The sequence below is a fragment of the Haemaphysalis longicornis genome, unplaced genomic scaffold (genome assembly GCF_048455015.1).
Source record: "Haemaphysalis longicornis isolate Haplotype H1 unplaced genomic scaffold, Haemaphysalis longicornis Haplotype H1 scaffold_7, whole genome shotgun sequence".
NCBI classification, from domain to species: Eukaryota; Metazoa; Arthropoda; class Arachnida; order Ixodida; family Ixodidae; genus Haemaphysalis; species Haemaphysalis longicornis.
Window position 1 is genome coordinate 104,118,520 of NW_027526422.1, and position 117,689 is coordinate 104,236,208.

The 117,689-nt window shown below is 47.1% G+C and overlaps 2 protein-coding genes and 1 long non-coding RNA gene across 5 annotated transcripts; 2 read left to right on the forward strand and 1 right to left on the reverse strand.

Moving 5' to 3' along the window:
- Positions 1–8,509: 8,509 nt before the first annotated feature.
- Positions 8,510–50,321, reverse strand: LOC144144733 (uncharacterized). The gene is made up of 3 exons (XR_013317325.1): positions 50,197–50,321; positions 12,270–12,353; positions 8,510–8,614 (listed from the first exon to the last, which is right to left on the reverse strand). It is a non-coding gene; the product is annotated as an uncharacterized LOC144144733 (long non-coding RNA).
- On the forward strand, positions 29,262–61,914 carry LOC144144732 (monocarboxylate transporter 12-like). Its single transcript, XM_077676255.1, has 7 exons — positions 29,262–29,525; positions 50,217–50,477; positions 51,527–51,670; positions 51,738–51,798; positions 51,953–52,726; positions 55,429–55,670; positions 61,054–61,914. The coding sequence occupies exons 2-7, from the start codon at positions 50,255–50,257 to the stop codon at positions 61,248–61,250; spliced, it is 1,641 nt and encodes a 546-aa protein (XP_077532381.1). The 5' UTR covers positions 29,262–29,525; positions 50,217–50,254; the 3' UTR covers positions 61,251–61,914.
- A 16,869-nt stretch (positions 61,915–78,783) lies between these two features.
- On the forward strand, positions 78,784–115,656 carry LOC144146761 (monocarboxylate transporter 12-like). Of its 3 annotated transcripts, XM_077678684.1 has the most exons (7): positions 78,786–79,170; positions 79,275–79,535; positions 102,997–103,140; positions 103,211–103,271; positions 103,909–104,697; positions 108,866–109,107; positions 112,262–115,654. In XM_077678684.1, exons 2-7 carry the CDS (start codon positions 79,313–79,315, stop codon positions 112,423–112,425), a joined length of 1,623 nt encoding a protein of 540 aa, XP_077534810.1. In that variant the 5' UTR covers positions 78,786–79,170; positions 79,275–79,312; the 3' UTR covers positions 112,426–115,654. The 3 variants fall into 3 exon arrangements, with proteins under 3 accessions (XP_077534811.1, XP_077534810.1, XP_077534812.1); XM_077678685.1 differs by lacking the exon at positions 102,997–103,140 and having other exon boundaries at positions 78,784–79,170; positions 112,262–115,655; XM_077678686.1 differs by lacking the exons at positions 102,997–103,140; positions 103,211–103,271 and having other exon boundaries at positions 78,803–79,170; positions 112,262–115,656.
- Positions 115,657–117,689: the final 2,033 nt, after the last annotated feature.

A 117,689-nucleotide genomic window follows, 5' to 3' on the forward strand; every position in this document is an offset into this window, starting at 1 on the left:
TCGCCCGCACGAGAAAGCCCAGAGCGGGTCGACGTGACATCTGCTACGTGCCCCAAACTGCCGACGTCGGGGCTCCCGTGACGAAGCCGAACCGCGCAAATTCAACTCGTGCATTCGCACTTTCACATTCTTCCCCTCGGGGAAATGCGGGGAATTTTTTTGAGTTAGGAGAAATTTTTGTAGCGAAAGCTACAGTAGGCTACCTCGGACAGTCTTCGCGGGGTGACCAGTTTTGACCTTGAGAGCTAGAGGTCAAACCACACCCCCTTCCGCAAGCGCCCGGATTGGAGCAGCGCCCGGTGGCGGGAGAAATAGGCTAGGATGCAACGGAGAAGCGTGCCGGGCCAGTGCCGCCACCTGGCGGAGGAAGGCGCGGACGTCGCCGCCACAGCAATAAGTGCGCGCGAAGAAGGAAGGCGACGTGCTCGCAGAACTGCGTGTGATGGAGTACGACGAATATCCAGCTGTCACCGCTCGTACAGCGGCGACTCTTAAACAACCCCGTGAGGCGAAAAAGAGGAAACACGCTACTGTTGTGTCCAGCTTGGCTACCTTCAAGTCTTACGCATTAGGGTGAGCTTCCTTCATTTCGTTTTACAAAATAACATTGGATCTGTTTTTCTTTCTGCACAAATGGCTATATATATAATTTTCGTTAGAAACAAAGATGTGGCACGATCTATCGTAAAAACAGTCCGGGGCTAAGTGCTTCCAAATGCTTTCGGCCAAACAATAAAAAGCTGAATGACCCTAAAATAGGTAAAAATAGTTTATGAGGTCTGCTTGAGAGAAATTTTCATTCTGAAACTTGTGGTCGATCTGTCACAACTGTTACCAAATCTCATTCGACTTTAATATAGAGAGCAGAAAAGAAGACGACGAAGAAGTACTCTCCTCGCTGTCGTCTTTCGTTTGCTTCAAATATTTGATTCATGGAATTAGGGTACCTAGGTGCGTCTAGCTTGAGTACCAGGATTTTTCCGTCTTACCTTCTCTGTTATTGGTGGCTTAGCCGTGCTTTCGTCTGAAGTCACGCCCGCTGTTTGTACGGCTGGTGAAAGTGGAGAAGCTCCCACTACGGGCTTAGCCGGTGACTGAAAAGAGCAAAAGAAAGGAATGGTAGCGAATCAAAACATTCTTGAGGTTTTGCTTCAAGAAAACAAGTCAAAAGTAATAAGATGCTTTTACGACACAGATGAAATTCCACTCTTTTCAGTCAGCTCCTTTCGAGCCATAAAAAAAAAAAGATTTTTAGGAAAAACTTTAAAGTATACAAATATATCGGGGCCCTTCCGTAGCTTGCGGCCTTTGAAGGCCAAAGGCCTGTTTGTTTGCTACTACATAGCATTCGCACTTTTATTGCGTAGCATTCTTTGGATAGTACCCCTGCTGGCAGGACTGGAACGTCCTGCTTTTCCACACGAATGCAGATATCGCGGAAGTAAACCCGTAATCGCTATAGTACCGTAAATGGAGGTAACTGGTAGCACAAAATTTTGAGAAACTAAAAAATAAGAAAAATACAAACAAGTACAGAAAATGACCGAACGTGTAAAGCCCTGCACTTCCACAATAATGCAGATTTCGCAAACGTTCCCGCTTCCCCACAACCCCACACCAGCAGGCGTTCCGGTGTCACCCTTAGGTGAGACAAACTACGCCTGCTTGTGGTCTTTTCTTTCCCTGTTTACAATAAATTCATTCCTTCATTCATTCCAGCTGTAATCGTTATAATAGCGCAAATGGAGAATATAGGTCAAACAAAATTTTGAAAACAAAAAAAAAACAAAAAATATTAAAAAAAAAGAAACTGGCGAACCTTGTAACGCCCTGAATTTGCACAATAGAGCAGGTTTCGGGAAAGTTCCAAATGTAGTCGTTATAAAAACGTAAACGGTGATAATAGGATGGACAGGTGTTCGAAAAACCAAAATCTTTGGCTGTAAACAACTCGCACTCAGGACAAGCGGCATAAGAATACTCATGTATAAGTAGTTATTTCTCTAAAGTTCTGCGGAATTTTTATAAGTATGGTTTCCTTGTCTTCGCCGGTTTTATTTAATCGGCTTCTTTTTATACACGGTGTGCGCGTCACTCTCTTCGCTTTCTTTCTTTATGATCCTAAGAATCGCGTCTCAGAGCAGACTGGCAAACACCCATCTTCCCTAGAATAAGCATTCTTCACAGCTTGTTTTCGCCTTTTGAAATCCCGTGTCCGCACGTTTAAGTGTCCCGCCGCACGCGTTATTCTATATTAATAACGTTTCAAATTTATAGTTTTGTAAATTCTATTAAGCCGGCGCATTATCGCCTCAAAGCTTTCCATCCCTGGCCAATCCCCAGATCGGGCCTCTGCCATAAAGAAATGACTGCGAGAACTTTTCTGACAGGCTGGCAATGGTCGGAATATGCGCAGTTGGAGGAGCACTGGGCCGCTACTGTGAACAACGATTCAAATCTAATCGGATAGATTTTTTTGTATCGTTATTTATTTACTCTTACAATGACAGCCACTTGCTTGAGCTGGCAAACAACAGGGGAGCTTTTTTCCAGAATGAGTAACGTGTGGCGTTTTCTTCAACTATGGTTCCAATTGATGTTTCTTGGTGGTGGCTTAAGTGGGCCACCACCATGCAACCATATCACTTTGGGGTCACAAAGATATCCCAGGAAAGTGGCGGGGATGCTGCAACTACTTCATATTTTTAACAGCGAAGCTGTTTAGCAATTTGTAATTTTTTGTGTCCTGAGTTAAAAATTCCAAGAAATTGCCGACTAGAAGGACATGTCATAGCGTGCGTCCCTGCAAGGTGGTGTCCAATGAGTGTCACTTTCGAAACAATGACAGAAGCTGCCACTTGTAGCTACAGTGATGGAGTAAAGGTGATTGCGGCGGCGAACAAGAAGCAAATCGGCTGCAATCGTGAACTTTACTTATGGTCGTGAATGTTGCATACAGCTTCACTTCCTTAAAGCCTTACGCGTTAGTGTGAGAAATTCCTTCATTTTGTCTTTATTATCTTGGTTACGTCTTCGAATTTTGCGGTAATATTGGAGTCAATAATAGAGAGAGTAGCTTTCTAATTTAGCCAGCCTTGTGTTGGTCTTCATGGACCCCTAAAGGTGGAAAATGTGGAATCTATGTGATGATGGGCAGTTTAAACTGTAACAGTTCGTGGTCATTTACTGAAAACTGTGCAGTTTATGGTAGAACTGCCGCAGGTGGTCATTGCGAGATGCCATGATAATATTGTATAGCGTTTTGCGAACGCAACTATTCATAGCTGCTCTCTGCTCGTAGTCAATGCCAGTCGGTTTAGTTCTCGCGCTGACACAAAAAATATTCGATTACTATTTTTTGCGAATGATATGTAGCTCTCTATTTCATGTAGGTATCTTTGAAAAAAAGCCTGTCGTTCGTAGGAATAGTGACCAGAAATTATAGCTTCGATAATGAAAGCCAAGAAGTTGAAGATTTAGCCCGAGCAAAGAAAACAAGTTCGTTGTTAGAATAAGCCTGCACATCCCGTGACGAAAAATCGCCGTTTTTTTTATGTTTACCGAAGACTTTTGAGTTTGTAGGGTTCGAACCGTTCAAATCTTGAATTAGTGAAATATATACCCAAAACATTCAGCATATTTTTTATCGCTTACAGGAATCGATTTTGTTGGTTAGGACGAGTTAAAATCAGTAGTATTGTAAATTGCTAACACAGCGTTTGCAAAGTAGCCTACGAAACAACATATCCAGTTTCTAAGAAACCTGGGGATGAAGGGCAGCCAAAAGAAGTCACTTTTTCCGTGGGAACTCAGACAATGAAACCACCTACATTTTGGCCTTATAAAAAGTGCACATTTTTGCTAAATTGCGTGTTCACTAGCACTGAACATGTTGTGATAAGCTGAGAATGCACAAGGTTTGCAGCCTTTTATTCAATACATATTAAGAAATTATTCAGGTCATGTTTGGTGCCTCAATATTTACCTACGGGCCGATAATCTTATTACATTCCTGTGATTTTCTCCATGAGGTTATTTTGGGTGATAATTTATTCTCTTTGTGTCAATAATCCTCCAACTTCTTTTTCTGTCGTATTACCATGTATGGTCGCCTTTTGCGAACATTTCGGTGATGCACGCGACCCCAATTTTATGTATACTACAGTTACCTCTTTTAGAAGCAGCATCTTGAGTTGGTCACTCTGTGAAAAAATGCGCTTTTCAAGCTATACGCATTTATGATGCACTTATTTCGGGTTCTGTAGACCTCTAGCGCTTTCGTCTGCCTTTGCAGTACAAAATGTATGCTGGAGCTAGGTAAACTTTTCTTCAACTTGCTTTGATTCGTAGTGCAGAAATTTTGTCTCGTGCGTTTATTTTAAAGAGAGTCATTTTTTATGTCATAAAACATATATGGACACTCCATTCTACGCCATAACTCAGCGCGCAGTGTTTTGATTGACCAGTAAAATATGCCGGATATGTAGTGTCCTTGAATTGTTGATTCTGGGTTTTCTTTTTCACATCTCTTTCCAGCCCCCCAAAGTTGTGTGGTGTGACTAAACTTGTAAGTCTTTGCAAAGGTTCGTCTGTTACCTCTTTCAGGCTCCTGGACCGCTGAGTGGTTGCCCGAGAGACGAGCGATACGGCGTCGCTGTCCTTGAATGCCGATTTTTTTAGCAAAAAAGTTCCCCCCAATGTTTGAAAAGGTTTGTTAGCGTTCTCCACTCAATTGATGTCACTAAGTTTTTGTTTGTTTATTGTACACTACACCCCAACCTGAATCTATTTTGAAGACGGTGTAAGGTGTAAATTGTAGACTGACTTTAAGACCCCTCAGGCGTATCTATAGTTGTTGACCACTGCTCAGACAATTTTTAATGAAAGTCGTGCTACTGGAGCTATTAGTAACGTGGCAATGCATGTACTCGTATATTTCTCACGTGAGTCGTTTCGTCGCTTGATAAGAAAAAGTAACAAAATACAAACTAGTCATTGCCGCTGACAATTAGGGAAGAATGTCTACAGTAATAGGCGCCTTACCCCAACTGAGAGTAAAAATAGAGATTATTATCCAGTTTTATAATAAGTGCGAGAGTCAAGAGTTCCAATGATATCGCACAACGTCACAGCTACTTCGAAAGGACCATAAAGACTTATCCTTTAGGATTTTATTCATCCGGGACTTTCCGTAAGATTGGAGTAAATTAGGAAAGCTACCCGGGAGCAGAGCAAGTTTAGAGCTAGTGGCCTCAAGAGAGATGATGGCGGCCGCTACAAGCTTGTGAGGATTGATGGACGAATGGTATAGGCGTCGATAATATTGTCACGTAGCCAAAGACGACGCAGCTGTCTCGAAGTAAAAATAAGTTTACTGGAGCGAACTTGTGCTCCCCGAACTACTCAAAGAATACACAGGTGGCGAAGCAGCAGTCAAAAAAGTGACGTACGCAGGCGAGTGTTGGTGAATCGAATACTGCGGCTTCTGCCGTAGGAGCATTCACCTTTTGACGTTATTGTTTCTCGAAACGTCTCATTACAATAATAGCACTGGAGATTTAAGAATATCATTCTAGGCTAGTGATGCCAGGGCCAACACTCGCCCTATCAGAATAAGATAGCCAGTGGGGCATTCAAAAGAAACAAAAGGGTACATGCAGTTTGCTTGAAACACTGATAACACTGTCGGGAGGCCCCGGATTGTAAAAACAAAACAGAAGTTCACAAAGACAGTTCATGGGTCGCGGCAGTATGCACATGGCTGGAAACGATGTCGTGGAATTTAAGCGTAAAGTTACATGGTGAATGCAGAATAAAGATACATGCGAAATACATGGTTAGGCATTAATTAAAATGCAATTATTGGCAGATGTTATTTATAAGATTTAAAATGTGTTGCGCGGTAATGCCAAAGCAATAAATCTCGCCTACACTTCAGTTAAAGGTCGTTTCCGACCCCTGATCTTCAAGTGATGTGAACGTGCGTCTGACAAGGACGACTAAAAGCGAAATGAACTTTAGGTAGTTCTGCCAAACTAAGTACACACGACACATTCATGTTCACCTCATAAAAAGCTGGGTCCATCAGCCGTGATGGGTTTAAAAAGAAGTATTACTAGATGTTTTCTCCAGAAAGATTATGTGCTTCGTAGAACACGGCGACGTCTGTAACTTTTCCATCTGCAGTTTTATTTCACCTAAAGTTGTTTTTATCCAAGTGGTACACAGATGCGTATTCAAAATTTGAACATACACAACTAAAAATGGTGCTGCTTACTAATTAGACAGCAGTAGGAGAGGAAGTGTATTTGACCGACTTCAGTCCCGTGCTTCGCGCACCTAGCAAGAGCAGACAGAACGCTGCTGCGCCCCCGTTCAGTGACGGCTAACATCAACTAAACCGAATGGAGGCAAATCTACAGCCTTTAAGAACATTGCACAAAAAAAAAACATTTAGCTGTTCCCAGAAGCTTCTAATGTCAAATGCAGAAACGGAACTACATTGCTCAAATAGTTAAGTAGACTATGCTCTTGATGACTCTACGAAAAAATAGAGACATTTAAAATGTCCGCCGGATAAAAAAGGCGTGATTTTTCTGAGAATACATGTAACTGGGTACTTAAAAATTTTTTCGCGGAAAAAAGATTGAAGGCACACTAATCTACAAAAGCAGTACGTTTTTCTCTTTCGCCTTTCCTTTTGCCTTCACATATTTTTCTAGAGATCCTATACACCAAGGTGCATCGTAAACAATGTAGCATACAGAATAACGGTTCGTGCTAGTTACCATTTTCCCTGTTTTCGTTGTACCGGTGTCTTTCGTGGCCTCCTCGTCCGTAATTTTTAGGGTTGGCTTAGCCAAACAGGGCCCCGGTGTAGACGTAGGCGGTGACTGAAAAATAAATGGTGGCACGCTGAAAGCATCCTTAGAATTTTTCTCTGGGAACACTGCGAGTAAAAATGCAAAGAGGATTCGTTAACTTGAAAACACCCTTTCAGTCTCTACTTACCAGGTTCGCCGAGGGCGGTGTTGGGGAGTGTTCACGTGGCTTCGCGTCTTGATTTTGAGCCGTTAGTGTAGCGAGCGTAGCTTCCAACTCACCAGGTGGCTATGAAACCAGAAAAAAGAATTGTGAGGTTCTAGTAAATAAAAAAAGATGCTGTGTTGTCTCGGACTTTCTCGGCAGCGTTATTGCCGGTTTATGTTTCTTTATTTCATAGTTTATTTTATCCGCCCTTCCTTAGTTTGCTTTCGTTCGCCCTTCCTTAGTTTGCACAGTTTCCAACTTTCGCAAGTGACCTGGAATTCGCAACTGACCTGCAATGCAGCGCATTTTCAATACCCCTTTTTCTATATGTACTAAAATTGGCACAAAGAATGGAAAAGGAGGGAGAAATAACACTTAACGTGGAACTCTCTAGGTTGTCTAGATGCAGAGAAACAGGGCCCGATATTCTGGCAATTTTTGAAAAAGTGTCAACTTGGTATTTTTTCTTAAAAGAATTATACTTGAAAATTTAAAATGTTTATGGGAACTCGTTTGATGGTATACAATATCTGCGGTGAAAATATGCTGCGGGAATAGCTGCAATTGTTTGTGTTTTACAATCATAAAAGTTTCAAATTACACGTGACTTGTCCAACGGATCTGCAACCGTACCTGGCGCCGAGAATTAGTTTTAAGTTAGTAGAAATTTTTTTTCGCGAAAGCTACAGTAGGCTACCTCGGGCAGTCTTCGCAGGGTGACCAGTTTTGACCTTGAGAGTTAGAGGTCAAACCACGCCCCCTTCCGCAAGCGCCCGGATTGGAGCAGCGCCCGATTGCGGGGAGGAATAGGCTAGGATGCAAGGGAGAAGCGTGCGGGACCCGTGCCGCCACCTGGCGGAGGAAAGCGCGGACGCCGCCGCCACAGCGATAAGTGCGCGTGAAGGAAGGTGACGTGCTCGCAGAGCTGTGTGCGACAGAGTAGGTCGAATATCCAGCTGTCGCCGCTCGTACAGCGGCGACGCTTAAACTACACCGTGAGGCGAAAAAGCGGAAACACGCTACTGTTGTGTCCAGCTTCGCTACCTTCAAGTCCTACGCATTAGGGTGAGCTTCCTTGATTTTTTTTAGAAAATAACATTGGATATGTTTTCCTTTCTGCACAAAGGGCTATATATATAATTTTCGTTAGAAACAAAGATGTCGACGAACACAAACTCTCGTAAAAACAGTCCGGGCTAGGTGCTTCCAAATGCTTTCGGCCAAACAATAGAAAGCCTAAAAAATAGGTAAAAACAGCTTATGAGGTCCGCTTTATAGAAATTATCATTGTAAAACTTTTGGTCAATTTGTCACAATTGTTACCAAATCTCATCCGAATTTAATATAGAGAGCAGAAAAGAAGACGACGAAGAAGTACTTTCTTCGCTGCCCTCTTTCGTTTGCTTCAAATATTTGATTCATGGAATTGGGGTACCTAGGTGCCTCTTAAAGCTTGAGTACCAGGATTTGGCCTTCTTACCTTCTCTATTATCGGTGGCTTAGCCGTGCTTTCGTCTGAAGTCACTCCCGCTGTTTGTACAGCTGGTGAAAGTGGGGAACCTCCCACTACGGGCTTAGCCGGTGACTGAAAAGAGCGAAAAAAAAAAGGAATGGTACCGAATCAAAACATTCTTAAAGGAGTACTGACACGAAATTTCAAAGCTGAGATAACTATGTAAAACGCTTCCTTTTTATCAGGAGATATCTCCCAGCAAGTTTCAACAGCAACCGTTCAGCGAAACATATTTAAAATCCATTTTAATCTTCGCCCGCACGAGAAAGCCCAGAGCGGGCCGACGTGACATCATCTGCTACGTGCCCCAAACTGCCGACGTCGGGGCTCCCGTGACGAAGCCGACGCGCTGGCTGTGGTTGGCGCGCGCTGCTCGGACGTGTGTACACGTCATGGTTTTGGGACTGACGTCATGCTGCCCGGGCCTGTGGGGACGGCGAAAACCTCGGCCGGTCTGGGCGCGCGCGTGCGCTCGCTCGCGCGCGCTTCCAGAGAGGCAGCGATACGGCAAGAATGGTGACGTCATGTTATACATGCTGTCATGGCGGCCGCTCGGCGTTTTTCAGTCGAAACCGAAACTGGCACGAATAAACGACGCCGTAAATGAATGTTTACGCTGCGCTCGACCGTCTAATCTGTCATTCTATGATTAGTGGGCTGGTAGGCACGCATAGCAGCGAAAAAAACGTAACATAAAAATTTCGTGTCAGTACTCCTTTAAGGTTTTGCTTCATGAATACAAGTCAAAAGTAATAAGATGCTTTTACAATATTAGCCACTTCTGTCCTGCCTTTATTTTGCCCAGTGAATGCGGAAAATCGAAGTCTACGCTGCGCTTCACGTCTTACATAGGCAGAGTTTGTATACTTTGCTGGAATCTCGACTCACCAGGTATCTACAAAACAAGCGAAGGAAAGTCTGGGGTTTAAAACAAAAAACTCGCACCTCCGCTCGCGGGAACCCCTGTGTAGATGCGACGCATAGGCGGAGCGGCGAAGGGACCTCGTTTTATAGCGCGCATAACGTTGAGGGGACTGCGTAAGCCGGTCCCAGTCGATGACGACGTTGGCGTACTTGTAAAGCGGCGTGGACTCTAGGTGTTTGAGCCAAGCGTGGATGTTGCTTCGCCAGAGAACGGCACACCGGTTATATGCGCAGCGTGCCCGAAGGAGAGGAAAACGCGGAAGAGACAGTACTGCACATGCGCCGGCCCCAGCGCGTCTGCTGCGGCTATGACGCAACACAATCCACTTTAATCCAATCCAAGCCAAGCCAATCGAATCCAATCCAATGCCCCTCGAGAGAGAGTGTTCACTATCGGAGAGGAGAGGGGGTGAGCAGCGGAGAGCGCAGCTGGTGCGGCGAGGAGAATGGGGGAGGGGTGGACAACGCCGACGACAACGACGACGACGCCGGAGGGACAAGGCGAGGGAATCAGATGCTCTGCATCTAAAATTCAAGAAATATTTCACCTTGGTCTTTCTCTTTCATCCTTTTCTTCCCTCGATGTTTCTTCCGCTCTATTCCTCTAGTTATTTCTTCGTTCCTTTTTCCGCCTTTGCTCAATTTTATTCTTCTTGCTTTGCTTCCAACCGTTCTTCGTAGCTCATTTGCCTTCTTCCTTGTTCCTTCCTCTCTTCTTTCGTTCTTTCCTTCTTCCTTTCCTTCCTCCCTCATTCCTCCCCTTCTTTCTTTCCTTCCTTCCCTTCCTTTCGTCTTCCATCCCTTCCTTCCTCCCTTCGTTCCCCACTCCCTTCCTTTCTCCATATATTCCTTCCTTTCTCTCTATCCATCCCTTCCTCTGTTACTACTATACTTTTTTCCTTCCTTTCCTCTTCCTTCCCTTCCTTTCTCCCTCCATTCTCCTCTTCCGACCTTTCTTCCTTCAATGTTTCTCCCTTCGTTCCTTCTTCCCTTTGTTCCTTTCTTCCTTTCATCCTGCCTGGCTTCATCCCTCTCTCCCTCACTTCCTCGCTTCTTTATTTCCTTCCTTTCTCCCTTACTTCATCCCCTTCTTCTTTCCGTCCTTTCTTCTTCCCTCCCTTCCTCCCTCAATTCCCCTCTGCCTTACTTTCATCCTTCATTCTTTTCTCCCTCTCCTTCCCTCCCTTCCTTCCTCCCTCAATTCCCCTCTGCCTTCCTTTCATCCTTCATTCTTTTCTCCCTTCCTTCCTCCCTTGCTCCACCCTTCTCTCCTTTTCTTCATCGCTTCCTTATTTCCTTCCTTCCTTTCTTCTCTCCCTTCCTTACTTCCTTCATTCACATCTCCCTTCCTTTTTTCCTTTCTCCCTTCCTTCCTTCCTTTACTCGGGCCCAAACGAGCACTCTCCTTATACGTCGTTGGCAAAATCTGATTCTTCCGTAATACAAGTGCAGCCAGTGACGTTGTTCTCCTGTGTTCAGGTGGCTGGGCATTTGAAAATTATGTGGAAGTGCAAGTGCAAGAGTGCTACCCCATCGCTCCCAGTAGTTTTCAAGGTGAGTGTTTTAAATGCGGAGCATTTCTTAGGCTCGCGATGTTACTCGTCGATGTTGTCGGCGCCGTCCACATGTGCACGCTCACTGCGCATGCGCGTCGCGTCGAGGCGCAGGTGCGCGTCTGTCCCCCGTACCCTCCTCGCTCTCAACAACAGGTGCGGCGGTCCGGGAGGAGCGCGTGTACCCCGTGCGCTCCGTCGCTCTCAACAGCTGCGGCGGTGCGGGGGGAGCGCGTCTGTGCGCGCATGCGTCGTAGCTACCCGTGCGCTGCGTCGCGCTCAACAGTAACGGCGGCAGGGCGTGTACACGTGGTAACGGCGTGGTGGGTGCGTGGAAAGTTCGCGCGCTTGTGTACGGAAGTGTGCGCATGCGCGTCTCTCCCCTGTACTCCTCTCCCTCGAACGCGGGCGGTGTGTATATGAGCGGCGGAGCGCGCGTTCGGAATTCAGTAAAGGGCGTGTTTGCTTGGCTTTCGCTTGACTTGACGCTTTACTTGACGGCACCAAGCAATAACGACAGACTTTAACTTTACACTCTTTGCCTTCGCTTCTCCTTCATTCAATATATAAGAATAATAAAGACGAAATAACAATTAAGCATTCCAAACCATACCCAATTACGCAACATTCACGCAATACTCCCACCACTCTGCGACGCATTTACTCGAGTTCCCCCCGTGGGAAGATGCGGGCGGGTTTTTTTCTTGGGTACTCAAATGCGAAAATATAAACGGTTTGTCTCCTACTCGAGTAAATTAAAAGGTTGGCGGTAAGCCTGCTCACCAGTGAATATCTGTGCCAGTGGGAAATGATCAGTGGAAGGCGATTTGTCCTTAATGACTCATCAGCTATACACTGTGGGCCACTGGTAATCCCGATTGGGTGACGTGTGAGACGGGAGGGTCACGCGTGGATTATCAAAATCCGGAACCTGCTTGAGTCCACTGCTGGACAAATGTCTGACTTAGATTTCTGGCACTTCCATCGTAAGGTTTCCTTGTCCTTATCCCCCAGGAATTGCTTAGTTCTCCTAATCATCGATCCTTGCTTTCCCATAACCTCATTTCCCATCTCTTGCTCTATATCAAAGGGCCAGTGTGTGGTGTGTTGTCGGGCCGATACGAGAAAAGAGTACTTAAGGAGGCCCCCCAGGCCACAACTTCCCTTAAATTCATACGGCGACAACCAAGGATTGGTGAGTCTTTTATACCAGGCCAAAAACATTTCAAATACAAAGTAGCGTTGCTTACTTCTGGTGGTTTTGTTGGCCTGCGGGACTTGGCTTTCTTCTTTTCCCGCGAGCGTGATACGCGAGGCTTACGTTCTCCGGCCCTCTGAGGGAAAAAAAATGAAAGAAAATGAAACCAGGTTGTCACAGTGCTGCTGCTACCAAAATGAAACCTGCACATAGAATGAGCTGTATTCTAGTATGATGTCATCATAAAACTGTTGACCTAAGGAGGACCGTAGGCGCAATGCAATGCTATAAGACCCGCAGGCAGCGCAAATTTACTGTTGCCAAAATTAACTACTTACTTCCTTCAAGTTGCGTAGGAAAGCCAACATTTTATGTTACCGCAACGGGGTGGCGCAAGGATAATGATGAAAACACGACCGCTTGAGTCAACGCACACTCAGACTATGGCTTGTAGAAAGGAGGATTGAAATATTACGCAGAAGACAGACAGACATGTACGGGGGGAATATATACAAACAGCAAACCAGATCGTTATTTGATAAAGGACGACACGCGAGTCTGCGCGAAAAAGGAAAGGCATGGGTGGGGTTAAAGGTTTGGTGATGTAGATGACACGGTCAACACCTTGCAGCGCGTAAAACGCCGAAAGAGAGAACAGTCTCTGCCGTGTATCGACGACTTGCACCGGATTCATGCAGTCAGAAAGACTCCGAACAATTGGCGGAATACCTATGAGCCGTAGCACATTAAGGCCGGGCAAAAACACAGTATAAAAATGCACCATTGGTTTGGCTCCAGCGGAGGAGAAGATGCATATAATGGCTGCCATGAATGGAGGGTCCTGGTCGACATGCTGATGTCGTTTCGGCAGGTAAGCCCGCATTTCGACAGCTCCTCCACGGTGAGCGAGCCACCAGCGCACGCCTTGTGCCGGAGCACTTTGGCAAACGTGACAATCTAAGCGTCAATGGAGGAGAATGGTGAGATATCAAATTCCGCAGCACTCTCTTGGACAGTTTCTCGACTACGGCTTTGACCTCTACTGGTTCGGGATCACACCATGCGACTGGGACGCGGGATGCAGGGTTGGGGCGGAGTTATACAGGCTCACTGGTCGTCGCGTAAGGAGTATCGTCACCGATCCCGTCTTCGTGGCTTGGCAGTCCACCCGCATACATTTCTTCAAAGTGTATTTTTATTAAATGGTTGTCATTAAGCCACAAGTGGTTTTTTGTAATTAAATGTTTTTTATTATGTCACAAGTAGTGCCCACTCATAGTGTTTGACCAAGTAGAGCCAAGGCCTCGCGGCTGTCTTTAATAAGCCTCAGCTTGTCAGCTTTGCTGTAGCTAGAGTCGATGTATCTACATTGAAGAAAATTGCATGAAGATGCGTGCGGAGCGTGCTAGGCTGATTTAGGGACTGAATCAAGTGAGTCGCTCGCCTGAAGTCATCAATACACGACAGTGTGGCACGCAGTTTTCTTTCATTAGGCACAGCACTGACAAATGCGGCCCCTTCTTGAAGATCTGAACGTGGAGCTGCGGCTGCACCCTCGGGTCGGTGAAATTCTTAAGTACCTGCTCGGTGCAGGTGGCCATACGTCCCATGTGGTACGGATCAGACCTCTATACTAGCCCGCGGTGAGGGCAGGATGGCATAACAAAGTTTTTCCGCGCGTTTGCTCTGAAGTAGGCAAGTAATACAACTCATGCCTTAGCGATGCAGAACTTCGACCTATTGGAATTAGGCCTACTCAAGGGGAAACGTACTGCACCATAACACCCATTAGACGTCATTACGGCCTGCGGTGCCGATACAACTAAAATTATCTCAAATATTTGCGTTATAGGTTTCCCGAACCTCCGGCGTGTATGATGGAAATAGCGGTTACGGCATTCTGTTTTACGGTTACGGCATTCGGTTTTTTAGCGGTTACGGCATCCAAAGCTGTGTAATAGAAAGAATATTAGTTCATTATCCGTACAGCAAAAAGCAAATGCTGTCCACAATGGTAAACAACCTTGTAGGGATCTTGGCTGTTGAAGATCCGCGGAATAATTTATACAGCAATAAACGCTGTTGGTGAAGATGACTAACAGTAATGAAAGTACGTTGCAACACTTCAAAACGGCACACCCTGTAGCCATCGTGCAACTGGCATGATGTATAAGCCACATGTACTATTTTAGGTATTTCATACTAAAAACTTGATGGTGAAAATAAAAAGTCAATACAAGTGAAAACAAACCCAGATGGCGGGTATCGGAGAGGTCCTAGAAAGAGTCACAGTGTTGCTTTGATGAAAACGTTTTTAAAAAGCGCGCGAACAAAAAGCGATCCGGAAAGGCATTTTTATTCAGCCACTGTTCATATACGTGTTTTAAGGAATACCAGCGGTGAGCAATTTAAATGCCTTTCAATTATTTGTTATGATTCTCCAAAGAAGCATGTTTCATTATTTTCCATTCACAGTCTGTTTTTGTCTGACTAAAACGTTTTAAAGCGATGCTTTCAGGATCTCGCTAATGAAGTCCGTTCTCAAAAATGCACTGCAGGAAACCTAATTTCCTCTGACACCGAGCATACCCGCCGCCGTGGCTCAGTGGCTAAGGCATTGCTCTGCGGTACACGAGGACGCGGGTTCGATTCCCGGCCGCGGTGGCTTCTTTTCTGATGGAGGGGAAAAGCAAAAACGGCCGTCTGTACGAGATTTCGGCGCACGTTAAAGGTCCCCAGGTGGTCAATATTAATCCGGAGCCTCCACTACGGCGCGCCTACCTTCTACGGCGCGCCTACTCGGAGAAATTTCTGTGAAGGTCGTAGCCCTGGTGCAAGTACAACGGCCACCATTTTTGGGTAGGAATCAAGGGTTGACTGAAGGTAATGCAGTTTAACTGTTGCATCGGCGCGTGAACCCCTAAAATCAATCAAAATCAATCAATGTGACACCGAGCATGATTGTGGGTCAGCCGTAGAAAAAATCAAGCAATGCCCTGCAAAGCTTGACGACAGCTCCGTTAGGCTTCTCCGAAAAAAAGTTCATGGGCAGCAGAGGACGCAGGTGACGCACGCATGCGACGTCGCGACGTACAGATAGGCCTAACGTCATGTCTTGCGGTGAACGTCGACAGCCGTTATCCACAGCTCGACGTACGATGAGTATGACCTTGCTCTTCATGCCGCCTGGCTGTTAGCCGCCTAAATCTATGGCTTAACATCACATTCATTTATTTATTTATTTTTTATTTAAGAACATACTGCAGGCCATGTAGGCCCAAGCAGGAGGGGCATAATGTGGTAACAGTATCAACCAAATACAAACAGTAAGCAGCAAATAGCAGAACCAAGAACTGAAGTAGAAAACAGTGAACGCTAGAGGCAACTACAAATGCACAACTAAACATTTGCCTCAAATGAACCAAGAGAATTTAGACAATTTTCATTTATTTATTGGGGAGATTTATTTATTGGGGCTTGGGAGATTTCAACCTTTGAACCGGCAGCCTCTGAACAATTACCACTGTACGTCAAGCAGCAGGTACGAATTCATGCCGGAGACACCAAACCCTAACATTAGGCCTAGGGATTGCATACCCAGGAGGTGCTGCGGTTATTTTTGAAAAGTGGTACACACCTCCAGAGTAGCACATAATTGCCGTATGGGATTGGCCGACCAAAGAAACCATCACGACAAAGCTTCACGTTCAACCATCGTCGTCGTTAGTCGGGGGCGGGGTGCATGATTTTTTAATAGCTCAATTACAATTACTGATGCGGGAAGGCAATTTTTCTGAGCCACTTTCCAGATACATTATATAAAAATTAGGGGGGGGGTGATGAACTGTCGTCTCTTTAAATATTGTGGTGAACTTTGTAAAAAAAGCCTGTAGTTTGACCTCTCTAGGGTGAAAATGTAAGGTCTATAAATGCAGCAATCCTCTGTTAAAACACGTAATAAAGTAACCGGGTTTGTGGGAAATTAACATCTACCGAAAATTGTGAGTTTGCCTGTTGTGTTTGAAAGCAGGCTGCAGACAGTTTTCAGGTGGCAGCTCTGCAGCACAGCTTAGTCCCTTGTGTTTGGAAAGACAATGCATAGAACCTGTACCAATGAGCAAAATTGAAAAAAAAGAAGAAAACGTGGCGCAAACTATACGTGAACGAAGAAGACAAGGTAAGACAGATACAGGCGGCAACTTTTAACTGTTTCTTCAAAGGAAACAACAGGAATTTATGCATGACTTATCTAAACAGAAGCAACAACCATGAATAGCAACCAAGGTATAATCATGCTAGCAAGTGTAGAAGGTGGTGACAAGGGCTAGAATGAATAAGTACAACACTGCTGATAGTATGACAACATATCTACTCCTGCCTCAAGAGCAATTAAGACGCTCCTAATGCGCGTGCGTGCATTCCGGGAGCAGACCAAACAAAAAGACGGACAACTGCCCGTGCTGAACTACACGCTGCCATTTAAGAATGTCATATCTTTGTCACTTAACGCTAGTGACGGCGTGCTGACGCACTTGTCTCCAGCTCTTTTGATAAATGAATAACCTCTCTTTCCGTTTTGTTTCTAGCTCTCTTCAGAAAGATCGTCTTATCCAGGAGTGGCTCACAACCACAGCGCTTGCAGTGGTCTGCGAGGTGCCCGCCCAAGTTGCTCCTCACAGCCAACCGGTGTTTTCTGGCACGTTCGTTGAAGAAACGTACAGTTTGGCCAATATACACCCTTACTGTAAAGGATGTTTACAGTAAGGGTAACGTTTACGTTTACGTTTACAGATACTGTAAAAGGACGTTTTTAACACGCTCAGTGTAGAGCGCAGCGTGCTTCTTTGAGCATTGCTCCGGTAGCTCATTTGCCATCAGGCCAAGCTTTAGCCAGTTTACACGGGGCGGAACACACAACACGCACATTATACCTGGCTGCGACCTTCTTGACGTTGTGCGAAAACCTGTGTAGATACACAATCTTGTATTAGTTTGTGTACATACACATATTCTGCACATACAAGCTTGTGTACATACACAGGCTTGTGCGAAAGCCTGTGTACATATACAGGTTTTCGCACAATTGCAAGAAGGTTGCAGCCAAATATAATGTGTATCTTGTGTGTTCCACCCCGTGTAAACTGGCTAAAGTTTGGCCTTTGATGACCAATAAGCTACCGGAGTCATGCTCAAAAAAGCACGCTAAGCTCTACACTGAGAGGGTTGCGCCGCGTTTTCTTCTTTTAAAATTTTTAAATATGTACCAAATAGCTCAGAAACAAATTTTGTTGAGTAAAATTGGAGTCTTTCCATCGAGTGGTTTTGTCATCCTGGTGTGATCTTTCGTACAGAATGCTATCACCCCCTTCTTAAAGTATTGCCTAGAACTCTAAGATTAGTGCCAAGGTAACCATTAGTTTGCTGCATGACGTTCCCATAAGAAATCAAGTACGGTGGCATTACAGCATGTGGAACTCTCAGTTGCTAGGCTATTGACGGGAATCCCGAGCACAAGGCGCGTTAGGTGTAAAATTTCCCTTTGTTCTTACTAACATTCACCAGTAAATCATCCAAGTTTTAACCTGACTGTTGTAGTGGCATGTTTTACAAACACAAATACGCCAAGATCTGATAATTCAATTATGGAACCGAACGTTTCCAGGCATGTGCCAACATATACATACACACACGCGTACTTTATATGCAATTCTAGATTTCACTACAGAAAGGCGCAGCAGTGAAGGTGCAGGCCTTCATATTTGGGATATTGAGATTATAGTTCATACACAGGACTAAATGAAAAGGGCAATGTAGTGTTTTTGATTTTTACTTGCATAATGGGCAATATTATTGGGCCAAACAAAAACTTAGACCGACAGTATTTTGACCTCCAAAAAGCCAAAATTTTTCAACCTTGCATGAGGCATACATTTGTTTGCAGTGAATTAGAAAGTAATTTTCCGAATCCCCCCGGCAGACCAATGCTAATCGTCTGCATACGAATTTACCTCAAACTGGAGCTTCGGAAGCTTGAAGCCGCAACAGAAAACGAAAGGCAGATATCTGGATGATGTTTAAAATTCTATTTTGATTATTAAGAATCAGCTGATGTGAATGTCTTTTACTCCACTCGGAGAAATTTCTGTGAAGGTCGTAGACATGATGCAAGTACAAAGGCCACCATTTTTGGGTAGGAATCAAGGGTTGACTGAAGGTAATGCCTTAGGGTCATTTTGAGAGTCGCGTGATCCGGATCAGCCATTTTGGTAAATTAGGTTTCTCCGAAACAAATGACCGATTTACGCAATTCCCTCGGAAAATATTACGTGAGTACAAAGGCTGAATAAAATATTTTCATCTTGCAGACCTTAGTTTCCACGTGCAGTTTAACGATTTCACCATGTTTGCTCTTTCTGCAGTTGGAGAGTATTCCTGTTACAGCATGAACTTTTCATGGCTCGCGGTTGTGCTCCGGTATCCTGTCGGTGACATATGGCGGAGGGTGCTCACCGCGCAGTCCTGGAATCGTGTAGCAAGACCCAAAGATGCGCATCTTCATAGCCGGTACGAAAATATGTCAAAGTTGGAAAGCCACCAACGACTCATATCGCGCAGTGCCTGAGTAGTCCAGTCATTAAGACCCCACTGTATTTCATGGGATGCAAGAAGGTTGCCGGTGTCACCTTCGAAGAGAATACAAGGGCGGAGTCAGGGGGTTATAGAGTTACTGGCAAACGCCGCGGAATAAAGCGGGGAAGGCGTTAGACTAGGAGGTCGGCGGGGGAAACGGGGAGAGCAGTCGGGGGCCATCGGACGAGAATGCCTCAGAAAGATGGAAACAGAAGACTGAGGATTTCGAAGTCTTTGGTCTACCCATCGCTTAGGTGTGGCATCCGCTAATCGGCCTTCACAACTGCAAGCTGCGTCAATATCCAGGCCCTTGCCCTATCTCGAGCCACCGCAGCCTGACAGCGGCAAACGTCTAGCCTTGTGATGGAGCGCCGCCTTACAGGGGCTACGTTGAACACCCAGACGTTCGTTGGAGCCCGTATCATCACTACCTCAGCACCAGCCGGAACTCGAGGTACGTAGAGCGCTTAGTTCGAGCTAGTGCTGTACCAGGCCGACTCAGCCAAGTGACAGCGAGCCGCAAGCAAAATCGAGGAACTCGGTATACTAAAATATTTCAAATTCTTGCGCTTCGCGCCTGTCCTCCACATTTTCATTCCCAGTTCGGGCATAGCGCCACTTAGGAAACCGGCTAATCACAAATATTAACACTCAACGGCCGCGTCGGCTTCGACAGCACTCACCGAGGGACTTTTAGTCTTCGAGGGGGCTCTGGTGCTCCGCGTTGGGCGGATTTCACCGGTGGGAGAAGTCTCGATCTTTTCGGGCTCCATCTTCGCACAAATACACTGTTGTAGCAGCTTCGGTTTCTTCTTCTGCAGCTCGGGTGGGTCGCGAGGTAGGGGAGGTAGGCGGAACCGACAGGTAACAATTGTCCAATCCCTCAGTAACATGACTACCTAGCAGTGAAAAAAAAATTCCGGGCCATCTCCACTAACGCAAAACCTGGTGAGGGGCAAAGCATGCAGTGTACATATAAGTGTTTTCTTGGCGCCTTGGCGTTTTTGCCAACCCAGAAGAAACGATTGGAGAATAGAGACATACAGCTTTGTTGTAAAAGTCTCGTGTCTTTCAAGAACGAAGCGTCCTATTGCGAGGCGTCAACGAGTGTCCCGGTGGTTTTTTTTTTCAGCTCGCGTTGCGAAGCGTTCCAGCGCGAGCCGCAAACAAGTGTCCCGGTGTTTTAGAACCTTCACTACATGAGTCAACGGTTAGCACAACGGCATTACACACCAAAATCCAAGCCATCAAGGGTTTTGTCTCTAAATGGTTCGGTTTAAACAAACATCACCAAATTACGCAAAACATGGTCGGGAACAAACAGATAAATGCACGATAAAGGCCGACAAACCAAGGATGTACAGGATCAGAAAAATGTTTATTTACAGGTTTTTCTGCATGATTTTCATTACAGCGAAGCTTTGGCGTCTTCACTGATGCCGTTATACGCCAATACGGCCTGTAGGAACGCCAACTTTCTCATACGATTATGGTGAAGGATCGTGATATAACTGAAAGAAAAAAAACACGCCTCCCGTGGAAGGAATCGAACGTGGGTCCCTGGCGTTAAATGGCGGCGTATATCCCATTTCTCCATTTCGGCTTTTTCCGCCTTAATTGCTGGGTTTAAACTCCAAACCATAACAGAAGTAGCACAACAAAGCATTGACATTATTAGAAGGTTAAAATTGCCAGCCGATGGCTGGTTAATGCCGGCGTACTGAAAGTTCTCGAGATTCACCAACGCGTCCAAAACCCATAACCATTCGGGTTGTTTGGTCTGGGCTTTTTATACATCTCTAGCGAATGCAATGCTGTCGATAAAGTACTCTCTCGCAGGGCGTGTGTTGGGGTCTGCATGTCGTACAGCCATTCGAATCTTGCACACGCTACGAAGGCTTAAAGCCATAAGCACGTCATAAGGCACCCCGTCAGCGTTATCAGTCGGCAAGAATCGTATGCGCTAAGGTGTGACAGGTATAACGACTTTTTTTTAAAGTGCGCAGCAGATTATACCAATTAAAGATAGCATCTCTACAATCTAAAAAGAATGTTCTCCACCATCTCATGTTTTCCGCACACGCGACAAAAAAGTCCAGAAGGGACAAAAAAAAAACATTTTCTTCAAGGCAACGCCTCACAGAAAACGTGTTAGTGCGAAGCTGAAAAAACAACGTTTTTATTGATGACTGTTCTGGCATAGCCTTGACTCTTTTCAATACGCCCTTGCAGGCGCCGGTAAAGTAACATTCACCAAGTGTTTGTACAATTTATTCCGTGTTACAGAAGTCCAATAGTCCATCGAGGACCCAACTTTTCCAAAATTAAAAGCCTAGAACACCTCTCGTAGGAATCCTCGCACACTTGCCCCTCTTGAACGACCCGCCGACACAGCGTCGTCCGGCAAGGCATGTGTACGTCGCACTTGCAACACTGTCCGGAGAAATTGTCGCACTGATCTCTCAAGAAAATAAACCTTGAGACTATTTGTGTCAAAAATGTTTTGGTTCGGGGTGTATACGGTGCCAATCGGTGCCTGCTGCTTGGCATTCGCTTCGCCATGTTGAAATGGAGAATGCGTAACACTACCCAGCGAAACACGTTTGAACGCACGAGCCGCACTAACTTGTTTCCCTCAACTTGAAGGAGCCATGAAGAGAAAACAAAAGTTTGTTTTATTCGAAAGATTAGGTGTTTCATAGTATCCCAAGCGCTTTCCCGGAAGCAAATGATGCTTTATTCACTGAGAACTAAGGCAATTTAAGCCAAAATTTGAAATCTCCCGCTAAAATTGCACATTGCGTGACGTGAACAATGGCGTCATACGAGCCGGTCCATGAAACAGATACTTAGTATGTCGACTCCATATAGCACCCACACGCGGGAGTCAGACAGGAACCGGAAATCGTGCCGAAACCGAGACGGCTGCCATTTTAAAAATACTAGTAAAACATAGTGCACCCACAGCCCTAGTCATGGAATCGCCTGATCAGGAGAACAAAACTCTCGCCGAGGAGCTCGGGCTTGCATTTAACAACATCACACTACTTGAACGCTCAATTCTTCTAAGTGCACGAGCGGCAGGAGTTGCGGGATACGCGGTGGACGGGAAAGCGACCATTCCGCGATAGCCACAACAGACGAACGCCCTGCCGTCGGCACCGCTGCCTCGTCAGCCCCGTCGCGACGGACGAATACAGACTGGTACGTATGTGCCGTATTTTTATTACGGTTAATAATAGTTCAATTTCAGTAGCAGTATCGCTTATGCCAGTTGGCCGGTGTCGTGTATGGAAAGCCGTTCGTGCGAGCTGTCTGCTCCGACCCGAAAGATACAAGAGTCAATGCGCGGTGTGTACGGCATTTTTTCCCCCAAGGTCAGAGCGCTTTGACGGCGATTTGACGAAGTCGGCGACGAGCGCCAGCATGTCCCAGGAGTGAGCTCACGTAAGGGTCCCTGCCGTAATCATTTCGTCGGAAATGAAGCGAGCACACTCGTACTTCCTTTACACCCATTTCTTTTCCGTTTGCAAAGTTCACGAAACGTAGCCACTTGCTTCGCCGAGGTTCGTCGTTGGGCAGCACATGAAAGGAGATCTCTTCACCGGCACGGATGTCGCACACCCTCGACGATTTGCCCGTACTACATGGGCATTTCAAAACGCAGCAACGAAATTTCATGGTAAAGTACTCGAACAACCGGAAGTTTTCAGTGGTTGTAAACTGGAAACGAGCTCGTAACGACAGCAGCAAGCCAACACCATTCGAAACTTCTGCGACGATTGGCACAATCTCGTCGCTTCTTGCTTTTCCTTACTCCCCTCGTTTCTATTTTTACCTTTGCTGGTTGGCGATATGACGGCCAACCTCCTGTGAAGGGATTACGATATGAAGCAAGGTCGCGGCTGTGCGTGCTGGAACGGTTCGTTGGCCCCGAAGAGCCTCGAACCCGAAAATTCATCTGCGCGATGGCGAGATGTCGAGCTCGGCCGGCGCTTGTTTCGTACGCATTGGCGCACACGCTTGCGTGTTCGTTCGGACCTTCAACCGTTTACTCCACCGTTCTTTGTCATAAAAAAAATGTGCAGTATGTTTCACGGGCATTTAGCTCGCTATGCAAACTGTAAGCCCTGCCTAACACGCGTTTGCTTTTGCCGGCCTCCGCCAATCGCAGAGCATTCCCAAGTGATATCACAGGTTCTGTTGCGGAAAATTAGCTGGTGAGTCGCATGGTCCTTTCCTTTTTCCTAATTATGTAGCTTATTTGAGCGAAGTTTGCGTTATAAGTGGTGTCGTTATGGTTCTAACGAGGCAATCTTTCGAATGAACCAAACTTGTGTTTTCTCTTCATGGCTCCTTTAAGACTGGAGGGGTCAGTCTTAAAACGGTCCTGAAATACCTTCCGCCGATGCATGGATGTACATGTAACCAAATAAAGCAATGTATTAGCAATCTCCTCCCGCAATAATTTTGTTAAAGCGATGAGTATTAGCTGAGAAATCGTAAGTCAAAAACCGCGTATTATCGTCGCGCCGGGTTTCCTCCTTCTTTCAACTTGCTCTCCGCTGTTGACGGCGGCGAGCCTTCCCTCCCATGATGCTGCGCTCCGCAGCGGTGACGTACTTCCGCTATTGCGCTGCTCAGACTGTCGTCTGCTACGGGCAAGCTTTGTTGACACCATGAATCCCGCACTCTGCTCAAGGCTGGAAAAGCGAACGAATAATCTGGTCGCATGTGTGCGGCGGCCTGGCCTTGCCCTTTCGCGGTGTACGTTGCTGCAGTTGCTGCGAGTTGCTATCGGCGGCACTTGACTTTTTATCGGCGGCGAATTCGCAGCCGCACGGGGAGGATGGTGCGCTCGTTCTCTTTGATGCACCGAACACTTTATCCAAAAAGCGTCGTATCAGATGTGGCCCCGCTGGTACCGGGTCTTATTTTGCGGTGGTGGTAATTCCTGCCTGCGGCATGTGAAAAAGACATTTTAAACCGATACAGAACCCGTGCACAAAACGCTTCAATCATGTGACCAGTTCAGCTTGGGGCGACGCGTGGTGGAGAGCGGCAACGTTGGCAAAACATGCTCCGCCGCGGCTATGAGCTTTCTAGCGCTGGAGCGAGCGCCATTTCTTTGACAATCTCAAACATCGGTTGCCTTGGCAACAAGGCACAAGCCGCTCTAGAAGTCAGTTACGGTTCCGTGATCCCGTTTCAGCTAGGGGCCCCACCTCGCGACATGTGGGCACTGAAGGCGTACCACTCACTCCCATTGAGAAGTGCGAGATGCGTTTGGCATTACAGGAGGCGATGGTGTGTGTGTGTTGTGGACGCCTTTGTTTCGCGATGAAATGCGACGCTGTGCTTCTGCGGGTGGATAGTGCTTCCCATGGTCTAGATTATCTTTCTCGAGTGATTGATTGATTGATTGTAGGGTTTAACGCGCCGACGCAACGCAGGCGATGAGGCGCGCCGTAGTGGAGGGCTCCGGATTAATTTTGACCACCTGGGGATCTTTAACGTGCGCCGAAATCTCGTACACACGGGCGTTTGAGTGACGTACGACTCAACCTCGCATGGGGTATGTGGAGTGTGCGTGGCTAAAAGCCATCTCGGCTTGTGCGCCAGAGTTAAGTGACTTGTTCGTCCCCGCAAACCGCGCGCGAGGTGAGTGCCGAATTTACGGCGGGCAGGAGGAGGCAACCCATCGTCTGTCAATCGCTGTTCAGACTTGTAACGCATGTTGTGACGTTGTGTTCGTTCGAAACGCATCTCTGGATTGTTTTGAAGTGGAATAAAATGTGTGCGTCAAACCCGGGCATTCGGCCCAGGGAGTTCTCTGCGATTGCACGAAAGAAGCGCCATCAGGCGTCAAAGCTTTCCTTATGGAACGTGCTCAGGTAAGAGACTATCCATGTCATGCTATGGCCGTGTTGCATTCAATACAAACGGTTAAGCGTTTGTTTACACTTGTTTCGTTCGTCGTAAAATGTCCAAGCACTCCAACACTACGCTGGCAGATCAGCCGGCGAGCCGGCGCTGAGCAGACGACTCATCTCTTTGGCGGAAGTGCGTGAAAAAGTCGCCCAATAGCAGGATGTCTAGCTCATGACGAACATCTGGGAATCGATGACGTAGACATGTGAAGATGGCAGCGTCCAAAAACACGAAGGGAAGGGTGAGAAAAAAGCGACAAACTTTGCAACAAAACTGTGAGCTTTCCGCTGCGCGTAAAAGAGTAATACTTGGCACAGATAACGTTGACGACCCAATCTAACGATTGCGCTAGTTCATTTAGTGTGCTCAAAACACCTTTCAGGGCCCCTTTAAGGTCAGTCTTAACCCCTCCTTCCAGGCCTGAGGTCCTAGAGGCAGGGCACCACACTTAAAGCAATTGCAACACCTCTTTCCTAGCGAAAGCACTATTGGCCTAGCTCAGCGAGTTTCGCTGTGTGGCAGAATTTGGGGTAGTATTACCACGTGACTCGCCACAGCCGCGGTACGGGTGACTGGCGGCACCTGTCGGCAAGTCGGAGAAATAGGCGGTGCGACTGGCTCGCGAAGCGTAAAGTGACACGTCAAGTGCTCGCTTAGTGCTGATCATGCAATCTGCTAGCATCGCAGATAAATCCAATTGTCCACCGCTGCACTGATAACCGCCTGCTGCGTTGGACCACCCATTAGATGTCATTCGGCTTCGTAATGATTTAAAGCGAAAACACTAGTGTGGCTTCGCAAAGCCGCAGGCTGAAGTGGGTGAAGAACTTAAACTTCGGCCAGCTAAGGGTCGGCAGGATACAGAAAAAAGACAGCGACGGGCTGATATGAACCGTTTACAGCAAGCAGTTAGGCCGGCCTTAGCCAGATTGCGCCAGCGCCGCACCTACCACTACTGGTTTTCTTCCTTTTTCCAGTTTCGGGTTTACAGTGGATCCCCATTGCCCGCTACAACTGCATCGTTAACAAAGTGCGTTAGGCACAAAGGAAAGTCATAATTTAATATTGTGGACGCAGTCGGAGCTCATGTTAGCCGTCGCCGAATGGAAGCATCCGGCGCGGCTCCATCAAGCATGACTCAGTCATTCGCTGCCAAAAGTTCAGTTTCCCTCCCTAGGCCCCATGTATCGCGCTTATTACGACAGGTAGATCAGACGAAGTGTGGCAAAGCAGGGAGAAAGAATGGCGGCGTATCTGCTCCTTTCGCTGCTAATGTCGGCGAAAGACGATAGTCCTCTGGCGCTCCTGACAAGTAAATGACTCCCTTCTCTTTTCCGCTCACCTGTCATGCTGTTCCTCTCCAATCTAGTTCCTCCCAAGATAACACGCTAGAGGTTTGCTCAAGTCAATTTACATTTACCGCGCTCAACGGCTCCAAGCCTGATGCCTCGATGCCAGCGCTGCCGTACGGCGGAGAAGCGCGTGAATCGAGGCACCCTGCTACAACATTTATGGAACCACGTTGGCCTACTCCACGAGCGTGCCAATTGGAACGTGGAACCTTCCTAATGGAACCTTTCGTTGCCGTTGCCGTTTGATTTTTTAAATGCCGCCAGGTAGCGCTGGCAACAGCAGGCGACGGTTTTCTGCAGTTCATGAGTATTTCATTTGCTATCGCAAAAACCAATCATTCGTGGATTTCTAAATAAAGGAACATTACAAATATCACTCACGTATTGATTTATTTGCGTAATGTCTTGTACTTGCTCAACAATGTTGACAAGTACGAACATTAACACCGGACGTAGACGCTCAGATAAGACTATTCCACCGTTGCTGTTTCGCTTTGCCGGGTGCTTGAATCGAGTAACAGACAGACAGACAGACAGACAGACAGACAGACAGACAGACAGACAGACAGACAGACAGACAGACAGACAGACCAAAATGTTTGTGTTTAAGCAGCCCAATAAAGTCTATCGTCTTTAAAACGTTATTGATTACAACTGCGGCTCGACATGTATACGCTGAGTCTACGCCCTCAGCGAGCACTACTTGCGAAGAGCACTCTCAAGGCCACCAGTATCTGAAATCTTGAGCGATTCATTTCGCCGTGCAAATCGTTGAAATAGATTATTCTAACGGTACATTATCAGCGTAGTCCGACCCGGAGCCACAACTGAGGCGGCACAAAATTCAAGTTCGCCACTTCAACTCTCTGTAATTGCATCGTATGCAGGGTTTCAATCGTCACCCACATGGTTATGTCAATCAAGCCATCAGGTCAGGAATAAATGAAGGTTATTGAAGCAAATATGACAAAAATGAATGCACGAATGCGGAAGTAAAAGTAAAAACTAAAGACATACCCACAAATTGTTATGTCGCATATGGTATACCAAGCCAGTTATGCAATGCATAAAATAAAACTGCAAAAAAATGCTCACAACTGCAGCCTTATGTGCCAGCTCACGAAATATTTGTAGGTGCTAACAAAGCTTGATCACTCGATATGGGCGTACGCGTTCACTTTACGTGATAAGTATTGTTTCGCCATTTGCCCGGGAGTGCGCCTAACGTTGAAATCCAACGTATTGATTTCCACGCATATGCGTTTTGCCGTCGACTGAATGCGCCATATGGTAATTTCAACACAGGTGTCTCCACAGCCGCAAGTTAGCACATTCCGAACAGGCAACAGCTGATGATGCAGAACAGGCACACAAGGAAGACCACGTCAGGCCTAAGTAATCATTATCATCATCATCATTATCATCACCGGCCTATCTACGCCTACTGCAGGGCAAAGGCTATGGCAGGGCAAAGACGTCATTATTTTCCAATTATCCCGGTCCTGTGCTAACTGCGACCAATTTATCCCCGCAAACTTCTTGATCTCACCTGCCAATCTTTCTGCCGCCCCCTCCAACGCTTGCCTTACCTAGGGATCCACTCTGTTACCCTGAATGACCAACGGTTATCTTGCCTTCGCATTACATGCCCTGCCCACGTCCATTTCTTTTTCTTAGTCTCTACTAATATGTCCTTAACACGTGTTTGTTCCCTGACCCACTCCGCTCTCTTCTTGTCCCTTAATGTTACACCTATCATCTTCCGCTCCATTGCCCGCTGAGTCGTTCTCAATTTAAGTTGAACCCTCACAGTCAGCCGCCAAGTTTCTGCCCTGTACGTGAGTACCGGTAAGGCGTAAGTCAGCTGACAATTATAACTCTGAGCGCTCCAGCTTTTTCATCGCAAGTCAAAACATGAAGTGGAAGGAAAAGCTTTCAAAACAATCTTTACAAGTCATTAATGCAGGCATAATTGTTTTATTATATGATGTTGCAGCCCTAAGGATTTCATTTAATTACTCTGAGTACGTAGAAATAAAAAAAAAAAACGAGCGATCGGACAGCCTTATTGGATAAAACGCGTGAGCAGGTAACTATGCGGCGAACGCCAATCAGAACAGTGCTCGAAAAACCTTTATGTGGGATTTTTTGTGACTAAGTAATCTCTGAACGGTGGCGCAACCTAGTTATACAACAAGCTCCCATTTAAAGCAATACTAAAAAAAATTGTGCCCACCTCCCCGCGAGGGGAACCCTGTGTATGGATGTGACGCATCGTGGGGTTCACTTGCTGTTTCCGTTGGATTGATTCTGAAATCGCGTGAAACGTGTCGGGAACGCGTATGATTATTATGTTTTATGATTATTAATATGCTTTATTGGCCAATCTTGGTCAATCTCTCTAAGTGGTATGCTTGGGGCTTCGCTGTCGCAACGACCTTTACTCCGTCATTGTTGCTGTAAGTGGGAGCTTCTTTTATTTTATTGCAAGTGTTAATCATTGCCCCATCATGCGTTGTATCCGTAGTATCTTGACGTAGTTTGAATGAGTCAAGGATATAAGGCGCGTTCGTAGCATTTCATTCTGTCTCGGTTTTGTGGCGCAGTGGGAAGAGCACCATTTACCTCGCGTTCCGCCCACAGGGTCGTGGGTTCGAAACCAGGCGCCGCTAACTATTATTTTTTTTATAGTGTAGGGGGAGGGGTGTGGACGGACAACGCCGTATGGAGGGACAAGGCGAGTGAATGAGATGCAGTCGCATCTAAAAAACAGCCAATACTGCCCGTCGAACAGCGCCTACGCTTGCCGATGCGCAATGGCACCAGGGAAGGCCACGGCGAGAAGCGCGTACTAATTCTAAAAGGCCAGGCATGCCGAATGACGACGCGTCGGACAACACGGCTGCGCCCAGGGCGCCGCGCTGGAAGCCGTCTAAATGCAGCAACTGACGCCTCGGTTTCGACTTCGACGATGACTTCGGAAACTAACGAAACAACGGTAGCGAGTGCTCGTGGTTCGGAACGTTCGCCTCACCATAGCGATCGGTTGGCAAGCTGTACTTCAGCTGCTTTCGCTTGCATTTCCGGGCCTAGCCGAGCTAAGCGGCACTCACTGTTTTCTTCAATAAACAAACGTATAGTTCTCGAGTGCGCTCGCTCCCTCTCTCTCCGCGTTGAGGGCTGAGCACCAGATGTTTTTTTTCAGTTATGCGTTGGTGAGCTGCTATTGTAGCTCAGCAATGCGGTCGCCGCAGCGAGCGGTACATGCAGGCACCCCCTCTTCCCCGACGCTGCGTCTGGCTCAGCGGTTCCAACATACGCAACTGCTGGCCATCCCGCAGGAATTCGCAACTTGAGATGGCGAATGGATACGGAACTCCACGTTCCTAGTGCAGGTATTTACAGTTTCTAAACCCTTTCTGGTTCACTGTATGCAATTCCAAAGTACGCTTCTGCCACAACAGTGCATGTTGTTAACGATGAAGTATGTACAGGCATCTTTCTAACTACCAGCACTGTTGGCACTGCTCACACCTTTCTCATACACGCCCACATCATTTTCCGCAAAGCGAAGATTAGAGACACACTATTAGAAAGCGACGCTACTGCCAGAAACTACTTCACGTTGTACTGTGGTTTGAGTAGTTATAGTCGTGAATCCGTTCGGGTATTTTCGTCCTGATTTGCCACCCTCCATTCGATTTGTTCAAGGATACTCGAACCTCGCTATAACGTAACGTGATTTAACGAACTAATGGCCATAGCGAAGTAAATGAAATTTCTCTTGAAATCTCCATAGAGAACGATGAATTTGAAACCTCGTTCTATCGAAGTCAAATATACTTGTCAGTATATAGAACGAGCTATAATATTCTTCTCTCCACCCGCCCATTTCCCCTCTTCCACCGCCTCCCCCCCAAAAAAAAGCGACCACGGTGCGTTACGTATTCGTCGGAGTTCAACACTTTTTCGGTGCGGCTATCTAAAACGTTAAACTCCGCATCAATGTGACGGGCCATGCACGGCTTCGCCATGCGCGGCCACGCCACGCATCGCCGAGCGAACCTGCCTCACCGCTCAGCTAGCGGGGCGGAGAGTGAGCGGGCGGGCGGGTAACGTGTCGGCTGTGAGAAGCGGCGCAAGCGACGGACGGATGCTATTGCCGCTGATTTCACCGGACAAACCGACACAAGCGACCACGAACACGCCGTGGTCACCCATGCACAGATGTTCGACGTGCCAATGTCGTCGCAGGTATTCGATATGGTTGTCCTTCCACGTCATTTGTTCGGCGCCAATGTTGACGGCGCAAAAGTCATCAACATGGTGGCCGCCGCTGAAAAGGAAGCCCTTCGCTTGCGACGTCCGAAACAGAAAACCATCACGGACTTTTTTCCAGCTATGTCTTTTCCAGGCAGTGGGCTCATTGAGCAAGCAAAATATTCCTCTTCTATTCAATTTCCGTCGCATGCGTGGTCGCGTAGCAGTACAGTGGGCGGCGAGGTGGTTTTCTTGTTTGCATGCTTGTAGTTGTGCATCCGACTGAGCATCCATTACCCCAAACTGTTATAAATGATATAATAAAATAACGGATATAACGAAATAATTACGGCTCCACTTCAACTCCGTTATAACGGTCTTGGAGTGTTAATACTAGCCTTATAATGCAGACTTGTTCCCTCGAACAAAAGTAAGGATCACTCCCAGCGAAAGTGCTTACGTGACTGAAAAAATCCAATGCAAGCTCGGAGGATCTCTATTATTTTTCTGCTGTTTTTTTATTTTTATTGGTTACTGATATTACATTCGTTTAAAGATTAATCTTTTAGAGTACGCGAAAATATATCAGACCAGCATCAGCTGATCGACGCTGTCAGCCGCGAGGTCAGGTTCTTGTGAGCGATGACATCACCCGCGATGTCAGCGATGTCAGGTTCTGGGCCGCTCAATTGAAAGTTCAGTATTTTAATTACTGCTTCTATTTCTATAGTCCACTTGGTTTCCCCCCATTTTTTGTGGCTACGCCGGCGATGCAGTGATCACCGAAAAGCTAAGAATTTGGACTCTCCGGGCCGGGGCTCGCCACCTTCGTCGGTACCTCTTCTTACGCAGAAACTTCCGCTGGCGGAGTTTATCAGTGGCGACGTGAGAAGCATTTCTGTGGTCGTGGTACCTTCCAACGACAGCTTCATTGGCTGGAAGAATCCGCAGTACATCAAAAACAATCTAAGAGAGGCCATTGCGCATGAATCTTGTGCTGGTCCTCTGACAGAAAGCATCGTGGATCTGCTTGCTGGCACCATGTTCACATCAATTTTGGTAAACACCTTTATACTACGCATATTGCAAGCACCAAGGGATTGACACATGGTGTCAGCACTTCCCTGACTCCTCCGGAGGTGCTCGAGCAATTTTCAATGGCTGACGCCATTTCAGTCCACCGTTGCAATCGGTAGTAGTGAACGCGCCCAGGGTTCCCACTGAATGTGACATTGTCACTTCTGCGGGACGCTGATGCCCTTCAGAAATGAAAGTGTGGCCGCTTCTGTTCCATGTTGAACCCGTCAAACGTCTACCGTTTCAGTGCCGCGAGCACTGGAACTACAGACACACTCAGAGGGGCTGCAGGTCACCGGCTCGATGCCTTACGTCTGGAGAAAAGGACAGGGGCACACAGTGCTGTGGAGCTGTAAAATGTGACGTGTGTGGAGAGGCTCACCCGGCCTACTCTCTAAGCTGCGGGGAACACGTGCAAGAAGACAGCATTGTATAAATTATTGAAAAACGCCGGTGCTCGCGCGAAGAAGCTGTAGCTGTTGTCAAAAAACGCCCGGTAGCTAAGCAGGTGTTACTTCCAAACAGAACCTCTGCGCGGAGACTACTTTGAAAGCATGATGAACGCGGCTACGGAAAAGCGTGTGGAGCCGCTGGTTCCAACAATGTCTCAGCGTCAGGCCTGATGTCCAGGCTTTCAGTGTTTATATAGGCTTTTCCTGTCCTCCTGCTTCCACTCACTCCCATATTGCGAACGTCAATTCAGCGTCTCCTCTCCTAACAACCGCTACGCCATCAGTTCAGGATGGTCAGTAGAAGAAATCTTCTGGAGCCAGCGCCTCCTTGCATACAACTGAGTGCAACTAGAAGCCGAGATACACCACCCAGGCCCCCAGTCTTCTGGTGCCCCGCGTATGCTCCTCAGGTTCCCCACTCCTCCAATGATTGATCTTTGGAAACAGGGCTAAGTCTTGCAACTTCGGAATTCAAAAACAAGAGGAATGTCTCTCACGCAGAGGCTGAAACAGCCATGGACCTAAATCTAGAACTAAAGAAGGCTTAACTGGGACTTCGGGTTCTGGACACATTTTGAAACAGACAATTGCTTCGGCAGGGCTTGAGTCAGCACAGGGCGGATCCGAGTCCTGCACTCGAAATGCCGCTCTGTGATCTCTGCGTCCCCTGTTCTTTCTTAACAAATTTCTAAGCCATCATTACATATCACTCTGCTTCAGGAAACGTGGCTAAATCCTCCAAAATATTTCGCTGTACGTAACTTTCGCCCGTTTTGCTTGGATGGCCAAGGTGTAGCGGATGTTTGTTTGCTTAAAATAATTTCGGACACATTTTGCGACAGGGCGTGTGTAGTTCGTTGACGTTGTCGACAAGTGACTGGGAAATGCTAAGGATTGACTTCTTTATTGTAATACTGCTCCCTTGTCTTTAATAAATGCGTACCTTCCACCTGGGTAATAACTACGAGACCACTGGCCGCTGCTCTCGCTTCCTGCTAACACCACTGTTTTTAGCAGGTGATTTGAACTCTCACCACTTCACCTGGGGCTTTCACACAGATGCATGCGGTCGGCGGTTGTGGGAATGTACTGGATACAGCAACCTGGCATGCTACAACTCTGGCGCGGCAACCTGCGTTAGGGGTCCATCCCGCTTGGTTGTGCACTTGACTCTTTCAAACTCAGGACTGGTAGAGAAGTGGGAAACAATCTCAGCTGCCACCAATACTGATCATGTTCCTGTGCTTTTTGAAATTCTGTGCCCTGCGCGTACTCCCAACCACAAAATACACTCGTTCGTAAATACGAATCACTCTGGTAAGGAATTGCGCGCTTCCCTGTGTACAATGGCCCAAGTTGAAGAAAAGCATATGGTCGAGGAGGTTTTAAATTTGATTAGGGATGCAGTAGTGAGATCTAAAGTCGCATACTCGCCAACTAGGGACACGCATAGTTCGTGGTGCAACGATGAGTGCACATGTTTACACAGACGTAGAATGCTGCGTGCAAGAGACTGCCTCACTACCAGTGCCTCGGGAATTTTAGTAGTTTTACATTCATCAGCGCAATATTTAAGCGGGCTATCGGTAAAGCAAAAGAGTATAAGTCGCACTGTTTTGTTTTACTATCAGACCCACCGAAAAAGAGTACCCTGTTTAGATTTCTGCTCAATTGTAAAGTGGCCCCTTCCGAGCAAAACATTGACTGGATTATCAAGTGCCCGTATGAAACACAAGCTTTTCTTAAACTGATATCGCAAGGCTTGCATGCACGTCTCCCTTCAGCGTTGCTACTCGTCCTTACGGGACTTGGTCAGAAATAATTTCAGGTGACTCTGTATGAGCTCGAGGGAGGATTGCTTTGTGTCCCCGATGCGCCTCCTGGACCTGGCGGCATTACAGCCTAAATGCTGAAACTTTTGTTCAACGAGTATGCAGACTCCCTACTGTATCTAGTTAACCATTCCAAACAGCATTCGGGGGGCCAATTTGACTGGCACCGGAAAAATCGTTCCCCTCCTTAAAAAACAAGCTCCAAAACATGCGCTACACAATATTATAGCTATTTTGCTCACGTAGAATTTAGTAAAACCAGTAGAAAGAATTTTGCTATGTCGAATTCAAAAGGTATTACAACGCGAGAACATCTGGAGACCCAAAAAGATAGCACTGAGGCCTGGCCCCTCCATATGTTCTGCCCAAATTTATTTGGAGAGTCGTATTCAGTTGGTACGCCAACGTAAAGAAGTTGGTATCTTCATTACCCTGGATATTCCCAAAGCTTATAATAGCGTTGAATACTAAATTCTTTTTAACATGATCAAACTGTATTTCCAGACTACACTTTTGTGGACAAGAAATTTTGTCGCATAGAAAATTATTTTGTTCGCAGCAAGGCCTGTTCTCTAATATATACAGGCACAGCCAAGATGTTCCTTATGGGTCTCTTCTGACTCCCGTTGGGTATAATATTGTAATGAGTTTGATTCCGGTAAATCAAGGCATCGATGTGTATGTTTACGTGGTTGATATTGCTCTTTTCCCTCAGCCAGAGATATTCACGCATTGTATCTGCGTTTTCGGTCCTATTTAAACACCTAGAGGCTTGGCTGGATAAGATGGGATAAGATTTATTTAACTCATCAATGTAAAGTAATAAAGTCGCGGACAAGTCTAAGCCATCAGTTGGCTCGAGCGGCGAATACCCCCCAGCAGGGATAGTTCCAGAGACTGATTGCGTGCAACGTGCCGTTATAGCACGTCAGAGAATATACCAAACAAGAACACCTGAGGTACGTTTAGAGGAAATACAAATATAACACGCAGAAAAAACAAGACACAAAGGTGCTACATAATGAAACGTTGATGAGCACTTGAGCTCAGCTGTCCTAAGAAGAAAGTGTGGGCGCTCTCAGCTCTCCCGAAGTTATCAAAAACAGATCATCTGTAAGCCCATTCAAATATGCTGGGACATACCACGATCGTATGGCTCTCCCGTGGTGTGTTTAAATTCTTGGTATCACATAATAATACACATGCCGCAGAGGTAAATATTTCGTGTTACAAACCTTGTGTTCATTTTCCCAAAAATGCTTTATGATTACACATTGTTTAAACACGTTGCCAAAACTAAGCAATCCTGCTGATTTAGGGACGCTGATTGATCCATCTCGAGTAGCTTTTTAAAGGACACTTTTTGCAGTATTTTTAAAAATGTGATAATTCATCTTTTTCTATGTGGAAGAACAATTGAAAAAAGAAACAGCACATGCCAGAACAGGGGATACTCTATTTTAAAGCTTGGGCCAATAACCTTATGATTGAGAAGGGCAGAAATACATTTGCATTTCACGGTGAACACGCAACGCCTAGTAATCTCTTGCAGATACATCCTATGTGTGTATTCCAGGATAGCTCACCGTAAATGAGCACACCGAGATATTTTACCTAGGTAACCGCGTTATATGGCGGCAAGAGAAAGTTGCCCATTTGGACGTGTGCAGATAAACAGAATCATTATTTGCTAGTACCTTATGGAGGTTTCGAAATCATATCAGTTTACTTTTTTGAGGGCTAACTTTAATTACGTCTGCTTCGAACCAATCACTCAGCGTTACAGCTACTTTCTGAAGTTCTGAAAACTGGTGTAGTAATTGGTATTGCTAGACACAAGCAAAGTATCGTCTGCGCACTGAAATATTTGAGAAGATGCGATCAAGTCAACAATATCATTAAGATAAACGTAAATAAAAGTGGCCATTAAACAGAGCCCTGGGGTACTCCGTTCACTCTACTCACGCCCAAGACAGAATTTGTGGAACGTGTAGACGTGCAGTCACGTAAGAAAGATAAAGATGGTAAGCGAAAACCGTAACTATACTAGTTACTGCACAAAATCTCATGGTTCACAGTATTGAAAGCCTTTTTTTATATCAAGGAAGAGACCAAAGGCTACTTCTTTTTTTTCAAATGTATCATGCAATAGATCAGATAGGTTTTCAAGAGGTGATTTCGTAACCCAGCCGAAAATAAAACCGTTTTGCTGCCTATTTAATAAATCGTGAACCAGAAAGAACCAATTCATGACAGCATGTACATGTTTTTATAACATCTGTGATATGCAAAAAGTGATACGACGGTAGTTGGAAGTGTTATGTTTAGTTCCTCTTTTATAGAGTGGAACGATGCGCACCCGTTATGAAGTACGTGGTAGCCCACATCGTCCGTAATGCCATTAAGTATAAATAACAGTGCATGTTCCAACGCGGCAAAGTTCCTGAAGATGTCGCCAATGTAAATGTTATATAATCCTGCACTTTTGTTATGTTTGAGGTTTGATACAGTCTAAACTATGTCTAGCTCGGTAATTGAAGGACGAAAAGCGGAAAATGCTTGACAAGGTATTCCTCCGAAATGACTATTAGGAGGCACAGTGGAGCAGTCAACGCAGAAAGCACGGTTAAAGTCATCAGCCAAGAACGCACACAAACCACCAAAGTTACATTCTATCGTATCTAAAATAGATCTCCTTTGATTTCCGCGTAGCTGAGTAACCACAGACCCAGTTTTAGCAGTATTATGACGGTAATCTCAGAACTGCCTTTTTGACGCACGTATGAGCGCGGTTGCTCTGTTTCTTGCTGTGCAAAATTCAGAGCGAACATTAGTATTGTTCGAGGCTTTGCCGCATCTCAACCAAAGCGCGTGCTTTTCCTTAATAGCTGCCAAAATATTAGATGTCAGCCACTGGCATTCGGGTTTTCGCTTTTCAACGTATACAATTCTTTTACACTCTTCTTTTAAATTGTTTTGTCCTAACGAAGTTGTCGTAGGCAGTTTTAGAGTTATTATTCAAAGTAAAAGCGTTTCAATACAACAAGGCGGCGGTTCTGTCAAATTGTTTCATGTCAAAAATTGATGTCGCATGATTATGGTGTTCTTAATTTTGCAGCGGTAGTGTCCTTCGCTAGTACACACATAATAAAATAGTGGTCTGCTGACTTCTGCGTAGTCACAGCCGCCGCGACGGACGAAAGTTCACTTGTTCGGACTGCATGATCAATGCAGCTCTTCGAAAGTTGGTCAATTTTAAATTCTTCCCGGGCTGCTACAGATATAAGATGCTCAATACCATGGTCAGCAAGCATGTGTAGGTAGCGCAACGTGTTAATAAATCAATATTAATATTTATATCACCAAAAATGCATACATTACTACTGCTTAGTTGGGTTTAGCACGCATAGTTGAGCTCTTAAAGAAATTTTGCTTAGGAGGAATTCACTAAAACGACAGCCGGTCGTTTTGAAGCGGTAGCGCCGTGCAAGTACTTATTTCTTTGGATTGGGGCGCCGCTTTGAGGGCCGGAGGAAGTACGAAAACAAGCGATAGTCGCACTTACACCAGAGCGCAAAACCACTGGGCGAAGTGCGTGTCGCTTGCTGTAGCTTCCGTGGCATGTCGTTAGCAAGGCTCTGCTGGGTTTTGTTACGTTTTGCGATGTTCCTGCTAGGCTAGGCTAAGTGCTGAGAGGTGAGGCCAAGTTTAGCGAGATTTTACGAGGCTGTTCCAGTGTGCCCCCCACACTGACAGCGGATCCAAGGGGGAAACAAGCTAGGTCGACCCCAAGCTTCGCTGTTTCTTGAGCCATGCACCACCAGGGCAAACTGCACCAATTTTTTGCGTTTAATATCTCAAAAATACTATTACCTTTAAAATGGTGTAGTAAGAGGTGCGCATACGCATGCGCTCCTTGTGCTCTCACTCAGACTTGAAAGCTGGCTTCACTGTTATAATACGATCTGCGGTGGTGCACCCTTTACAGGCGGCGCAGTTCTTTTTTTTTTGTTCTTTTTTTTCTAACGCCCCCGAACCTAGCTCAAGCGTAAACAGCTCCACTGGTAATAAATTATGCCAATTCATATTATTTTAAACATCCTGAGATGCGAAACATCCCTCCACTTGTAGATAGTGTTCAGTCCACCCGTATAAACGGGTATAAAACACAGTAATCCTTCGTTAACTGGAAGTCTTGAAATCCCCTGAAAATTTCGAGATAAGGGGGATTTTCTGTTAAGCAAAATGCCTCAAATCGGTGGCAGGGCCACTGAAATTAGAGGTAATGATGATAACAAAAGCTGCACTGCACAAGGAAGCTTTCGTAATAACGGCAAAAATGTTCGCAGGAAAAAAACGAATGTTATTGTTGCGGGAGAAAGAACTGCGCGACGCTCGCCTGTTTCGCGTTCGCACCTGGCGTTCTCGAGCTGTTCCGTGCATCGCATCAAATGTCTGCCGACAGATCTACATTCCACCTTGTTGCGAAACAGGCGCCGCATCTCTGTTGTTTCTGTCATTCAAAACACTTCTCGAGGCTCGTCTTCGTCCTCACGATTAGCTGCATCGTCCACAGCTCTCTCCGCGGTGTAGGCGTCGGACAGCATCCCGGGAACGGGAACATCGGCCTCGTAAAGCGTAAAATTCGCATTCACGACCGTGTTTGGCGCGTAGTGGGAGCTAAGCGTTAGAACGGAGACTTTACAATCTGTCAGTAGCGGACTTTGCTTGTGTCATCTCTGATAGCATTTTGTCGTATCCGTGATCTCTCCCCCAAAAAACGTATCCATATAAAATGGGGCAAATACATTGCTCCTATGAGAGGTAAATGCACGGCGAAAAAAGTTTCGACTTAACGAACTAGATATCTGAGTTCGAGTTTACGAGCGATTACTGTACCTACGAATTTGAAGGTCTTTGACACCCTTTTTTCTTAGATGGTCGTCTTTCACGTTTTTCTTTTTCTGAATTTTCAACACCCTAATTATAGCTTTACAACTTTCCGGGAAACAATGTGCTGAAATAATGAACAGCTTTCTTGGCGGGTGCTGAAATGGTGTGGACTAGGTGTTTCGTATTTAATAAAATATAATGAATTATTGAACATCATCACTACCTCCCGATTAAAACCTTTTCGGAAATCCGACCGGTTTAAGCTCACATTAAGATGCATAAGTGCGAAATTAGCTCTAAAATATCTGGTTTTTGTTACAAGCTCTTCGGAGTACGTTCCCCAGCTGGCTATAAAAGCAAGAAGAGCAGATGTATTTTTCTAAGAATGTACTCGCTCTCCCCATGCAACCCGTTGGTTTTCTTGCTCAATTAATTTGAGGTTCAAGTGTGACTGGTGCGTGCTGAATGTGTCTGTATATCATGCTGCGCTCTCGGCCCATCCACATCGTCACAAGTAGCTCCACTGCCCAAACCCTTATTTTAATGTGCTAAGAAACCTTACACCCTTCGTATTTAGGGTGTTCCCACGAACACCCTTTTTTCATTTTTACACCAGTTTTTTAGCCAAACACTTTTTCATATTCAAAGAAGAGTTTGCAGTTCTGCCGCGGTAAAAGCACAATGTTATTTTAGCTCTAGACTTCTTCAAGCAGTGTGGTGCGGGAGTTGACTGTCGTAACGGGGAGATGGATGTGTACGGGCCAGCTCTATCTGCCCTTATTGAGATCTGTTGTAGCGATACTAGCGCCCTCTGCGTATTGAGCGACACCGTCATGCCGGCCCTTGCAGCCCAATTTGTGTCAGTCCTTTGCGTGGGAACTCGTATGGATATATTTGAAGCTTTTCCTGAGTCAATTCCTCCCCACTGTGCAAAGTAAAATGTTCTGGCGCCTTGATCTGTTGTTGAAATAATCCAGTAATGAACCTCCTTGTGGACTATGAACTATTCCACTGAACCCACCGTACTACCGCGTGGGAGTACGAAATCATCGAGTGTGCTTCCATGTCAGTGACAGTTTTGTCGGAAGTGGTGAGTCCATCCACTAATCCCTGCACGGTGGGCCCTTCCAAGTTGCAAAGTATGACCGACGAATCCCTTGAACCAGAAAAACGTCATGCGTTGGTTGCAGTGCTTGCGCGATACTCAGGCGTATTTGACTTCGGCCGAAAGCATCGATGCTTGTCAATACCGCCCAGACAGACCCACCATTCAATTCATACTGGGGCAGCCCGGCCCATACGACAAAAGCCTTACCGCGTTTTCCTATTTGAGAGCAGGTTTACCAATGAACAAGTGCGATAGATGTTGATGTTGCAGAGCGGTGTGTTTCGAGCGTTTTCAAGTCCCTGCGCAGTGCCGGTGTTATTGGTTTAAAATAAAGACGGGTCATGGCACGTCTGCGTCGCCTATCAGAGAATATATGATGTCTAATGTTTGAATAACAATAGGAAGCAGGTGATGCGGAACTTTGCGGGTCGATACTGCCTAAACACAGCCACCAAGCGCATTGGGCTTCTCTGACACGACACTGGCCAACTTACATAGGCGGCAGGACAACTTGTGACTCTGCTTGTCGAGTCATACCTGATGTTTCACGAAACGATTACTATCAACATTAACAAAAAGAAAACTTCCACCTCCCCTCGCGGGAACCCCTGTGTAGATGCGACGCATAGGCGGAGCGCCGAAGGGACCGCGTTTTATAGCGCGCATAACGTTGAGGGGACTGCATAAGCCGGTCCCAGTCGATGACGACGTTGGCGTACTTGTAAAGCGGCGTGGACTCTAGGTGTTTGAGCCAAGCGTGGATGTTGCTTCGCCGGAGAACGGCACACCGGTTATATGCGCAGCGCGCCCGAAGGAGAGGAAACCGCGGAAGAGAGAGCACTGCACATGCGCCGGCCTCAGCGCGTCTGCCGCGGCTATGACGCAACACAATCCAACACAATCCACTTTAATCCAATCCAATCCAAATCCAATCCAAGCCAAGCCAAGCCAATACAATCCAAGCCAATCCAATCGAATCCAATCCAATGCCCCTCGCGAGAGAGTGTTCGCTATCGGAGAGGAGGGGGGTGAGCGGCGGAGAGCGCAGCTGGCGCGGCGAGGAGAATGGGGGAGGTGTGGACAACGCCGACGACAACGACGACGACGACGCCGGAGGGACAAGGCGAGTGAATCAGATGCTCTGCATCTAAAATACGGCAAGTGTGCAAATCTGGCAGAAGCTGGGGGTGAACAGTGGTCCTTAAGCAGTATATCTGCACCTAACAGGAACGCGGATTATAAACAGGCTAACTAAACGGGGCGTCTGTGGGACGGCGGCCACTGCGGTCAACACACTACCTTTTGTTTATGGTATATGCACTGTATACGTCATGGCTAACGTCACGAAATCTACAATTCAGCCAGAGAAATAAAATTTTGGCAGAAAATGTTCAATTTCGCAGTGAAGAAAGCATTGTTCGCTGCCGGACAGTGCGGGGGGTACAAGAAAACACCAAATCTCTTGAATAAAATTCCCTCGCACTTCCCCGAGGGAGGGAGTGTGCAAGTGCGAATGCCCTCCCGCTCTCCCGCCCGAAGTGGAGAGGAGGCGCCCAACACCCGCAGTCACTGAGCGGAGAGAGGAGGAGGAAAGTAGCGCGCGCCCATCTCCCCCCGTTGCTAGGGAAGACGAGGAGCGCGCGCACCCGCAGCTGTTGCTATGCGGACGACGGCGGCGGACGATTCAGGCTCGCTTAAGAAGTGCATTCGCACTTAAAACGAACTCGTATATTGTGCACTCATGGCCCTTTTAAAGGTGTGTTGACACGAAACTCAAAGCTGAGATAACATGTATGTAAAATGCTTCCTTTGTATATGGAGATATCTCCCAGAAGGTTTCAATAGTACCTTTTCAATATAACATATCTTAAAGTAATTGTAATCTTTGCACGTACGAAAAAATTCAGAACAGACACTCTACAGCGGCACCAGCGTGACGCGTTGATAGTCGTCCTATGCGCCGTGCCCCACACTACCGACGTCAGGGCTCCCGTGACGTTACCTGCTGTTGGCTGGCTGCTGTTGACGCGCCCTGCTCCGCCTTGTGTAACACGTCGCAGTTTTGGGAGAGAGAGAGAGAACACTTTAATGTGGGATGGAAAGGTCAGCTCTGCTAGCGGCAGTGCTTGCTACGCCAGATGGGGCTGATTACAATGCAGTGAAGTAAATGCGAGAGCTCGGGAAAGCAACAATAGAGAGAAAACAAAAGTTAAATAAAAAATTGCATGCAATGAAAATAAAGAAAAGAACGCGAAATAAAGTTAAGTAAAAGAAAAAAAAAATAGAGCGAATGGGGCCCATGATGCGCAGAGCGCATAACAAGAGAAAGGAGTCAAAACGGGGGAGTGACGCCATGCTGCATGGGCGCGTGTGGCAACAACCGGTCTGGACGCGCTCACTCGCTCTAGCGCATGCGTCCAGACCGGCCGTGGTGCGACGAGAACAGCGACGCCAGGGGTGCCGTCCTGTCATGGCGTCCGCCTCGGGGTTGGGTTTGTGGAAACCGAAACTCACGCGAGTAAATGAAGTTGTAAATGATTTACGCTGCGGTCAACCATCTAGGGCGCCATTCTATGATTACCGGATTGGTACGCACCCATAGCAGGAAAAAAACGTAAGAGAAAAAATTTGTGCCGGTACTCCTTTGAAGCCATTTGTGCTTTCGGCAGCTGAGGAGGAATAACGTGAAACTCGTTGCCAACATTCTCTTTGACCCTGTTGCTGGGGCTACACTGGACCGCTATCGCCGCTCCAACTGTGCTCATGACTCCGCATCCACTCCCTTCGGTGGCAGGAAGTGAGTCACCGCTGCTGGATGGTTCTGGCTGAATAAAGGGGAACATGGCCAAACGGTTGTGGCCTTCGTTTAGAACAATGTGTTATAGGCATGTACTAAGTACTGTGGTGCAAATCTGTGAGTTGTAATTGTAAAAGTACGAATTGCGTGGGCGGCATGCGCGTTCCCGCTATTAGCGTCTGTGTTCGCCAAACAAAACCGATTGGAAGATCATCTCAGCTATAGTTACCGAAAGGGGACGAAAATGTCGCAAAAATGACGATGGAGAGAGTGAGAGGGGACTAGCAGGTGGCGCTGGGTGCGCCGGAAGTGGTGGGCTTGTACCCACGGGGGAATGGAATTTCGCCTCTACCAAACGACAAAGACGCGCTTTTCTTAACGCATTGCTTATAGCTTAAGTGCATGAAGCAGGTCCTACTCAGCGGCAAGAAACGCCATGTTTCTCATACAAACACTGCTTAATGAATGGTGAGAAATTCGGTAACATTTAGCATGTCTGTGACTGCTAATCAGCGTGAAAGCACAATTGAAATAAATTAATCCTTCTCAAATACCCCATATACAGGTAGTTTGTAGTGGTTATTTGCCACCCCTTATGCGCTTTTCAAAAGCTACTAAAATAATTTCAGACAGGAGATTATTCAGTGTAACCCTTGCGGAATTGTTTGGTCCAATTTTAAAGGGATCCTGAAACAGTTTGTCAACTTTTTTAGGAATCACAGAGTCCCTCAGCCGAAAATTGCGGCTCTATGCCCACCTGATAACTTGAAAATTTTCCCAGAAGATTTTTCTTTTCCGGAGGCTTGGCGTGCATTGAGCGCTCCAGCTTTCACGCAGTGCAGCTACGTGCAACTGATAACTATAGCTTTGACAATCCTCCCAGACATGAATTAAACAGTGAAGCATTTATCAGAAGTGTTGCACAGGCCTGCTATCGCATACATGAAACCAAAAGGTGATATGCCAGCTCATTAAAGGGACCCTGCAACACTTTCGATAAACGCTTTTACTCTTTCCTGCGCGTCTGGAAGCACTGCGAAAGCTACAGTTATTGCCAGCATGGAGCGGCACTGCATGATTTGCTCGTCGCACCAGATACGCCATCGGTTTCCGCTTTGTTTTTGTGGCTTTATTTTTAAAGTTGCTATTGAAGAGCGTTCATTGCTGCAACTGCAAGGAAAACCGGCCAAGAGCCGCTACTTGGCCTCAGTGACGTAATTTGGGCCGTCGAAGAACGTCAAGACCGGGAAAGAGAGAAAAATCTTTTGAACGAGTTTCCAAGTTATCTGATTAGCAGAGAGCAGCAATTTTTGGCTGAGGTACTTTGCGAGCCGCTAATCTAAGTACTGGGTGTGTTGGGTGACTACGGCCGGCAACCATTTCAGTTTTCAAAAAAGTTGAAAAAAGTGTTGCAGGATCCCTTTCAATAAAGGCTTACTTAGGCAAGTAAATGCAAAATATGTCGTTTCAACGGGCTCGTTCCAGCAGTAGGATTACAGGCTCCAGATGAGTAGCATATGCATGCCCACCGATTCTGTAGAATTGTATAACCGAAATCCCGGAACGAACGTGGAGCGTCCACTCGCTTCCGGTATAATGCGGCATATATGTGCTAACTTGGAACATCAGCTTCAACTTTATTTTTCCAGTTCATGTTAGGCTCAATATACACACCCAAGTACCTGGCGAAAAAGGGTTCTATCTGTCCGTTTCCTGTGTGTCATGGCCTATTTTGTAGCCTGTGTGTCAATCGATTTATTTCCGGTATCCTAGAATAAAACATTGTGTATTCTTTATATTTATTATCACCTGAATGTCGCTACGCCATGCCAAAACGTCCGGACGTCCGGACGTACGTAAAGTACGTAAAGTACGTCCGTGCTTTACTTCCTACTTTAATTATAATGCACTGTCACCGGTTAAAATTAATGCTATATAATCCTCCTTGCATTAGACGTGGTGAATACTTTATGATAGATAGAAAATCGCTGATGTATGAAAGAAAATATACGGGCCTTAGAACCAAGCCAAGAACAGAAGTATTATGTAAGTAACTTGAGAATAGCTCAACAGTTTTTCTATAAAACCATAGTTGTGGGTTTAGCCGTAGAAATTTATATTCGGCAGTATGCAAAGCTGTTTTATGTTTGGATATAGGAGTACGGCGATCGTGTGTAGAGGCGTATTAAGAACATGAGTTAAGGCTAGCTCTGAATTTCCGTTCGTTAAAACCATATTGACAGGGGCTAACCATTTGTGGTCCACAACGCAAACCGGCTTCAGCGGTCCGTTGTCGGGTTATGCCCGACATGGTAGTTAAAGGTTGAATTTCACGGTTTTTCTCACTCCGGTGCGCCTGCATCTTTTGCATACATGACGTGTCATCTCTTAAAGGGACACTGAAGTGCATTTCGTTTTTGCTTGCACTGCGTAGACCGGCTCAGATTAACACACTTTTCATCGTTTAACCGGTTGACAAGTCGGTAATTATTTTATAAAGCTCGAAAGAAGAATAACTACCATGCGCGGTCTGCGGCGGCCGCACCAACTAAACGCTGTGACGACAGGAGGAGATGCAGCGTGATTGGACGATGCCCACGATTAGCATTCAAACAAGTTTCGGTTTCTGTTCTGCAAAACAACGTGCTTGACATCCGACGTTATCGTTGGATGGGCATTCTCGATACCTCCGTAATAGTCATACCGCGCTTCTAGAATGTTGTCGTCTGTAAAATGCCTAAGATAAGCCTCCCAGGACAGCTTGGAATCGTAGCAATCACTAGCCGAGGCCCACGCAGTGGATGAACGCCCTCCGCATCACCGCAGATGCTCAAATGCCATGCGCTTTTACCCCATATTTGGAGCTTGCATCACTCGTTCCTGTATCGTAAAAAGCGTGTTCGCACCAGGCCAAGGGTATTCTGATTCTGGCCTGTGCCCTCTGTCCGCAACAAGTCTGTTCTGATGGCAACAACACGCCAAAGAGAACTCGCAAGCGCGTCGGTGTCAGGCTGCGCGCGTTCTGCGAACTCGTTCGTGAAGCAGTGAACGTTACGGCCCCAGATGATTAACTCAGTATAGAAGACATCAGCCGAAAACGGAAAAAATAACTTACAAAAAAGAGAATGTATCCTCGAGATTCAAACTTGCAACTTTCAAAATAATATGCTTAGCACTCCAAGCCACCAGGCCACCGGCCAACGCTGCCAGCGATGGAAATATAAAGCATACAATGTATAACCAGTTTACACTTTTATTTATTTCTAGCATTTCAAGCAGCTCAGGGGACTATTTGTTGTATAGTGGTCGTACCGTAAGCGTCCCCCAAATTTTCGCAGTATTTCACGTCTAGCAATTGCATTTCTTAGACGGAAAAGCGTTCTCAGATGCGTAGTCGTGCTGCTGACCGCTGTGCTTGTTCATCCAGTGCAAAAAAGTGCTTCCTGCTCCCTGGTTTTATAATGCACGGTAAAAGTTTCAGTTGATTTTATTTCCTTAGTACCTACATTGGCTTCGGAGAATTCTCCCGCCTTCTAGTGGCATTAGATTTTCCTGCTAGCGTACCAGCCAGCGAAGCGTTGCACTCGCTCTTGTGCAGCGCTTGTGTGGAGCGACCGGCACTTGGAGCTTGATACAGTGTACAAACTAACAAACTAAAGAAACGCGCATTTTTCAATTCACAAACGTGTCGTGGCTTAGTTTGAACTGAGCCAACGAATTGCGGGGACTCCTCGGCGGCCGGCGGACTAAACGCTGGGCCGGCGGACTGTGTCGGAAGGTCGGCGAGCCGTGCAGTAGCGCAGTCAAGCCAAGTCATCTCCTCCTGACGTCACACGAAAATGCCACAGAAAATGGGCGAGGATGCAGAGAGCAGGACAGCATTTTCAAATTGATTTTTCTACTAAATAAATTCGCGCAACCGCACTCAGAGTGGGCGAAACATGGCCTGTGGACTCCTGACTACAATTTGCGCTAGTAATCCCGCAATGTTTACAAATCACTTCAGTGTCCTTTGAAAGGATAAGTGAACTTCGTTGAAGTTTTCTTCTTTTTGTACTAAGGTGTAGCACATTGTTCAGCATGGTCTTTCTTGATTCCAGAGCGTTTTGACGTGCGTGCTCTCGCTGAGGGGCACGACCACTTCCTTCTTGTGTGCGTCCAACGGGGGTGCAATTCGCAAAAGCGATCATGATTTCCGTAAGAAAGAAAACTGTGTGCCTCCATCAGGTAGTGATGACAGTGATTCGACCGAAGCGACTGATGAAGACGGCGACGGTGGTGGAGACAGCACCGTCGCGGCTACGCATTTTATCGAAAGACAATGAAATGTTGGCGAAAGCTCTTTTTCTGACATTTAGAGGTTTTAATGGTACGCAGTTCTGTTTAGAGGCACAGACAGCTGCAGAATCATGGCGAAAAAGAGCAGGGACACCTGCAGTGCTGCCGCAACTTCACCCAACAGCTGGTGCCTGATCTGATGGCTCGAGGTAAACTTCGGGGCCCGTGTGCACGTATGGAGTGCGAGTAAAGGCTAGATGGAACGAGCAATTTTATCTACAAGCTGCAAGGCCGAATTAGCAAGGACGGTGCTGTTTATAGAGACAGAAAAACGAAAGGGCGCAGGGAAACTATGTTGTTCTGCGAAAGCTGGTGAAAAAAACCTGCCTGGCCTGAATTCAGGAGAATGCTTTGAGCGGTTTCACAGTCTGCTAAACTATTCATAAAGGAGTTGCAAGCAGAATTAAAAAAAAATTATCTGTGAGTTTCTCTTGCACAGTTCGTGGTTTTCTTCGCGGCGCCAGAAACTGGCAAAAGAGGTGCGGACTGGAACGGCCTCAAGTTGGGAAAAAGGTACGGACTGCAAATGGCTAGTTACGCTTCCCAGATTTTCTTATCCCCAAAGATATTTTCTTTAAATGGTATTGATGACACTCAGAAATAATGGTCTCTAGTTACATGGATCTAGATGGATCTTTATCATCCTTCAATAACTAGTACCACTTTCGCTATAGGATCTCTTCATCGTTCACTCGAATGAGAGGCTGATATTCACATTTGTGGCACTCGAAAACACTGTGTCGGCGCAGTCATTCTTCGGGACCGGTCACCAACCTTTCCCCCGTCGTTGTGTCGCCTTTGTTCTTCATGCTACCACGGAACCGCGGAGTGCACAGCACCTTATATAACGGAAGGTAGCAGGCCGTCAGACTCTGTTTTCACCGCGACAAGCCTAACCGCTTCACCCGTCTGGGCCGGAAAGCGAAATGGCTTGTCTGCGGTTCGTGCCCGCGACGGTATTTTACTTGCCGCTGCCTGGTTGCACGTAAGCACGATGCAGCAGTAGGCCAAGGACAGGCGTCTTCCTTGGACGGCGGTCCTGACAGTCGAGCGTCGAGAGCGACACGTATACCATCAGTACTGGGTCGGGCCAGAGGCATCCTGCTCATTTCCGCATGTGTACATGCAGAATACGCGCACATGGCCGAGGGGACTTACAGGCCAGCTGCTCCTACGTGTCGTTATCTACAATGGCAGCCACCGCAAGTTCATTCACCACGATGTTTTCCGCGCCCTTGCCTCTCCCATCAATGGAGCCGAGCGACAATCTCTGATCACGTCTGGACGGACCAGTGCAGATGGAGACTATACAGTGTAGCCTCGTGTCAGTGGTTGTGAAGAGTCAGCATTATGCAAAGTAAAGACGTCCGATGCTTCGGAAGTTCTGTGTCGTGTCGTCGCCAGTTGACAAGGTTCCCCGTGCATTGTAGCCAGTGGTCTCACCATGACTGACCCTCACCTTTCAGAACTGTTTTTGGAAGACCGAGTTGGCGTCTTGATCGGTGAAGACTTCTGCTGGAAGGTCTTGTCAAACGATGTGACTCTGGACATTTCTTATCGCTGCTTCCTACACATTGCTTGGATGGTCGGTGCATGCGAAATCAGCAAGAAATCGATACTGACGCCTTATCTAGTCGGCTGCCGGCCAGGGGTGTCTCATCCTAGTACCCTCCCTAGTTACGAACGATCAACCTGACGACTCCCATCTTCACCACAGAGACTGCACAAGCCATGAAAATCGAGGTAACATAGAAGAGCTACTCCAGGGACAAGTGAGCATAGGAGCTTGGTGCACAGCAGGCCCGGTGAGAGTGTTCTAGCCTCTCTCCATGCCCGATCGGGCCACACTTCACTGGGATATTGTCACAGAGAGGTGGCTGCACCCATTCATGCATACGTGTTCTAGACCAGGCGTCTGCGCTGTTAGCTTTGATTATTACGAATACGTTTTCTCAAATTCAACCGAAACTTTTAGTTTTTAACGAATTCTTTCTAGTTATCACGCGCTGTTACTGGTTGTAATTGGATAGGTATCTACTTTTAAGTCGTGAGCGAGAGCAATATCATGCCTTATTCCTGGCCAATCCCTCCGTGGTTATGCGTCATGAAACGTTAAACAACAAGAACAATTAATAAATCTGGGACCACGCAAGTCTGGCATAAGGTAGAATCCCGTGCAGCAATCGGAAAAGATTTAGAAAAAAAGAACTGCCACTTTTGGGGGTAATAGCACAGTAGGGATTGCGCTGGAGCAGCATTCATCGGCAACAAATCGTGTATACGTTACTATTCGCTCCGCTTGCGACAGTGTCGAGGTACCAAAAAGCAGCAACACATTTTTGAACCTTTTTAGAATGAGCAACACCTTGATCTTCCCATACACACAATTCAACCAATTACCATCATGCAATTTCAAAGCACTGTTAACCAAGCCGCTTGCAGTAGTGGTTTCCAAAGAAACCGTGTAATTCTTGTGCTTGATAGCTACGTGCATAGACGGCGTCTTCCTTGGACGGCGGTATAGGTGAAAGCACCAACAAAACTTTATTTTGAAGCCACGTTCGAGCGTCCACTGACACATTGTCAATGCTGCAACAAGAGAAGCAAAAATGACCACTCTGATTGTCATGTGACGATGAGCTGAAACTGCGTGCGAGTAAAATCACTATTCCAACCTAACAAAGAGGCATGTCCAAGTTTGGCTTTAGGACACGTTGGAAGGAAATGTGACATTGAAAAATATAGACGGTGTCAGACAGCGCTGGCATACGTTTTTTCCAGCTCGGAATGTCGCTTGATGGAACGGCATCAGGAACGCAGTCATGTTCCTCGCTGCACAGGGGAGGGGGGAACTAATCTTTAAGGGCTGATTTTGTAGCGCTGCCCTTGCATGCTGGTTACAGCTGCGTTCTACGTTAGTATGCATTCGTAGCCGGAGAAGCCCTGCCTCTGCTCGTCATTGTCGACCCTATGTATAAATAGAGTACTCACGCACGATTCAGCCCACCTTCCTCATCCGACGAATGTTCTACACTTACGTGCAAGACATTGATAACTGAACATTATTCTGTGGGCGATATAAAGAAGCATGCGTTAGGATCAGGGCTTAGTCCATAAGCAATCTCCGTCACCCTCACCGTGCACTTTGTCCTTCCTCACCGGCTGCACCAGCTATTGTGCTCGTCTTCTGATATGACACAGAACATTCTTGTCGGAAACGGGCACTGCCCGCTACATATACCTCTGTTGGTCTTATCGGTCGTGTATCTGGTCACGTAGTATCGAGGATCCAGGTAACGTAGTACATACCTTTTCTGCCCCTCTGACAGCCGTTCTTCATCCACGAGCGGAAACTTAGCACCTGGCCATGCCGCCTCCGGCTGGACCTGCCGATGGGCCTGCTCTACCGTACCAGGATACAGCGCGAAGTTGGGTTGTAGCCCTGGCGTGCGCGTGGAGCCTGTTCTGGACGATGATAATAACCCGCATCAGCAGCGTCATGTTCGTCGCCATGGTAAGCGCCATGGCGGCGTCGCGAGAAGCTACCTCGTGGCCCTTCAACCTTCTGGGAGTCGCCACCAACGTGTCCGGTAAGCCTGTGCGTATGGGCTCTATGGGGCTCATAATGGTGCTTGTAAAAAGTCTGTGCCCTAAAACGTTTCACGCAATACCGACGCGTATGGGGCAAATTAATTGGCGTTTGTCTTCCAGCACATTTTATCGCAGTAGTGTCAAGGCAAGACCTCGCGAAAAATGTGTACCAGCACCGATAAAAAAAATGGTTCCGACACATGGAAGTACTTTTGTAACTCTGTAGTAGTATGGAATGTTATTTGATAGGCTTTAAACGGACAGAGAGAAGAAAACAAGTTACTCTGATCAGGGCTATTTAGGTTATGCTACCCATTGGTGGCGTCTACTCCAACCCACTTACGCAGGCTTAATGAATGATTAACCAAACCTGGAGGTCCAAATAGCAACTGCGTATCGCGGCATCCCACGGCTTTACGGGAAAAGGAGGCTGGGGGAATTTCAGTAGGATGTGAGAGAACATGGCATATTTTTATAGAGGCGGCATGCCACTGTTGTTCAGAGGCTTAAGTGAATGTGCGTCACACGAGCTGGGTGGGTAATAGTAAACGTCAAATGTGCCCTTGTTGTTATCCAATTTATCGACCGCCGGTGCATGGACACGCGGAAGGTGTGTGTCGTGATAGTTGTAAATGTGTGCTAGTTGATAGTTATAAAAGCTAGTGTGTCGTGATAGTTGTAAATGTAACCAGGACGTCCCCTCCAGCGACAAATAATGCCACGATGGCTTTTGTTTCTCCGAGGCCGCACTACGTGGTTCGTGATTTTGCGGGGTCAGGCCGATCAGGCTGAACATCACAGCAGAGGTCTCCAGTTGGGCCGATCTCAGCTTCCGTCTCTTGCATAGTTCCGGTCTGGCCCTCTTGCTCCGTGTCGTTCTTATAACGGTGTAAGTTCCTGCTGTGACGTCATAAGCCAACTTTGTAACCAAGCAATTGTATTACATGTTTTCGCGATCCTACATTTCAACAACTCGTCCTGCTGACGTGCGAGCGGCTTTCAGTGGGTATGTGACGGCCTTTCATGTCCTGTTTCGGCGCGTTGACAGGCGTCATTGCTGGGCTGCTATTGAGGAAGTTCACCGTGCGCCGCGTCGCTATGGCGGGAGTTATGGCAACCGCAGTTGGAGTGCTTCTGTGTGCTGCGTTCTACGATCTCACCGGAATAGCAATCTGCTACGGTGTTCTGGGCGGTAAGAAAATTCACGCATTCGCTGCCATTTTGGCGCTATAATGCATTATTCTTGTCCCTGCGTACAGGACTGGGCCAAGGTTTTGTTTATCTCTCCAATGAGTATGCCATCAACAACTACTTCAAAAGGTAAGTTGCTTGTTTCTTAGAAAAGAAGTATACAGCATCACTGTGAAGTCGTGCGGTTTTTTATAGTGCCCCTTTTGAAAAACTGGAACTAAGACAACTCATTTTTATTCAGTCGCTCACGTCAGTTGTACATGCTACTATTCTTTGTTGCCAGGTACCGGGCGTCGGCAAGCGGGATCAACTGGGCGGGCAGTAGTCTGGCCACCTTCGTGTTCCCTTCCGTCATTGTCTACCTCAACGACCAGTACGGACTCCGCGGAACCTTCATCATCGTGGGCGGCTTGACTCTCAACGCTGCTGCCGGGTGTATTTTTCTGACTAAACCCGAGGAACGCGCCAGCAAGCCTGAGCCGAGTGGCAACGTAGAGTGTGTCAACGGGGATAAAGATATAAAAGTACAAAGTGAATGGTACAATAGTTGTACACACCACTCTGCTAACAGTGCATGCGAAGGAAAACAGCATAAAGGTGACTACATTGAACACGCAATGAGCGCTACAGTTACCTCAGCGCAGACCGAAGCACAGACGTTACCTGGAAACAATTTGGCGAAATGCGTGTCCTTGAGTTCCCGCGCTGGACAAGATTACACTGGTGAAGCAGGCGGAAAAAGATGTACAACTCAAGAGTCAATGGATACCAGGAATGGAGAAGCGAAGGGTGTCAACCCTTCCAGGAAGACAGCGCCTATATCCGTTGTCCGTCGCGAGCTGAGCTTCCTGAAGAGGCCTATCATTTACGTTATCACGCTCTCAAGCGTTGTGTACGCATCCGTAAGCACACTTTACGGGATGACGCTTGCGGATCACGCGATGGGCCAAGGACTACCCGAATGGCCGGCTGCGCTGCTGGTATCCTGCAACGGAGTGGGCGACATCATCGCGCAACTGTCATCCGGCCAGATATCAGACAGGAAGTTCTGCCACAGGTACCGCTGGTTTATGCATCCTCAAAATATCACTTCTTTTCCCTGGAGGACACAAAGCGAGACTGATTCAAAACCCTGTCACCTTAATGCTTCCGAGTAATTCAGCTGCGTTGGATATGTCAGTTTCCGTTTTCAAATTTTAAAGTGTTGTTTCCTCATATTCACGTGCATCCGTCTCCATTTGCCCTGTCTCTCTCTCTCTTTTGACAGGATATATATATATATATATATATATATATATATATATATATATATATATATATATATATATATATATATATATATATATATATATATATATATATATATATATATATATATATATATATATATATATATATATAATTTTTTGAGGCAGCCTTGATGCCTAGGTAGCATAAGAGGGTTTCCCGCCAGTTACCCGCTCATGACAGGCTGTAGATGTTCGAGTCACGCCCCGGGGGTTGAAAAAGAAGGCCCCCTTCTCCCCGTGTAGTCAGAGTGGCGCTGGCTACCACCCTCAAGAGTCAGATACACTTCTAGTAAATATAAATAGGCCTGAAAGTGAAGGAGAACACAGTCGCCCAGATCGCCGAATTGGTAAGGCATTCGAGATCTAATCGAAAGGGGTGGGTTCGGTCCCCACTCTGGGCGCGTGTTTTTCGTTCTTTCTTTCTTCCTTATATTATATACCTTGTTCGAAGTTTTTCTTCTCTTGTGTTCTCTACCATCTTCAAAGTTCTACTACTACCTATATATATAAATATATATATATATATATATATATATATATATATATATATATATATATATATATATATATATATATATATATATATATATATATATATATATATATATATATATATATAGATATATATATATATATATATATATATATATATATATATATATATATATATAAGAGGCAAACGTTTCAACGATATTGCGGCTCCGTTCCGGTGGTGCAACGGTTCGGTGCAAGAGGAGTTCCCTCTGCCGGGTCCACCCTTCTTACCCCGTGGAAGGCGGTTGGTGCTGTCATACTGGGCAGAGAATTCCTACACTTAACGCAGGACGAGCAACCGGAAAGGCAGAGGGGTGACATCAGAGACACAGTGGCGCCATTGCATCTGGTGGCGCTGCGTCCGCAGTTGCTAGGAGACGTCAAATCGAAGCAATGGCAGCTGGCTTTAAATCCACCCGACATGACCGCAGCACAGCTTGTCGATTTATCCCGTCACCGCTTTTACGCTCTGTAGAACGGAGTGTAGAGTGACTGCAGGGTGAAGTACGGGAGCAATGGGAATGACCACTGCGAAGTGCTGGTGCCAGCGGAACAAGAAAGCGGTGGGCAGGATACTATTTTAAGTCGCAGGCGTTCCCATCGCAGTCCCAAAAGGCCACAAAAGTCTTACTTCGTTTTCGAGGTCACACAATTGTGTGAACGACTGTAGAGCCATCTTTATTTACGTGTTGTTTTACGCATTATTTTCATCCATGGTTTTTTCTTTGTAGTTGCCTTTACTCCGTCTTTCTTGCTCCTCGATCTCTCCTTCCAATTTTTACATACCCTTTCTTTCTATTTCAAAGTTTTTTCCTGCTTGTCTTGTGAACGGTAACCAGCCGGACTCGTTTGTGGTTGGCGTCCCGGTCTTTCCTGTACTGTCGTATCCTTCCTGCTTAGAGCACCAAACTTGACGACATAGGCTATTACGACGCAAAGCACGGTTGGATCGGTAGGTGAGTGGAATACAAGAAACACTCTGCGGCGGACATTTAAATCCGCAGCAATGCGTGCGCAGCTTGCCGAGCCACACATGAGTTGGGGATAAGATTCTCCCGCACCCCCAAAGATTCACCAATGAACCTCCCAAAATATTTTTATTTCCGTCGGGGGGGCACGTGAACGGCTGTGTCGCGTTCGTTCTTTCTGCTTCAACATCTTTTCCGCGCACGATTGCCAGAAAGAGGCTAGCACGTTTGTTGTAAAACAACCATGAAATGAAAACCATTTTTATAATCCCTTTAAAGCTTCTAATGGCGTCGTATTGTGTAAAGAAAGGGCTTTTGGGTCATTTGACGTCGAACTGTCTTTTTTTTTGAGGAGCGATTTTTTTTATTCTAAAACGCAAACTGGTCGCGAGCGACAAGATGAGTAATTTGCTTGTTGTTTTTGAAGGGATGGCAGGTTACCATAGTTAGTTGTAGCAGCATATCACAGACGGCGCCCTTACTCTTCCAGACAGGTATGTCGATAAATTCGTGGTTTCGAAGACCACGTGGTTAAATTTAGAACGTTGTAGGGTTCTAAAAGGAAAGTAATTTTGTACTCTCCCCGCGCTTTCGCTTTGAAACGTCAACGTTGCACGTCTTCCCTTAGCTGTGAAACCAGCAGCTAAAAAGTTAAAAATGCAGAAAATATGAAACTTACGTCACTACCCTACCATCCATTACGTGAATCGTGTTTTCCAGCATTTATTGAAGGATTATTGCTTGCAGCTGATGAATTTGCAAAACTTTACTCTTTAAAGGTTTATTTCAATTACCCGCTTCGTCACGACGATCTTAAAAGTGAATTTCCCGAGCATGAAGACAAGGTACAAAAGAATAACAGCGCCCGTCTACTCTCTGTTATGATGTTGTGGTGTATAAGCACGACTTCTTGATGTTCGTGCTACCTGTCAAAACTCAGCGCTGTGGTCCCTTGATTTATGGTGCAGAAGGGACGTGATGGCGATATCCTTCCTGCTGATGGCATCGTCTATGGTGATCCTCATATACGCGAAATCAATGGCTCTCCTAGTTGTGGTCGCCCTACTATACAGCCTTGCGAGCGGCAGTATCCTGATGATCATTGCGGTCATCACGGTCGACTACCTAGGTCTTGAGAACCTGCCGCTGGCCTCCAGTTTCCAGTCACTCGCCTGCGCCATCGTGGCTTTTCCCAGGCCTCTTCTCATTGGTAAGTTGCAGTCTGTTCACCTTTGTGAGTGAGTAGGCTTCTGACTTAGGCAAGAGCAAAAACTACCGCGCTCAGCAAATTTCGAGGTACATTAGGGATGATAATGTTGGGACCTTGATCAATTAGTGGGCGTCCAGCACGGCGTGCGTCTTGTTCCGTGTGCAACCTCAAAACGCAAATTCCTTGTTTGTTAGAAGGTGGAAAAATTCAAATATCTGCCATTTTGGAGGTGGGTGCAAAGATGAGCGTCCCAACTTCACAGGGCAACTTTTCGAACGTCTGAGAACATTGGATTATTTGGGATGCAGTAAACAAGTAGCAGCTTCATGCGGTATAGCATCTTCCATTCCACCTCTGGATTAACACGAATTTAAAGACAACGTTTACGTGAACCGTCTGCTCCTGCGTAGGAAACAGGTTGTCCAGTCACTCACAGCAAGGCGCATTTCTGAATTTATGAACATACACCGGTCATCTCTGAGGGCCGATGGTTCTATTAGGAACACTGTCTACTTCAGATACCCCAAAAAGACCGCTGACACTGCCCAAAAGACCGCTGACCGCTGACCAAAAAGACCGCTGACAGCGAAAAAGACCGCTGACCTGCACAAAATCTCCCACAATCACGTAATGACATTTCCACCGCCCGTGTGTACGAAATTTCGGCGCACGTTAAAGATCTCCAAGTGGTCAAAATTAACCCGGAGTTCACCAGTACGGCGTGCCTTATCGCCTACGTTGCGTCGGCGCGTTAAACCCTACAATTAATCAACGTAATGACTTTTCCAACCCCTGGAGCCCAAACAAAATATAAATAAAACCAACACGGTAACTGAGTATACCCGAACGTACGGTTTACATAATGGCCCACGTATTAACACCACAATACAAACAGCCACGAATATTGGCATGAAAACCCAAATGGCAAAAAAGACAAATAAATGGCACAAAAAAGCCAAATACAAAATTTGATGTCAGCTGCCACCCCGAATTTTACAAGAACTCAAGAAATCGCTGAGCGCCGCCCGCCACTTTCCAAGAAATTATCAGGCAGTAGTCGTTGTTCGCGTCTACGAGTGATTGTTATGAGACTCTTTGCAGCAGCACCTTAGGACAAAGCCAGGCACCACGGACGTCGAGCAGAGGGCTTTGCTGGGTACGCCCCAAAGCAAATATCGGGGGAGGGAGCAAGGACGTTTGTCTTTAAAAAAATTGAAGCTGTTCTACTCAGTGTGAAAGCTGCCGGAAGTGCAGAGCAGTGATTCGCCATAACGGGCTGTAGCGCCGTCCTCCCCTCACTGTTACCACCAAATGTAATTCCAATTTCCCGCCTTCGCAGTGCCCTTCCTGAAACTACGCCAGCGGAAGTCCTGTTCTCTTAGTGCTTTTCTCCGCACATGCCGGCGTTGCACTGCCACATTTTGCGTTTACTATCGTAATAACCAACCCAACGGGCGTTCTTAACTAAAGGAACGCGGCCGCTGCCGGTTAATTACGTATATTTGTCCTCAAATGTACCTATAGATTTCTTTGCGCTAAACAACTGGAAGATGTGACAAGCGCCAGCGTTTCACGAGTTTCGAACGCTTATGACTATATAAACCGCTTGGCTTTCGAAGCCTTTGGGGTACGCCGAGAACAACAGCGTTACCCCGGAACGCCGCCTAGGTGCTCTATATATTTGGGTCGAGCGAGCGAGCTAGGACGACAAGGCGAGCGCCTAAAGTTCTCTGCACTTAAAATGCACTCTTTACAGCCTCTCTCCCTTAATAATTTTTAAGTGCAGAGCTATTTAGGCGCTCGCCTTGTCGTCGTAGCTCGCTCGCTCGACCCAAATATATACAGCACCTAGGCGGCGTCCCAGGGTAACGCTGGTGTTCTCGGCGTACCCCAGAGGCTTCAAAAGCCAAGCGGTTTATATAGTCATAAGCATTCTAAACGGGTGAAACGCTGGCGCTTGTCATACATGTTCCCATTGTTTAGTGCAAAGAAAAATATAAGTGCATTTGAGGACAAAACGTAATTAAGTGGCAGCGCCCGCGTTCCTTTAGTTAAGGACGCCCTTTGGGTTGGTTTTTATGATAGTAAACGCAAAATGTGGCAGTGCAACGCCGGCACGTGCGAGAGAGAGAGAGAGAGAGAGAGAGAGAGAGAGAGAGAGAGAGAGAGAGAGAGAGAGAGAGAGAGAGAGAGAGAGAGAGAGAGAGAGAGAGAGAAACGTTTATTTGAGCTTTCTAAAGTGGGAGTGGTTCCCTAGTCCGGGAATCCATGAGGTGAGCAGAGAGCCTTCGCTCTGGATGCCAGGAGCTGCTGTACGTCCAGATGGTCGCACATCACCAGGTTCTCCCACAGCTCAGGGGTGGGAAGAGGACATCGGAAAGGTGGAAGTTTGGTATTGCACCCACACTGTATTATAATATGAGGTAGAGTTTCTGGTTGTGAACAAAACTGGCATTCAGCAGAGTATTGAGTTGGAAACGTACGATTCAGGCGAACTGGGTGAGGAAAGGTATTGGTTTGTAGTCTGCAGAGCAGCGATTCTTCTTCCTTGGAGAGTGCAGGGTGAGGGGGAGGAAAGTGTTTTCTGTCAGACCGGTAATATTGCGTGATGTCTTGATATGTTACGAGCGGAACTGAAGATGTGGTCTCCTCGGAAGCCTGGACAGAGAGGGCGCAGGCTTGATGATGAGCAATGTTGTTGCCCATCAGTGACGAATGGCCAGGAGCAGAGAAGAGCGGGAGGAGGAATAAACGTTTATTGATTCCTATAAAAAGAAAACTGAGCGCTGGATGATCTTCAGTGTAGTGGCGTTGACCATCACAGGTGGGTGGCGTCCCTAGAAGGTGGCGTCCCCTGGAGGCCGCGCTGGTCATCCAGGACCTGGCTGGACAGTAGGGCCGCCCACTGCTTCGTCGATGGCGCCAGGACCTCTAGGAGGTTTTTCACACCCTTGCACTCCCACACCATGTGGTCGAGAGTGTTGGGGGTGCCGCAGAATTGGCAGTCGTAACTGTACAGACTGGGATGAATCATGTGCAACTGTGAGGCGTGCGGGAAAGAGTTAGTTTGGAATCTTCTTAACTGCGTTGCTTCTTCTTTGGTGAGTTGTGGATGAGGAGGTAGATATTTCCGTCTGCTCAATCTGTAATGTTCCAAAATGTCCCTGGTACGTCGTGGGATAGGTGGGAACATCGGCGGGGGAGTGGCTTGTGCTTGTGTGATGGGGGGGGGGGGAGGGTGCGGTTGTTGCCCGGTTGGAATGATCTCGGGAAGCGGCGTCAGTCGCCATATTACCCTCTAGAAACTCGTGCCCCGGTGTCCACATGATGTATATGTCCGGCACATCTTTTTTGATCCTTTAGCTTCAGTAGTATATCAAGCGCTACTGTGGAGATGAGACCGCCACCCTCCCGGCTAAGAAGCTTCGGCAGGCAGCTTGGGAATCCGTGATAATGATAGGGTACTTCGTATGTATGAGGGCTACGGAGATAGCTACCTCCTCGGCAACCCAGGTTGATGATGTCTTCATTGATGCACAAGTAATGAGGGCGCCCTTTGTGGTGACAGTGGATACTTTGTGTTGACCATTAGGGTAGGTATTAGCATCCGTATAAGCGACATCTGTTATTTGTCCATAAATATTCTCATGTGTTTGGCTTCGGGCGTGTAGGTGACAGGGATGGAGGTCAGGGCGCATAGTTTTCGGTACAGGGTGAACCCGGATGTTACTTCTCCAATGGTCAAGGACAGGTTGACAGACAGTAGATTGCGGGCATGTGATATTGTGACATTTTAGGAGGACTAGCCCCTCAGGTGTTTGCGTTAAACGGAGCCGTTGGCTTGATAGGTGGCCTTCGATAAGCTCGGATACCGTATTGTGAAGGCCAAATTGTAGGAAACGGGCCGTTGAAGTGGTCATAAGTAGATTTAATACTTGCTTAAAAGCTTTGTGGATTAATCGATCAATGATTTCTGTGTCAAGTTTGGTGAGGGTAAGGTAAGGTGGTACATCAATTACTCACGAAATCAGCAGAGCTTAAACCAGTCGATTGGGATCTTTCTCCTTCATGCCCCGGCAGCGGTTAGAAACGCGTCGAATCATGTTGGAGACTTGGTGAAACACCTCGGAGAGCTTCAATAAAGTTTTATCATTACGTGTGTTGGCCTGGATAATAAGGCCAAAAATCTAAAGTGAGGAGCTGGGTCGTATGATATGGCCGTCGAGGTGAAAACGAATTGGTTCAGTGTGTGAAGCAGGGGGATGTTTACGAACGACGATAAGTTCGGATTTTTGTGGTGAGCATTGAAGCCCGATTGATGAGGCATTTTTGTAAACGACATCCGTGGCCTGTTGAAGTGAGTCTTGAGTTTTTTCTATGGAGTCAGTTACTGTTCATATTGAGATGTCATCGGCGTAAAGCGCTTGATGAACGTGCGGGTTGGCGTCGAGTTGATGGGGTGAGTCCGGAAGGGCCAGATTGAAAATTAGTGGATAATAGCGCGGCGTTGCTCCCGTTGGCGCAGTTTCAGGCAAAGCACTGCGAAGGCGGGAAATTGGAATTGCATTTGGTGGTAACAGTGAGCGGAGAACGGCGCTACAGCCCGTTATAGCGAATCACTGCTCTGCCCTTCCGACAGCTTTCACGTTGATTGGAACCGCTTTAATATTTGTAGCGTGAGCTACACTGGCCGAAGTTGAGCAGCTTCTCGTTGCTCCTGGGGAGCCGTGCCCCGCATGCGCGAGGAGCAGTGATGTCAAACGGCGCACAGAACGTTTCTCGCTGCCCGGCATCTCACACGCCCTATGCGTGCAGCGTCTTCGCCGACTTCCGTTCCGCACGTGGCGGCCGGGTCCACTTGATGATCATGCGAGGGGGTGGCCGGGTGTGGAACCAATGTCTCGTGCGTCGCAGCAGCACCGGCGTGCGCCTGTGGAACCAGCTTCGCTCTGGGGCGATTGGTGACGCTGCGTCGGAGCCGCTTGATAAATATACTTGTGTCACATAATGCGTATACCGTGTGTGTGTGTGTCATTGAAGCAGCAGTAAGCACGATGATCAAGCTAATTCTAGAAAACCAGGAAAGCTAAGAATAACCATCTGAACCTTAGCTCACGCTACGTATATCCTGGCACAGCCGAGCTAAGCCACTGCTAATTTTTTTGTATCCAGCCGTCAGCGTTTGTTCCCGATCGTGCTTATTTGTACACGAAAACTTAACCGGACCCACAGGTTCGCAAATGCATGCAATTGACTGTGCATTAGAATCCGCACACTGCGTGACCGAAGTTGAGTGGTGTATAGTAGGAGTAGCAGCGATGTTTGCTGCAGCCGATAATTTAACATGTCCTCTCCTAAACAAATTTTTGTTTTGCTTATACAGGTTACTACAGAGACAGGAGGGAGTCGTACATCGGTCTGTACGTGCTGCTTGCCGTGGTGTGCTTCGCTGTGGGCCTTGTTTGGACCGTTGAGTGCCTCCTGCAGTGGCGGGCATCCAAAAGACTTCGGGAAGAACCGGGACCACCACAGGAGGACACTGCTATAGTTGGTATTTATAGACTCCGAAGGCACAGTTAGACATTGCGCAAGGGGGCGCTTTCTACGGTGAATGCGCACTCCACTGTGTTTATAAGGCTCGAACTGTTAGTAGAATTAAGAAAGAACGAATAATATGACCACAGTTCTCGTACTCAACGATGTTTGGGCATGCGGGCGGATAATGTTAAAATGCATCATGGCCGCGTTATGACAGCATTATTCAGCACACAGTAGAAGTTTATTTGCAATTTCAACAAAGCAAAAACACTTTGCAGTACTCCTGACCTTTAGAGCAACCCCCCTCTGTGACGCTGGCGATAGGTTTCCCTTCAACACGGTCGAATAATAGCGTCGTGCGACTTTTTCCAACCAGCCCTCCACGTCGACACGGCACTTCTATAGCACCTGCATCACGGTCTTTCACGGAGCGCCTGTACCTTGGCAACCAGATATTTTGAAGGGCAATGTGGGACACTCAATAAACATTTAGTAAATGGTAGCGGAGTCCTAAGAACCGCTTAAAATTGCGGTGCGTGTACTTCTGTTGACTTTCTCCAGATATTGACATTGCTGATGCTCGCTGTGACGACGTGCAGTATTTCCGACGTTGTGTGTCACATGTCGTCGTCGTCGCTTCATGAAGTCACCGTAATAAAACACCAGGACACTCTTTTTCCAACGCCTAGCGCTTGCATGCTTCGTGCTTCAAAGACAGATATATTTACAGCAAAGTTGTATATCTCTACCCCCCAAGTTTTATCTCCGTGGTAAAAAGCCAAGGTGCCAGGAACACACTCCTACACTGCATGCTTCGCCCCTCCCGAGGTTTCACGTTAGTAGAGATGGCCCGGGATTTCCAAAAGGATTTCCGTTATGGGTCGGTGGCGGTTGCCCGCACGGCCGCCGCGACCTGGAGGCCTCGGGAGGTGACCAGCACCTGGTCCGAAACCTCAGAGCTCCGCAAGCCCTGCTCCCGGGACGGGTGTGTCAAGAGGGCTACTGGCAGAGGGGATGAAAGCGTGTGTTCACTGCACCGCAGTGCGAGCAGTGGCGTGACGCGCCTGCGGCCAACTCTTGGCCAGGCTGGCATCACGACGTCTATTCCTCGGCGCGTCACCCCTGCCTTGCTTCTCCAGGACCTCTTCTACCCGTACCGCTCCTGCTTGGTTCCCTCCCGCATCTCTCACCACCACTCGAGTTTTTTGTGTAATGAATCAGAACGTGTTATTTATTGCACCTGGGTACTGTATCTTTTGCTTTTCTAAAGAGGGCGGACATGCTCATTGTTGGACATTCTACTCCAGATAACGGCTGAAAATTATAGGTATCTAAGCATAGAATTACAATATGCGTACCCGACCGACCGGCTCACTCACTCACACACTGATGGATCAGGCAATTTCTAATGACCTAGCCCCAACCGCTTGTTTTAGAATGTTTATATGGGGTAGGCACAGCCCTTCCGTCGCGTAAAGACCAAATAACGATGCATGTTTCAAAGGTACACTAATGATGGCACCAAAAAAGCTAAAATCTACCTTTACAAAACCCTCAACACCTCTTAGGGCAAACAAGGTTATCGAATTAATCTATTTTTCCAAGAATTTGTTTCGCAATTCTTAAAACACGCATTTTTGAAGTTTCCATAATCGCAACTGCAGTATACCCCAGGTGATCACAGTACGAAATCGGAGAATGGCGGAAATGGTCCACGAACAGCTCCTGAACAAACCACAGTGACTGTAGTAGCCCCGTTTCAAGTCGCATGTTTAAGTTACTCAAATCTCATGGACACGCCTTTTTCTCGTGTGTTTGGTATTTAATATTCATGTTGTTTGACGGATCCAAAAGCAGATACAACACATGTGATTAACGCAGGAACCACTACTCTCTCACCAATGTTGTGGTAACAAAGTACTTCTTGGAAAAAAGCGGAGATAGATATGATGGGGCAGCGGCGAAAGAGCTGTAAAACTGTAGCAGAATCTCAATAAGCGAGCCCGGTTAAACAGCCCGACTGCCTCAACGGAACACAAACGCCTCGTAATTGCTTGGGTTTGCATTAAGGCAATCTAAAGAAAATCTCGTTAACCAGGAACGTACATTTTCCAACTACTACGTACAGCAGAACCAAACTCAAAACCGAAAATAGTTTAAGCAAGCTACAGCGCTATGGCGGTAGGCATCACTCCCTAACTTTCATTTCTGGCCGCGGTACGCATTACTCCCTAATTTCCGTCGCCACCGGCTTCCGGTGTTCTCGCACGCTGCTGACACTGCACCCGCGTCTCTTCGTTGTATTCGTCGTGCGTTTGTAGTATTGCTTAGATAGAATGACACCTTAGAGCCTTTTTAGGAGCTTATTAAAGGCACCCTCTCTCCTCCTCTGAATCGGTGGTCCAAATGACGGAATCGGCGGTCCAAATGCTGAAACGTTTCGGAAGTGTGCTATAGTCACTTCCATCTAGACTCAGATCCCCTAATGCAATACGCCTTGTCAAGCCACCAGGGCCCAAAATCTACTGCCTGACAAATGTGACAGAGATGAGCCTAAAGCTGTCTACTTCTGGGAGACCAAAGTCCCCTCTCTCTCTTTCTCTCTCTCAACCAACCAGAAGGCCCCGAACTGTTTCTGCGGATCCTGTTGAGTATCGGCGGTGGAATTAAAATAAACGGCTCCTACACCTAGCACAACGAGAACAAGCAAATATACTGCCGTTAAATACGAACCAATAAATCACATGTCCCACTGTATTTTACTAGCGGAAGGAGTAAGCGCACGATTGAGATTTATTTTTAATTTCAGGGATACTTAACAACACTCGTGTTTACTTTAGGCAATATTAATGTGTCCGTAGTGCGCCCTTCTCCTTATTACCTAATTTTGTATCCCGCAATGTTGAACCTATTTTCTCTGTAAATGAAGTTCCTGATAAACAAAACATAATTTAACGGTTCTTCTGGGGTTCCGTTTGGCGAGAGTAAACTAAAATTCAAGGACGAAAATAATGCAATCAAACAAAGTTAACAGCTGTTATGGACAAGGCGAGCCATGGAGCTACACAAGTAAATTAAATCCGTCGAAAGCCGTCACTGTGCATACAGGAGGCCATAAGTAGCCGTGATTCCCTCCAATTTCTGTGGTTAATTTGGAGGAAACCTTGGGACAAGTGGTGTGCTGAGGCTAGAGGCTAGGTAGGCTAGAGGCAACCATGGCTGCAGTCTGGAGGTGCCGAAGATAAAGAAAGTGAGCACAAAGAATCAAACAGTGTTCCCGCCGCATCAAACAAAACTAACATGACTGATGAAAATAACGGAAACGATAGAGAAGATCACATTAGGAGTGATCCTGCGCTGTCTTGTTACTCCGGTTGTTCCACTGCATATTAAAAATTTCAGCCCTGATTTTTTCATTTTACGAAAAACAATGTTTTTTGTGCCACTGAACTTTCTTACACCCTTTTTGGCCGAAAAGGGTGTAAGAATCTTGTCTCATGGCGAACACCTTTAAAAGGTGTTCTGGCGAAAAAAGCTGTACAGATGAAAAAAAGGTGTTCGTGTGAACACCCTAAAAAGGGTGTAAGGTTGCTCGATACCCTAAAATAAGGGAATGGCCAGGGCAGCAGCTACGCGTGGCAATGTCAATCGGCGGAGCGCGCAGAATTCAACACAAACAGTCAATACGGACAAGTTACACTTGAAACAAAAATGAATTGAGCAAGAAAACGAACGGGCTTCAAGCGGTACAGGGAGTGCATACTTATGATGACATGTGCCCTTCTTGCTTTTATATCCAGCAGAAGAAATCCCCCTATCGAGTCGGTGGGCTTGTCCCAAAAACAGATATTTTAGCGCTAATTTTAGAACTATTGTCTATAAGAGAATATTCAAATCAACACGCGGATTTGCAAAAACGTTTTAATCACGAGGTAGTTTTTATGTTCCATAACTTATAGAATTTTATTAAATACCAGACAAATCGTCCTCGCCACCTCAACATCTTTCAAAAAGGGTGTTCATTATTCCAACACCCTTTTTCCCAGAGAGGGGTAAAGCTACAAACTAGGGTGTTCAAAACTAAGGAAAAAATCCCCCCACCTCCCCGAAGGGGATCGTGCGGAAATGCGAATGCATTGGGTGCACCGATGAGTGCGGTGCGAGTAATTATTATTAATGGCGTACTTAATGAAGAATCGCTATCAAGGCGCCAGGCGCGCGCTCCACTGCATTATATAGATTCCGAGCGCAGCGAGCGGAGAGAGGGTACGCGGAGAGGAGAGAGAGCCCGCCGAGCTCCGCGATGCGAGCGCCCTCACACGCCCGAGCGCGCTCCTCCTCTCCACTCACTCTCCGCTACTTCGCCCGAGCTCCACGATGCGAGCGCCCTCACATGCCCGAGCGCGCTCCTCCTCTCCCCTTGCCCTCCGCTACTCCCGCCCGAGCTACCACCTGCTCCGGTTGCTAGGCGCGCCACAGCTGTTGCTAGGGGCGAGGAGGAGCGCGGAGAGATAACACCTGCGGGCGCACGCCGACGGAGCACGGCAACCCCCGACTAAGAAATGCATTCGCATTTAAAAAAGGGTGTAAAGAAAAAGGGTGTAAGAAAAGACCGCCAACTAAGAAAAAGGTGAAGAGACCTCCAAGTTTGGAGGCACTTTGTACCTGTTTACACAGGCGGACTGAACATTTTCTAGAAGCGGGGGGTGTTTTGTGCCTCCTATGTTTAAAGCAATATGAATTGGCATAATTTAATACCAGTGAAGCTGTTTAAGCTTGAGCTAGTTTCGGTGGCATTGGCAAAAAAATACAAATAAAAAGAGCTGCGGCACCTGCAAAGGGTGCACCACCGCAGATAGGGTATTATAACAGTGAAGTCGCCTTTCGAGCCTGTTAGAACGTGAGCACAAGGGGCGTATGCGTATGCGCACCTCTTACTATGCCATTTCAAAGATACTAGTCTTTTTTGGATTTTAAGAGGAAAAAAATGAGCGAAGCTTGCAATACTGGTGCAAGGCTGGAGAAACAGCATAGGGGGGGGGGGGTCGACCTAGCTTTTTTCCCCCTGCATCCCCTGCCAGTGGGGAATGGGGACACACTGGAACAGCCTTGTAAAATCCGGTTTATCTTGGCCTCACCCCTCAGCGGTCATCCTAGCTTAGCAAGAACATTGCAAAGCTTAGCAAATAACAAAATTTAGCAACACCCGGAGAAACTAGGTTGACCCCCAACTCCGCTGTTCTTTTTTTGCAACTGAATACCTATTTCGCACCGTTTCAACACCCTACACAAAGCCAAGCGTGTTGCAGTCGGTACACACCCTTTTCGCCCCACGACTGTAGTCTTTTTAATTTTGAATGTTCAAATTGGTGTTTCACGTGCTAAAGCTAAACTTGGGACATGAGGTGCACCGCATATGGAAACGAGGGATCATTGCATACGAGCAATTATTTTTTTGCGTTTGAAAATTTCTTGTGAGTAGAGGAGTATATGAGGGGAGGTCTTGTTCTTTACAGTACTATGATGCATCCAAGCATGGCCTTATTCAATGAACAGCTGAACACCTTTTCCACACCCTTTCAACACCCTAAGAAAAACCAAGGGTGTTGAAGTAGATCAACACCCTTTTTTCACACAAAAAGAGTGCAGAGGTAGGGAAAGGGTGTTGAGATTCAAGAAAAAGGGTGTCAAGGCCTCCTTACCCCCTTTTTCCACTTATGCTACACCCGTTTTGGCTAAAATGGTGTAAAAAAGTTTATTGTGTGTGTTTTCTTAACTACTAGGTCCCCATAAGCCCATAGACGGTAAATTGAGCAAGTATTAGGTGATTTAATAATGAGGCAATTATTTGGAACACCTGGCAATTAAAAATTTCTAATAGAGCAGGAACGTCTTTTTGCACAATTTCCTAAATGTTATGGCCACATGAGCCTGCAAACAAGAAATGGCCTGTGTAGTTCACGTATTTATAGATGTACAAGCTTCGGAATAAAACTTGAAACTCCGTTTTTTTTAATTCACCGTCAGAATTTAATGTTTACTGGAGCGTCTTGTTTCTTGCGTCCAGCTCCGCTGAACCAAATCAATAGTGACGTCTATCGCCATAGGCGTCACTGAAAAACAATTCCCCAGGAAACGAGCAGTTTTGGTATCGGCCTGCATGTCCTAGGCGAACTTTGGTGTGGTCGCTTCAGCTGACACCACCAGGACCGAAAGGGTTAAAGCTTCCCGTGGCCGGAATTGAACCGGAGTCAATCACGCTATGAATCCGGCTTCTTTCAGATTGCTCCATTTCAACATGGTCGAAGAGAACACTAAGTAGCAGGTACGGATTCGCGCCGTACACCCCCAATCCAAACGTTAGGCCTGCGGAGTACACACCCGAGAGTTGCTTTGGGTGTCCTAGAAAAGCGGTACGTACCTCCCGAGCAGCACATACTCGCAGTGTGGGATGGGCCAACGAAAGTATCCGTCACAAGAAAGCTTTGCGTGCAACCATGGTCGTGGTTAGACGGCGGTATGCATGATTTTTTTTACCAGTTATGAAACACCAAATAGTCTCACGATTAAATATAAAAATACGCAACAAAGTAATCATTACTCAACAGGTGTTCCGGGAAATCAAGCGTTGTGAATGCAGTAAGAAGTTGCATCAGACTAATACAGCGTGTTGCATTGCCTCAGTGAACCGTACGGAAAAAAAAGCCTTGCCAACAGTGTTCGTTGGTGCTCTAGCCTCACGCATCTATGGCACTTTACTGGTTCATTTTAGTTTAGAGGATGGACAATATAATTGACAATCGAGGAACACATGGCCTTGAAAAATAATAGGCTGTGTCTAGAGTGCCGTCCGACGGTGTTATAAGCACTCCACTATATCGACGTCTACCCGCGTTTTGTGACAAAACTGCCGCGTCTGGCACTACATCGCTCTACAAAACGTAAAGCTTGGCAACCTAACCTAAACATAACATAATATAACCAAACGCACACAAAGAAATAATTTAAAACACTAAAACTAACCTACGGCATAAAAATTACAGTTCAACTTCGAGATGAAAAAAAAACTGAAGCAAGGGCCGGTCTCGAACCACCGTCCTTGGGATCAAGAAGCTAAAAAGGATACTGTAAACTACAACGACATTTTTTCTTTATTGCCTGACAAAAAGTACACACATTCTATACAAACACTTCAGCCTATCTTTGGCTGATCATTCATATCAAAACTTTCCGACAAACAAGAGCATCAAGAATTTCCGTCCACTCAGGCGGCTCTGCCTGGGTCACATAAATATCGCGAATATACGCAATACTCTCAATGAAGTTTTCGCGCACAGGGCGAGCGTGCACATCAGCGTTGTTCACTGCTATCCTGGTCTTCCACAGGCTGTGGAGTCCAAGCAGCATAAACATGTCATAAGGTATGCCGTTTACATTTTCTATGGGTAGGTACCGTATACCATGTGGTGTTATAGGGAACTCCTTTTTAAGTGTTCTTTGTAAGACATACCAGTGAAATATTGGATCCCAGCACTCAATAAAGGCATGCTCTATTGTTTCCGGTTTCCTGCACAGTCTACAATTTGTGGTCCACGAAAATAATAAATGAGGCTTAGTAGTGTTGTTAAACACCAGACTTAAATGCAGACAACGAAATGCCTTGTGCGAGAGAAGTGTGCGTGCGAACGAACGGGCAATTTATTTTCAATTTGTTGCCTATTTTTTTCTTTAAAACAGGCATGGCACAATTCGTAAATAAAACAGTGCACCAATGCAGCCTGGTGCGAGCAAAATATCATAATGAACGACAGAGCAAGATGGCAAAAACGTGCCGTTGCAAATCGCCAACCGTCCTAACTAGAACTGTTGCGAGTAGAACAGTAACCTTAACGGTACTCAAGTGTGTGAACAGTCACACACTTTCTGGGTTGGTATCCCGGCAAAAGAGCAGCGCTGATTGCATAATTTTGTGTTTTTAGAAAACAACTGTTAGCACTAGTCGCTGCGCCCTGATATGTAGTTCATAATAAATCTTCTTTTCAGCGCTGAGCTATATCAGCCGACGCCTAGCGGTTGACCTCCCGCCGATGACAGCTCAGCCGTACTGCTGCAAGACGAAGATGCTGGGGCTCTTCGATTTACGGTCTCGGATTCACTCAAACGCGGATAGTCCAAGGTTAGTCCGAGAATGCCCCGAAGCCATAGGTATACATGGGAAAATCGAATGCTGATCGGTTTCCGGGGAGTCCGCAGGTGAGTCGCAGTCTAAGTCGAAGAGCGCAACTCTCAAACGATGACTACCTGGGCAAAACCCCTTGCCAAGCTTCCTCAAGTCTTCGAAAGTGTGAAAGAATGCCACATGAACGCGGACGCCAACATTTTCGGAGACACATATCAGCCTGAGGCTTCATTTGCACAACCACAGAGCTCTATTCCCGCGCGACCACCCTCTCGCAAATGGGCGTAGAGGCTCCCCTTCAAAGTATTCTTCGTCACACTAATTTTTGCTTCAGAGCAACTGTGCCTAGAGAAGGTTTCTTTTTGTTGGTCGAATGCGACTACGCGAAAGTGCTGCAGGGCATACGTCATGTGGGCAGATTTTGGGGGAAAAAAGGCGACATTGGAACACTTCCTAGGGACTTTTTTAGGGCTCCAACCTGCCCGAGCTCGACACATGGGGGCCACAGGACATCGCCCATGCCGCCTTCCCGACATTCATCGGTGCATACTCGGCCCCCTTTACAAGAAACTTCTAATTCACTTCCAAAACTGGAATCAATAGTCTAGTGTTGTGCACTCGCATCATTGTATTCTTTTTTGTTTCCTTCCGTCTCGTACCACTGTCCTGTTTTTTGTCATTGTTTCCCTGTTACTTACGCTGTGGGGAAAAATGGCGCAATAGAAACAGCACAAAGTGCCCTCAGAAGTCACGACTGAACGTGACGTAATTCCTGCACCGAGCTCACTCTCATCCGTCGCTGTTCTCTGTAATTCCTCCGATGAACGCCCGGTTTTGTTCTATCAGCCGCGAAAAGAAGAAAATACTTTCAAACCAGTTCTCTCGGCGGACCTCACGTCTACTGCTTCCGGTGTGAGGTAGGCCGTTGATTTCACTCGGCGCGGTGTGCTCCACTGCGTAGTTTTGCACTGGTTATCACCGTATGCTCAGTTTTTGCGGAACTTTCAACTATGGTGCGATTCGTTTCGAGGTGCGTACTTTGTTTGACCAGCTCTGTGCAGTTGTAGATTGTGGGGAAAAAAAGAGACAAAAAATCGCGGACAGCATGCGCGTATGACATGGAGCGCTGGTAATGCAGTTCGGTTCGTGCATGGCTTACGCGTGGACACCGAATTGAGACATCGATCTACAAAAACTTCGTACCGACGACAACGTGTCGTGCCAGATTGATGTACTTGGACACCAGCATACGGTGCAAAATCCATTTTGCACACACAAGGTTGTCACAACGACGATAAAACGGGAACCTCTTAAAAGTTACATGTAACTTTATCGTTAACAATATTATCTTATTAGCACTTATACTTTCTTGTAACCAACTTGAAATAACGTACATTATTCGGTAAAAACAGATAGCTGGTTCTAATTAAATAATTCTTTTTCATCCAACCAAATGACGGCGTTTCCTTCACTTTTTTAGACCAATGCATAACAAGGCCAGGGTAAATTTCTCCATCGCCGACTGGTGGTCGACCGCAGGATACGGAGGCAGAACAATGTGGAAACGCAGCTAGATATATGCGAACGTACCTATCATTCGGAAAATAGCTCAACCTTGACGCCACACGAATAAACAAAACCTTTATCAGCTGTACGCGTTGTCACAAAATCTGAAGTACTACAATTACACGACAGCCATTGCTGATCGCGCAAACCATTTCTGCTGCGACATCGGGGCACACAAAGATCGAGTTCGATCGACAGTGCGCGTACGCTGTCCGGATTGGGACGAATCATAATTCGAACCTTAAAATAGAATTTTGGCTTTTTGTGTATTTTTTTTCGGGCAGGTTAACGTTTACTCGTCAGCAACCACCATATATCTAGTTCGGAAGGATCATATCGCATTGCGATGTCAACGGCGCGGTCATTGCCTCGTCGAGTGTTCATCGCGAGCGCGGGCCAGCGAGATACGCGCTGTGCTCTCTCCGCATCCGACATCCGCACTTCCGTTGACATTCATGGGGGAATATCAAGAGCACGGTGGCATTAAAATTACGTTACTCTCCAATATCGATTTACATGGCAGTCGACGTCACACCGGTGGCGTTTGCATCGCAAAACGCGGGGTGCCACCGGCACCACCACCCGCTGCTCGTAACAGCCGAGGCCGCAATCGCCAACGCTAGCAGCAAATTACAACATAAAATTCACTGTTTTCTTTCCCAGGTGAAAAAAACAAAACAGAATATATACAAAAGTACTGCAACCGCTAACTTAACACCAAATTACTGCCGTTCACTTGGAACGCAGGTACACCGAACAGAGTCCCGGAGAGAACGGATCATTTAACAGCCCAGCATGGCTGTTGCACCAGTGGCTTCATAGACAGCGCAAGCATCTGATCAGGAACAATAAAATGGCGCCGCCCTCGTCTAGAAAGGAGAATAGTGTATACCACTGCGGAACGTTTTCATGGGTTGCCGTCTTCTGTGACGGCGGATAGCTCATCTATACATATGCTCCCGCTCGGATAAAGCATTCGACCGGTAAATGGTGCGAACGAAACACGTTTGGTTCATTCGAAAGATTGCATCGCTAGAATCATGTTGACATCACTTTTAATGTCAACATCGCTCAAATAAGCTATATAATTAGAAATAAAGGAAATGTTCATGCGATCAACTGCTTCATTTCCACAACAGAACCTATGAAGTCGTATGTGCCAGCTCTGCGATTGGCTGAGGCCGGCAAGAGCAAACACAAATTAGGCACTGCTTACAAGCTGGCTGAACGAGCCATTTGACCTTAAATTTAACCCACATTCTTTTTATAGCAGCGGGAATGCTGGGGTAAACGTTGGAAGTAACGAAAGTACACGTGAACACAGAAGTACCGAAGCGTACTGCTGCTGGTACTGCGCGCACTATGCTTGTCACAGCGAAAGTTTCGCTGCACTGCACTGTGACGCTTTGGGGCTGTCTGAGACGACACTGGCCGATTGGCGTAAGCGACGGTGACATACGGGACTATATCTGTCAAACGAACGCCATATTTCACGAAACGATTATTTTCGACCTTAACAAAAGAAAGCCAGGTACAAATACGCTCAAAAACAAAACAAAGGAAAAAAACGGCCCTCCGCGGTATGGTGGTGCCATCAAGGTGGACTAACGGTAGACAAGGCTGCGCAGCAGCTTGAAGTCCTACTCTTGTGATGCCATTGCAGACGTCATGAAAACACAGGATTTTGCGGGAGTATAAAAATTTTAAATTTAATAGGCGACATATTTTCAACCTGTGTTTCAATAGAGGACTGCGCGGCACGAATTATAGCTAGCTCAGACAAAAACAGTGTTTTGCGAAATTTCAAGTCGTGATAAGGTGCTTGCAATGAACTGAAAGGTCATGGGAGTCGGAATTGCGTCTTCGGGGCCAGAGTTCAGTTTAACGTCCCGAGAAAGTGCAACTAAAAGAAGAGTAAGATGAGCATGGAGGCATAATGAACAGAGAGATTGGTGCAGTAAGTTTCGCGTGGCATAACATGTGTCAGTGGGGCACGACACCGCGATTAACGTTTGTCACTAGAACATACACATCTAGCACGAGGTAGGTAACTAACCTGCCCAAACAAAGACGGCGTCAAGACCACTCTTGGTCCGGTGGCGTGCCCCAAGTGGGTCCAGGAACGAGGCTGTTAAAACAGCGGTAGAGAGTGTCCCGCGCAGGACGTAGGTCTCCATGGCCACGCGGAAAGCAGGGAGGGGGCTAGAGTTGGCGGGCTTGAGGGTGAGCCGTCTTCATTGTCTGAATCTACGGCGAGCAGGTAGGAGTTGTCCACACAATTTTCGGCTAGCGTTGAACCGGGGAAGGGGTATATAGAGGCGCCTCCGAGAAACGCAGCGAGGCGAATGAGGACAGCAGTAAAGCCTGCGCAAAGAAAGACGGCGTCATGACCGGTCATGATCACGCTCGGTCCGGTGGCGTGCCCCCATCACGGCGGTTTCAGTACACAATAGCAGCCTATTTTTTTCTTTGCTGCTGCAACAAACTTTACTTCATAATTTTTGCTATAAGGAAGCTCACAAGAAGGCATGAGGCTTGAGGTAGCAAAGCAGTGCGCAAGATTCACAACTATCCGGGAAAATGTTGCCACGATTTCTGAGTGTAGCAGCCTGGAATGTCGGCTGCTGAAGGAGAGGAGGCGAGAAAGCAGGCGTGGAGCTGGTTTGCAGTTTCAAGACAAGGCTGTTTATTTTCAAAGCATGCGAACGCCGACAGCGTCACCCGACGAGGGAAAGAAGGGGAACCCCCGTGTCCCTGGAAAGAGAGAGGAAAAAGGCCCCCCAAGCGAGCAGATGGCACTGGCGCCAGAACGAATGCCAGGAGCCGGCCGGAGAACAAGTTAAGCTTTCCCCCGAAAGGCGACCTTTGAATACGATGGGGGAATGACCCCCACTAACGGTGTATTGTCGACGAGCCTGCGGCAGACCGGAGAGAAAGGAAAAGCCCCGTCTCACGGGAGCCACTTACGCTGAGGTGCCCTGTGGCTTACGCTACAGAGGCTCCCCCCACATTGCGGAGCTTTTAAGGAAAGGAAGCAGTTACCGGATGAATGGCGAAAGGTCAGAGTCACTGGTTATCACTGCAAACATACGTGAGAGGCTGCATGAACAGAGACCTTAATATGTGCAGGCTTGGCGCGGTCGACGGCGACGACTTCTCGTTTGCCCCTTACGTCGATTCTGATGGTGTTGTTATTACGGTCCAAAACTTTGAAAGGGCCGTCGTAAGGCGGAGTTAGGGGCGGCCTCGTTTCGTCGTGTCGCACGAACACATGTGTAGCTAAGTCCATGTCGGCAAAAGTGAAAACCTTTCTGTTGCGGGTGATGCGAGGTGCTTGTCGCCTCAGTTGCGCAAGCCATCCGCGCATCTTCTCGATGTGCTCGGAGGCTTCTGGGGCGGAAAACGTCTGGTCGGAGAAGAATTCTCCCGGGAGGCACACTGTTGAGCCGTACACCATTTCCCCTGCATTGAAGCCGAGGTCTTCCTTGACCGTTGAGCGTAGCCAAGAAGAATGAGCGGGGGCTTTTCCACCCAGTGCTGGTGATCGAGTTTCGCTGTAAGTGCAGCTTTGAGTTGCCTGTGAAAGCGCGCCACCATTTCGTTGCTTGCGGGGTGGTAGGCGATTCTATGATGCAGCCTCATGCCGAGAAGGGTCGAAAGCGCGGAAAAAAGGTTGCTCTGGAATTGCCGTCCCCGGTCAGTTGTTATGCGGGCGGGGCAGCCAAAGCAGGACACTCATGTCTGAATAAAGGCCTGCGCGACGGTCTCAGCTGATATATCCGCAATTGGTATAGCTTCGGGGCATTGGCTGTAACCTCGGCAGGGCGGTAGTGGTCCAACCGAAATAAGTAAACATGGTCAAACCGCGACTCAGGAGTCCAAAATTCCTGTAGTGCAGCCCGAGTGTGGCGATTCACCTTCACTTGCTGACACGTTTCACATGTCCGAGCCCAACGTCGCACGTGCGCGTTCACTCCGGGCCAAACGAAGCGTTCTGTTATCAGCTTCTGGGTAGCGCGGACACCTGGGTGGCTGATAGAATGGAAAGTCTTGAATACCACTCGGCGAAAATTCAGTGGGACGAATGGTCGTGGCTTTCCTGTGAGGTATCGCAGGTTATCGTGCTCTGGACGTAGGGAAGTGTAACCTCCGAAAGTGAGAGTGAAGATCCCCCTCCCTTCAGTCTCGTCAACTCAGCGTCCTCCAGCTGAGCCGCGGCCATCGCATCGAAGTCCAGGACTATTTTTGTGCCGGAAGCGTTGACGGGAGACAAGGCGTCGGCTGCTTCGTTTTCGACCCCGGGAACGTAGTGGATGTCTGTAGCAAACTCAGAGATGAATGAGAGCTGACAAATGTCCCGTTCTGAGTAGGAGGAACTGTTGTTGTTGAATACTTAGGTGAGGGGCTTGTGGTCTGACAAGATGTAGAACTCACGACCTTCGAGGAAGTAGCGGAAATGCTTAATGGAACAATAGATTGCGAGCATATCTCTTGCAAAAGTGCTGTACCGCACCTCTGCAGGCTTCAGGCATTTCGAAAAGAAGCCCAGTGGCTTTCATTGTGCACCCTCCTGGTGCTGCAGCACTCCTCCTACCGATGTGGAGGAGGCGTCCACCATTAGGCATGTAAGAGCTTCAGGCAGTGAATGAACGAGAAGGGTAGCCGCGGCCAGCTCGTCCTTAGCTTTCTGGAAAGCGTTCTGGTGTTCGTCAGACCAACAAAACTGTGGTGCCTTTTGGACGCCTCGGCGCAGCAGGTCAGTCAATGGCTGGAGTACTCGAGCACAAGACGGAATGAACCGCCGGTGGAAGTTTAAGAGCGTGAGGAACTGAGCGTACGGAAAGATGTTGGTGCAGGAAACTTTTTGATGGATTCCACCCTCGATTACCATAGCATAATGCCTTCATCAGTGATGTGATGGCCGAGGCAGTTGAGAGCCTCGACGCCAAACACGCACTTTTGAAATTTCAACACCAGACCATGCTCATCCAGACGCTGAAAGAGCTGGCAGAGGTGCTGTTCGTGCTCGGTAGGAGTTCTGCTGGCCACCAAAATATCATCCAGGTCGACAAAGACGAAAGGAAGACCCTGGGTGACTTCATCCATGAACGTTTGAAAAGCTTGTGCGCATTTTTCAAGCCGTAGGGCATACGGACAAACTCGAACAGGCCGAATGGAGTTGTTATGGCTGTTTTTGGTATGTCCTTCGGTTCGACGGTGATTTGGTCGTATTCCGCTACGAGGTCGTTCTTTCTGTATATTTTTGTACCTGCCAGCCGCGCAGTAAAATCGCGAATGTGTGGCAGAGAATACTGGTCCGGCGTTGTCGATGCGTTCAAGGCTCTGTTGTCACCACACGGGCGCCAGTCGTCCGCTTCGTCTTTAGGCACCATGTCGAGCGGCGATGAATGGTTCATAGACGAAGGGTGAATAATTTCCAGCTGCAGCATATGCTCGAATTCACTGCGTGCAGCTTGGAGCCTGTTGCTGGACAGCCGTCGTGGCCGGACGGTGACTGCCGGCCCGCTGGTGACGATGTGATGAGTCACGTTATGTTTCACTGGCTCTTCCGTGTTGCGGGGCTTGGTGAGAGAAGGGAATTCGCCAGGATGTGGTGGTGGCAGATACTGGCTTGAACGCGCAGATGCCAGATGAGCAGAAGTTTGACTGCAAACCACGTACTTTGAGGGATGTGTTGTTATTCTTGAGGCAACAGTCACGTACCCTGACAACCAGGTTGAAGGGGCTGAGAAAGTCTGCTTCCAGTATGGCGAAATTAACGTCCGCCACCATGAATACACAGCGAAACAGGCGCCTGAGCCGGACATCTATTGTGAGTGAGCGGAAGCCGTACGTAGCGATGGCAGTGTTGTTCACCACCTGCAGCGACGATATGTTCTTGCTACGTCGGCGATCCTCGGGGGTGGCATTTACAATAAAAATTTCGGCTCTTGTGTCGACTAGCAAGCGCGAGTTGCTTACGCGGTCGACTACGAAGAACACGCGGCTGTGTGGAGGGCCGATGTCGTAAGCTGCCGTTAACGACAGCCGGAGCGTTTCCCGGAAACGAGCAAGGTTGAGTGCAGCGGCTAGCACCCGTGCCGAAATGACGGTGGTACCAACAAACTCCGTCCTGGGCATCTCGTTACTGGCTTCTCCGAGAAGAGCTTGGCTGTCTTGAAGGGAATCGGTTGCGGCGTTGCTAGCCCTGTTGGGGAGCGCCAGACAGCAACAGTTGCTCTATGGTCTCGGTAAGTTGTTCCACTTTCTCCTCCAGGAGCGACAGTCGGTCTGGTTGTTCCTGTGTTCTTGCAGCAGCTATGGGTGCGAAGTTTGGAGTGGAGTATTCCGTGATGCGATCGGCCAGTTGTGCCAGTCGATCAAGGGACGTCTCATCTGAACCCGCGAGAACTACGCGCACCGACTGGGGCAGCCGTTGCAGAAAACGTTCACGAAGAAGTGCGAGCTGGCCGTTTTGACGCGCGTGCACACCGATTAGTTGCCGCATCCGGTGCAGCAGTTAAGAAGGTCGTTGGTTGCCCAGTTCTTCGCGACATAAGAGCTGCTGAAGTCGACTTTCTTCAGGCACCTCGGGTCGGTCCAGCACCGTCTATTTGAGGATGTCGTATTCCCCTTGTGTGGGAGGTGAAATCAAAATGTCGATAGCGTTGTCGTTTTCTGGGGGCAGGGCTGCGACGACGTGAAGGTACTTCGTCGACTGCGAGGTGATGTGTCGGAGCGGAAAATGGGCCTCCACTTGGCTGAACCAAACTATTTGATTTTTAAATTTGGTAGCTTCAGCTTTGTGGCGAAGACTGCAGGCGTGGAGGCAGTAGTGATGTCGTCGGAGCTCATGGCGGCGTGTTCGTTAGAGCGTTGTTCGGGTCACCAATTTTGTAGCAGCCCGGAATGTCGACTGCTGAAGGAGGCGAGAAAGCAGATGTGGAGCTGGTTTGCAGTTTCAAGACAAGACTGTTTATTTTCAAAAGATCCGAACGCCGAGAGCGTCGCCGACGAGGGGAAGAAGGGGAACTCACGCGTGCTTCGAAAGAGAGAGGAAAAAGGCCCCCCCAAGCGAGCAGACGGCGACGGCGTCAGGAGTCATGCCAGGAGTCTGCCGTACAACAAGTTGAGCTTTCCCCCGAAAGGCGACCTTTGAATAGGACGGGCGGGGGAATGACCATCACAAAAGGCGTACTGTCGACGAGCCGGCGGTAGACCAGAGAGAAAGGAAAAGCCTCGTCTCGTGGGAGCCACTTGCGCTGGGGTGCCGAGTGGCTTCCGCTACACGAACAATAGTTTTCACGATTACGACGAACGCTGGCGTTTTCTTTTGCCAATCTTGGTCAATATCTCTGTGGCTTGGCTAACTTGCGCCGAGGATGCCGGACGTTGGCCGGGAGCCACGCGCTCACGAGCACTCCGCATTTTATTGTTTTGTGTAACTGCCGGGCGGTCGCCTCGAGGAACGCGCTCTTGTGCGCGTGCTCGCATGAGCTCTGCATTTTCTTGCTATTTGTAACTGCAGACACGAAAAATAACAATTTGTTAAACACCTTAGATGTTTAAAAAGCCGGCCAAAGAAAGGCCGCCTGAGACCCGCACAGGGCAGGGTCCTAATTAAAGTTTATTGCATCCATCCACCACGACCGTATGAGTGGCAGCCGAGATAAGCCTCGCGCGTAAACAAAATAAATTTTCTAAGCTTAACAAAACAGCCTTTAGCGAATTCGCAACTTGTCTCACGGAAATGTGACATTGAAACAGTCATGCAGTGACAGCAAAATCGAGTACATGTTTTTCCCAACCGGGAATGCCGCCTGCTGGAAGGTCATCAGGAATGTAGTCGGGCGCTTTGCTGCACATGTACCAAACTCTTCGCCAAGGTCACATCGCTTGCACGCCAACAGCCAGACGCCGGAAAAGTACGTTGCGCGCTATGGTACATACCTTGCTCTCGGAGGCTTGTCTGGACTCGTGCCTGTCTATAGAAGTCATCGTTATCGCATTCTCAATCAAGCGCATCTTCCCAACTGACCACCGCTATATTCTTATGCTCAAAACGTGTCTTGCTGAACATCATGCGGTCAGTGAGCTGAAAGGGCACTCGTTGAGAGCCGAGATAGTGCACTTTGTCTTTCCTCACTGGCTGCGCCAGCGATTGTGCCCTCTTCTGGTATATGAATGAACATTCCTGGCTGTGAAGTGCACTGCGGGGTACGTATCATCACTCTTACTTTTGTCCATGTTTACGGTCCTCGAAGCAATCTTCAAACAATATATTCTACCACTCTGCCGCTCTGTTTTTGCCGAATTCACAGCCGTAGCCCATTCACCAGCCAAAAAGTAGCGAGTTTCCATGGCGCCTTCTGCTGGACCTCCAGACGTGCCCGCTCTACCGTACCAAGATACAGCGCGAAGTTGGGTTGTAGCCGCAGGGTGTGCATGGAGCATGTTCTGGGGAACGATAATAACACGCTGCAGCAGCATCATCTTCGTCGCCATGGTGAACGATATGTCGGCGTCGCGAGAAACGGCTTCGTGGCCCTTCAACATTCTGGCAGCAGCAACCAACGTGTCCGGTAAGCCTACCCCGTACTCAAGCGCACTTCGAGGTTCATAATGTTGGTCATAAAAATAGACTACTTCTAATAACTTTACAGACAACCCAAACCTACTGGAGCTAGTTATTTTGGTCATATTGTGCTATGCATTTTATCACATATTAGTGCACGCACCCCGCGACCAATGTGCATTCTAAGACTACATGAAAACGAGAATAAGGATGGCCCAAACACTTCGAAATACTTTCATGACATTCTCGTCACATGATCTCGGATTCTGATTGTATTTAAGGAAGAGAGAGGTAGAGAGAAAGAAGAAAATACTTTAATCTGGTCAGTGCTATTCAGGCCTCAATTGTGACCGGTTGAATCAACTCATCGGCGACAGCTCGGTGAAAATGCATAAGTAGTAGCTAAAACTAGGTGTTTCAGTTTTGTTCTTTTGAGCGCAGCGGGTGCTGTTGCGTGACGTCGTCAACTCCCGACACCATAGCCAAAAGGGTAAACGGGACCTGAAGATCCAAACAGAGCTGTGAAGTCCGGCCTCCCAGTGGTTATGAAAACACTCTAAGAAATGTGGGGCGTACTTGCAGAGTTCTACAGCTTCTCTGTTCCTACTGGCATCCTTTGATTGCGCCCGCATCCGGTGTGGTGTCAGATGCCCTGTTCACTACACGAGGATAGAACAATGAACCTGCTTCCGAACTCTCCACGTTGAATGGGGTTTAACCGCGGTTGCATTCTTTCCGCGGAAAGTAATAATAAGAATAGTTGCGGCTCGACTTGGCTCTGCTAACTTTGGATATGCAAGACGAAAGCTTGGCGTAGTGTGGTTAAATCTTGGTTTCGCTTGGTTAAACTCTGACGTTGCTGTGTTGCTGACCACGGCTCAAAGCCGTTCGGTCCCGTGCAACGCTCACAGAAAAAGGCCGAGCATTGCTTTCATTCTCGGCGAAAACGGCGTTCCTCTTTCACGGCGAACGTGGAGCAAGATGAGTCACATAGCTCGAGACGACCCAGCGGCGCATGCTTGGGAGGCTGCGGGTTTTGTCGGCTGCTGATCAGCTGAGCGGCAGCTCCTGTCAAGGGCTGCCGCCGCTATGTGAGTAGAACGACTTAAAACGGGGCCTTGTCGGTGGCGCCGAAAGCGGGTCCGTGAATCACGCGATGTGCTTCGAGGAGTGTGTAGCCGGGGATTGGTCTCCGGTCAAAAGGTTAACTTCCGCATCCTGCGCGAAACCGCTGGACGACACCAGTAAAGCTTTCCTTTACTAGTGTCAGGAACACCCAGTGTCAGGAACACCCAGCCGTCTTAAAAAAGAAATCCAGAAAGGACCACGCCGGGAGAAAATCCCGGATATTGCGGGTTACCGAAAGCTGCCGTGCGATGGTAGTCGCCAGGTGAGGAACCACCCAATACCGAGAAAAGAGAACAATGGGGTGAGGTCGCGTAACACGTGTTGGTCTTCGGCCAGGGAACACTTCGTCCCTCCGGCTTTCAATCAAAACTTGGTATTTGCATTGTGGCTGAGTGGCTAGTCTACATACTTGTCTTGTGCGTACTTTAAAGAGGGAAGTTACAGAAACGTTTTTGGCAAAAACATGCATCGTGTGCCCGGGAGAGTGTCTGCAGCAACATGTGAAGTTACGGAAGCTGTGATAAAAGGAAGAAAAGGGGCCGGATTACAAGAATTTTGACGCGACGACTCTTCCATGGACCAGAAACCACGGTGTCATTGGTGATTCATATTTCGATGAGAGATAATACGACGAATTTCGCTCTCGGCGTGGTTTAGAATACGTGCGATGTGCTTCTATCACAGGTTGAAATTGGAATGACATCTGCTTTATTTCGGCATGTACCGCACGTGCGTACTCTTCAAGATTGTGCAGCGCCGCATAGACCTGCGGTTTTTCACGACAGAGTACCCTTCAAGGTCATGCTGTATGAATTTGTTCTCAACGGATCAAGGATCATGAAGGCATAAAATCAAGATAATGATAGACTTTCCATTTACCTTTTTGCGTTCCATTTCTTCAGTAAACAGGCTGAAGATATGTTTGTCAGCGTGTCTTTAGTTCTAAGAAATATAACGAACCAATTTTTGAACCCTTATATATCAATGCTCATTGAACATTTTTATCCAGGATAAAAGATTTGCTTTCACTAGCCGATTCAGCTTCATGGGCGTAGTGCAATGATGCCTCAATGCTGTCAGCAGTACAAAATTAGCTAAATATATTGCCAAATTGATTTTTGCTTAATGTTGTAGCGCTGCTTACTTTTTTGTGAATGAAGGGGGGTCTTTTTTTTCTCATATCAGCTATCTGGGTTTGTAATTGTGCGGCTATTAAGGAAAAACCCAGTGCAAGCATCGGCCACTCTATCTGCTGGAGAGTATCCAGTTTGTTCCGATTGATTGTAGGGTTTAACACGCCGACAAAACGGAGGCGATGAGGCACACCGTAGAGGAGGGCTCCGGATTAAGTTTTACCACGTGGGTATGTTTACCATGCGCCGAAATCTCGTACACGCGGGCGTTCTTGCTTTTCGCCTCCATCAGAAAAGCGGTCACCGCGGCCGCGAATCGAACCAGCGGCCTCGTGCTCAGCAGCGCAACGCCTTAGCCACTGAGCCACCGCGGCGGGTCACTCCAGTTTGTTCCAGCGTAACATTCCAGCTCTTAAGGGTAGTGTAGTTATTCTAGTGAAGGCATGAAGAAATGGTTTCCGAACCCTTGCAATGAGTTCAGCAATGCTGTTTCAAAGGAATACTACGATTCTGAGAAGCAGTAAAGTAACCCCCCTTGGGAAGGTATAGCAGTATCCTGGTCAAGCGTTTCATAACTCAATGGCCGGTTGAATTCTCCAACTCGTGTTGGGACTTGTCCGATGCTGTTTCAGAGGGCGCCTTTAAACTCCTGTAGGAATACATTGACCGCCTCGCCACGAGGGTCCGGTGACTCCCGGTTTACGGCTTTGCTGGTGTAAGAGGAGTTACTTGATGCTCAAAAAAGGATTAGTACATGGGGTAACCATTTCAACTCCTTTGAAGAGCTACCTGGACTTCATTTCTTACAGTGAGAAGGTTATTAATACTAATGGCGAATTCCATTGGGAGAACAGGAGCAAGTGGAGCGAGTAGCAAGAGCAGCACACGGGAGTAACGGGGACCTGTGCTTTCGTTCCGCGAATGAAACATTCGCGCTGCTCCGGGAGCAGTGAAAAGAGGGGGAGGGCGTGATGTCAAGAGTCATGTGACCAAACTTTTCCCGCTCTCGCTTCCCAAAGCATTTCGCGCGCTCGTGTTGTCCGCACGCTGTTCCTCGCCAGTTTTGCCAGATACGTGCCGGTGGTTTTGTGTCTGCCTTCCGCATGGCTACGAATGAAGAAGCCGAGCGGATGTTCATGTCCATGATAGGGTCACCATCGTATCTCCCAAAAATTAGCTGCGAACGATAACAGCATCCGCCGTCTTTTCCAGATACGACTCTATCTTTGGTCGCTGCTCCGGCGGGGTGAACAGGTGCTCGAACATAAACTCATGCAATGTCAAATCGTCGTCGTCATCGCTGCTGCTGTTGCTGTCCGATGATGAGTTTGCGCTTGGATCTGTGGTGCTTTCATCACCTAAAAGTAGCAGCATCGTCCAGACAGCCGCGCTTAGCTGCTGCGGTGTGCACTGAGCGACTATCGCGGCTGCTGGATTCCGCCATTTTTTCTCCGCCACCCGGGGATAAAGCCAGAAATGACGTAAAAGAGGTCATGTGACTTCCTCGGCGTTCCCTGTTACTCCGCCTCTGGCGACGGAGCACCAAAAACTGCTCTCGGCAGCTCTCGGCGCCAAAAAAGTGCTCCTCCTCGACCAATGAAACACAACGCCCCTGCTCCTTCCCGACCACTGGAAGACGCCAGAACTCGCGAGAGCACTTTGGGTGCAGTTAGAAGTGCTTCTATTCGCCCAATGGAAAGCGCTATAAGTGATCCATCGAGTATGCCGATACAGGGTGTCCCAGCTATCATGCACCAAGGTTTAAAAAAAGGGAAATTGCGTAGCTCGAAGAAAACCTAGTGCATAATGTTTGCAGTACTGTGAAGAAGCGGAGAGTAATTTTTTCGTTAATGAGACTTAATTAATTAATTATAATTATTTATCTAACTCGAGAAATACTGTCCAAATCACTAAAGTATCAATGAGGCACTTGTAGGTAACCACGAGGGGCATCTAACTACGCTATTTTCAGCGACGAACTAAGTGCGTACTCATTTATTCTGACTGATAAAGGAATCCCGCGAAATATGAAAAATACCACCTTACGACGCTTACGCGCGCATTGTAAAGCAGCGTCCCCGAACAAAGCTGATTGAAAGCAACTGCTTCGCGTATTACCCGCCCGAAGAGACAGCGGATCACCTTGATAATAGCATGCACAGAAGGAACAGCAGCAGCAAGATTCGCGGGACGCGCGTGCAGATAAGAAACAAACTCGGTCGCGATTTCTTCTTTCTTTCTTTTGTCTATTTCTTTCTGGCTAACTCAGAGGCAGCCTGTTTGAGGGCGTTGCTTTAGGGTGCGCGCGGAGGCGCCGTCACGTGGTATTTTTCATATTTCGCGGGTTTCCTTTATCAGTCAGAATAAATCTGTACGCAATTATTTCATCTCCGAAAATACCGCAGTTACATTCCCCTCGTGGTTACCTACAAATGCCTCATTGACACTTTAATGATTAGGACAGTATTTCTCGAGTCAGATAATTAATAACAATTAGTTAATTAAGTCTCATTAAAGAAAAAAATACTGTTCGCTTCATCACAGCACTGCAAACATTATGCACTAGGTTTTCTTCGAGCTACGCCTTTACTCTTTTTTAAAATCTAGGTGCATGATAGTTTGGACACCCTGTATAATGTGACTGAAGGTGGCGGGTTAGCCCCAATGGCGTTAAGCAGCGGTTAGGTATAGATTTTGGTGCATGTGTGTCAAAAGCAATGAGCCCGGCAAAGAGCTGCAAACGCCAAATTTGTGTATTGTTGTTATCCAATTTCTATTCCGCAGTTAGACAGGGAGGGTAGGGTGTTGTGATGTCAGTAAGTGTAACCAGGCGGTCTCTACTGCTGACAAATATTTTTGCAGACATTCACGGCACAGGTGCAGATTGCAGACAGCCACGAAACAGGTGTCAAGCAGGGCCTATGTAAATATCCATCCCTTGTGCTCGTCCCGCCGGCTCGCTCCGTGTTGTCGTTTTTTGCAGTATATTCTTCATATTATGTAATACTCTTCTTCAAAAAACATTATGGAGGCACCGATGAGCGGAATCAACAGGAAGCAAAACTTGCGTCGTGGCGAGTGCATCGAAAATACGAGACCCTACAAGAAACGTTCAACTTATCAATCCCCCTCCCGCCAGTCCATGACGTGGCCACTGGTGAGTAGGATGGGTAACCTGAAAGAAGACACGCGGCGTTGGAATCTTCCATCCAAAGCCGGTAATCAGCGGTTTTCATAGGTCGACGTTAACGTGTCCAGTGCAAATCCGGGTGTCGTCTTGAGGCTGTTGTAAGGAGATATCACAATCATTGGTGCGTACAAAACAAATGGTAGGGCGAGGAAGTCTGTATTTGCGTTTGCGATTGGATTTCTTCGAGGACACCGAGCTGACCCTAGTGCATGAGGCCCTCGTTTTGGCCTTCGTGAGCTCTTCCGCCTGTCGCTTCTCGACGTACTACTCATAACGCTCGTTGCGTTTTTCCACCGCCAAGTGTCGTTTCCTTGCCTCACTTGTTCGAGCCAGCATACCTTGGCTGTTGCACAGTGAACACGCTCATGCTGGCTGTACCTGCTAAGACACCAACAGCTCCATTTGCCGGTCACCTGACCGCACGTGAACAGAGGCTTTCCTGGGCGTACCACCTCAACTAACTTCCTGGGCTCCACCAGGCGTGATACTCGAAGGTCAGTGTTATCGCCTGTAAGGAACGCCGCAACACGCCCGGCCAGGTTACTGGAACAGCAGTAGCTGTACCTGAAAACTGGAAGGAGGGGGAAGAAAATTAGCCCAGCTTCACTGACTCAACGTCGCGAACACCGATATTTTAACAGTGAAGCTACCTGGCATTCCCCAATCGCAATACTAAGTTTCATAGAACTTCTCAAATTCATCAGTTCGATCACAGTTCGCGCTTCTGAGAAAGTTCCCCCACGTGTCGTCTCCATGGCGGGAGGTGTGATCACCGCACTTGAGTGCTTCTCTGTGCTGTATTGTACCACGTCACTGGAAAAATACAGTGCTACGGCTTACTGGCTAGTAAGATCACAGCTACATGCGCTGCCATTTTTAGCGTCGTAATAAATTATTCGTGTTCCTGTTAACAGGATTCCACTGCTCGTGCCATATACTGGAAAATTTGTTTCTTCAGAACTTGCCATACTGCACAAGGCGCGCCGCAAACAATTTTTGTTATTTCACGGCGTATGTTTTATTTTGTGCCGCAACCCCGCACGGGGCACCTTGGGCACTTTTGGTGACAGTATTGGCGACACCGCGGACCCCGAGTCCCCAAACATAATCTGGAACCAACCGTGGCGATATGTTTTAAGGTGAAGGGTAGAGACCTCAAACGGTGGCCGTCGGAGCCCAAGTCAAGCTCCGGCAGATGGGCTCCCTGGCTGTTTACCAGGCAGGGAGCTCCGGGACACCTCTAGGTATCAGGGTAGCCCGAACGAAGGAAGTACCCGCGTCCCCTGCTTTTATACTATAGCATATGGTATTTCCAATCCCCCCCCCCCCCCCCCCCAACGTGATCGGTTCCTGAAAATGGGTCACACGAAAGTTTCTTTTCCTCCTTTGCCTTCTATCTCTCTTCCAAAGCCCGATAATTTCTCTACTTGTTGATAATAAAATCTCTAGATAAATCAAAACCCATCACCTCCCAGTCTGTCTCCCAGGGCGTGACAGGAGGCGAATCACCATACGTCAAAATGATCAAATAATTCCAACCAAGCACATGATCTTGACGTTTGACTGCTAAACACTTCTGAGTTGGTAAACGCAGGTTTCATGAGATGTACAATCCAACCCTACATGCCCAACCCACGCCGCTGCTTCAAGTGTCAGCGGTTTGGGCACGGCACATCCTCTTGCTGTGGCAAACTGACGTGCGCAAAATGTGTAGCACATGATAATTCATGATAATTTAACCAATAATTGTACACCCGAGGGCTTCACCTGTGCGAACTGCCATGTACTGCACGCTGCTTATTCTAGGAGTTGTGAAAAGTTCAAACAAGAAAAACAGATCTTTGCCTTCAAAGTGAAAGCCCGCTAGGGGACCGCGCCAAGCGTTCGCGCTTCACGACGGCTCCGTATTTTACTTGCTTTAAGTGCGGTACGCCCTGACCAAAGACCTTGAAGCTCGCCACAGGATCACCGGAAGCCCCCAGGAACCCCGGGTAACAATGTTTATGGTCATCCACCCGAAATTGCAAGCCCTGAATAGTCATGCTTATGGTCATGCTCGAAATTGCAAGCCCTGAAAGACCGGACCACGTCGCACGCACTGCTAGGCCTAACCAGGCCTAGCACCGCGGCTGTACTCGCCCCCAGTACGCCAGGCCGCCAGCTGCTCCATGCTGCTCTTCGCCCGCCCCGCCGATATGGAAAGTGAAGTTGACGGTGAACCCATCCCCCCGGACGAACTGCTTCAACCTGCCTAGAAAACTATACGAAGCAAGCAGCAAGCTCTCCGTTGTACCGAAAGACAATCCCAACAGACAAGTCTCCCAGCCACCTCTACAAGCTCTCTACGCAAAGGCCGCAAAAAGCCCCTGCGTCGAATAACGCCAGTCCAACCCCTCTCTGAGACCGACGTCAAGATTGTTTTCGGTCCGAGAGTCGGACTAGCCCTCGCCAAGCTCTCCCTTGCGGTTCTGGCGGATACAATTCAACAGCACGCAAATGTTGAACCCAATGGTGAGGATCAAATACTCATTCGAGCCTAATCCAACTTCATCGTAATAAGTACTCCCTCGGAGGCACGTGCAATGAATTATGCTAGAATCTCCTCCCTGCTCATTGGAGAACATCGGTATGACGTCGCGGCTCAACTTCCGGCCCCGGCAAATACCTCCTTGGGCATAATCTTCAATATCCCAGAAACGAACCCTCCTGAACAAATCGCTCACAGCATCATCAATTATACCCCCCACTTGAAAATCCTCGACGTCCGCCAACTAAACAGCTCCAACATGGCCCAAATACTCTTCGACGGACCTCACGTCCCGTATTGGGTTCGGTACCGGGCCGCCACCTATCGCTGCCGACCCTTCGGGCGCAAAACCGAAGCCTGCATCAGCTGTTGGAAAACGGGTCATCGCTAGGACGTGTGCCCTACCCAACAAACTGTACCCCGCTGTTCTCGCTGTGGCGCTACCAACGCTCATGTAAATCCCCCCTGCAACCCACGCTGCATAGTGTGTGAATGAAGCCACCATACAGGTTCGACGGACTGCCCGCGCCGCTACCAGCCCAAACCACGCACGCTCTCCTACGCACAAGCCGCGTCCCAACGCCACGCTCCACTACTTGATTCCTTCCCCCCACTACAAGCCCAAGACCGCAAGTCCGCAACGCACAAGTCAACAGGCAGCAGGACTCCCTCTGATCCCCAGCGCCAACTCCTCAAGTCATCGCCTGGCTCAGTTTCAACAGGTGAGCAGCCCAAGCGCCCCTCCCAGCTCCCAGCCCCCACACGCTTCCCAAAACCCCCCTGTAGGTACATCCATAGCAGACGTACTTAGAGAACTGCAGACTACCCGCGCTGAAATCACACCTCTCAGAGAGGAAAACGGTGCTCTCAAGCGCAAGAACTTTTTGCTAAAAAATCAATCTCACTCAGCTCCCCTTTCCCAGCAGGAGAACTCAACCTCCCCACCACAAAAAGGGAAAGCCTGCTCCGTCTCCCAAGATGAACTTCAGGAGCAGCCTCCTCAGCAGCTAGAGGAACGTCTCGGGAGGCTAGAACATACCCTGGAAGAACAGAAAGCGAAGTACACTAATCTCCACCAATCTTTGCTTAGCAACCACGCGGCCATGCAGGGAACCATAGAGGCAATAAGAGCGTAAATGCATAGCTACCTCCAGCGAATAATTACCACCATCAACGTTCCGCTAGCCCCAGTAGTAGATTAGGAGAAAACGGCGCGGTTTACACACGGACACAGGGAAGAGTACTTGACACACACGAGCGCTGAACCAGCAGTTTTAATGAAAAAAAGACAGACCTATATATACGCACAATAGTCACGCTTATCAGGGTTTTTATACATGGCGCATGCGCAGAAAGTCCAATTCTTTTGTAGTAAGGGCTAGAGACGGTGAACTAACGCATGCTTGACCAAGCCTGTGGATTAATTCAGCTTCAATAATCTCCCGTGTGATACGGTCTGAGCATTTTTTACGACAGCAGTTCTATCAAGGGACGGCACACATTCGCATGTGTGGCAGTGCTGCGCTAAATATCCATCAATCACTTTCTTTTTCTTATCTAGTGCGTTGGTTATCTTATTTGCATGTTCCCTTAACCTGTCGTTCAGACATCTTCCGGTTTGCCCTACGTAAAATCTGTTGCAGCGGAGTGGAATTTTGTAAACGACCCCTTCCGCGCATTCAACATATGCCTTCCTGTGCTTCGTGTTGCAGTGCCTTCCCCGCACGGCCTCTGGGTCGCTCAATCTGCACAGCTTCAACAGGTTGTTGGCGGTGGAGAAAACAAACTTCACATTTGAGCAAAATTCCACAAAATTTACAAAATTCCACTCCGCTGCAACAGATTTTACGTAGGGCAAACCGGAAGATGTCTGAACGACAGGTTAAGGGAACATGCAAATAAGGTAAACAACGCACTCGATAAGAAAAAGAAAGTGATCGATGGATATTTAGCGCAGCACTGCCACACGTGCGGATGTGTGCCGTTCCTTGATAGAACTGCTGTCGTAAAGAAATGCTCAGACCGTATCACACGGGAGATTATTGAAGCTGAATTAATCCACAGGCTTGGGCAAGCATGCGTTACTTCACCGTCTCTAGCCATTACTACAAAAGAATTGGACTTTCTGCGCATGCGCCGTGTATAAAAACTTTGATCAGCGTGACTACTGTGCGTCTATATAGGTGTGTCTTTTTTTCATTAAAACTGTTGGTTCAGCGCTCACAAAATATCAGAGCTAAGCCACAAAATGGGAAAGTACGCAGCAGAACTAGCCGCAGCCTGATGGGGAGAAATCTGTGGCAAGCTCAGAGGTACCCTTACCATGAAGCGCACCTGGTCCCTCCTCCGTCAACTCATCGATCCCCATCAATCCAAAACTGCTCAAACCAACCGCATGGCCCAGCTTGTCCACTCCTACCCAGGTACCCCACAACAACTCCTCTCTTCGCTTCAAGAAACATACATCCCTACTGGCGACCGTAACCACCTACCAGACTACCAAGGAACACCCAACACACTCCTCGACGCGGATATAACTGAAGCAGAGGTCCGAGCCACTCTTCTCACTCTCACAACCAGTTCATCTCCTGGGAGAGACGGTGTAACTAACAAAATATTACGAAACCTTGATGACAACTTCATTACAACACTCACACACTTCTACAACAAACACTGGAAAGAAGGCACACTACCAGCATCATGGACACATGCGAACATTTCACTCATCCCCAAGCACGGAAAATCGTTAAGCTTAGATTACCTCCGGCCGATTTCTCTCCTGCATGGGAAAACTGCTTGAACATATCATACATGCCAAACTCACCAAACACATAAACCAAACCAACGCCCTGCCTCCAACCATGTTCGGTTTCTGGGCCAGACTCTCGACAAATGATGTACATCTCCAACTCTACCACGACATAATTTCTTCTCCCCAACAGTCTGACACAGCAGCGATTTTAGCACTAGACCTCAGGAAAGCCTTTCACCGGGTCTCACATCAATCAATCCTCAATGGCCTTTCCTCTATCTCCCCTGGCTTACGAACGTACAATTACGTTAAAGCTTTCCTTTCCTCGCAGACTGCAACCCCCCGATTAGGCACCTTAGAATCAGGCGAGCTTCACCTACCCCCAGTAGGCACTCCGCAAGGAGCTGTACTATCCCCTCTCCTTTTCAATATAGCCCTCCTTCATATTCAAAAGGCTGTAGATTGCATTCGCAACCTACACTTTAGCCTCTATGCAGACGACATCACACTTTGGACAAGCGGAGGTAGTGACGCACAAGTAGAGGAGACTCTCCAAGCAGCAGCGTCAGCCGTGGTTGAGGGAGCCACTATAGCCGGCCTACAATGCTCCCAATCTATATCAGAACTACTTCTCTACAATCCGAAGCGCGCAAACCGCACAAATCCCAACATCCAAATCTACATAAATTCAAAGCCTGTGCCAGTTGTCCCACAAATCAAAATCCTCGGCCTAGTCATAAACCCTAATCGTTCAAAGACAGAGTACATCAAGCACCTTTCTTCACATGTTTCCCAAACCATCGAACTCCTTCGCCGCATCGCTTCCAAAAAACATGGGCTTAAGGAAGCCAATAGGCTCGTGCCTCGTTCGAGCATTCGTTGTTAGCCGTATCACCTATGCTCTCCCGTACCTCCTCCCCTCTAATTTAGAACTGGCCAAAATCAATTGCCCTATCCGCACAATATACAAAGCTGCTCTGCAAATCCCACCCGGCACCTCCACTGCCAGACTAGAAGGAACAGGGGTGTACAACACAGCCCAAGAGCTGATAGAGGCGCAGCAGATCAGCCAACTAAGCCGCCTAGCCAACACTAACCCCGGTAAACACCTCCTTCAACGCCTATATCACCAGAGGATTTACATGGACTTGCATGTATGCCTCGAAAATCATGGCCCTGACTAACCACCCTGTTAATTGGACCATTAATAATACATCCTCAGAACAACTGTTTTTAAATCGTCCCTCCATCTCTCTGCCTTTTTACTTAGGGTAAGAGAGGAAGCCTCTGAGCTCAAGGTCCCCTTTTTAGACATTCACAAGGCACCCATCACTGATTTTATACCACCATGGAATCTGCGCCCTTTGTTGTATGACCTGTCTTTTGGGAGCTTGATAAAAACAGGGCACCAAGAATTGTGATTCTGCAGGATTTCTTGTTTTTACAGGTTAAATACCGGAGTGCAGAATTTTATAGTGATGCGTCGAAGACTGCTACCGCTGTCTCCTTTGCTGCGCATGGACAGACCCTTAGTGACTGTCAAACGATGAATGACCAGAACAGTATTTTTACGGCTGAAGCATTCGGTATCTTAGTGATTCTAGATCACATTGTCCAACACAAAATTCCAAATTCCATCTTGTACACGGACTCCCTACTCGTTGTACGTGCGCTGTACTCTAACCAACGGTCTAACAATTATGTAGTTAAACTTATTCTTAAGGCTATTCTATCCGCATGTACCGCGAACCTTGATATGATTATATGCTAGGTTCCAGGCCACTGTTGGATCGTTGAGAATGAGGTTGCTGATGAAATGGCTGCCGTTCTGCACTACAAGGCACCCCAGGCAGACATGACTATTCGGCCTTACTCAAGCCGGTGTACTTTGGCCGGTTATTTTCTGCCCGGCCTTTCTCCGGCAACCCTGTTCAGCCCGTGTCCAAATGTGGGCCTTTTGGCCATATACGGCCGTACTGCCATCACTGTCCAACGGCCAGTGTCCGTCGGCCAGTCGACCGGCTGACGTTCATACGGCCAGGTTCCAGCCGTAGGGCTCCGGCCATCCCAAAGCCACCCGTGTGCGGCCGGAGTACGGCCACCGGAGGACAGCCGAGATGTGGTCGTCGGACTCCAGCCGGACTAAAGCTGTCGGCAATTCGGCCGTGCTACGGGCATTGTAGTTCAGCCAATGTACGTTAACTGTACTGAGGCCGGTGGACGACCACTGCATGCAGCGCAAGCAGATGACTCAATCGCAATGTCCAGCAGCACAAACCCACCATTTTGGGTCCACTGCACCCACATCAAAGTGAGCCCACGCGCAACCACCAGCCATCAAGCCTTCAGCGCAGCCTGGCTTAATTATCAGCGTCAGTTTACACCAAAATTAATTTATTCAACAGTGCTCACAAATGGTCGTTCCTGTAATTGCTCTACCTCTTTTACTGTCGAATACAGGAAATAATAATTTGTTTGCAGAGCTGGAATAGATGTATTGTCCAGGTCCTGATATCTTCTGTGGGGCGGCTTACCTGTAATAAACAAGGAAGGATGGGGGGGGGGGGGGCGGAAGGCGCATACTTTAGTGGGTTGAATTTCACAAAGATAAAAGTGCCGCTTTTAGGCAATTTCTGTTAAGACAATGCTTTCATGCTCTGACTAAATCAACTATTTTTACAAAAGCTGCTTGACCAGGTATTTTGTATATAAAACCGGTGCGAATGCCTTTACGAAGTGGTTCGGTACTCCACAAAACACTCAGCAGCAGTCAATATAATTTACTTCACACAAAAAGTATGTCCAGTATTTGCCCATTTTTCTTGCAAAGAAATTTTCTACTCGATCAACTTTTCTGACGATCTTTCAGGGGGCTGATCCTAGAAGAGATCGAAGTACTTTCAGTTTCAATATACTTTTTATGTTGTTTTCATGAGTTACGTGCACACTCCTTAATAGTCCAAAAGAACTTAATTTTCCTCTAAAGTCGTACTACGTTAAGAAAATTCTAGACGTGTTGCGAATGACACCCTTCTTCAGATGGCTGCAGTTGTATCCCTCTGTGTTCACGCAAGGACAGGCGTAAGACAACAGTTTCATATTTTCTTTCCAACAAATAACTTAGCAATTGTAGTATTCATACAGCAAACCTTGCATACTGCAACGAATAAAGCAATAAATATTTCATTAGTCAAGTTTGAATGCGCAGGGTTCTCAACCCGTCGGAGGCGAACTTACGGCTCCGCAAGTTTATTTATTTATTTATTTATTTATTTATTTATTTATTTATTTATTTATTTATTTATTTATTTATTTATTTATTTATTTGATACCTGGTTGCCCTTGCATGCATTACAGCAGGGAGATACATAACATAACATAGCATCAAATATGAGACCAAATAACAAAAGAATTTTACAAAGCGCGGTGAAAATCGTCATTATAAACAGTGGATAAAATCATACGTGGAAGATAATTACACTCTCATCTCGATCTAAAATAAAATGAATCGCGCAAGGCGTCACCTTAAAGGAAAGTTAATAATTTCCTTCAAGCTACCGATCCCACTTTGGGATATGTGGAATGGCACTTGGTTATACTTCTCCCCTTGTATTCCAGTTTTCGAATGATAGATATTACGAAAAAACTTCAACCTCAGGTTTCGTCTATGATCTTTCCCGTCTTACCATTTAAGTTTACTTTTACTTTCCCTCATCCTAAGTTGACAGTGCAAATACCTAATACTAATCGCACTGCCCTATTCTGTATGTTTTCGAGCGTATTAACCAGCTCTTTGCTGTAGGGATCCCAGAAAACACATGCGTACGCATTGAGCGCACATGAGTGAAATACGGTTTTTCTTTTAAGTTAGGTGGAGGTTCGCTGAAATTTTATCTCGGAGAGCCAAAAACACGTGCTGCCGTACCTTTTATGTCGTGAACGTGCCTATTTCTCTAACAACTCGTTAAATAAACTCCTTGTTATTTATATTCCCCGGCCGTTCCTAAAGCAGTGTAATTTACTGTATACGCATTCAATTGGAATGAAGGTTTCTTGTAAAGTTGACGTTAACACACTTTTTAAGATTCAACGACTTGTCTGAATCAGCACACCAGGATGTTATTAATTTGAATCATGCTGCAAGTATTCGGAATCACGTTCATTCGCTATAGTCCTGTAAATTACATAGTCATTCGCGAACATTTTTAACAAAGATTTGAGGCCACACAAACAAAATAGGGCCCGCAACTGAGCCTTGGGGAATTCCTTAGGTCGCGGGAACATATCCGGACGAACAACCATTGAGAACGACCAACTGCTGTCTTAGAGAGATATACTCGGCTATCCATGCAATAACCGATTCATTCAGTTTATTGCCCGCAATGTACTAACAAGAAGGTGATATGAAACACCGTCAAATGCTTTTTTGTCGCACAAGAAAATAGTCAGCTACTTTAAGCTTATCTATTGCTAGAGCCAAATCGTGCGCGAACTCAACAAGCTGCGTTGAGCAAGAAAAACCCGACGAAATCCGTGTTTGCTAGGATGCTGGCGATTATGTTTAACCAAATTGGTCATATCCCAAGTGTAGCTAATCTCAATTTCAAACACCGCAACTAAATTAACATCCAGGCTTCGTCATTCACAATGCTCTGTTGTCATTGGTTATGGCAAATTCAAAATAACACTTGTTTCTAAATAGGCAGTCATGAAATCCCATGAAGTAACATAGTGCAGGGCATGAAGTTGAGCCCACCAATGGACGTGCTTAGCCTCTTCTACGTTTATCACAAACAATATAGTGCACATTGTTTTTCGCAGTATTATTGTGAGAAGAATTGCCGGAAACCTGCGCTTTGCGCGCCCTTGCCTTTCTTTGGTGGGGAGTCCTTGACATGGCGCCGGTTCAGCTCCTGCGTGGTGGCCGCTTGCTCGACACCCTTTAAGGCCACTTATTTTGGTGAACTACCGCCATCTCGGGTCGGACAGCGCTTCCAGGTCGATGTCTCCAATGGTCTCCATTTCTCGAGGGGGCGAATAGCCTCGAGCTGATGCGTCGATGAAGCCGACGGGCGAGGCGCTGTAGCGGCTATGACTGGCGAGGCTTATCTCACCCGTCGGTGTGGCACAGTCTTCTTGTGGCAATAAATTGCATTTCGATGGCCCAAACGTTTCCCTGGTAATGTCCAGTGAGTCCTTGCACCTTGCCCGTTCACCTAGAACACTCATTACTGTTTGACAAACGTAGTTCGTTCATTTAAAACGCGGAAACTCCGAGCGGATGAAAAACGTGTCTCCGCCATTGGACTCCCTAACGGCTCTTTCTTCCCCCCAGGGAAAAACCGGTCCTACATCGGCGGGTCTTCTTCCAAGCACGTCTGTGCATGAATTGTCGGCGCCAAGACGCGCGCCATTGTTCGCATAATGACGTATAACCTGATACCTTACGAAGGCCGGTCTCCTCTTGAACACCGGTTGCCGAAAATTCTGCGGCCGTTCGCTTGCCGCAATTCGGCCGAGGACCACTAACCTAATGAAAAACGTACATTCTGAGGCCGTAAGTCGGCCGGTCTCCTTTATAACACCGGCTGCCCGAAGAAAACGAATATTCTGCCGCCGGACGCGTGGTTCACCGTTGAAAGAGCGGATGCGCGGCAGCCGCGCTACGGCCAGTCTCCTTCCGAACACCACCTGGCACAAGAATACGGATATCCCGTGGCCGGTCGCTTGCCGTGCTTCGGCTGAACACCGCTTCCCGAAGGAAAAACGAATGCCCTAAAGCCGTACTCCCGCCGATTTCTTTCTCAACATCGGCAGCCGAAAGGCAACTGCATATCTGGCAGCCGGGCAGCTGTCGTTGTGCGTCTGACCACGGGCGGCCGGAGAAATACCGAAGCGCTGGTTGCCGAATGTTGGCCATTCCTCGTATGATCAGTGGCTGCCAAAACCTGGATGCTAGCCGGACATGCCAGAAAGCGGCCATAGACGGGCCTGTCTTGGGGCACACTTTCTATGCCGCCTGGGACAGTAGATATAACCACAGTACCGTTCACTACTATGAAACCACACATTAGACAACAAGTTATAAAGCTAGGCAAGCAGACTGGAGTGGACAGATAGACCACAAGTTACACGCAATTAAACCACACTTGAGACCATACACCACCGACCCACGCAACAGATACACAGAAGTCGCTGTGGCTAGGATACGGATGGGACACACTCGTGCACATAGAACTCACTCATATCTGCTCACGGGATCTTTAAGACCTCTGTGCAGCAGGTGCGGAGAGGCCCTATCCGTAGTCCATATACTCATTCAATGCAAGGCACTTGACACAACACGACAAACTTTCCCCAACTCTACAGACAACACATTCCACTCCACCCATCGTTCTTTTGGGGTGACGATGCCACCGTCTCTGTCAAATGTGTTCTTACATATTTGTCAGATATAAAGTTTTTAAACCTTATTTCCTATCATGCATAATCAAATCTGGCCCCATACACCAGCCATCACCATCATCTTTAATTGGATTTACTATGTCTAGTTTACACGTTTTATACTTACCTTTTTGTGGTAATCACTTCTCTTCAACCGTTAAATAACTTCTTCTCTGGCGCTCTTTGCCCTCGTTGTTCTTGCAACATTAAACACCAACCATCATCATCATATTTTGCGCCGCAAAAACCAAGCATACAGGAATTTTTAATAAATATCACTTATGTATTGCTGTCTTGCCTCATATATGCTCAATTTATTATTTTTGCTCAAAAATACGGGTGAGTATAAATATTGCCACCAAATTTAGTAGTTTAGAAAACCTTTGCCAATATAAGCCTTCCATTCAAGCATTCGTTTTTCCTTGCAGCATGTGCGTCTGACGCTTACTGTCCTCGCTAGGCTACGCCCTCTCCACATCACTGCGAGCACGTTACCACATTTCGTTTCAAGAAACCACGACCAAGAACAACTTCGCTGTTAAAGCAGCCATGCAGACGAAGCACAAGTTTGGTTCATTCAAAACATTCTCTCGTTAGAATAATACTGACACCACTTTAAACGTAAACTTCAGTCAAATAAGCAACATTATTAGGAAAACAAAATTACACAATTCCCTTGGGGAACTCTGATGAGGATGCGAAGCATCGTGGCGGCTCCGTGTGGTTCCATTGTGTTACCGTTATATTGAGTGATCTGGTTTTTACTAGCGCCAGAGGGAATTCCGCGTCCGAATCCACAACGGTGGCAAAGGCACACAAGTACTGTTGTGTTACGGTGAGTAGGCGGTGGTTCTCGAGGCGCCGAAACTCGTTCATCATGCTCTTGTCGATGTTGTCTCTGTGGTAGAATCCGTAGTCTCTGTCAGCGTTGGCGAGGTAAAGGTTGTTGACATCGGTGCGCCGGCTGAGAGCAATGTACACGCCCTCCTCTTCGCAGCTTTGCCTTCTCCTTCTTCTTCTTCGGCGGTTTCCCTACGGGAAGATGACGACGGTGTTTGAACGCGAACCTATCTCGTGATGGATTCTTTGGTTGGCCAATCCGTAGGGGCATTCTGCCACAATCAGCATCAGAGGCGCTGCGGACGGGGCTGGTTGAGCGGCAAGGCGCGTGGCGCTTCCCGCCACAGCAAATTCAACAACCTCCTCTAAAGTTTTCAGTTCGCCGTTTCCGTTGACGTTCAGCTTCGCGAGCCTTCATTGTATGAGTAGCTTCTTGACGTAGTTTGAATGAGTCAAACACATAAGGCGCGTTCGTAGCACTGGCTCCTGTCCCGGATTTGTAGAGAAGACGACGACGGCTGCTACGGCCACGTTTGCAATGCATTCTGCTGGAAACAGCGCATCGGCCGTGGGCCGAGGTACTCAAGTTGCGTCATTTGACGACTCCGGAACCTACAAGGTCCTACTTCGACGCCTGCCTTCTGGTAACACCGTTATAAACTCCGTGTTCTTGCATGCTGATTTGTCTGGACGACCGTACTGTACTTCTGACTTTCGTGATGCTTTGCTTGCCGTTGTCTACACCAAGGACATTCTTGCTTGTGGTCAATATCAGATGAGTCACTTGTGGCTTGTCACATGCGTCAACGGTGCAGCGAAACAAAAGCTAGTAGAGCGCGGCGAACTTGCGGTCAAAGGCCGCAAGTGCCTGGTCATTGATCCTGAGAGGAGGAATATCAAAATGAAGCTTCTTCGGCTTTCCCCGCCCATAAAGCAACGCCGAATTGTAGAAGCGCTGGAACCGTATGGCAAGGTTCAGTCTATCACAAGAGAAATGTGGTGGTGTGAAGCCATGGAGGCTTGGCAGATGGCCAACAGAGACGTGTCATTCACGCTGAAGGATGGAATCTCAGTCAACTCGCTGGCGCACGTACTGGACGTCTACGGTCAACAGTCTCTCATCTTGATTCCTGGGCGTCCGCCACTCTGCTTGCACTGCAATAGGGTAGGCCACATAAAGAGGCAGTGCAAGACTCCGCGTTGCAAGAAATGCCACCGTTACGGCCACTTGTCATCAGTGTGTGAGCAAACCTACGCAGACAAGCTTCGTTCGGGTCGTGAAGCGGAGGATGACACTGTTTCATCTCACACCATGGATGCAAGTGAGTTCGTAGATTCTTCAGGGGAAGCTGTTGCGGAGCAGCGGCGAGAAGAGAGGGCTCCTGCGGTGCCCACGGAGAATGCGTCCCGTTTGGTACCGCCTGAAGATCAAGGAGGGGGCGCTAACCTTGCAGTCTTGCCTGCAACATGGGCCGCGTCACCACCTTACCTGGATCGACCACCGTCAACGGAGAATGAAGAAATGGAATTTGACATTGGTACCAAAAAGCGACCTGCGCCCCTTGATGAAGCTGACGCTTCGGGCGGAAAACCAGAGGTCATGGAGATAAAGCAGGCGAAGAAGTTCCTTGCCATGGATGCTTCGGATCCTGCTCCTGCTGCTTCGGCAGTGCTATCGACGGCTTTGGTTCCGGGTGCCACATCCCCCTGCGATACAGGCCTCATAAGCTTAGAGGCTCCCCTAGTTGCCGAACCTGCATCATCATCAGGGGCAGCTTTGACTGCCTCCCCGGCTGCGGAAAGTGCAACTACTGGTCGCCGTCCTGCTGCCCGACATCCAGATCCTGATGGAACTTTGGGTAGGCGAGGTAGAGACGCTACACTGCTGTAGGGTGTCATGATGGGAGCTCTTTCTTTTCAGTTTAGAACGTTAAATGTCCGTGTCTTACGTAACAAGAGGCGTCAAGGCCAGCTTCTTCACCTAATGCGGCGTTGGAAGCTTGATATATTGGCCATTCAAGAAACAAAAATTCAGTCGGATCAAGAGACTGCGGAAGCTCTAGCTCCTTTTCAATCAGAGTACGAAGTGTGCGTTAGTCACGCCAAAGGGTTATCTGCTGGGTGTATGCTCTTTCTGAACAAGCGCTTCCAATGATGTGTGGAATTCGTATCCACTGATTCGGAGGGACGCCTTATCGTATGTGACCAAATGATCGCGGGACAGTCATGGAGGTTTATTGTCATTTATGCACCGTCGCAACCTCGCGAACGGGAAGAATATTTCCTGTCATTACAGAGTCACATGCGTACTGACCGCCACTTAATGGTCATAGGGGAGTTTTAACTGTGTGTGTAACCCAAGTGACAGGTCATGTGAGCACTAACGATCGGACTTAAGCGCTATGACATTGGAAAACATTGCTTGTGACTTTCACCTTTGTGACATAGGAGAAAATGTCCGACTGCAAAATCGCTTTACACATTTACAGGGAGCCTCTCACGCTAGGCTAGACCGTATTTATGTTTCTTTAGATTCTCTACCGTGTGTCCATAGCTACTCTGTTCATCCGGTATTTTTTAGCGACCATTGCCTTGTATCTGCTGCGCATGGTAGCCAACAGTGTCGGAGTTGCCTGAATTGGGAATTGTGAAGATTAAATAATTCTTTACTATCCCATCAGCCATTTTTAAATCGTGTGCCAGAAATTATGCAAAATGCAAGAAATCGCTATGATGTGCCAATGCTCGCACGGTGGCAATTAGTTGAGCAAGAAGTGAAAGTCACGTAAATTGAAGAGGCTACAGTGATGGCGTTTGAAATGAAACAACATAAATCACCTAAATAAATTGCTGAGAGCACTTTATGAACCTGAAGGCCGATGTCCAGGTCAATATATGGATGACATTCGGAATGTCAAGGAGCAGCTACAGGCGTTTGATGTTGAGAAATACCGGGGAGCACTAGTGCGAGCGAGATCACAGCGCTTTGTTGAAGTGCAACCGTGTCGCCGGTCTGTAGGCGATGAGCGCCGTCATGCTCTGTTTAAACAAATTCTTGAAATTGAGTATAAAGAGTAAATTACTGATGACATGCACTACTGTGATAATGATGGCCCTCGTCGATTACTATAGAACTGTATTCCAAACTCCCAAAAGAGCGGTGAGCGAGGACTCCATTGACAAATTCATTAGTTTGCTGCCCAAATTAGACCAAGACGAGTGTGAATATATTGACCAGGAGATTGGCATTCAAGAATTGGTGTCTAGCATTGAGTCATTGTCGAAAGGCAAAACCCCGGGACCTGATTGTCTCACTGCAGAATTTTACCACACATTCTGTTTTCTGCTGGCTCCATTTTTACTTGAGGTTTACCGCGAGGCTTACAAGACTGGATTTCTTCCAGGTACGCTGTACGAAGTCCACACTGTTCTAATCCCCAAAAGTAATAATCCTGACAAAATGCGTAAAGTAGAAGGATATCTTCCCATTTCCTTATGTAATGTCATAGAGTCTTCGCTAAGATTTTGGCCAACCGTCTTCAAAATGTAATTGAGCTACTAGCTGGTGACGATCAGACATGTGGCATCCGTGGGCGATCTATTCAAACTAACATACACATAGCAAGGTCTATATTGGAGTGTGTTTCGGGTACGTCCGCCCAGGTAGCCTTAGTGCAACTAGATTTGGCAAAGGCATTCGATCGCGTCAGTCACCAATTCCTGTTTCGTGCCCAACAGCATGTGAACGCAGGATCTTGGCTTACCGAAGCTATTCAAATATGTTATGTTAATGGCCCGACAAGAGTGCTAGTCAACAATCGACTAACCCAACAAATCCACCTTCTTTTATCGGTTCGTCAAGGGTGCCCATTATCACCACTCCTGTTTTGCTCATATCTGGAACCATTATGCATGCGCATAATAGAGGACAATAATGTTAGACGGTTCACGCTATCGTCCTTCAAAGTGGAAATTTTAGCATATGCCGATGATGTCGCTTTATTTTGTACTGACAAGGCCAGCGTGGAGAATGCTCTTGCCATTACACAAGAATTTTGCGAGGTTTCAGGTAAGGCCCTGAATCTCGAGAAAAGCTGCGGATTTTGGATGGGAGAATGGGGAACCACACCCGATTGTTTCGGCGGAGTCAATTGGAATAGAGACCTAACTTATTTAGGAGTACCCCTCTCGCAGTTTCGCAACACTAACTCGCATTGGTCGGAGCAGGCGGTGAAGCTACAGCGCCAAGTGAATGACTGGCGGGGACGGCAGCTGTCCATCTTTTCTTGTGCGCGGGCGTGTAACACGTTTCTTGTGACCGGGCTTCTTTATGTCCTACAGGTGTTACATTGCTCACGACTCAGGATACAGGCTTTTCACCGGATTTTTGCAACCTTCATTTGGTGTTCGCGTAGTGAGCCAATGCGTCGCGATAACCTTTTTCTTCCGGTTGTGCGAGAGGGACTTGGGCTTGTTCGTCTGTTTCTTTGGCAGCTTCTTTCTCGTTTATTCTACTTTCGAGATGTTCAACATCCTTTTTTGAAAGCTGTACTGCAAATACGTCTTGCACATTTTCTCCCTGATATTGTAGTGTCTTCGCTGTCTGTGGACGCAGCCCGAAGCCCGCGAGGTTTCCTCAAAGAAGTGGTTGACACGTTTCGCTTCTTACAGGCTCGGTTTAGCCTTGAGTACATATTTACTGCTTCGCGCGAGTCGATTTCTGATGCCCTCGTTTCTGGGCTTTTTCCTACACCTTTATATCGTGTTCTGTACCTACAGTGTCCGTACCAGGATGTCCAAAATAGAGTGTGTAAGGTGTGTTCCGCCAGGTGTTAAAATATTTTTCTTTAAGTTACACACTGGCACGCTTTAGATGAAAGATGAAAAAACTCAGATGAAAGGCCAAGGTCTGTTTATAGCTTGGTCGACAGACTGTCGGCTCTGTACTCGACCAGAGACAATTGATCACTGCTTTGTAGACTGCACGAAATCTTTCTAATAACACGAAAACACGAAATCTTTGTAATAAAACAAACTTGTATTTTGTCTGCAGATAAACTTATCATTACAATTTCATTCCATGCTTCTGCACACTATACTTCATACTACAAGCTACAAGCAGCGCTGTGTAGGTTCCATTGTAAACAGCCCGCCCACTGAGGGCGCCTAACTCACCATGAAGGAGGCCTGAAAAGGAAATTTCCGACTTCTCCTGCCTGCAAGTGGAACCGCAAGGTCCAGGCGCTTTTGTTCGCTTTCTTCACGGTGAGTTAGGCGCCCTCGGTGGGCAGGTTGTTTACAATGGAACCTACACAGCGCTGCTCGTAGCTTGTGGCAGGAACTATAGAATCCCGTCGTTAGTAATTATACTTTGACAACTTACCCTGCAAACGCACAGACGACATTCAATAAGTATGTGAACGCTTTTCACGGCGTGCCTCCGTGCATGTTCAGGTGTCCTTGTCGGACTGCTTCTGCGGAAGTTCCCCCCATGTGTCGTCTCCATGGCGGGATGTATGATCACCGCAATTGGAGTGCTTCTGTGTGCTGCATTCTACAATGTCACTGGAATAATACTCTGCTGCGGCTTACTGGCCGGTAAGATAACGGCAATATGCGCTGCCATTTTTGTAGCGCCATAATAAATTATTCTTGTTCCTGTAAACAGGACTCGGCCAAGGATTGCTTTATATCTCCAATGAGTATGCGATCAACATCTACTTCAACAAGTAAGTCATTGTTTTCCAACAAAAAACGCGCACAGAATCTTAGTGAAGCCTTGTGTTTTTAAAGCTAAAGCTTTTGCAGTCGGACCGATAGCGTTCTGTCGAAAAGGTAATGCATTTTCCCACAGACCGGTTGGTCGAACGATAAGCTCTGATAAGATCTCTGGACATGTGCCGTGTGCCTGAAGTCCCGTATTCGTTGTGTTAAAACAGTTAATTGAAAATTGGGAAAAAGGAATGGTTCGAGATAGTCACTACACGCATCGATCATGAAGAACTACTACAACAGCATACCTTTATCTCATAAGCCACGTATGAGTATACATTTAGATCGTTCCGAAATGCGTTTACTTAGTTCGCGCAAAATTGTCGCATGGGATCGTTCTTCGTTTGAGATTTGGGTCTTCGGAGGTTTAATGATCAATTGGACGCACTTTCATCGAAGCTTGGACACACCTTTCGCGAAGATTTTGATGCACTTTTGATGCATTTTTTATGTAATACAGCTTTCTTTAAGAAGGGACGGTAAGTTTTTAATGTAGGTCATTTGAAAAACTTGAATTAAAAACTTAAACTATGGCCCATCCTTCTTTAGTCCCTCGATTCTAATGTACATGCTACACTTTTTTGTTGTTTTCAGGTATCGGGCGTCGGCAAGCGGGATAAACTGGGCAGGCAGCAGTCTGGCCACCTTAGTGTTCCCTTCCGTCATTGTCTACATCAACGACCAGTACGGATTGCGTGGAACCTTCGTCATAGTGGGTGGCTTGACTCTCAACGCTGCTGCAGGGTGTATTCTTTTGACTAATCCACAAGACCGTGTCAAGAAGCCTGATCTGCGTGGCAGCGGAGAGTGTGTCAACGGTGATATAGAGGAAAAAGTAGAAGGAAAGTGGTGCAATAGTTTATCACACCGCACTGTTTCTGGTGCATGCGAAGAAAAAAAGATTAATGGTTTCTACGCTGAGCCCAAGACACGCGTAGCGATTTACTCAGTGCAGACAGAAACGCGGATTAAAATGTCCGCTGCAAATGCCTCACCGAGAGACATGCCTCATAGTTCACAAGTAGAACAAAATTACACTGGTGAAGCAGGCAGTGAGAAGTGGCCGAGCCAGAAGACAAAGGACGCCACGAACGGAGCAGCAGGAAATGCCAACACAGCCAGCCGCGTGAGGAAAACAACGCTTGTGTCTGTTGTCCACAGCGAGCTCGGCTTCCTAAGAAGGCCTATCGTTCACGTCATCATGCTGTCAAGCGTTGTGTACGCGTCCGTAATCACTCTTTACGGTGTCACGCTTGCGGATCACGCTATGGGCCAAGGACTGTCCGAATGGCAGGCTGCTCTGGTGGTCTCCTGCATCGGAGCGGGCTACGTCGTCGCACAACTTCTATCCGGCCAGATATCGGACAGGAAGGTTTGCCAAAGGTACTACGTGTTTATTTCGTTTCACAATAAGGAAGTTTTTTCTTCCAACGCGCAGAGTAAGGCTGCCGTGGATTATGTCACGTTCTGGAAGCCAAACAACCGCCGACAATGAAAAGTGTCTTCCGCCCCTCACCTGTTTCTGTATATTTCATTTTTGCTCCCTCTCCTTTTTTTCTTTCGTTTTACCTATATCTGTGTGCAAGTTAAACTTGCAATGCCACGCATTGCGAAGAGGGCCAGCGTCACGCACTTGCCGGCGTGAACACTGATATTACCAGGGAATATGCTTGGCGTTCTCTATTCGCATGGCTAAGCTTCACAGAAGTTTCCAAAGCCAGCAGATCGATCACTGTTCATGTCTGCTGGCGTCCCGACGGCGCCCTGATCTTCCGCAGAGAGCGCGACTTTAAACAATTTCGTAAGATTTGAGAAACGATCTCCAGGCGCGTTAGTCAATATATGCATGCTCCTCCGAACCATCTGCACTTTGGAGGAGTTACTGCTCTTCTCCTCTCCTTGACTCCGCCCACCTGCAATTGGCACCCGCTTCCCTCTCCCCATTACTCTGCGCCTCTGCTTGGCGCTCGCTCTCCCCCTCGCTTGGCTATACCCTCTCCACATCACTGCGCCCGCGTTACCACGCCTCGTCCCATGGAAGCCTCGACCAAGAACAGCTCAGAGACTACGCTGAAACGAAGTGATATTCAAAAGGGTAGGAATGCATCGGCGTCTTGGATATAGCCAGGTCAGTGATTAATGCCATAAAATCGGGAAGGCGGTTTTAATCTGTGGTTGCTGTGGACACGAATTAGTAAAATAAATATTTCACCAGCTGCTCAGAATTCCAACTTTGAAGTGATGACTGCTGCTGGATGAAATTTCAAACAATCGCTGTTGGACTTTGATGGACAACCAAATCTAAAAAAGGTGCACAACCCGGCGGCGGCATATGTATTAAAGAAACACGTTATAAATAGAGAATGGTGCAACACTTTAAACACTAGCATTAAAATGGAATATATTGGAACATCGCCAAAGCAAGCTCCGCTTGAAATTATTCCGTGGATAAAATTTTCTAAAACAGGTGACAAGTTTACATAACAGCATCACATTATAAATCAGGCCGCGTGGACCCTGCTTACAAAGTACGAGAGTACAAACGGTACACTTCAATCTTTGCAAGATCTTTTTTCCCAAATATGTCAGGTCGTAAAATGGGTTTTTGTCAGCAGTTGTGTCGGGCATTCGAAGCGATTCTTTTTACGATGTTTTTACAGCTTTTTTGTAGGTGGCGATAGTATCTATTTTTTATAATGTATTTTTGTTCTCTGCTGACCTTTGTACGCCTGAATGGGTTTTCATGCTGCATTGTGTTAAAAAACTGTGCACGGAAATGCGCTGTTAGTCCGATTTAAGCTACTGTAGTATTGAACTGAACGTAACTATATTCTTTTCAATATTGACAGTGCTGTATTTTCCTCGCTCGCGCTTGAGTGATTGCGCTCTTTTGATGGCAACTGAAACTTGCTGTATTTTTTATTTTTTGTTTTTTAGTTTGTAAGCCCTACTGTACTGCCTTTGTGGTGGTGTGGGCATTAAACATTAACAAACAGAGTGGCAACAAAAAGGTGAGTTAGTGAGTGGGGGCATGGTATGGTAGATTTGCTGGAAAAGAAACAGGCGTGAATTTAGAAGGAAAGTGAAAGGGTGAGTAGATTTAACGTTCATTTCGTATCATTTACACTTCCCGTACTGTAGTGAGCGAGGGACAACATTTATTTGACCATCAACAGAAGTAAGGAAGGAAAAGGCTTGAAGAGCCACCCTTGGTCAGCAGCCACGAATCCTTCTTTCCTGGCAACGGCGTCTACTATCTAAATGAGATGGACCCGCTTTCTCGGGTCCGAGCTGTGCAGCATAACCTTCCACTGCTCGGTGCGTCTAATGTTAAATGCTAAACTCTGATATCTATTCTTGTGAATTAATTCAGTTCGCCTTTCTTGGGCAAGCCCAGATCTTGTGATTCTGGTACGACCCTTTATCCGCACTCTTTACATGCGCCGGAATATCGCTCCGGTTAGCAGCGGTTGTGCAATACACGGTTGGAGAAGGTGTCTGGAGAAGGCGCCACTCCACTGCCTGCCATCTGGAGAGGCTCCTGTCCGTTGCAGAGCATTCAGCCCTTCCCAGCTTGTAGTGGTTTAAGACGCCTCAGTAGGTGACCAGCCTGTCTTCGTCCGCTCAGCGAGAGAGCGTTACGGGTGTCGGTAAGGTCGGCCAGGTCGGTGAAGCCTCGATCAGCGTTGTACAGTTCCTTGTTGCCAGGGAGGCCAGACTGAGCTGGCGCCCGTATTATTTGGATTCCACAGACTGATCTGAGAAAAGGAAGTTTGCGGCACAATTTTCAATTAATTCGAAGCATATGGTATAAACGTTGACGTATGGCTACCACACTAGCGAATAGTTGAGTTTAGGTCGTGCTAAGATTTTATAAAAAAAGTTTCAGTTTCGTTAGTGCGATGGAGAAGCTACAGGGCAAACTGCCAAGAGTGCGGATAGCATTGTGTTTATTAGGGTCAATGGAAGTCTTCCAAGTAGGTCCTGGAATTATAACGCCGAATTACTTGTAAGAAGTGTGGTAGCTAAGGGAAGATAAAATGACTATCTAGTTAGATTTATTGCAAGGTTGACGTGAAGCTCATTATTTTTTCTTAGTATAATTACAGTTCATTATGAAGGTATCGCGGATAGAATAAACGTTCTCTAGATCACACCGAGTTTCAAGTTGGTAAGCAGACGTTTTCTTCAATAATAAATAACTGAATCACCCTCAAAACGCCTTATATTAGAGGAGATGGTATTTGGTAAGGGAACATTGCAAATTAAGAGAGTAATTAGCACGGATGAGACCCTTGTGGGATGCCTGAAATTACAAACAAAGGTACCATTGCATTCATCAGCGCTTAGCAATTGGCAGCCTTTTTTACCAAAAAAAATATTATACATAGTGTTAAAAATGAAGCTATTGTATAAAAACAAGGATTTCATTCCCCTCTGTGAAGCTAGATGTCCATCTAAGCTGTACAAGGGTACATATTAGCACATGTACACGTATTTATGTTTCTTATAATATCGCAATTGTAGCCACAGTGGGTGTGTGAATGCGTAAAGAGAACTACAAATTTATTCTGGCCGAACAACCTGGGCGCTTCGTTTCCCTGCCATAAAAGCACAACTTCACTGTCAGCTATGACAAGTAAATGAAATTCGTAGTAATGATCGAGCCACCTGAGCGGCTAAAGGCCACTTCTTTTCTTTCGGAAGGAATATGGTTACAGGAAACACCTCAGTTGGTTTAACAAAACAATCCAGGAAGAAATAAAGTGGCCTTTAGCCGCTATGACAAGTAAATGAAATTCGTAGTAATGATCGAGCCGCCTTAGCGGCTAAAGGCCACTTTTTTTCTTCCCGGATAGTTTTGTTAAAACAACGGAGGTGTTTCCTGTAACCATATTTCTTCGGAAATCACCAATATTTATACAGACAAAAATTCTGCAACGCTTACAACTTCGCTATGAACTAACTAATTATTCCGAGCAAATGAAACTGGGAGTAATGATAAAGTGATTCTAGCAGCCAAATTCCGAGTAATTTATGCTGGGAAATTTTTGAGAAAACACGAGTTACAGCTTCTTTGAGATGAGCCAACGCGGAAACTTGGCCTTGCTCGAAATCGTTTTTTTCTCAGGCAGAACCAAAATGCCGCCAAAACCCTAAACATATAAAGCTTCGCTTTAATAAAAGTTGCTCCAAATCTTCTCTGTTGTAAGCATATTCACCAAAATAGATAACCTCCAGTCTCCACTGCAAGCCAGAGGAATTGTTAAAAATATATAATAAGCATCCACTCCCCCTGCATAACTCTTGAACTACCCGTGGCTAATTTTTTATTTTTGGGACAGTACAAAAGGTAGAAACCGTCCCCACCTACAATCACCAGTAAACATCTTTTGCAACCGAGCATCTCAGTTCTTAAGCTCAAACTGTTGTTATGCCCTTAGTGCTCTTATGCTCCTTGTGACCATGCTGGCGGACATTTTTAGGAATTTTTGATATTCGTGCCACCCGTGGACAACTAGGCGCTGTTGTCTCTTGATCCACAACACAGGAGGCACGTGATGGCGATATCCTTCCTGCTGTTGGCCTCGTCATTGGTGGCCATCATATATGTAAAATCGATGGCTCTGTTCGTTCTGGTCGCACTATTGTACGGCCCTGCCAGCGGCGGTATCCAGATGCTCTTCGCCGTCATCACCGTCGAGTACCTCGGGCTGAAGAACCTGCCACTGGCCTGCAGTTTCTACTCACTCGCCTGCGCGCTTGTGGCTTTTCCCAGGCCTTTTCTCATTGGTAAGGTCTCATTGAGTTTGTGAAAGGATTATGGGCTTTGACTATGGTGAAAACCATAATACGTGTCCGGTAGATTTGATTGATAGTGGGGTTTAACATGTGGACTCTTCACAGGCGATGAGGCGTGCCCTAGGGGAGGGCTCAGGATTAATTTGACCACCTGGGGGTCTTTAACGTGCGCTAAAATCTCGAACACGCTGGCGTTCTTGCTTTCCGCCTCCATAAGAAAAGCGACCGTCGCGGCGGGGAATCGAACCAGTGTCCTCGTGCTCAACAGCAGAACGCCTTAGCAACTGAGCCAGCATGGTGGGTACACGGTAGATTTAGCCGTATGTTGGAGGCCGCCATTTTCTGTCTTAATCAATCCGTGCCTGCGCGGTAGCTCAGTGCCTAAGGCGTTACGCTGCCGGGCCGAGGGACACTTGTTCAATCCCGGTCACGACGGCCACTTGTCAGGTGGACGTGAGGACCAAAAACGCCAATGTGTCGCTATTTCGGCGCGTGTTGAAAAACCCTAGGTCAAGAAAATTATTCCGGCCTCTCCGGTATGGTGCACCTAATAGTCCATGTCTACGCTCGACACGTTCAAGGTACGCTAAAGGGAACCAGAAAATTGTTTTCAAACAAAAGTCTGGCCTTTTCATGGCCATTTAGCGTTGATTCCGGGCCGATGACGCCCTAATTGCTGAGAATTTTGCTGAAATCAATGCTGTTTTCCTGAACTCCCACGTCGTTTGCAGCTCCGGACCACTAAACAAAATGTTCCTTCGCGCGTACCGTGACCAATATTGACGCTATACAATTGTTGCAGGAACAAATGTTGTACTTTTAAATGCACCCGAACGTTGGCGTCGAACGAACTGCTCGTGCGTAGCTCGCACGCTTCCTCCAAAAGCAGTACCACCGCCCTCAGCATAGACGAGTAGCCCCATCCAGTGGGAACCATAAAAGATGTTGCGCCCGCTGGACGTTTTAACCATAAATAGTGCAAGTTGCGCGGTATAGCCAGTGCTGGCGGCACCTACCTTTACTCTTGCCATATTCTCTACCTTATGTTTACAGAGCTCCGCATAAGAGTGTCATATTTGTGTTGACCGTGAGCTCATCCATCGATCTAGTGCAACATGTATTTTGATTTCAGTACCCCTTTAAACGCCGAAAATTTCACTTTTTTTTCATGAATCAGTGACCGTCCAGCGCTCCGCAGCTCTTGGCCCATGTATGACTTCACGGCGCAAGGCCCTAGTTAGTGGAAAGACGGGCAGACTTGTAGGTGATCCGCAATTCTAGAGGCGGCTGGAAAGTTCGTTATCCCCATCAAGTACATACGGGTAGATTCTGGAATATTTGAAAAAGTTTCACTGCTCGGGATGCACTAAAGAAGTGGCAGCTTCAAGTGGTATACCGATCAACCTTCTCCTCTCGTCTACAAGACACCTTCACTCAGTGCATTCAGCTTTTTAGGATTACTGTGCCTACACGGGTCACTTTTGGCGGATGTATTCTTTATAAAAATACTGTCGATTAAGATAGCCCAGTTTTTTTTTTTTTTGAGGGGGGGGGGGCATTTATGCGCTTCATTTCTCTTAGTACTTGTCAGTAGAGATTTACCTATTTTTTAATGCTGTTAACGCTTAATTTCTGTTACGCAGTAATTACGCAAACGCGCTAAACAAGCCTGTAGACGTGTCTTTCCGATAAAAAAACGCTTTGCCGCTTGATACGTAAATCGCTTGTTTCGTGCACCGAATGAATAATTGAATAAATCGTCATTCCAAATCCACATTCAACCACAAAAGCCCGGCAGTGCGTATGTAGGTATTGCTTTCGTGATCAAACATAAGCCAGGACTCGAAACGTGGCACGGAAGCATGGTACATAACGCTGGGGGTGTCAGTATTATTTTTTCAAAAGCGAGAAAACAAAGGCAGAGTGGCGCAAAATTAATGCATCATTACTTAAACACGGCATGAAACCTTAAGGCAAAGACGAAACATGAATGAAACCAGCTAAGTAACAAGGTATCAGATCGGCTAAAACATAATGCACGTACGGCGAGCCTCGCAACTTTGTTCTGGGTGCAAACAACCAAAGCGCGTATGAATGTTGTCACGAGAACGAAACTAGAAAGGGCGATGCTGACTACGCCAACGCGCCAACTAGGCGGGGCAGAAAGCAAGAACGTTGGTGTTCGAAACAATTAGAAACCATTCCACAGTGGAACCATAAAAAATTAGGAGCCATTTCGGCTTATAATAAGCCGTATATTAAAGACATCACACACATGCATAATGAATGTAAGTACACTATTTATTTTTCTCAACACTTATTATAAATCATTTACTCTTTGTTTTCGTCATCATTTTTGTAATCAATGGCTATATGATTTCTTGTTGAAACTTAAAAAACTAGAGTACTGCAGGCGGGAGTTGCATAGGATATAAAACTAAACTGTTAATTTGGTATTCCTGACGAGTAAACAAAACTCAGCGTATTGACAGCCGCTAAATGCCATAATTTGTTGGCAAGTTTCAAGAAACAAGAAGAGTTACATTCGTTTTCTCTAAACATCCTCCCGCAAACAGAGGTATTGTCAGCAGAAGAAAATTCTGCAACGATTATTCCTTCACTGTGAAATACACTGGGAATGACGATGGAGTCATATTTGGGGGCAATTGTCATATCACTGTATTTTTGAAAAGACTCTATAAAATTGGACTTACAACGGTTTTTTTTTCTCAAAGGTCTTTTTGCCCACGGTTTTGCCCAATTTACCGAACACTAGCCATAAACAGTTTCACTGTAAAAATTGATTAAACCGTCAATGCACTGACGCAAATGCTTCCACATGATCATTGGCGAGGATTTGCTCACCCGTGTGCTGACATGATCAAGCAATATGAACCGAAGCCGCAAATTTGCAAACCCACACTATTGGCTGTGTCCGAAGTAGATTCGGCAGCGACGTTTGCTCTCGCCATTCGCACTACACTTTCTTTTTTTTTTTTGAACAGCGCTAACAGACATCTTTCTTCCTTTTTTCTACGTCCCCGTCTTGTTAGCGCTGTTCAACATGCAACCTTACCAACTAGCTCGGTTTTCTTTACTGACACATTATTTGCCTAAGGCACTGTTTTTCCTTCCGCTCACACAGGCTACTACAGAGACAGGAGAGGGTCGTACGCCGGTCTATACGTGCTGCTGGGAGCGCTGTGCTTCGCTGTTGGCCTCATTTGGACCATGGAGTGCCTTCTGCAATGGAGAGCATCCAAAAAACTTCGGGAGAACCGGGACCGCCAGAGAAGGACGCTGAGATAGTTGGTGATTGTAGTCCCCGAGAGAGCGCTTAGACATTGCGCAAGGGGGGTGTTTTTACGGTGATTGCGCATTCTACTGTATTCGTAAGGCTTGCAACTGTTGGTACAACTTAGAAGGAATGATGGAAGTGGCCCCAGTTATCCTACTCAACGACATTCAGACATTCGGGTGCGTCTTGTTAATAACCATCATGGCCGTTTTATGGTAGTAATATTTAGCATGCAGGGAAAGTTTAATTTTGAGGCTAACGCAGGCAAAAATACTTTGTAGAACGCCCCATCTGAAGAGCAAGCGCCCTCTGTTATGTTGCCTCGAGGTTTGGCTTCAGCGTGGTCCAAAAATATCGACTTGCGACTTCCCCCCACCAGCCCTCCCCGTCGTCATAATAGCTCTATATGCGCCTGCATCATGGTCTTCCACGGCGCGACTCCACTTGCGCGCACTTTACGTGGCGTCCACTTTTATATAGTCTCGCTGGGAGCTCAGCCGGTGCTTTTCTTACCGGACATTATACGGGGCAGCGTAGTCTCCTGGTATTGTGCACGCTTCAACAGTTTCCGCCAAGAGAGTATACCGGCTCATGGCTTCCGTCTTTCCCGAACCTTGTACAGCCATCCTTAAGAACTAATGGTGCAGCCCCACAGGATCCAACCTTGACTACCAGGTATTTCAAAATGCATTGTGAAACTGTCAATAAATTTCAAGTAATTGGTTGCGGGAGTTTAGACATGCCCAAAAATGCTGTGTGTGTACTATGGTTGACTTTGTCCCGATATTGGCATTGTTGGTGATCGCGGTGTCAACGTGCAGTATTTCACACATTGTTGTTTTGTACAGTAAATCATTATTATGCTATGCTATGCTATACTATATTCTCGTCGTGCTAATTCTCATTGTTGGACATTCTTCTCGAGACAACGGCTGAAAATTACATTTATATGTCAGCCTAGAAATAAAAGATGCGTGACCTACCGATCAACCAACCTGCCGACCGACTGACTCACTCACGAGATCGATGAGTGCATCCAGCAGTCGAATCCTAATTGCCGAGCCCCTAAGGACGCGGGTTCAATTCCCAACCACGGCGGCCGCTTTCTGATGGAGGTAAAGAGCGAAAACACCCGTATGTTACGGATTTACGCCGGCTTTAAAGATCCCCAAGTAGCCAAAATTAATCCGGAGCCCTCCACTACGGAGCGCCTCTTCTCCTGCACAGCGTCTGCGCGTTAAACCTCACAATCAATCAATCAATCAATCAATCAATCAATCAATCAATCAATCAATCAATCAATCAATCAATCAATCAATCAATCAATCAATCAATAATCAAAAAGCCACTACCACAAACGCCAGAATCCCGAAAAGGGTTTACGAAGAGCTTCTAACCCAATAACGGCAACTTAGTAACCCTGTCACTAGACACATGCTTCAAGTTATGCAAATCTCATGTTCACGCCTTTTTCTCGTGGTAGTACTTCAGATTCTGTTTGTTCAACTGATCTAAAAAGAGATTTACAAGACATTGTGACAAAGCAGGAACCACTACTCTCTCTCCAATGTGGTGGCCACGATGTGCTTGGGCGAAAAGTAGGCGTGTTGGGGTAGCGCGGAAAGAGCTGTGTGAAGCTGCAGTGGAATCTGAATCGACCGAAATCTGTTAAACAGCACTGCTGCCTCCACAGAAACAGAAATGCCTCGCTATTGCTTGGTTTTGCCTTAAGGCTGTGTAGAGAAAATCTCGTTAATCCGAACGTACATTTTCCAACCACAACGTATCACAGAACCAGACTCAAAACCGCAAATAGTTTAAGCAAGCTACACCGCTATCGCGGTAGGCATCACTTCCTAATTTTCATTTCCGGCCGCGGTACTCATCACTCCGTAATGTTCGTCTCCGCGAGCTTCCGATGTTCTCGCCCGCTGCTAACACTGCACCCGCATCGCTTGCGTGTATTCGTCGTTCATTTGCAGTATTGGTTAGGCAGAATGGCACCTCAGAACCTTTTTTGTAGCCTATGAAGGACACCCTCTCTCCTCCTTCGGTAAGTCCTGTGCAGACGGTATCAGCGATACATATGCTGAAGCGCTTGGAAAGTGGCATTTAGTCATTTCGTCTGGACGCCGATCCCCTAATGCACTACGCCTTGGCCAGAAGGCCGAAGAAGCCGCCAGGGAGCAAAATCTACTGGCTGACCAATGTGGCAGGGAGAGCCCAAAGCTTCCTGCTTCTGCGCGACTAAAGCTCTCTCTCTCCCTTTCCCACTTCCAAACAGAACGCTCCGAACTGTTTCGGCGCATCCTGCCGAGTATCAGCGGCGCAATAAAATGAACGGCTCCTAAAGCTAGAAGAGCTAGAACAAGTAAATGTAATGCCGTTTAACATTGGCCAATAAATCACACTTCTTACAGTATTTTACAATCCCAACGAGTAAGTGTATTATCGACATTTTTGTTTTGTTTTTGGTGAAACTTAAAAAAAGTGTGATTGATTCCTTTGTCATGAAAATCGGTAAAAATGAAAGTGAAGTCTGCAGCGAAATCTGCAGCGAACAGGAGAGCATGATTTGCGGGTCGGCGGCTGTCTTGCGGGTATTTTTGGCGAGCAACATCCTGCTGGATTGTCGCTTCGGCAAAGGTGCGACCACTTCGGTCCTGCTTAGTGGCGTGTGCGGCAGACGGCTGCATTGCGACGAGCTCAGCGTGGAACGCAAGAGGTACATTTCGTGGTTTGGACCCTGAACGAGTGAACGCATTCGGCTTCCCGCTGCCATGTCTCTCGTCGCACCAAAGCAGTCACGAACGCGACATTCACCCGTCAGAGCCATTGCCTTTCAGCGGCGCCTAATGCAAGTTTTCTTGCAAGGGGCCATCACACCCAAAGTAGTAAGCAGCGGAGGGTGCCTTAATTCACGCGCGTCTCTCGTACTTCGGTGTTAAAAACTGAAGCGTGACGTTCGTGCTAGGCAAGCCTATTAGCGATCACTACGGGCGCGCCCCGGGACAAGAGCGTCGCAGGCTACGTGGCCGAAAGCGTCACCAATAGTATTTCCATGTTCGCCACTGATGGCGCTGCTCTTGTAGTGGAAAAGGTCCATTGCGTTGGGGGCAGCACTCACCGGCAACAAATCGAGCCCGTTATTTCCTTCAGTGTTTCCCGACAGCAGCAGAGAGAGCGAAAAATAGCAGCACATTTTGCTTTACTTTTCTGAACGCCAATCAGTCATAATCAAATTCAAGACGATGATGATGATGGTTGGTGTTTAATGGCGCAAGGCCACTGAGGGCAAAGAGCGCCAGAGAAGAAGTTATTTAATGAAGAGAAGTGAATACCACAAAAAGGTAGGTATAAAAACGTGTAAACCGAACATAGTAAAATCAATTAAAGATAATGGTGATGGCTGGTGTATAGGGCACGATTTGATTATGCGTGATAGGAAATGAGGTTTAAAAACTTAACGTCTGACAAATACTCAAACACACGTTTCACAGAAACAATGGCTTCGTCACCTAGAAACAGCGATGGATGTAGTGGGATATGTTGTCTGTAGAGTTCTCTGAAGTGTTTGTGTCGTGTTGTGTGAAGTGCCTTGCATGTGATTAGTATGTGCACTACGGATAGGGCCTCTCCGCACCTGCTGCACAGAGGTCTTGGAGATGCAGTGAGAAGGTGCGAGTGCGTTGCATGAGTGTGCCCTATCTGTAATCTGGCCAAGGCTACTTCAATGTATCTATTGCGTGTGTCGGTGGTGTATGGTCCCAAGTTTGGTTTTATTAAGTGTAACTTGTTGTCTGTCTTTTCACTCCGGTGTGTTTGCCATGTTTTGCGAAGTTGTTTTCTGATGTGTGGTTTCACGTCGGTGTAGGGTAATGTGGTTATGTCTACTGCATTCGAGAGTGTAGCAGCAGCAGCCATTCGATCCGTTGCTTCGTTCCCGGCTATACCACAGTGGCCAGGGACCCAGCAAAGGACTAGTTCAAATTTGTGGACATATACAGACATAATACCCTTGACTACATTCCTAGTACATCAGCCTCTTTTTATTGTTTTATCCAGTCTCCCTCTCTCTTGGTAACACTTATCGATGTCTCCGTCTGCCGTGCACGTTCGATTTCGTACTGCCTGCAGGCGCAACAGCTGCCACCATATGTTCAAACATTGTGATGTTAATTGCGACCGGCCAAGGAACCTACAATTAGGATCTGCCAAATCCTTGACGATGATGATGACTGGAGTTTTGTGGCGCAAGGCCAACGAGGGCATTGAGCGCCAGAAAAGAAGTTACCTAATGAAGAGAAGTCCTTACCACAAAAATGTAGCTATAAAAACGTGCAAACCGGACATAGTAAAATCATTTAAAGAAAATAGTGATGGCTGGTATATAGGACCAGATTTTATTATGCGTGATAGGAAATGAGGTTTAAAAACTTAACGTCTGACAAATAATTAAACACGCGTTTAGCGGAAACCATGGCATCGTCACCAAGAAACAACGATAGATGTAGGGAAATATGTTGTCTGTAGAGTACTCTGAAGTGTTTGTATCGTCTTGTGTCGAGTGCCTTGCATTGAATGAGTATGTGAACTACGGATAGGGCCTCTCCGCACCTGCTGCACTGGAGTCTAGAAGATCCCGTAAGCAGATAAGAGTGCGTGGCATGGGTGTGCCCTGTCCGCAGCCTAGCCAAGGCGACTTCTGTGTGTCTGTTGTGTGAGTCAGCTGTGTACCGTCCCAAGTGTGGCTTTATTACATGTAGTTTGTTGTCTGTCTGTTCATCCCAGTGTGTTTGCCATGTTCTGCGAAGGTGTTGTCTTATGTGTGGCTTGAGGTCTGTGTAGGGTATCGTTGTAATGTCGACAGTGTTTCTGAGTGCAGCAGCAGCGGCCCTCTTGTCTGCCAACTCGTTCCCAGCGATCCCTGCGTGTCCTGGGACCCATCAGAGGAGCAGCTCATGCTTTTGTGCATACACGGACATAATAGTGTTGAATACAAGATTAACTATGTGGTTTTTGGAGGGCTTGTGCGATGCCAGTGCGCGAACAACACTCAAAGAATCTGTACAGATGATGGAATTGGGAATCTGGTTCTCAAGAATGTGTCGTACAATCAATAAAATTCCATATGCTTCTGCTGAAAAAAATGTTGCGTGCACGCTCATGGTTCTGGCTGCATTGAAATTCGGACCATGAGCAGCGCACGACACCATAGTGGAGGTTTTAGAAGCGTCACTGTAAAATTCTGCACGTGGGTATTTAAATTGCAAAG

Excerpts from the sequence above, each read along its gene's own strand:
- LOC144146761 (XM_077678684.1), top strand. The coding sequence starts at position 79,313 with ATGGCGCCTTCTGCTGGACCTCCAGACGTGCCCGCTCTACCGTACCAA. Across the intron at positions 79,536-102,996 it reads AGCAGCAACCAACGTGTCCG|GTGTCCTTGTCGGACTGCTT; the intron begins GTAAGCCTACCC and ends GTGCATGTTCAG. Across the intron at positions 109,108-112,261 it reads TCCCAGGCCTTTTCTCATTG|GCTACTACAGAGACAGGAGA; the intron begins GTAAGGTCTCAT and ends CCGCTCACACAG.
- LOC144144732 (XM_077676255.1), top strand. The coding sequence starts at position 50,255 with ATGCCGCCTCCGGCTGGACCTGCCGATGGGCCTGCTCTACCGTACCAG. Across the intron at positions 51,671-51,737 it reads CTGCTACGGTGTTCTGGGCG|GACTGGGCCAAGGTTTTGTT; the intron begins GTAAGAAAATTC and ends CCCTGCGTACAG. Across the intron at positions 55,671-61,053 it reads TCCCAGGCCTCTTCTCATTG|GTTACTACAGAGACAGGAGG; the intron begins GTAAGTTGCAGT and ends TTGCTTATACAG.